General features: G+C 35.7%; 3 protein-coding genes and 1 long non-coding RNA gene across 17 annotated transcripts; 2 read left to right on the top strand and 2 right to left on the bottom strand.

The window, feature by feature from the left end:
• Positions 1-29,644: 29,644 nt before the first annotated feature.
• CEP19 (centrosomal protein 19) lies at positions 29,645-34,269 on the bottom strand. 7 transcript variants are annotated; one of them, XM_015236510.3, is made up of 4 exons: positions 33,913-34,269; positions 33,711-33,832; positions 31,717-31,857; positions 29,645-31,104 (listed from the first exon to the last, which is right to left on the bottom strand). In XM_015236510.3, the coding sequence occupies exons 1-4, from the start codon at positions 34,266-34,268 to the stop codon at positions 30,743-30,745; spliced, it is 981 nt and encodes a 326-aa protein (XP_015091996.3). In that variant the 5' UTR covers position 34,269; the 3' UTR covers positions 29,645-30,742. The 7 variants fall into 7 exon arrangements, with proteins under 7 accessions (XP_015091996.3, XP_072819370.1, XP_006200988.1 ...); XM_072963269.1 differs by adding an exon at positions 33,538-33,619 and having other exon boundaries at positions 31,717-31,916; positions 33,711-34,053; XM_006200926.4 differs by having other exon boundaries at positions 31,717-31,916; positions 33,711-34,053.
• Positions 34,270-43,592: 9,323 nt separating this feature from the next.
• On the top strand, positions 43,593-58,306 carry PIGX (phosphatidylinositol glycan anchor biosynthesis class X). Its single transcript, XM_072963291.1, has 5 exons — positions 43,593-43,660; positions 44,039-44,180; positions 52,122-52,335; positions 53,937-54,037; positions 56,704-58,306. The coding sequence occupies exons 1-5, from the start codon at positions 43,620-43,622 to the stop codon at positions 56,845-56,847; spliced, it is 642 nt and encodes a 213-aa protein (XP_072819392.1). The 5' UTR covers positions 43,593-43,619; the 3' UTR covers positions 56,848-58,306.
• Positions 58,307-59,824: 1,518 nt separating this feature from the next.
• Positions 59,825-126,741, top strand: PAK2 (p21 (RAC1) activated kinase 2). Of its 8 annotated transcripts, none has more exons than XM_072963224.1 (17): positions 59,825-60,127; positions 60,655-60,746; positions 93,887-93,961; positions 94,826-95,033; positions 107,788-107,888; positions 108,218-108,365; positions 110,017-110,048; positions 111,180-111,287; positions 112,355-112,487; positions 113,877-113,940; positions 115,192-115,240; positions 115,762-115,874; positions 117,022-117,139; positions 119,108-119,207; positions 121,298-121,494; positions 125,716-125,853; positions 126,320-126,741. In XM_072963224.1, exons 4-17 carry the CDS (start codon positions 94,847-94,849, stop codon positions 126,404-126,406), a joined length of 1,575 nt encoding a protein of 524 aa, XP_072819325.1. In that variant the 5' UTR covers positions 59,825-60,127; positions 60,655-60,746; positions 93,887-93,961; positions 94,826-94,846; the 3' UTR covers positions 126,407-126,741. The 8 variants fall into 8 exon arrangements, with proteins under 8 accessions (XP_072819325.1, XP_072819305.1, XP_072819318.1 ...); XM_072963204.1 differs by having other exon boundaries at positions 60,652-60,746; XM_072963217.1 differs by lacking the exon at positions 93,887-93,961 and adding an exon at positions 84,003-84,066 and having other exon boundaries at positions 60,652-60,746.
• Positions 75,554-101,608, bottom strand: LOC140696953 (uncharacterized). The gene is made up of 3 exons (XR_012073689.1): positions 101,505-101,608; positions 93,861-93,959; positions 75,554-75,703 (listed from the first exon to the last, which is right to left on the bottom strand). It is a non-coding gene; the product is annotated as an uncharacterized lncRNA (long non-coding RNA).
• Positions 126,742-136,421: the final 9,680 nt, after the last annotated feature.

Genomic DNA, 136,421 nt, shown 5'->3' with positions numbered 1-136,421 from the left:
TCCTTGTTCTGAGGGAAACTGAAGAGGAATGCGGAAAGGAGTGAATCCTGCTAACTCATGAGTTACCCCTACTCTCCACAAAACCCAAACAACTTCTTAGCAGATGATCAGTATCTCTACTCACTACTCCCTCCCTCTCCCTCCCCTACCTCCCCTCACTGAACAATTTCTGGGCTCTTCTCTGGGGGAAAGATCATAAAGTCACAGACCTTGCCCTGTCATAGTTGAGAATTTACACTGTCCTTGCACTCTTTATCCCTGCTTTTTAAATCATAAAGGGACTAAATGCAGTGGTGATGGTGGTGGTGGTGGTGTGGGGAGTGGGGAGAGGGTAGAAATCCCACAAACTGATTACTATTACCATCAAAACGAAATGTCAGCAGAAATGCTCAGGCAAATCAAAGAGATAAAATCAGTGGTCTTACTTTGACAAAGCAGAAACTTCCCTTGGATGCTCTACAAGTGTATAAACAAGGCCGTTTCAGCAAGCTTCCACACTCAGTAGCATCAGCCTCAGCCCGTGTTAGCTACTACCCTTATTGCACCTTCATCTTTCCTGTCCACGTATCTTTCTCCATCCTGCACTGCCCCAGCCTAGTGCCTTGACTGTGTGTCCCTCAGACTGCCTTGAAGCCTCTGTCCAGTGTCATTTTGGGGAAGCCCCATCGGCTAATGTCCGTAAGGCCAGACTCTCCAGATTTCCTCCCCCTCAACAAAACTCTTTCCTGGGGTCCTACTGTTTCCCAGGGTGACAACTAACTAATTAGACAAATGCATCTCTCTGTGGCTGGTACATTTAAGGCTTCTCTTGAGTGAACGTATCACCCCTGGAGTCACCCCTTGGGTGTTCTTAGTTTCCTGCAACTAAGGATGTCTGGTTTAAGCAGTGTGGGGATTTAGTAGAAGGATACTGGGAAGTTCTAGACTCTCTGGGCTGAGGAACAGACTTTAATAATGAGCAGGATCAGGAGATGCTACACAGCAGTGGAAGCCACAGCCCAAATCATGCCATAGACAATAATTCTGAGAACATAATGGCAGCCACCCCCTACTGCTGGATACCGCAGTTTGCATGGCTGCCATGACAGCTTGGAACAGGGCCACTGCCACAGGGATCACCGCCACTGCTGCCACCCACTACCAAAATAAACGCTGTCCCAAATTCTGCCATTTTGTGTCACTAGCGCTCAGTGTCCGGTCTGGAGCAAGTGGACCTGGTTGGTTGGTCTTAGGACCCTGCCCTGGCAACAGAAAATGGGCTCTACTTCCTATAAATACTCATAAGGTGTGAAATTCTCAAAACAGGAAGGGAAGTTCGATGTTGAGAAGACAAAAAGAAACACAAATGTGCACCACACCCTTTTAAGCAGCAGGTACATTTTAGCAGAGGACTTCTTGAAATAAACTCTTTGCATAAAGAAATGACTCAAATGATGGAAACTTCAGAAAGACCCTCAGGCCCGCAAAGGAGATAGTCTGGGGTCAGGCAAGCCTTTTGAAGCCCCTCCGGTCACACCTTGTAGCTCACCACCCACTCTGCCTGTTCTGAGGGCCCAGCCTTGCAGAATGGCAAATTGAGAAGCCCTTAGGACAAAGCCCCACCCCTGCCTGGGGCAGGGATTTCAGAAGGCTGAGCTTTTCTTAGTCTGTTAGTCCATCACTAGGGTCCAATGGACTATTTCCCAGCTTTCTTATTGTGTGGTAGGAAGAATGGTAACAGCAGGTGGATTTTTGCCTCCAGTCCTGAGCTGGAGTTTCTCCAACAAACTCCATACCATTGCCCTGCTTGTCCCCCCACCCCTTGCCACCTCCACATGCAGGAGAAGAGTGCACTCTGATGTCCACTCTGTGGGTGCTAAAGGGGGGTCCACAGAGCCTGTTCCCAGAGCTCCCTGGGGGTACCAGCGTGCTGTCTGCCTAAGGCCTCCCATATACCCAGACTGAGCACCAACTGGTTTTTCCTCAGTGGGTGGGAAGTGGGGGCCACCCCCAGGTGCCACAAGCCAGTATATTCAGACAGGAAAATAATTCGGAATCAAAGATAAATAATGTCAGAGATTGGACTGTTACCATGAGTAACAATTGTTCAGATTTTGAAAATCCAGTCACAAAACAAAAGCTGAAGGTTTCTCTAGAAGCACAAAATAAGTTATTAGGGGTCAACTGATTTTTTAGGACCCCAGCTGCAAGAATTGGATAAACTATAATCCTTGGTTCATATCACTGGTCATCTTTGGTCACCCTTGACCCGTGCATGGCCCACTTTAATTTACTTAAGGTACCAGATACCTTCCTCTGGCCCCTCCAGATCTGTTCTCTGCCCTTCTCTGTCCTGCCCCAGGAGGCTGACTGCAATGGGCTCCCTTGCCCTCTTGCTTCCAATTGCATTTGGCTGAGAAGGAGCCTTTGTAGATCAGAGAGGAGGAGGAAAGGAGCCAGGATGCTCATTCTCCTGACTCCTCCCTCTGGATTTGTCTCCAGTTGGCTGCACTCATAACCAAAGGTCACATTCCTCTCAAGGTGGCCCTTTCTACACAAACCTCTGCCTTGGGGTTCTAGGAAACACCCCAGAGGTCCCTCCTTTCTGGGCCTAGGGACAGGGAACAGTTCTGTCATTACCAGCCCCATGTAACTGCATTATCCCTTGCTGTTTGCTTTTCCCTACCTGCCCCCTCGTAAACAGTCCATTTATAAATCTTCGTAGAGTGTATCCTTGTTTGAATGTAATTCCTATCGGTTCCTGCTGGGACCATAAGTGAGCTGGTTGTTTACTCAGTAATACTGAGCCAGAGAAATCCTGGTATTTGTATCAGGGCACCACAGATGGCTAAGAATGCAGCCAGAGGTATACAGGCAAATCCCCCAGAGATGGTTGTCCCTCTGATTCATTGTGGGCGGACATGAGGAAGAGGCTGGACGTGAATAAGATGGCACACCTCATCTCACTAGCAATGGTATATTTAAGTGTAACCCAAGTTGGAGAGGGAGAAGAGTCCTGCCTTGGAGACTTTCTTTAAGAGTGTGGGTATTGTGATGGCATGGGGCCAAAGGAAACAGACAAGGGGTTGGGAAAAAGTGTTACAAAGAAAAGAAAAAGAAAAATACTCCTCACTAACCAGTCTTGTCTTCTGTTCCATCCTCATCAACAATCACCAAGCACTTATTTTGTGCTAAGTGCTTTATATGGAATATTTCACTTAATTTGGGAAAACCCTAGGCTGAGAGCAGTTCAGATTCGCCCAAGGTCACAGAGAACTGTGGTAAAGACGTGACCATTAGGCTAAAGAAGAGAAAGCAGCTTCAGCAACTTGATTATCTTTATCAAGTCTACCCAACTGTCAACCTGTTGCAATCTATAGTGGTTACTGAACAGCACACGTTTGCTGATTAAATGGCAAATATGGAAAGGTTCATATGGGGCATAGGTGAGCAAGTCCAGAGTAGCTGAATGTCACCCAGGCTGTTCTGAAAGCAGTGGCACAGTTTGGTGATAGCTTGGAGGTAATCTACAACAGAGGACTCACACTCAATTCCTTCTTCCTTCAGCCATGCAGCAGCTTCCTGCTCAACAGTCAAGACAAAAGGCTGTGCAAAAGGATTCTGATTTTCATCATGATTTGAAAGGCTTATTGTGGGTGAAGAAACTGATCAGGGAAACTGATCAGGGGAGACACTGTTTCTGTGATAACTAAGTTTTTCAGATGGAGAGCCCAACTTTCATAGATGTATTTTCTCTGGGAAGAAAAATTAGGATAAACCTAATAGACCAGTAGACCTAGTACTCACTCAGAGACTTATGAGTTGTTAACATACTGACCCATTCACTCCAGGATGTCTGAGAGCTCAAGCAGTTCTTGGTTTCAGCGTTAGCTACCAGAAATGGTGGACGAGGGCCAGCTGAGCCCGGGGAGAGTCGCAACGTGCAGACCTCCACACTCCAGATGGAGTCTCCTTCAAATTACACTTCCCAGTGCTCCTTAAAAACTGTCTTTAGTGACGACTCTCAAGAGCTGCTTGTGTCTTTCACTCACATCCTAGACACGGCTCTTGTTTTCACTGTCCCATCTTCTAGGGAGAGCAATGACTGTGCTCAGCTGCTTTGTGGCTGTTCTTGGTCCTATGGTACTCAGTCCTCAGGCACTTAGTCTTGCACTCCCACCACCTCCAGAACCATCCATATGGAAAATACGCAAAACTAGATCCCAAACTTCAGTTATATTTAACTCTCACCATTGGCTACACTAAGTTGGTTAAAAAAAACATTCCCCCTCTCTCTTGCTTATTTCAAGGGTGTTTGGCTTATAAATGACAACATAACAAACCATTTTCCATGTAAGAACATGCATAGCAACACAGATATGTACTGAGTCCGAGTCACAATGATTCATGCCTAGTTAACTTTAGACAACAGTATCTCACATGTTTCTGAAACTGAGAGAAGTTTCTGAAACTGAGAGAAGTTTCTTGCAGAGTCCCAAAATCGACAAGTGGTATTAGCAGAGAACAGTTTGAAGATGGTCTTTCCTGCGGAGCTCAAAAAATCATGATCAGAGTGGTGGGCATGGGGAAGGTACATGGCCCAACCAAATTTTAATGGGGATAAAATCGGCTTGAACACAGGAGTGGTCTCAATAGCACAACCCCGAAGGAGACTTTGAGGCTCCTAGGGGGAAGTAAGCCATGATGGGAGGCACGGGGAGTGGGGAGGAGGGTCATGCTTTCTGGAGGGTGGGTGTGTTTCTTTCTTTTCCGGCTACTGTTATCAATGTGGTGAGCACATCCCTTCAGCTGAATGCCCTGGAGAGGAAGCCCAGGGCTTCCTGTTGTCTCACCAGTGCTGCAAAATGCAAGTTAGAAATAAAGAAGAGGGGGAAAAGAGGGGGAAAGTGGGAAGCTCCTCCAGGTAGGTCAGGGATGCCAGCCTCCAGGAGAAAACCCAGCTCACCTTTTCCTGGAAATGTCATGGTGAAGGTGCATCCCAGATGTCTGCTGCTTCTCAAATCACTGAGGAGCCAGAAAATAATCTCTCTCTAGAAAAAGGACATTTTTGAGAAACAGCAGAATAGACAACAGAGTTGATCTTGAAAGGAAGAATAAGGAAATACATATAGATACTGCCAAAGAAATCTACTTTTCCCCTGCTTAATGCCCTTAAAATTCTTCTGTTTGTGAGGCTCTACCCCGAAGTTTTGCAGTATTGGAAAGAATCATTTAAATATCAGGGTCTGTTTTTATTTTGCAGCTATGAGCTCTAGCTATCTGTGAGATACTTCACGAGATTTAGCTGAAATAACATCCTGGCCCTCGGCGGAGGGCACACAGGTGGTGCCAAAAGATTGCCATATATTTACATATTTGTGGCACCATAATCAGTATAAATACTTACATGAATTTATTTATATCACCACATAAGTTACCACAATAAAATAACCTACCCTTCCCTCGCCTTTCAGGAGCCAACTTTTTTCTTCTATTCTTCAAAAGGCCAATTTTATTCCCTTTGAAATTTGATTTGGCCATGAACCTTCCCCACATCCTCCTCTTAGAAAACATTTTTTGGAGATCTGTGGGCAAGGCTGTTTTCAAACTGCAATCTGCTAATGCCACCTTGCCTAAGATTTTGAGAATCTGCAAGATTTTCAACCTTGACTTTCTTGAACTAGATTTCTTTAACAATATTATCTTCCTCTGTTGCCTGGGTTTCACATCATAGTACATCCTTCCTTCGAAAGAGAGATAACAACAACAAAAATTCCACTTTGATCGTAACAGTGGATTAAAAAGGGAAACTCCCTCCAGTTTTCTAACTTTTCAAAAATGCTATGCTTTCCCCTTGAAATAAAAGTAAGTTTTGCATCCCCCAACTTCATTCCCTACGGTTTTCCTAATGGGCAAATGTTGACTGCATGGTAAGTGGAGACTAAGGCAAAGAGGTAGACATGTTTGCTGCTAGCATCACCCTAGGGGATGCTACATCCAGCTGTGTTTCTAAAGATAATGTTTTTCTACTCCACTCTTCTTTACCAGAAGTTCCAACAGTATTTAAATTATCTTCTGAACTGATTTTCATGGAAGACTGTTATTCTGCAATATATGTTATTCTGCAATATATGTCATAGTCTAGAGAAAAGACCTTGCCAATGTGTCAAGTAACCACTAAAAGTGCAGCAGGTCTGCAGAAGGAGGGGCTCAGCTCTGACAGCTGGCTCTGCCAGGGAGTGGGGAGCATTGTGACACAGACAGAATTAAGTTTTCGTTTCCCTTTTGGTTTTGAAATAAAAACTGTCATTAACTGCAAAATGGCTACAAATTCTACTAACGCATTCATCAGAACAAATGCAATGCAAGTGTTCATGATGCCTGGGAAGACTGTACAAATGTAACCTGGGAATTGGTAGTTTAAATGATCATGATATAAGAGAGATTTAATATTATGCGGATTGGGTAAATATGAAAATGTGATGCAGCATATGAGGCATGACAAATTGTTGAGCAAAATCAATCAATTTAATAGATCCAGAGAATGGATCTGTTTAATGGATCTAGAGAAAGTAATTGCCCAAGATAAGGCAAAGAGATCTAGGTCTTTACCTAAGAGCCAATTTCACATGAACTTCAATGCCATTTGGATATGTGTATGAGGTTAGATAAAGAAATTACACATTTTAAAAAGGGGGTCCAAAAATGGGAAAAAATGAGGTCTCATCTTTCCGCAAATATCAAAGGAATAAAAAAAGGCTTAGTAGAAGAGTAAAAATGCAAAATGTACCAAAGTATGAAATAGTTCAGTGGAAATATTGTCAATAGGGCAAATTAATTTTAGAAAAAAGGATTAAAAAGGGGAAGAAAGTGAAATATTTGAGCTTGAAAGACAATTGAATTTTGAGATGAAAGAATTGTTTGTGTAAAGAATGCGTTCACAAACAAGAAATTGGTATTTATGAAGTCAGTCCCTGGAATATAATCCTGTGTTGTGAAGGGAATCAAATTACAAAGTCTTTTTTAAATGTGCTTTATTTACTTCAGCTGCTGATAATTTTACTGAGGTTTTCAAGGTGGGGAGATGTTCCTACAACTACTGAGCTTTCTCTGGGTTGTTTGGGTCTCTCACTTCCCATCCCATTTCCCTCAGAAGGCAGAACATCTTTGTTGGTACTTTTTGAGTTTATTCAGACCAAGGGTGAAATCTTTTAACCATTGGATTTTTTTTTCTTTTTGGTAGATGTTAACTTGAGTACTCTCCCCTTTTTGGTGTTTAAAATCTTGCAAACAGGTACAATTTGTTTCTCAGGTTTCAGAGGAAGATATTGCTGGTACTTCTTTAATTACATGAGAAGTTGAGCCTCTGGTGGCAGGCATGATTTCCGGTCAGGTCATCACTAAATTTATCATCTTTTTCCTTTCTGATTTATTTAACCTTTTTTCTCCCCAGTTTGCACCCACTCATCCCCCTTTGCCTTTTCTTTCATCTTTAGGTGCTTTTCTTGGATGTATTTTTGAGAGTTCATGACCAAATTTGATTTCTTTGGGGGGGCTTAATTTTCCATTGTTGATTTCTTTGCCCCATAAATATAAGCCTCTGAATCTTTGGAAAATGTTGAACTTGCTGTTTATTTTTATATTTTGTTCATAGTTCTAATCACTGAATCATTTAGGGGACTGTGATCCTGTTGCATGGTAACCAAGATGGTGACTGCCATGGCTTGTTTGTTAAGACTTAACTATTGCCTGAACTTTCATGTCTGTGAGGTTTGTTCATTTTTAGAGGACAACTGAAGTTTGAGTTGCTAGCCCAAACTACGAGGTTCTCATATTACTAGGTTTTAATATTAAATTCTAGATTTTGCTTAATTTCTGGTGGTGGATGACAGTATTCAGCACCTCCTTTGAAATAACTGAGTCGAGCCTCTTTTGGAAGCTTGTATCAAATGAGAGGGTTGCTGGTTGAATGGTCCTGCTCCTTTGAGTCCTCAATGGCTAACAATTTATATCTTTCATGGGACCTCTTCTTTTTCCCTGTCCCAAGCTGCTGTTTTGCACATAATTTTTTGTTTTATTTTGTCTTGTTTTACCAACCATTTGATGGTAAGTCTTTCCACTGTCAGTTCCTGAGGTCTGATAGGTAGGAAGGTAGGTCTGGGTGTAGAATCTACTCTGAGGTTACCCAAGGTAGAAGAGCAGCACTGGAGTAGCAGAAAGAGCCTTAAGCTGGGAGGTTATACTTGACTCCTAACTCAATGTGCACACTTAAGGCACACATTTCCCTCCTAGACTTCACCTTCCCCACCTAGGAAATAGGGAGGTTGAGCTAGATAATCTCTTCTTCGGCAAGTCCAACATTCCATCATTCTCAAGTGCTTTCTGTTCAGCTTTCTGGGTGCAGTAGGCAAGCATTATAAAGATTTATAAATAAAATGTTAATTAAAGATAATATTATAATGAATGGGGGTCAGCCTAGTTAAGAAATGAAACAATACAGAGGTGCCTGGTTTGCTGAAGGCCCAAAGGTGATGATGAAGCAGCCTTACCTTCTGTTACCCACTTTTATCTTACTGTGTGTAACTGTGAGCTTCCAGATTTGTGAGAACACTTACATGGATTTTGTTTGTTTGTTTGTTTGTTGTCTGCAAAGGTTTTAGCCAACTCATATCCATTCCTGGTCCAGGAACCCTCTGAGACTCGTATGTCTCAGATCTACCCTTCTCACCAGGGTCCCAGGATGCACCTAAGGGATACTGGTCAGGAATCTTCCTCTTCATGCCCCTAAAATGGCCTGGAATTCCCCTCTGCCACAAACCAACTGACAGTAACTGAGGAGGAGAGTGCAATAGGAAGGTTAGAAGTTACTGAGCATGACTAGGGCTGCTCTGCAGGAGAACTGCCCACGGGTTTCTTGGTATCAGTCAACAGGAGCTTAAAAAAACAAAGCAGCTTCATCACCCCACCATACATCCTCAAATCTGATGTCCTAATCAGGGAATTACAGCTCAGTGTCTTCCCTATGATTTCAACATCATAGATCTTTCAGGTTTGTTAATGTTCAGAATATTCAGTCATTTGCTTGGGGCTTATTTCAAGCCCAGATGCACAGAAATACCTTACTTTTTGTTCCATGCCCTTCAGTGTTCTATAATGAGGGAACGGGCACAGAGCCCTAGCCCTAAGCCAGTCATTCATTCTGCAAATATTTTTTGAGCCCCTGCCACGTGCCAGGCACTTCTTAGCCCTGGGAATACAGATAAAGCTATTTTCCTTCTCACTGGTAGCACTTATCATTACTTTTCTTCACTTCCATTTTTCAGAGCCTCTACTGTTCTTCACTCTCCTCAGTATCCTTGAGAGTTGGTACTGAACCACTTTGGTTAAAATATGCCTGAGGTACTCCTTGCTGTATCTGGGCACTTACCACAGCGGTGTAGCCCATGTGCTATATAAGCTCTTTTCTGTGTCTTCAGTTTTCTGTTTAATGTGCTCCTGAGAGAGCAGTTTCGGTTCCTGGGTCAACCATGCATTTGCCACATAATACAAATCTACACACTGCCTCTTTCTATTCCTGATCCCAAAGCTGGGTGACACAGAACATCAAGGGTCCCAGGATGCACCTAAGGGATCCAGTCATCCAAAAGACACTTTAGTCCAGGCTCTGAGCCTCAGAATCTCAAAGAAACTAGAAATCAAGTAAAGTAATACTAGCTTGAGCCCTAGTGCCAGTCAACTGCTTGTTTACATTCAAATCCATTCTTTAACCTTACCTGCTTTGCTCTGTATCCATCCCTACTAATACAAAGAAATGATTAGATAAGTAAATAAGTGGAGAAGAGACAAGTACAGAAGAATTTCAAATAATGCATGTAGACACTTCCCACTCTAGGAGGTGAACTTAGTCTTCTCCCATCACCCTTGTTTTTGAGTGTGAGCTTGTACTTAGTGACTGGCTCCCAAAGAATAGCGTACAGAGGGTGGAAAATGGCAGCTTTACTGTGGCGAGACGTAGCAGATATTATTCTAACCAAGTGATCAAAGTCAACATCACCAGGGGTGTCATGTGATATTATGCACGCCTGATACGATGTGATGAGATGGACACATTGCCTTGCGGTATTCTTTCCAAAAATTCATCATCTCAATCTAATCATAAGAAAAACAGAAGACAAAACCAATTTGAGGGACTTTCTATAACATACTTGAGTAGTACTCCTCAAAACTGTCAAGGTCATATAAAGCTACAAGGATGTATTGTACAACATGGGGTATATAGCAAACATTGTACAATAACTATAAGTGGAGTATAACCTTTAAAAGTTGTGAATCACTAGGTGGTATACCTGTAAGTTATATAATATTGTACATCAACTAAATTTCATTTTAAAAAGACTATCAGGGTCATGAAAAACAAGGAAAGACTAAGAAACTAAACACAATGCAGTATCCTAGATTACTGGAACAAAAGTCATTAATTAATTTAAAAATCTAATAAAATATGAGTCTGGAGTTTAGCTAATAGCTAATAGTAATGTGCCAATATTGGTTTCTTAGTTTTGACCAGAGGGAACAAACTGGGTGAGAGGGGTAAGGGAACTTGATGTATTAGCTTTGTAAATCTTCTGTAAATCTAACAGTATTCCAAATAAAAGTTTATTTTATAAAATTTCTAGCAAGACTGATCAAGAGGAAAAAATACAAATTATCAATATCAGGAATGAAAATAAGAATATTGCTGCAGATCTTATAACATTAAAAAGATAATAAAATGGTATAACTATCTTTGTGCAACAAATTTAACAATTTAGATGAGGGGGAAGATATAGCTCAATGGTAGAACATATGCTTAGCATGCATGAGGTCCTGGGTTTGATCCCCAGTACCTCCATTAAATAAATAAAAATGAACCTAATTGCTCCCCCTAAAAAAACCACACAAACAAAAAATATTTTAGATGAAATTAGCAAATTTCTTGAAATACACAAGTAAGTAAAACTGATAGAAGAAAAAAAATCTGAATAGTTCTACAAATTGAATATGTAATTTAAATCTTCCCACAAAGAAGAGTGAAAATCAAGCCTTGTATTGGAGATTTTCACAATATGTATAGCCAACAAAGGACTTATTATCAGACTACATAAAGAATTCCTTAAAAAAAAAAAGAATTTCTACAAATCAATAAGGAAAAGACAAAGACAAGCCTAATTTTTTTAAAAAAATGGACAAAAGATACAAATAAGATTTCACAAAAGAGGCTATCAAATGGGCAAATAAACAATGAAAAGATGATCAAATACAGAAAATTCAATTAAATTCACAAACATTTACTAATACCTATTCACTGCAATGGCTCAAATTTAAAACACAGACAATACCAATTATGGATGAATATATGGACCAACTGAACTCTATCCATTGATGGTGAGAATGTACATTTATGCAACTTTGGGACATTGCAGGATAGTATGTGCTAAAGCTAACTGTATGCCTATCCTACAACCCAACAATCCCATTCCTAGTATATATCCAAGAAAAGTGAGTCCACCAAAAGACACGTGCAAGAACATTTCTAGCAGTTTTATTCATATAACCAAGCTCTGGCAACAGCCTCAGAAGGCTGGATAACCAAATTGTGATACATTCATATAATGGAGTACTGCACAGCAGTATGAAACAGTGAATTACTACAACATGCCCCAGTGGATTAGTCTCACTGCCCTTTGTCAAGCAAAGAAACAGGGTGCCAAAGAGTACATGCCGTTTAATATTCAAGACAAAATGGAAACAATCTATGGTAGTAGAAGTAGTTGTAAGCATTAGGGTGTTGGGTATTGACAAGGAAGGGGCATAAGGAAGACTTCTGGGGTGCTGGAGAAGTACTATACCTCCATCCTGGTATTACATGGATGTATATATATGTAAATAGTCATTGGATTGAATATTTTATTTTTATTTTATTTTAAAAGAAATTTTTATCTGGGGGATTAGGTTTATTTATTTATTTTTAGAGGAGGCACTAGGATTGAACCCAGGACCTTGTATATGCTGAACATGACCTTTACCACTTGAGCTATGCCTTCCCCTCCAAACTGCACATTTTAAATTAATGCACTTTGCTACCCTTCTATAAAAGAACTATGGAACAACAGTAGTAACCAATCTAGACAATAATAACAATGTAGACAACAGATAATGAAAGTCTGGATCAAAGCAGTGAATGTGGAGATGGATGCCAAGGCGGGGGTGTTGTAATTTCTGAGTTGACTCTTCAGGACTTCCTGAGACTCAACAGACAGCTCCCTACAAAGACAGAAAAGTGTAAAAATAGCCACCCCATAACGACTAAATATATTTCTCTTTTCAGTTTTATCTTGTGCTTTAGTGGAGACTGTTGCTTTAAAAATTTGATTTAAACGTTTTCTCAAAAAGTGAATTTCCAAAGTGTTACAACCTGGCTTAGAAAATTTGCCAAGGGGCTTGTTAATTAGCACACTGTGCTACTGCCTGTGAGAGAGAAAAATAAAGAAAGAAATAAAAAAGAGCTGTGAGAAACAGGCCCTGAATAACAGAAAGAAGGAAAGATATTTCCTCCAACAAGCAGGGAAAAAGGGACGTAGGTGACAACCCTTCCTCCCTGTGCTTTTCCTTCATGCAAGGAGAGGCCGGTATGTTTGCTGAGGGGATTTTTCTCTAAAACAGTGTGTAAACAAAATACTGTGAACCAACCTAAGGCAACTGGGCCATTGATAATTATTAGGGTCTATCTGGTAGTTAACAGATGATGACAGTAGGTCTCCTGACCCACAACCTTGCCGCTACAATGAAAGCAAGTCTCGGCCCAAGTCTGGCCACCCACATAATGTTTATTACCAGGCAGGACTAGAAACCAGTCTTCAAACTTGTTCTGTGGACTTGATGAAGCCCCAGTTCTCCGTCCTTTTAAGTGCTCCATTTAACTTGAAATGAATAAGACCTGAGTCTCCTGTGAGGATTCAGCTACCATCTTGTCAAACTCAAAGGGCCAAGACTCATCTGAATAAGTGACTGGATTACAGGACCATTTAGGAGACAAGCCCAGATGCCATTCTACAGGGCTTGGGCCACCAACCTGTGGCCTTGACCGTGCAATGGCAGGGATGCTCTTCAATATTTCCAGAGAATCTATACCTCTTGGGACGCTACTAATGTCACCAGGGAAACATCTCTAATATCCATTATGCTAGTTAACCCAGCCTCTGGTGTGAACTGGACCAGGAATATGGGAGGTGTCTGATGTCTGCTTAGGACATCTGGCCGCCATCCCAAGTGTGTAGGTCCATCCAGTCCACCTCACGTGCATTTATAGCACTGTGATTCTGCTGAAGCCGGTAAAGTAAATTATAGACAACAGAACAGAAGCTGTCACAGAAGTGATTTCTTAACGGAGGGACATAAAAGTCAGGGTGGTGGAAAGGAACAAGGCTCTCTCTTTGACGTTAGGACCAGGGATGAAAGAAGGATATGAATCACAAAAATTATGAATAAGTGAGAGAAAATAGGAAAAAAGAAGCAGTTACAGTAACATTGTTTAAAGTTTTCTTAATTTATTGCCCTTCATTTAAAAACCAAAGAGGGGGGTGGTGTAAACATTGGAAAAAAAAACTGGAAATCATAGCCACAAACTCAGGAGAGCTCTCTCTAAAAGAGCCTACAAGATGGATTACCAAAACCAGTATTCAAATCTACCTCTGCCGCTCACATGATGCTATGTTGCCTACTTTTTACTTCTCTCTGCTTAGTTTCTCAATTTCTGTAATAGGAACAGTAATTCCTCTACGAGGAAATCCTCTGCAAGAAAACCCAAACTAAGCCGATTCAAAGATCTGACATTGGCACACTCCTGCCCCCTAGTGGCGATTTTAAGAACTCTGTGGGCTGCAGTAAGGGCAAAAATGTGGAAACTGTTAAACAAAAATCATGAGATGTCTTCCTTGTAATGCACACTAGCTTTTTAATCGCTAATTTCCTCCTCAATGCTTTTCCCTCCTCCTACTATCAGCAGTGCAAACATACAGTGCAGGAAAATTTCAGGAGTCATCCAAAGGAATTATAGTATATTTATTTTCATTTGTATTTTTCCTTCTCCTCCAGATAACATGGATCTGTGGAGCATACTGTGTCTTTTATGTCATTAGAATTGCTTTTTTTAGGAGATGTAACCACAGAGTGAAAGCTGTGGGAGCTATACAAAATCTAGCTGGAGGTTATTTAAATATTGAAACTTATAGCACTAGCAGGTAGAGAGAATATGAAAAGAATTCAAGATTGAATGAACCAGTAAATAGATTAACTGGATGTGATTAAGAAGTGAAGTAATTGATTTATGGAGCTTGACCCATCCTAATTAGGTGATAAAATGGAAAGAAGCTCAAATAATTAGTAGGACTTGTAATTGGACTCAAGGGAATAGGATTATTAATCCAACCCCATTGGTAGAACAAATTCTTTTTTTAAAAGTAGGTATTTTCCTGTCTATGGAATGTGTATCTACTTTTACTTTTTTTATAAGCAACTTTACTGTGGTGTAATTCTTGAACAGTAAACTACACAAATTTCAGATGTACAGTTTGATGAATTTTGATGGATGTATGCACCTGTGAAACCACCACCACAATCAAGATGCCTAACATTTCCATCAGTCTCCAGGAGGCGCAGATTTCGAGCTCCCAGTTTGTCCCTTCCCACCCGCTTTACCCCTGCTGACCATAAATTTGTCCTCTATGTCTACCCTTACTTCAACCCCACCGACTCCCCTGTGTACATCTCTCTAAATAAATATACTTTTACTCAAAAAAAATATATATATATATCAGGTGTTTTCCCACTTTTCTTGACTGTTGGATGTGAGTTGGAGAGAGAAGCAAAGGAAGAAGTGAGAGAAATAGGAGGAAGATCGTAGAAGTGGGGGTGAGTGGGAGCCAAGTCCTGGCAGATCGAGTCTTGCCCTGCTCCTCAGCTGGCTTGGTGCCAGCCCCCAGGCCCTTTCCCCAGCTTGTGACCTTGGTTCCCTCACATTGCCCCTTGGTTGACCAGGGCTTCTGCTCTGTCATCTCACCTGGACGTCCCTCAGTGGGTCCTGGCCAGGGCCCTATTGCTACCCTTAACATCTGGATCTTTCATCTGCTACACTCTCTTCTACTGATGCTGACTCGAGCCTAGTCTGAGTAAGGTTATGATGTGGCTGAGGCATTTGGCTGTGATTCAAGAGTCCTGGAAGGAGTCTTGGTTTCCAGCTCCAACCTGGAAATTAACCAAGCCACAATCTCCTGGAGCCTTGGTTTCCTTATCTGTAAAACAGGTATATCTATCTTCCCTAGCTCTGTGAAGGATCGAATGTAAGTGCTTATAGAAGGTAAGGCTTTTATACCATGGTAAAGCAGTGTCGTTAATAGCTAGTTTATGATAACCGGCCACCTCCAGCCTTCCCCATGAGAACCTCAGGCTGCTCTCAGGCTGTCTGCCTCCTGCTACTCTTTTCCCTTTCCCTATCAACATCTGCTCTTTGTGTACGATTGCTGTTTACTTTTACAGCTTAATAGCATTAAATCAGAGATTTAGACAGTTAGAGCCAAGATAGTTACACCTTGTCCAGAGGTATTTGCATATTAAACCTTATCTCTGAGTGGTAAAAATGTCTAGCTCTTGTTTAAGAAATGTTAACCAACAGTTTGGGGTAGGAGAGAAAAGCAGACTTTCCTTGTGCTTGGAAATCACTTAATTCATACCCGAATTATCCCATCTGAGCTGGAATTTGAAGAGAATCATAGGATCAGTGTTTTTATTTTATTTTATTTTTTTGCTCCAAAATATTTTATTAAAAGTTTTATATAAAAAAGATAGATATGTGTCACACTGAATAATGTGCATTGAAAGCATGTGTATGGGTGTATTCCCTAATTTCTCTATAAAATTAACCAACCATAATGGAGTTAGAGTACATATATTCATTTTTGGGAGGGAATCCTTCAGAGTACAAAATGCAGTGGTTTTTCAAGTGCAAAGAAAGCTTATAATAAAATAGACTTTTAAAATTACAAATAAAAATCTGTACATCAAGGATATTTTTCAGGCCTTTCTGTGTGCATAGCACTGTGTAGAAAGAGAAGAGGACCTGCCCAGAGAGGACCCATCCCATCAGGTGTTACAGGTCTTGCAGGACCATCTTCTCTTTCTTCACGGGAAATGTGTCGATCAGGTTGAAAAGGGCCACAGGCGTCACCAGGGAGACATAGCGCTCCTTGTTTTAGACACTTGAATTCCATTTTTTTCTATGCATGTGGTTTGTTTTTTAATTGGGGTCATATTACATTTATGATTAACATTTGATGGACCAACATGGTCCACTGAAAGACATAATAGTTAGGTGGTTTTATGTATCAATTCCAGAGCCAGGTGACTTCAGTTCAAACCCTAGCTCTCATATGCGTTATCTGTGTATCCTTGGGAAGGTTATTAAACTGCTCTGTGCCTCAGTTTCCTTATCTACAGAATAGGCTTATTGGGAGGGTTAAATAAGTGAATAGATCGAAAACACTTAGAGCAGTGTTCAACACTTAGTAAGGATTAGCTAGTATTTATTATAATTACATGTTAAAAGTTCGAGCCATCCAGAAATTTATTTTTAAAAATTTAAGAAAATCTCACTTAAACTCCTCCCACTTTAACTTCACTCCCCTCTCCACAGGCAATGATTGACAGTTAACTTGTGACAATCCTTCAAGAGTTTTTATTGATTTCTTTTAATGATGGGAATATAAAATGCTCACTATCTGGCAACTTGTTTTTCTCACTTAACTATGCAGCTAAGAGGTATTTCCAGGTCACTAGTCTACCTCCTTGTTTTGATGGGCTTTACAACATGCCACAACATGAACACTCCACAATTTACTTATTGATGGATATTTGGGTTGTTTCCAATTCTCCACTGTTATGTTCACTTTTTCCTCGCTCTTTTCTTTTTGTAATTCAAAATCATCACACTGAAAATTTAGCAGAGCTTCCTCATTGCACCACCATAGCTCATTTCCTATTGAGCAAACTTCTTCCTCAGGTCAGCTCTTGCCACACGCTGCAGGGGTGGGGGCTTTTTCCACAGAAAGAAGAAGTGGAATTATCTATCCTAGGCCTTAGGAGCAAACATGCTCAGTCCCTTGACAGTGATGCCCACGCTGCCTGGCCCACATAGCACTGCTGCCCCTGGGGCTCCCGAACAGCCCAATAACCTGAAACAACAAAATCAGCATCACTTTCCCTCCAGTGTGGTTGATGGCACTTGGTAAGTTTTAATAGATCTGGCAACAGACAGGATGCCTTCCCACAACACAGAAGAGATGCGAACCCTTTTTTGAAGCTTTCCCAATTGGCTTGGCCTATACTAATACTTCCCTTTTCCAAATTTCTTCAGCAAGAATGCCTTCTAAGTGCACAACACCTTGTGAGGGTGAACCCCTGGGCCACAGAACCATGAGTTGTGGGAAGGTGTGAAATAGAAGATCATCACATACCCGAATCTCATACAAATCATGCTATTGTAAGAGGAGAGGCCCAGACGCAGAGAGACACTATGGAATATATTGGAGTTAATATGAACAAAAGGAAAGGGTAGATTTGATGCAGGAATACCCACAACAAAAAAAGAAGGAAAGCAAAAGTGTAGCACAGTGTTTCTCAAAAAGTCTGGGGAATTTGCTAGAAATGCAAATTCTTAGACCCCACTCCAAACCTACTGAATTAGAAACCCTAAGGGTGGGGCCCATCAGTCTGTGGTTTAACAAGCCCTCCAGGTGAGCCTGTACTTGGAAGTTTAAGAACCAGTGGTAGCAAAGAAGAGACTTTGGCAAAAAAGTCTCGGGAGAAGTAAAGCAAGCAGAGAGGACTCCGGGTGCTACTGATGCTTCCCCCATCATCAGCTGCTACAGTCTGGACCTGGTGGTAGGAAGTGGAGGAACAAATCCAAGTGACATGTGGTCCTTCACTTTAAGACATGATGTGTGAGTAAGACAGTTATCATACATGGTATGATGGGCTCAGTGCCAAAGTGATGGGAGAGACCAGTCGTTCCTAGCCAAGGTGCCTTGGGGAAACCTGTTACAAATACAGATTCATAGATCCGATCCCATCCTGAGAGATTCTGATTCAGATCTGAGGAGTGACTGAGACTACACTTTTAAAAGCTGCTCAACTTTGTATGACAATTGTAAAGAGAAGCCTAGTTTGGGAAGCCTTGGTATAAACAGTGGTAATGAGGCGGTTCTGAGTAGGGAGGAGAGAACTCAAGCCTGGGATGGCTGCGAGACGCCAGCTAGCAGGAAGGGCCGAGCTCCCCTCCAGGGCCTGTGCTGAACACTGTCTCCTGGAGGGCCTGCTGGGGCAGAAGTACTGACACCCAGGGCTAGAGTTCTGGCTGAAGCATGGCCTCAGGATTTCTCTCCTTCTTGGACAGAGGGGCACGCCTTGTCTGCCAAAGGTGGAGACTGATGGAGGAGGCAGGACAGGAGGAAGGTCTTCTGGAGGAAACAAACCAAAGGGGGAAGGGGTTCCCTCCAGATATATGCCCAGGATGGGGATTATGCTGTACACCAGAAATTCACACATTGTAACTGACTATACTTCAATAAGGTAAAAAGGTGGTGGGGCATGTGATGAAGTCTTAAAGGTTAATGCTAAGTATCCAGCAAATTGTCAGCCTTCTAAAGGGCTACTAACCAAAAGACTGAGACTGGTTTTTTTGTTGTTGTTTTTTTTTTTTAAGAGAAGTGGGGATGAGAGGGACCATTGAGAAAGCTCGAGAAGTGACTGAGCTCAGACAAAGTTAAGGTTTATCTAGTCTCTGCTCTACAGTGCTGACAGTCATGGTCTTAAGAGAGGGGTTGCTGGGTCACCATCTGAGTTGGAGAGAAAGCCATCGTCTCCAGTGGTTTTCAAATTTTGATTTTAGTAGCAGAGTTTTTAAGAAATACCTCAAGTGGAACTGGAAATGGATTAAACTTAAGGATATAAGAGCTGAGCTGCTGTGGTTAAATTGGGGATCCAGTTCCCACATCCTTGGTCTCCTTCCTATCTCTGAACAATTATCATTCCCCACCCCCTACCCCCACACTGGCTCCCTGGGATGCCACTCCATTGAGAGCAGTTTGAAAAACACTGACCTGGTTAACCTTCCATCCAGCGCCTTGCTAGACTGCTTTCAGGGACAGCCAGATCACGACCTCACAAAGTCATCCTTCCTATTGCTAGAAGCTTTGAACCTCAGAAAGTTCTTTCTTGTATTGAGGTGGGAACTGCTCCCTAAACGTTCACCGCGCCTAGTTTTCCCCTCTGGAAGTACTGCTTTCACATGAAAAGTCTTTGAATAAATATTTGTTAAGAGCAATCTTCTCTTTTTCAGGTAAAGTCTTCATCACATCTTCCAATAGATTCTTGTGTGACATGGTCACTCTCTGTGGGACATACTCCAGTTTGTCGATGTCCCCTTTAAAATGAGGCTTCTGAAAGAGAACATGGCTCTAGACAGGATCTGGCCAGGACAGTGTGCAACGGGGCCATTCCTCCCCTTGACCTGGACATTAAGCTTCAATTAGTGCAGTGTGGGATTACATTAGCTTCCTTGGCAGACACTCTCCAGTCTGTTAAGATGGAATCTGCTGTCTATGAAACCCTCTCTGTTTCCCAGTAATTGCTGTTAAGTGAATTCTTTCCCATCCTGTGCTCCTGCAGTGGATATTTCTTAATGTAAGTGCTGGACTTTATTTTTAGCCCCATAATATTTCATCCTGTTGGTTTTAGTCCAGTCATTTAAAATACTATAAAATCTTGATTCTGTTCATCAGTGGCTTTATCTCCCAACCTTAGTTGCCTTGAATTTTAGTGAGGGTTATTTTTGTACATTGGGAAGACTGCTAACACATATCTGAACTTAGGTGAGAGGTAGAAACGAGAGACATTATTTTAAACTTCCACTTATTAAATACATATTCCTTGTCAGATACTGTACTATGCATACACTATCTTATTTAATCTTTAATTTTTACACTGGCCCAGTGAAGACAGGTATTAATACTGCATTTTACAAATGAGGAAGTTTAGGGGAAGGGAGAAAAATGACAATCTTCCCCTCAGTCATCAAACTCAGTGACTAGTGGGCATGCTGGTGCTTCTGCTCACACAGGTCATGTAAGCCCCACCCGGCGGTCTTAAAGGAAGATTTGGGCTCAGCTGTAGCTGAGAGCCTTGGACCAATGGGAGGAAGAGGAGAAAAATTTATTCTTGGGTCCTTCATCTTACAGTGACATCTCATCAGCCTTTTGAAGAAAAAGAAATCAGGCACAGGTATGGACAAAAATTGAAAACAGCTAGAAAAAAGATGGAGTTGGATTTAAAAAAATAAAGTTTATTGAGTATATAATGCTATAAAATGTGACTTGGTCATACAGGTGTTTTTAGTTACATAATCTTGAAATTTGCACTTGTGGCTTTATCAGGCTGACAGAAGTTTTTTCCTTGACCTTCCTTTTTAGATTCTGCAGAAAGAAGTGATGATTAAGTGAAGGATTATCCCCATATCACCCTACTTTATTTACCTGCATAGTATTTACGAATACATGATATTTTTCTTATTTACTTATTTCTCCCCACCGAAATGTGAGCTCCAGGAAAGCAGGTCCTGCCTACCTTATTCTCTTCTATATCCTTGTTACCTAGAATAGTACTTGGCTTAAAATGAATGAATTTAAGTAAGACCCAGAAAACCCAGCATTTTTAAAAGATTGTTTTTAAATAACATAAAGGCTGAGCACAAGGCTCCCCTCAGACTCATCCTGGATGTGGATGTAGGCACATTGTTTAAATTTTAAGAAAATATTAAACATCCTTTCAGGGCCAATCCAAAGCTAGTTTTTGATAAATTAAAAAAAAAAAAAATATATATATATATATACTGCCCTCTGATGGTAGTGGGGGTTTTTAGTTTTCATTTTTGCAGCAGTAGTTGGATATCCTAATTTCCTTAAGATCAAACTATAGCTTTGGGTAATGGCAGCACCAAGGTGTGGCCTGGGAGGGACTAAAAAGTGCACAATGTGTTTGCTATTCATATCCAAGGCAATTCTCCTAGCTACTCCCACCTATCCCCAACCTTTCCAGCCAGGTTGCTGTCCCTGGCCCTCTTATTTGGGAGTCCCACTGGTCAAATTAGCAGTGCTAGGTGGGCCTGCCCAGAGGTAGTGTCAGGAAGATGGTGACGCTGCTTGCTTGCTTGGGCCTGCTGGGACCCAAAGAAGGGTGACCCCCTTATACGGCAATTGTCCTTTATTTGTGTAACTTCTCAGTTTGGCCTTTTTCTCTTTTGCCTCAAGCTTTCTGCTCTTTCCTGCCTTCTGTTCTGAGCTCCTCTCATAGATGGAAATGTCAAAAGTTGGAAGTTTAAAATATGTCAGCCCATTATGTCAAAAGTATACCTCAAAAGACAAAAAAGATGTTAATCCTTTTATTATATGGGTTATCAGGTGTCAAAGTATAATTTTCAAAATTTTAAAAACAATTCTCATAACCAATTTAATTTCATTTATAGCCAATATAAAATGAACACATGCTAAAGACCTATTAACTCATTGATGAAGGGGACCAATGAGATGGTATAGCTGGTTCCAAAAGTATTTTGAAGAACTAAGTATTTATATGTTTTCACAAAGGAATGTTAGAATAAAATTGCTAGATTAGAGACAAAAGTGGTTAATATCTTATTAGACAAATAAACCTATAAGTTATCTTCTCTACGGGACAGAAATTTTCAGGTTAACAGTGTCTGGGTTCTAATCAAATAGTAAAGCTCAAAGTCAAACACAGATACATTGTCCTAGAAAATTAAGCAGTCTTTGGGAAAGCTTTTAAACAATGCTGTAGTATAATATTGAAAAGATATGCGGCCTTTATGTTTTGTCTTATTTGTAAGTTTTGGATAATTTTTCATTACATTAGTTTTTTAATACACATTTTTTATATAAATTTTATATTTTTAATATAAACCTTATGTGTATTTCTCCTGTTAGTCTTCTCCCTGTTTTGGAGTGTGTTAGTATTTTTCAAATAAGAGAGAAAACATAAATCTCTCAAAACTTCTTTTGTTACTGGTTGATAACTCTAATTTCAGGGTGAAAGTGGTTAGAGTGGAGGAAAAAGAGGTAAAGTGAGAGAAGACTTTAAACGTTTTGGATAAAATGAACTTTGAGGATTACATTAGGGTTTTAATTTATCCATTTTATTATGGTTCATTATCAGAAATAATGGATACTTCTAAGTTTCTTGTCAGTGGAGAATCCATTGGACCCAAAATGTGGAAATTATATAGTACTCATATCTAATAATAAGGAAAAGGGACAGTGGAATCAATAAATATTTAATAACAGTGATGACAGATGCCTGGCTCTGGTTAAGATCTCCTTTTAAGTGTTGAGGCATATGGTAATTTTGCTGTCCCAACTACGTCATGCTACTACTAACAAGGTCAAGAAGGAAGCCCCTATGGAGTTTGCTAACCGAAGAGTTCTTACCAGAAACTGAAAGTTTCCTGGATCCATAGTCATATATCAGGGTGTCCATATTTAGGTTAGGAACAAGGAGTATTCATTCAATATAAAGAAAATCCTGTCTTAAACATGTATTGCCAATTTTTTGTTTGTTTTTTTGCTTCTGGTGGGACACATATAGAAAGTTTTTTCTGGCTTAAAAAAAAATCAGACCCTCTAATCTTTTATCACTTTTCTCCTCTGTACCTTTTCTCTCCCTCTTCCTAAGCATCTAATATTTAATCTCATCCTTTTACAATTTCTTCTTTGAATTATTAATGCAGTTGCTCAAAGCTGTAGTAAGCATTTCATACCTACCCAAATGACTTTGGGATCTGGCTGACTTTCTTCTCTCCTTTGCCCATCATCAGTCAGTGGTCCCAGGGTCTTTCAATATCTGAGCTATTGCTCCTTCAGACTCCTTAATTTCACATGGCTCCACAACTTTTTTGATTTTATGGACTTCCCTCTTTATCAGTCTTGGTCTGTAAAGTTCAGATGTTGAATCTCATCACTGCCAGGACTTACTAAACTTCTGATACCTATCAACTCAGCACTTCCCTTCTCTGACTCAATTGCTTTATTGTTTTCTCCCAAGTTCACCTGTCACAACTTGCCAGACCTGCCCTCTTCTGCCATCCTTTCTAGTACTTTTCATTGTTCGGCCCCTTCCATTTGACTAAGCTTCCTTCTGGCTCAAAAGGACTCCATCTAGCCTTAGATTCCAAGGTCCACCATATCAGTCTCTTCCCAGAGGTGTCTGGGCCTATGCTTAAAACACAAATGGACCCTACTGGGTCCAGAAATGAAAAAGGCCAATGGAAGAGATTTGTTCCTTTGTTAACAGGAATTTTTGGCTGCAAAAACAGAAAAATAGCCATTTGAATTGGTTTTAAAATGGGGACATTTGTTATTTCATGTAACAAAATGTCCAAAGGTAGGGCAGGCTCCAGGCGCAGTCTGCCGGGGCTCTGGCTCCGTCTTTCTGTGATTCTCTTTGTTCTGCCCTCATTAATGATTCATCCTCAGACTGGCCACAACATGCCTGCAACATTTCCAGGTGTCAAACTCAGATACAGCCATGTCCAGAGAAACAGAGGAGACATTTCTGTTCTTCAACAAATAGAGAACACCTTTTTCACAAGTTCCTGCAGAGCCTCCTTCACTCTCGTTGGCTAGAACTGGGTAACATGCCCATTTCTAAACCAATCATAGACAATGAAATAGAACCACTGGGATTTACTGAGACCAAATAGGATTTGCCTCAGATCAGAGACATGTGCAGGAGGGGTTAAACCTGAACAAACAGTATTAGACCTCAGCAGGCAATGAAGAAAGTGAAAGGACAGGGTAATCTGCTATACAACAGAATCTGCCATAGTGTGAAATGGTGAACCACCGAGAAGACAAAATAGCCATGAAAGCTAAAACTTGAGCTTGAAGGCTGATTGTTCATTTAGCCATTAACACTCTTGTAAACTTGTCCATGGGAAGTTCTTTTGTTAGTTTGTTTTTAGGAGAGAGGAGTTGAGGATAGGGGAGATCCTTTACAGTTTGTGACTTCTAGAGTGTAGATTTTCATTTCATTCAGCCTACTTTCTCCGTCTACATGGAACACATCTAATCTCACCCTTCCATCTGAATAAAGCTCCTGCTTGATGAAATGAAAGTTCACATTTTAAAGCAAGTCAAGAAAAATTTAAACATAAACATTTCATGTGCCCATTGCACTTCCTCTCTCCCTTCTTGTGTGTACTGTGCATCTGCATCTCTCTCCAGTGGTAGGATGCCTGTTTTTCTTCCTCTGGCACCAGCCATGTAACTCCTTAGAAGATAACATTTCTTTCCCAATCCTGTAAGGGGTCACTATGACCCCCTACTCACCGTGTATGTGCAGTCGTCTTTGGCGAACTTTATGTACAAGGCTAATGTATCATTTCCCTTAAAGATAGTGATTGGTGCAGAACAGACTGGTCAGACAACCTGGGGGAATACTGGGTCACACTCAACAGAACTTCTTAGCTTAAATACTTCCTTGTGATCTTATTAGTGTTACTAGATATATTACTTACATTCTGCCTATTTTACAAGATTACTGTTTCTTGCATTACCAAATGTGTGACTGAGTCTCAGATAAAATTAATGATGATGAGGTGACCTGAAATGATTGACCAAATACATAGTCCTATAAAATCAATGACTGTAGTAGTGTAATCTTTGGTATGGGGAGAAACAAGAGGAGGGAACCATTTCCTGGACCATAACAGACTAGTAAGACAGGTGGTCCAGAGGCTTTTGGCTACTATTAACAGCGCCCAGTCCAGGAACAACACATTGAATGGCCTATCAACAAAAGCCTCACCTGACTTGGAAATAGGCATTTTTCACACCATGGGACAAATTGGTCACAAAATGCCTCCCTAACCCTTGGTTAAAATTAAGACCGAAAGAGAAGGGATTGTAAAATAAAGAATGTTGCTCACCATCCAGTTCAAGAATTGAGTCATTAACCACTGCAGTCTCTGACCTACACTACACCTCGAATGGAATTCAGGGCAAATATCAGGATGAGGTCCTCTGTGCTCTGGGAAAACTGACAGAACTGGCCCTCATATAGAGATTTTCATGAACTTGGATTCTTCCCATACTTAGAAAAGCACTAAAACCATTAATTAAGATGTCTGTTCCTTGTGACCAGCTGCAACCTTCTACCGAAATGTATGCTGGATGGCATGTACCCCCTTCGCCAAAATCACATATGTACTGACCCCCCCACCTACGTCTTCCCCACAGTTCTCAGAGCTCTCTGGGAGACTGTCTCCCAGGTTATAATCCTCAGTTTGGCGTGAATAAAAATTTCCACTTCTTTCTTAGTTTGACCGTTTTTTGTTAACATGCTCATCTCTCATTTTCACCCTAACTCCTCACTCTTACCCCCAGCTCTTCCTCAGTCTCACTATAATCAGCTGGCTCTGCCTGGTTCATTGAGGAGAAGACTGAAATCATGCACTTCTACCTGTCCCTGGCATCGTAACTGGCCCAGAAACAGTCTTCTCTCCTACTCTTCCCTTTCTTTGAAGCCATCCCTTTTTGGACATCTTGGGGAACTTCCACAGAGTAAATACTCAAAAAGTGTTCATTGAATGAATACATTTATTCCATCTCTTCTCCAGTCTTTTTCAATCTCCACCTCTATTTGGGTTCAAAGAGGTTTTGCACATATCTTTGATCACCCTTGTTCATTAGAATAAAAGATTGATAGATGTTGATTCTATTCCATTTCCTATTTTTTGAACAGCTTTATTGAGGTATAACTTATATACCACAAAATTCACCTGTTTTTAAGTGCACAAATCAATGAATTATAGTGAAGTCACAGAATTGTGCAAACTTTACACAGTCAAGTTTCAGTGTTTCCATCACTCCCTGAGTATCTTTCATGCCCATTTATAGTCAGTTACCATTGCTTAGTCCCAGCCCCAGGAAACCACTAATCTGCTTTCTGTCTCTATAAAGTTTCCTTTTTCGGGCTATTTCATATGAATAGTTATGATATGTAGTCTGACTCCTTTATGTGTTTTGTTGGTGAGTGGTATTCTCTTGTATGGATATTACACATTACATTTTGTTCCTCCACTCACCAATTGATTGGTGTTGGGAGTTTTTTCACTTTTAGGCTATTATTAATAACACAGTTATGAACATTTGAGTACAGGTCTTTGGGTGGACATTTGTTTTCATTTCTCTTGCATAGATTCCTAGGGGTAGAATTACTGGGTAGTACAGTAAGTTTATGTGTAACTTTTTAACAAACTGCCAAAAACATTTTCCAAAGTAGCTGTACCATTTTATATTCCCATCAGCAAAGTATGAGGGTTACAGTTTCTCTACATCCTCACTAACACTTGTTATTACCTGTCTTTCTTTTACTGTAGACATTCTAGTGTGTGTGAAGTACTAGCTCATTGTAGTTTTAATTTACATTTCCCTAATGGCTGAGATGTTGAGCATCTTTTCATTGCTTATTAACATTTGCAAGGAGGAGGGTATATAGCTCAGTGGTAAGAGTGTGTACTTAGTATGCACAAGGTCCTGAGTTCAATCCCCAGTACCTCCATTTACAAAAAAAATACGTAAATAAAACCTAACACCCCCCCAACTAAAATTTGCATATCTTCTTTAGTGAAATGTCTGTGCAAATGTTTTGCTCATTTAAAAATGGGTTGCTTCTCTTGTTATTGAGTTGTAAGGGTTCTTTATATATACTGGAAACAAGTCCTTTATCAGATATATGATTTGATGTTTTTTTCTCAGTCTGTGGATTGTCCTTTTATGTTCTCAATGTTGTCTTTGAAGTACAAAATTTTAAAATTTTTATGAAGTCCAATATATATCAATTTTTTTTCTTTTATACATCATGATTTTGGTGTCAATTCGAAGAACTCTTTGCCTAACCCAACTGTTATGGACTGAATATTTTTGTACTTCCAAAATTAATTTGTTGAAACCCTACTCCCCAATGCGGTATTAGGAGGTGGGGCTTTTGGGACGTGATTAGGATGAAATCATAGGGGTAGGGCTCTCATGAATGGGATTAGTGCCCTTAAAAGAGTCAGGAGAGAGTTTGCTTGCTCTGCTCTGCTCTCTACCATGTGAAGATACAACTAGAAGTCCATAGTCTGCACCTTTGAAGAAGGTTCTCACCAGAAATTGACCATGCTGTCACTCCGATCTCAGACTTCCAGTCCCCAGAACTGTGAGAAATAAAATTCTGGTTTTTATAGGCCATCCAGTTTATAGCATTTTGTTATAGCAGCCTGAGCTGGCTGTCTTAACCAAGGTCATGAAGATTTTCTCTTTTATTTTCTTCTAAAAGTTGTATAGTTTTAGCTTCTTCATTTAAACAAAGGAGATAGATCTGATGAACCTCTCAGGACATAATGTTTAACATGACTGACTACCCATAGTCTTTCAACCTAGAGGGTGCTTGATACATACTTGCTTAATGGGTAAATAGGAAGAAACCCTTTAGCTCAATTCTTGGGCTGATCCAGAGTTTCATATACAATCTTTAGTTAAGAATACAGTACACTAAGAGGTCCAAAATGAATTGCATTTCTACGCTCATGTGTGAACAAACCTTCACCTTCAATGAGCCAGAGATTCTTAGGGATTCAGCAGAAAACAGAGGACAACCTAGAGCCAAATGAACTTTCAGGGCAGCTCTTGAAGTATTTAGCTTCATAGTCTGAACATACATCTCTACAATTGGACTAGAGCTAGATCAGTTCTAAAGGGGACTGGAGGGCTAGATTTATCTAACAAACTAAACGAGCTAAAATTTAGTTAGATACAGTATTAGGTAAAGAAAGACAAAGCAATGTATTTTCTTGTTTTAATGCGGAAGTCTTACTAAGTTTACAGACTTCAGAGAAAGCCAGCAGAGAATGTAGCTGAAAATGAGAAAGACAGAGGCAGAGAGAGAGCAAGAGTAATTGATGAAGTCGAGTCACAAGAGAATCCAGAACCCTCTAGGGAATCCAATTACTCTGCAGAGAGGGAATCGAGAGAAGGGGAGGGAAGAATATTGCCATTTCACTTTTATAACCTGGTATTTATCTAAAATTTTAAGGTAACAAATAGGTATTAATTTTATAATGGAAAAACTTTTTAAAAAGCCCAGCAGAATTAGCTTTGACATGATACATGGAAGGAAAAACTCCATTAACTGTTCAGCTCACATGATCTCCCCCTTCTGCTCTAGACTGTGAAACTTGAAAGGGAAGGACTGGTGCATACTGCCGTATCCCAGACTCTATAGCAGTACAGGCTCAGCATGCAGTAGGTGCTTAATATATTACTGAAGAAATGAATGAATAAATGAAACTCTTTGGAGGCCAATCCCGCAGTATCTATTAAAATTCACAATGCACATACCTCGCAGTTTCCCTCCAGGCTTCGTTTATAGTCCTGCACACGTGCAAAATAGGGAATGTAGAAGGTTTACTGCGGCCCTGTTTGTAATAGTGAAAGGGGAAAACCACCTAAGGTCAACTTTTAAAATATATCATCTATATTTATACAATGAAATACTATGTAGTTATGGAAGGATCTTTCATTCTGAAAATTCTTTTGCTACCTTTGGCAAATACACATATGAGACATGACTATCTTAATTCCTTTGGTAATATCACTAGAAGAATGATCTCTTTAATGAGGCTTTTTTCCCCCAGCTCTGGATCTTCTGCTTTTTCTTTCTTTAAGAAAATTACTTTATTGCGTGTGTTAAAATATTACTGAATTCTTATAGGCAGCTTTCTAAGGGGTTTTGAAATGTTTTACCCCTATTTCTCTTTCTGTGCTTCACCTCACTTTCCATGTTTGCACCTGTGTATTTATTTGTGTTGATCTGCTCAGCAGCTGTCTGTCCCTTCTGACTGTCCAGGTGACATTTTGAAAGTTCACTACTTTGCACCTAGTCTCAAAATAGTGTGTCTTGGCAAAGATGTGAAACAATGAAGATGCTCATACACGATTGGTGAGAGTGTCAGTGGACAGCATCTCTCCTTTTTATCCAATAAAGTTAAAATGTGCATCATGGGCAGTGACTCCACCTCAGATTATCAGCCCCAGAGGAATCTTAAAAGATATATTTAGCCACTGCATACATCTTAGCAGAGTCATGGCAGAGCGATACTTTCTTAGCCCTGGGGAGCTGTGAACCTTCTGCTTTAATTTTTTTTTTATTGAAGTATTGTTAATTTACAATGTGTTAGTTTCTGGTGTACAGCAAAGTGATTCAGTTATATATATACACATATTTTCCTTTTCATATTTTTTCATTTTAGGTTATTACAAGATATTGAATATAATTTCCTGTGCTGTACTATAGGACCTTCTTGTTTATCTATTTTATTTATAGTAGTTAGTACCTACAAATCCCTAACTCCCAGTTTATCCCTTGCTACCCTCTTCCCCACAGATTCACAGACACAGAAAACAAACTATAATGAGGCTTCTAATGGTAAAGAGAGTATGGATTGACAGGTAGAAAGAATGAATAGCTTTTACAGTTTTATTTAATGAGTATTAATTTCCTTGCAGGAAAAGAGGATTTCTAGCAATTAAATAATACTCTAATATGAAGAAAGATGTATCTGTACACACATAACCTTGTTTAATATAGATCTTCTCTTTGTAGACACCAATTCATGAATAGGCCTAAATTGATAGTACCTATTTCATTTATTACGGGTAGAGATTTCCCATTTTACAAACAAACCTTAGTTAAAGGAATAGGTTCAGGGTTTCAGAATGTCTTTAGTATACGTTTGCTGCTACTGGAGGGGCAGAATTCCCTTGCCATCCGTCAGGCGACACCCACTTGCAGCTGCAGGGCACTCTGCAGGAGTACTCTTCTACTCCAGATTTAAGTACAAACAGCGGGGAGGGAAATAGCTCAGTGGTAGAGCACGAGGTCCTAGGTTCAATCCCCAGTACCTCCATTAAAAAAAAAAGCATATAAAGATGATGTATACGGGATAATCCCCTGGTAACTATATATGCCCTCTGTTCTTATCAAACTATAATTTGCTTACTTTTCCTCAAATAAAATTTTCTCATTCCTATCTCTTTACCAGTCTCCCCCACCATCACCACCACCACCCTTTTTTCTCCCAGTTTCTCTAATCTGGAATCCTATATAAGCTTCTATGCAAATATAACGTTTTCAAGGGTCAAAGTACTATCTTGCCCTTAAAGGATTTAGGTTAAAGACATAGGAAGATTAAAGTCTTCCCTGCCTATTCTACCCTACGGTAATCTAGGTAGATTCTGACCCTTTTTAGTCTTTATCAAACATTTGGATCTAATATTTTTGCTACCTAATACCACTAATTAGCTCTTCACAAACTTTTTTACCTTCCAATTAGATTGTAAGCTCCTTCAAGGCAGATTCCTATCTTCTGTTTTTCCTGTATTCCGCACGCACCTACACAGTAGATGCTCTACATATCCTGGTTTTGAAAAGTAACATGGTCAACCCAAACATGACTCAACATAGTGTTCTTTACAGATTTTTCTAGAGCCAAAATCTGTTCTTTATATAAACATGGATTTTCTGCTACCCAATCTTTTTCTCTTTTTTTTAGTTTTTGGTATCAGAATTCATCAGCTGACTCTGTGTCCCAGCCACAGGACTGCAGTTGTTCATCCTGTGGGAAATCAACTTCAATGTCATAAACAAAATTTGGATCATCCTTCTTCTTCTGATTTTTCTCAAAAAGTTCATCCATGATGCTCTTTCTTTTGGCAAGTTCCTTGTCATCTAGTTTGTTCAGGTCTTCCTCAGGATCAATGGTTGTTTCCCGCTGAATTTGTTCCATTGTTTCTGCCAAACTCTGCCCCAACAAGTAACCTCGTAAAAAACTGAATAACTTCTCTAGCTGCCTCAGGGATACTTGTTCCAGGTAGCCCTTGTGTCGCGGATTATTCTTTAGTTGTTCAGCAGCTCTGCTGCAATCTAGGAGGGAGGAACAAAACTATCATACCACACACACCACCACAAACTACTGAGGCACCACAATTACTGAAAGCATTGCCAGCCATTAAAGTCAAGTAGCTATGTGGCTTTTGGGGAATGAATTATTTTGCAGAACTATTTCTTTATCTCAAGCTTTGAGTGTGGTGGGGGAAGGAGGGATATATTTTTTATTTCCTTAACTTAAAATTACTTTGAGGAGATGTTAAATGCTTTTAACTGGAGAAAAGGTATGAGAAGAAATAGTATTACAGCTTTAGATATTAGTATTGGTACTAAGAAAATATCAGGACTATAAATAAAAAACACATTTGGAGGGAGAGAAGAGAGTTAATATTATTTGAAAAATGTTATCTCATTTAATTCACACTGCAGTTCTGAAAGGTTGGGTTTATCAATTTACTTTTACAGATTAGGAAACTCATGCTCACTGAGTAATTTAGCCAAGATCATACACCTACCCTGACTGTCATGACTTGAACCTAGGCCTATCTAACTATGAAGGCCACGTCACTCCATTACCTGAGACTCTAATCGTTCTTATTAAGTGGTTCAGAGAATATTTAAGATAGGAGGCAAGATAAAACAAGGTACCTGAAAACTTTGAAAAGTTTCGGACTGGCATGATGCGCTGGCGATTTTTCCCCTTCATTTCATTCTCATAGATTAAGATAATAGCCGGAGGCTGGAACCTAACTCCACATTTCTTGGCAGTGCACTTCATTCTCACATACACTTCAGGGTAAATCAGAGGAAGTCTGATGAAAATGTGTTAGTCACACAATGACTTCCTGCTAAAGGGGAAAAAAAATTAAGTGTTGGATAAACCACATTCCCTCCTACTCTTCCTCCCCAGCAGATCTGGCTCTAGTCCAGTCTAGAGATGCATGTGCAGTCTGTCAAGCTCTGTATTTCAAGGGCTACCTTGAAAGTTCAATTTGGCCCTGGGTTATCCTTAGTCTGTAGAATCTCTGGTTCACTGAGGAGTGTAGGTTTGTTCACAAGTGAGCCTAGAAATGCAGTTCAGTTTGGATCTCTTAGTGTATTGTACTCTTAACCAAAGATTGTATATGAACCCCTGCGTCAGCCTAAGAATCAACTTACAGGATCTTTTTTATTCACCAATTAAATAAGTATGTATAAGCTCCCTCTATGTCAAAGTATTAAGAGTTTTTTAACCTTATACATTATGTCCTGAGAGGTTCACCAGACATCTCCTTTGTACTTTCCCAATCATTTTACTCATTGAAATTTTTTGTAATTACTTATTTAATTAAAAAACTTACCTTCCCTTCTATTCTTTATGCTCCACAAGGTCAGGGAATATATTCATTGTTCACCACAATATGCCCAGCACAGTAACTGCACTGTAGCAGGCATTCCATTGTTTAAGTCAATGTATTAATATAAGACACAGCCCCTGTACATCCTCTAAGTATTGACAATCTAGAATTCTGATCAAAAAGACAGACTCAACACAGAATCAGCCACTATATATACAAGACAATAAAGCTTACATGGCTTTTATTCCAATTTATGTCTCATTACATGATGTTTTTTCAGTTACAAGAAACAGCCATTTTGCAGGTTAATACTTTTTTACTCCCTCTTCGTTTCCCTGCTCTCAGTGCCAAAATACATTTAATTATAGGAACTGCTTTAGATGTGACTTATATTCCCGGGGAGATTTGCAAATGTCAAAGCACCTAGAGGTAAAGCAGCATAGGGATGATATTTTCATAAACACAGCTCTGTTACAGAATCACTTTAAGAACATAGTTATTTAACACATGTTCATTGTAGGAAACTGGAGTAGGGGTGGGGGAGGGGGAGAAGAAACATAAAATTATCACCCTTGATTCCTTCCAGTCTTTTCTCTAGTATGTTTCATCTTTTTAAACTATAGTATGTTTCTTGTATTATACATACTATTTCCTGCCTTTTAAATTTAACAACCTATGTAATTTTGTCATTAAATGTCTTTCTAAAAATGCAAATTTTTATGACTGCAAATGTTTGTCCTGTGGATATACCACAATCTGTATTATCTACCCCTTACTGTTGAATGTGAGAAGTTTTACTCTTAGGAAATGAATCATTTATTAAAAAATGCTTTTTCAAATTATTGTGCTCTGCTTCTGATCTGATGCAATGACCTCACCCCAGCCCTTCTTTGTTCTTTTCCCTCTTTTTTTTTTTTTAAACAAATATCCTTGCAGTTCACCTCATTAAAATTTGTTAACACAGTTCTTAACTGCATGCTTATACTGCTATTTTCAGTTTCAGGTAGTAACTTCTGACATTTTTCCTCTTTAGGACATCCGTCCTAGAGCCCTCTGTTCTGCTCTAATTTGCATTTAATATTCTCTAAGTTTGCTTACAGATTCAATTCATAAAGACTGAGGACACATTTACCTAGCTCTTCTTCCTACACATTTAAATTTTCCTCCGCAGGAATCAGTGACCAGCGAAATCTTGCCAAGCATCCCCACAGCACCTAAAAGTGTACGGATTTGGTCATCAGGTAGACGATCCTTTCCCTACTTAAGTCAGGACACGGCTGACTAGATGGGGCTGTGGTTTCTTACCCATAGAGAAGTACAGAAAGAGCATCTTCTGCAGGCCAATGTCTAAAGCTTCCGTGAGGAGGCTGTTTCCAGCAGTGCACAGAGGAACACAACTTGACTTTGAGGCCGGGCAGAGCCTGGCGCTGCAGAAAGAGGCTACAGCTACAGGCCCGCAGACGTGACTGAATGAATTCCCCGGTAGGAGGCCCGCATTGGCAAATACCTGGAAGTGGAGGTGGACACTGGGAGCTCAGCCAGCCGTATCCCAGGACAGCTTACGGAGTTCAGGGTCAGGCTGGGGGCCCACGGACCCGTCCCCAGAGTAACAGCCCCTGCGTACGCCACGCGCTTGCGCACTCCTCGCCCCGCCCCCGACCGGGCCGGTGAGGGGCTCGGCGCTGCGGCGAAGGGGTGGGACTGTTTCCCGCGACGCCGGAACCTTCGGGGGCCGGGACTGTGGGGAGCCGGGAACGGCGGGACCGCAGGCATGCGCACAGCCATTCTTCCGTCCCTGTCGCTAACTCCGTGACAGTGCTCTTTAAGAGCATGTGAGGCGTGTTCAGGTTCCTCCGACCGCATTTTGTCCCCGCGCGCTCTTCTCGGGCGCGCGTTCTCTGGAGTCCTGGCTGCCCGGGCCGTGGGTTGGCTGCTCCTCTTGGGGGCAGCTGGGCTCGCCTGCTTACCAGTTACAGCCTTTGACACCTCCCGGACCCATGCCGGTAAATGGAGGGGCGGGGCTTCGGCGGTGGGGGCGGGGTTTAGAGTCGAGGGGCTGGGGAGCAGGTCCCGGGTCCTCCCCGTCCCGCGTTTTGCGAAGGTACTTCACAGTACCTTGGCGCGCGACTCTAAACCTGTAAGGTGAGCTAGAGGAGGTTAAACACAAAAGCCACAAGCCTCCGGCCCCCATTACCCCAGCCTTCGCAGCTTTGTGGCCGCTCCTGGTTATCTGGGGAGTCGGGCTTTGTCGTTCTGAGGCGGGACTGGCCGCACTATTACTAAAATATTGTAAAGGAAATACAGCAGTGAAGCGTTTTGGGATGCTCTTAAGATGCATGAAACTTCTGACCACCAAGGAGCCAACAAAGCCTAAGCACCCTGTGAGAACCCTAATCTAGAATACAGAGACTTTGTGGGCGTGGGAAGAGGAAGACGACTGGTTTTATTTACAAACATTTTTGATGATAGACTAGATTCGGCTGTGGTTTCTTTATGACTGTGGGCTGGGCAAGTGAGTTGATTCATTTCTTTGGGCCAGAGTCCGTGGGCTGGATTTCTGTGCTAGGTGCTGTGGATCCAACCCTCGTTGAGCTTGCACTGTAGTAGGACAGAAGGATACGTCAGTAGTAATTAGAACAAAGTGATAATGTTTGAGAGGAAAGGAAGGCCAGTACAAACCAGGTGAGTTTCTCCATCTGTAAAACGAGGATATTAGATTACTATCATTGCAGTTCTGCTTTTGTGTGTTTACATATTAGCTTCTCAAATTTATTTGAGGAAAGTATTATTAGGCCAAGAAGAATTTTAAAATAGACTAATTGTTATCTGAAGAGTTCTCCAGCCCTGGCATTTTACGATTAAAAAGGGGCCATTTTTCCAGAGCCATTTCAGGCCACAGTAACCAAGTAAAGTAATATTTAAGACGAAAAATCTTCTCGGTGAATTCAGATACAACAAATTCGTTTTGAAAATGGTACTTTTGCTTTAAAAACCATAATAATCTAGTATTTGCTATACTGTTTGTAAATTAGCCTTTCTACCATCTCAAGATGAATGGGATTTACTGTTCTCTGGTGTATATCTCAATAGAATTTAAGCCTATTAATCTGGCCTTTTTTCTAATTTAATTTATTGGTAGACATAAACCCTTACTCCCTACCTCCATTAGAATTAAACATTGAAGAAACATCTGGATTTATACAAGACATATTCTGTAAGTTATTTGTTTGGGAAAAAATGACATATGCTTTTCCCAAAGCAATTAAGGATTTCTTTAAATAGCTGGGAGAGTGGAAATACCTTAGGCTTTAAAAGTTAGGCAAATCTTGCTTCTAATAACTTACTTAGTTGTATGACCTAGACAGTAACTGTTTATAAGTCAGAGTTTCCTTCTGTGTACAAATGGCATTAATTGTGTTTGTCTATTTTGATGGTTGTGAAAGTTAAAATATATGTGAAAGCCCCAAGTAGAGGATCTGTCATATAGATATTATTAACAAATGTTATTTTTTCCATACTTTTTTCCTTCCTTCTCTTGTATTTTTCAGATGTTTCCATCAACACTCATTTTTTTTTTAATCTTCTCAGGAATACGTCTAATGGACTTAACAACATAAGGCAGTATATGGTTTTCTGTGTGTTTGTTTTAATGTTCTTCCCACACATTTCCAGCCTTTGAAATGAAGTAAAATTCCATTGCAAGGTGCCTGGACGGAGTTGGTGATCATTAGGAGCTGAATTTTTAACTTTACAAGGCAAACATCAAGTAATAGTTTTAATGTCTGAATTCTGCATGGAGTCAGTATAGTCAGATTTCTGGTTATTGTAAGTTTATAAACGAACCCTTTGAACGTTTGAAAAGCCTCCAGTTCTTGTTTTTTCTTTAAACTCTTCCAGCGTCTCCACAAGGTATAAATGTACCATCTTTTCAGTTTTCTATGTGTGGATGGTAGAATATAGAAGTTGCCAGTTTGTATCTGATACTCAGTTTCAGTGAGCTAGGATTAAAACAGATTTCCTGGCTCTTTGGCCATTCTGGTTTTCTTTGTGTCCTGGGATCACCTGAATAAAGTAATATAAATAACCATTTATATAGAGTGCTTGCTCTGTTGTATGCCCTCTTCTAAGTGCTTCTACATATATTAAATTCTCATGACAACTAGCAGAGAGATAAACTATCTTGCCCAAAGTCACACAGCTGTTAAGTGACAGACTGGGATTTGAAACTAGCGGATCTAACTCCAAAGTCAGTGTTTTTAACCCTAATGCTATTCTAGGAGTAGATTTATGTGTAGCTCAAATTGCTTAACTTTTAAAAGTTTTTGTTTTGTTTTTGGGTTGGTTAGATTTTCCAGGTAAATAAAGCCTTTTCAAACAATTACTTTATAATTATTTAAATATTCTTTAATTGAATACTTATTTTATTTAAAAAGATCTTTTGCTTGTTATAGGCATAAGGGCCATTTGTTCTGAAATTATTTTGAGGCAAGAAGTTTTGAAAGATGGTTTCCACAGGTAAGTTGCCCATTGACTTATGCTTAAATCAGACTACTGTTTAATATAATTTAGAGCAAAAAAATAGAGCAACTCTTGAGTTGAAAAATGGATAAACTGAAAAAGTCACTTGTTTTCTTAAAGTTATAAGTGACAGATGTGTGGTTCATAGTTTGAAATACTGATTAAAATAACAGTGGAGAAAAGAAGGAGAAAACCAACATTTATTATTTACTATGCATATTATTTACTATACATATTTATTATGCATATATTTATATAGCTAGGGGCTATATATACAGCATTCCATTTAATCTTCACAATGGTTGTGAGATAGATGATACTTTTCTTGTATTTCAGACGAAGGAACTAGTGTTCAGAGAATTTAAATAATTTGGTATAGGGTAGGGTGGTAGAGCTCTGAATCAAATTTAGGACTATCATATCCCAAAGCCACACTCTCAAGTACTGAGATATTATACCACCCAAACTCACTATTTCTGATTTACAGGACTTGGTTTCAAAGACCAAGCTGTTTCCAAAATAGAAATTATCCTCAGAAATGAATATTTGCCAGTATTGAAGGTATTAAAAAGACTGATAAAAAGTTGTGGGAACTGTTCTATAAGAAGTTCCCAAACTTAAAAGCTTCTCAAGGTGATGACTTTGAAATTATTCTCAGATGTTTGATTTATGAGTTCTAATACATTTATTTTTTAAATCCTTTCATTTTATAAGTCACCTTAAACTAAAATAACTCACTTTCCTTCCTCTTCAAGGTTAGCCTATGTGTGAATGGCTAGGAGGTATTGTAGAAAGAACTTCGGTTTTTTTTGTTTGTGTTTAATTCAGATCAATTTGGGCTCAAAGTGTAGCTCTATTATTTAGTATCTGTGTGGCCTTAGTCAAGTTACTTAAGTCTTTGCTACCCTTACTGGTACAATTAGACCATGATTGTATTTCCTTATTAGGGTTGTGAGGATTAAATTGGAGAATATAAGGAAAGCTCCTTAATGTAGGGCTTGTCACACAGTACATACCCAGGAAATGTTAGCTATTATTATTAATAATGAGATAGGTGATCAATCTGCACAGTGCAGTTTCAAAGAGGAGATGTGACTGTAAAGTAATAAAACTGATTTGGGGAGGGAAGGCACTTCTGAAGGGAGTTTTTGACAGAGTTCCAGACACATTTTAAGCAATATCAGGGTAATTATGCCAGTTATGTAGCTTCTCTCTTTAACGTTAATTGGAATGTATTTTTAAGAGGAATGGGAGATAACTGATTCCAATAAAGAAGAAAGAAGTGCCCGAAGAGGCTTTTGTGACAACAAAAGTGGCTCAAAAGTTGTCCACTTGCAAGTACTGAGGATAAAAAGCAGGACATAAAACCAAGAATGAAGAGTTGCAGAATCCACAAGAATAGCTTCACAAACTAGAAATGTCAGAGTTACTTGAGACCTTCAGAAAATGCCAACAATAATTTTTTTTTCAGGCTTCCTAGTTATATTTGGAGCAGATGTAGTCTTGCTGAGAGGGTGGATGAGAAAATACTAGCATATTATAGAATGTAGAATTTGTTAGCTCCTCTTATTTCTGTCTTCTTAGTCAAGAATTACTTCCACTCTCGAAAGGGCCAAGCAGTTGCGGGTAGTAGGAAACTGAAGTGCAGAAAAGGTAAGGGAATTGTACTAAAGGGCCTTAGTACTGTAAATGAGTTTCGAATCTCCCCTCTCTGATGAACTATGTCTCATTGCAGTAGGAGAACTTGCTTAAACGATTGCTGAACTTTTGTTGGTAATCTTTGGATAATCTGGAAGCTAGTTAGTTGATGTCGATTTTGGGCAAAATTCTGGACCGATTATTAAAAGGGTGCTTGTGAACACAGAAAAGGAATTGTTGGCCTGTAGGAATTAGCATGAATTTATTACAAGCTTATTTCTTTTATAGAGCTACTAGATAAATGAAGCAGAGAAATGCTATAGCTTTAGTATATCGGATTTTCGGCGAGACTTTTGATAAAATTTTATATGTCATGTTTGTGAACAAGATGAATAATGTGAACTGGAGGGTAATACAGGTGAATAACTTCAGAAAGATTAACAAATACATCCAACATGTTCTGATTAATTGATTGTCATCTCCAAGAGATGTCCTGTCTTTTTACAAGGGTCTCTGTCTCTGTCTGTGTTTTTTCTGATGATAAAATATTGCATGTTCATAAATACTTAGATAGTACCCAGAAGAAAAAAGATGATTGATATATTCCACTTTTGTAGAGGCAGAATGAAATGGTGGCTAAGAATTTGGGTTTTAGAGTAAAACTACAGAGTTTGAATCTTGGCTCTTGGCTGATTTACTTAGTCTCTCTGTGCTTTCCTTTCCTTTCTTTTTTCTTTTTTGAAAAAGGGAAAATATTTTTGTTTACTCATATGTGTATAGAGAACTTTTGGATTTAATTGATTTCCTTATTGTGTGATTAGCTTTTACATTACTAGAAATGATATTTGGGGGCAAAAATAGACTAGAACAATGCTACAGATACATTCAAAATTCTTTCAATGAATGCAAATTATTAGGAAAATGAAATGCTATTCATAAAATTACATCAGACTACTTTAAAGAATAAAAGCAAATATATATAGATAGATAGCTGCTCTTGATATTTAATTCTTGAAATTTCTGCTGTGTTCCTGGAGAAATGAGTTCATATAAATTTATTGATTATCTGAAAACAAAAAACTATCATACATTTATGTAAAGGCTGAAAGCGTTTCCCCATACTTTTTGAGTTGGAGGTGACAATTTTTCTATGAAGAGGGTGACATAGATATATTAAACAAGTGCTTTGTTTTCTTACAGGTAAAAATAGGAATAGTACTTAATAAGTTTTTTTAATCAGCTTCATTGAGTTTGGCAATTATATACACCCATGTAACCACTACCCCAATCAAAATATAGAACATTTCCATCATCTCCAAAAATACTCATACACTAGTTGCAGTTATTCTCCTTATCCATACCCACACTCAGCCAACCAATAATCTACTTTCTATCACTCAATAGATTTTCTAGAATTTTATATAAATGAAATCGTATGGTATGTACTTCTTGATATCTGGCTCCTATCATTCAGCATTATATCAATAAGATTCAACCATGTTTTGTGTGGCGTTAATTTGTTCTTTTTGTTGCGGAGTATTGAAATTTGTTTATTCATTCATGTATCTAAGGCATTGGAGTCATTTCTAGTTTGGGGTTGTGATAAGTAAAACTGTAATGAACATTTGTGTACAAGTCTTTGTGTGGACATATTTTCATTAATTTTGGGTAAATATCGATAGACAGAATTTCTGGATATATGGTAGATAAATGCTGAATTTTTTAAGAAACTGCCAGACTCTTTTCCAAAGCATTCATACTGTTTCACATTCAGCATCAACATCTCATACACCAAAAATGTATGAGAGTTCTATTTCTGTCACATCCTTACCAACACATGGTATGGTTAGTCTTCTTAATTTTAGACATTCTGGTGGAGATGTAGTGGTATCTCATTGTAGTTTTAATTTGTATTTCCCTGATGACCGATGGTATCGAGCATCTTTTCATGTGCTTATGGGCTGCTGGTGTATCTTCCTTTGTGAAGTGTCTTAGTGTTTTGTCCATTTTTAAACTGGGTTGTTTGTCATTTTATTATTGCGTTTTAAGAATTCTAATTTTGATGGAGTATAGTTTATCAATTTTTTTTTGTTTGTAGTTCATGGGTTTTGTGTCCTGTGAAAGAAATCCTTGCCTATTCCAGGATCGTGGAAATTTTCTTTTAGAAGTGTTATATGGGATATGATCCTTTTTTTTTTTTTCGTATGGAGGTACTGGGGATTGAACTCAGGGGCTCGTGCATGCAAAGCACATGCTCTGCCACTGAGCTATACCCACCCCCTACCCTGTGTATGATCCATTTTGAATTAATTTTTGTGTATACTGTTAGGTAAGGGTTAAGGTTAATTTTCCATAAGGATACCAGTTGATCCAGCATCATTTGGTGAAAAGTCTGTTCTTTCCTCATCAAATTACTTCTACACCTTTGTTAGAAATTTGATTACCTTATATATGAACATCTGTTTGTATATTGTATTCAGACTGTGGCCCATGGGCCAAATCCTGTTCATTTTGTATTGCCCTTGAGCTAAAGATGAATTTTACAATTTTAAAGGTTGTTTTAAAAAAAAAAAGCAAAGAAAAATATTCAACAGAAACTTTATGTGGCTCACAAAGCCTCAATTATTTTACTATTAGGGCCTTCACAGAAAAAGTTTGCCAACCCCTGATCTGTATGTCCATCCATATGTCAGTAATGTACTCTTTTGATAACCGTAACTTAATATTACATCTTCAAATCAGAAAGTCTGAGTCCTTCACCTTTTTTTTTTCAAAGTTGTTTTGGTTATTCTAGATGTTTTGCATTTTCATATAACTTTTAGAATCAGCTTGTAGATTTTTTTCAAAAAAGCTTCAGGAAATTTTGATTGGGATTCTATTAAAGAACTTCAGAGGCAAGTTCTTTGACTCAGATTTTCGTTCTTGCAAAGGACTCCTCATTTGTGATATCATATGCAACTAATGGCTGCCTGTACTCCTCTGTAGTACATTGCTGCTGGGATACCGTTCTTGACCAGCTGTATCACATATCCCTAATTTCACATGGCTTTAAAAAACAGCCCCAGTGGTACTCTCATGAAATTGGCTCCTCACAAAGCGAAACACTAGGCTTCATTTGCTAATAGCAGGCTCTCCCAGAAGTACTAGTTTGAACTGGCATATTTTATTTCCAGTGTTTGGCCGTTTGGATCTTGTTACTCGTTGATTAGCCATGTTCAAATTTGAAAGAAGTCCTTAATTTTAGTCTCTTAGATGAATTTCAAGGATGCAAAGGGTCAATTTTTCTCTTTCTGGAGGTGAAGAAACCGGAGACCACGCATGGAAGGCTGTGAGGCTGAATCTTTCTGGCAGCAGATCCCAGGCATAGTCTGAAGAACAAGGCAGTCTGAGGCTGTGGCTTTGATGGAGGCAGTCTCCTCCTCCAATTTAATTTCATGTGGTTGGAGACCATATTCTGCATGATTTCAGTTCTTTTAAACTTCTAGAGACTTCTTTTATTGCCCACCATATAGTTTTTCTTACGTACTTAAAAATGTGCTTTTGTTTGGTAGAACGTTCTATAATTGTCAGATCAAGTAAATCGAAGGTTGTTCATGCCTTCTATATCCTCCCTGATTTTCTATTTGTTCTATCCATTACTGAGAAAAGGGGATCAAAATCTTTTGTTGTAATTGTGGATTTGTCTGTTTATCCTTGTAGTTCTACCAGTTTTTGCTATTAAGTAAACTAAATGAAGACTTTGAAGCTGCTTTTCAGGGCATATAGTACATTTAGAATTGCTAAATTTTCCTGATGAATTGATCCATTTATTTTTGTGTAACGTCCTTCTTTATCCCTGACAATGCTCCTTGTCCTGAAGTCTACTTTTTAAATAGTAATATAGCCACTCCATATTTATTGTTATTAATATTTGCATATATTTTCTATCCTTTTACTTTTAACTTATCTGTGTGTTTATATTTAATGTGTTTCTTGTAGACAGCATGTAGTTAAGTGTTGCTATTTTATCCATTTTGTCAGTCCCTATATTCTAATTGGAGTCATTAGACCATTTACTTTTAATGTAAATATTGACTTGATTGGTTTGTTTTAAGTCTATCCATCTTGCTACTTTTTTTCTGTATTTTTTTCTATTTGTTCCATGGAATCTTTTCTCTCTTTTCTTGCCTTGCTTTGGATAAATGGAGTATTTTTTATGCACTTCCATTTTATCTCTATTTTTGGCTTATTAACTATACTTCTCTCTCTCTTTTTAATTGGTTACTTTAGAGTTTGCAATTTTAACTTATCACAGTCTACCTTCATATAATATTATTCCAACCATGAATAATGTATGACTCTTATATCAGAATAGTTCATTTACTTCTCCTCCTTTTTATGCTATTCTTACCATACATTTATTAACTTTATATTTTTTACTTATGTTTAAAACCTCACCATGTATTTTTTATTTTTGCTTTGAACAGTCATTTTTTTGCATTGTTTATTTTAATTATGGTAAAATATCCATAACGTAAAATTTGCCATTTTAACCATTTTTAACTGTATACTTCAGTGGCATTAAGGACATTCACATTGTTGTGTTACCATGACCACCATCCACCCACAGAACTCTCTTCATCTTGCAAAACTGAAACACTGTACCTTTTAAACAATAACTCCTCACTCATCCCTTCCCTCAGCGCCTGGCAACCACCATTCTACTTTCTATCTCTATGGGAATCTCCGCTGAACACTGGTCTGTAGGCTTTGGTTCTTTGGAATGCAGATGTCTCCCAATCCTATGTAAAATTTCAGAATTTCTCATCTTTCAGTTCCCAGGTCATTCTTTGTCCAGTATTGTGGAGTTACACCTTACTCATACTTATCTTAGTATTCAACAAAAACTTAAGGGGACTCTAATTCAGACCTCTAGAACTCTTTCTACAAAGTTCTCTCCTCTCTGGAACTTAGTGCTGTGATTTCTAGCTGCTTAAGCCTCCCTTATCTTCTGTCTCTATTTTCTCACTTAAGCAAAACCACTGTGCTTTGGACCGCCTTCCCTGCGCTTGGTCCAAAATGGGCCTTCAGATAGAAAGCTGGGACAATTACACATTTAGGTTTAGAATCTACTTCAGATTAATATTTGCATATAGTGTGATGTAGAGGTCAAAGTTTAATTTTTTCTATATAGATATACAGTTGTTTGAGTACTATTTGCTGAAAAGATGACCCTTTCCCCCATCAAATTATATTGGCACCTTTCTTTTAAAAAAGTGTGTGCCCATTTCTGGACTCTATTCCTTTCCACTGAGCTTTGTTTTCACACTAATACTATTATGAAAGAGCTAATGAGTGATGCGATACAAATATTTTTATAATCTAATTTTGAAAAGCTAATTTGAAATATAGTATTTCTACTAATTTGAATGTAATGTTATACTATCTCATTTAACAATTGAATGAAGAGATTTACTTTAAGCATACTTGTTTTGCAGAGACCTGTTAATAAAAGTGAAATTTGGAGAGAGCATTGAGGACTTACAGACTTGCCGACTCTTACTTAGACAGTACATCCCAACAGGACTTTCTGTGGATCCGTATGAGTTGGCTTCATTACAAGAGAGAAACATAACAGAGGTACAACTGTTAGAGGATGTTTTTGAGAGAGAAGTTATCTTAGGAATGCTATAATTTCGATTAAGACAAAATAGTAGATAAGATAACATTGTAGTATTTTTTATTCATTTTTGTTTAAGTGTGTAAAAGTAACTATTCTTAGATAGGATGGGACCATTCTTTAAAACGTAAGTGACACTTGTCATACTTGTCAGTAATAAGCCAACTAAACTGAATTAGTTAAAGCTTGTCTTTGAGAAGATTAATGATTAATACTGCTTCAACAGAAACTGTTAAATTGATGTATAACCCAACATGTGTATTGCTTGGGTATGGGAGGAAATGAAATGAATATTGGATATCTATATACCAGATATCTTCATATTTTTTAAAGGAAACTAGGTGAAATTAAGCATTCTAAGAAAGATTATGTCCCACACCCTTTACATAAATTAATCTTTATAACAACCTTGGAAGTATTCCATTTTGTAGATAAAGATACAGGCACAAAGAATCTAAATAGTTTATCTAAGAACTTACAGGTAAATAGAAGAGCCAAGAAATGAATGAAGGATTGTCTAATTGCAAAGTTGTTGTTCTTTCTGGAAATGAATCATGCTTCTTAGTTAGTTTCTCTAACTTTGATAAGAATCATCTGGGAACACGTTTTGTACAGATCATTGTCTTCTTTAGAGAGCTTAACTCAGCAGGTCATATTGGACCCAAAAATCTGTTAATGACTCAGTGATTCCTATAAAGAAATTTTGGGAAACATGGTCTTAGTTCATAATTCTATATATGAATTTTAAAAAGGCAAAATGCATACACTTGGAGTCCATGATGGCAGTTTATTTCTAATTGTGGTTTAGGCCAGTTTTTTCACCTGTTTTATTTGTTCACATTTCGTTTTGACTAGGTAATTACATACTCATGGTTGAAAATTCAAGAGGTATAAAAAGGTATACAATGATAAGCTTTCACCTATTTTAACTCCCAGTCACCAAGTTTCTTTTTGTGTTTTGTTTTTTTGTGTGTACATATGACAGTTTAGATACATATGTTCACATACATAGAGTTTAGATACATTTACACATGTAGGAAGATGCCATTGCTTTTTTTTTTCATTTGTTTCTTTTTTTCACTGAGCCATGAATTCAGAATGAGGGTTTTTAATTTTTAAATAGTATGTTTCAAATTTGGCTTGTAGTGACATGGATTAGAAACATACTTAAACCTACTTAATAAAATTGCTTACCATGTTTTAATAAAATTGAATTTTTTTGCATTATGAGTACCCAAAAAGAGGTCATATACTCACACCTTTGACTGGGATGAGGTAAGGATATATGCAGGTAGATTGTAACAAAAAAATAGAGTGGGTAAAGGGTATGACTATAGATTGATTGACAAGTTTATCTTGATTTTCTGCTTCCTAATTGTCTAATCCCTAATTATAATCTCTGAAGTACATTTATTCTTTCATTTTGGAAATTTCTAGAAAAGTAGGTGTCTCATTTGTATAATTAGAAGTTGATTGCTTAATGTACTAGATGTTATTTCCTTCTGCCTACCTGAATTGACATTGTGGCCCAGTTCTTTCTGAGGAGAAGTGGTATTCTATGGTGAGTTTTACTAGATAGAAGGGAATTTATACATAGGGAATGATTGGTGGTTATGTATTTAGATTGATATCTTGGCTATGTTAGATGAGATAAAGTTTTTGACTGTAGTACATATGGGTCCAAATCAAGTGGGGAGTAAGGCAGCAAAATATTTTGTAGGGAATTCGTGTTGGCTTGTGAGCAATTTGAAAATAAAAACAAGTCTTAAATAGGTTCAACATGGCACCTCAAATGAACTTCATTTCATTTTTAGGTAGGACGGATAAATTTAATCAAAATCTCTCACATTCTTTGGAAACAGCATAATGTTAGGTTGAAACATATGAAATTGCTGTTTTGTAGGTCAGAATGGAAATGTGTTTGAAATCATAAGTTTCACTCAATTAAAATGTGTAGTTAAGGATTTCTACTTTGGTCAAGTTGGAGAACAGGGACCAGATTTACTTTCCCACTTAAAACAACCAAGAAATAGACAAAATATATTGATAATGGAAAAAATAAGTGAATATCAGGCAGCGAAGGCAGTGATATCTGAGACATGGGAAATAGATAAGGTGAACCTTTTGATTGCCCCAGCTTACTGCATGAGAGAGTTTTCAGGCTGTAATGCAGGGAGAGGGAACCTAAGCAGAGCCAGGTGGATTTCATGAGTTGAGGAGATGAAAGTGAGATTTTGGGAGGACCATGGTCTCTAGAATTCATGAGACAGTGTACCAGAGCGGGGAGAACTGCACAGAGAGAAACTTCAGAGATCCATGCAAGATTCTTCTTAAGCATGTAGTTGAGTATTGATTAATGCATGCATGTGAGCAAAGTGCTTGATGCTAGGAAAAGAACCATATGAAAAAATTAGAGGTGACAGTATCTCACACAGGCCCAGTAGTAGTGCCTGTTCCCACCAGCCAGACTAGGAAATCTGTGTAATTCACTGGGAATTGGATAGAGTCAACAGAAGAACTTTTACTCAGTAGTGGGGAATACTCAGTCCTAGACTGAACATTGCTTCAGTCCTACTTAACACATTTTAAAACCAAGAACTTCCAAAAATCAGACTGTTTGCAAGTACCTTTACTGCATTCCAAACAAAGCTCAAGAATATTTATAGGAATACAGAAATATCTAGCACCCAACAAGATGAAAATCACAATGTCTTGACTGTAATAAAAAATTAACAGGTATGCAAGGGTGTGGGAAAATATAACCTGTAATGAGGAGATAAATGGACCAATCAAAACTAATCCAGACTGACCCAGATACCAAAGTAAACAGGCTAAGAAAACAGTATTACTGTATTCCATATGTTCAAAAAGTTAAGTACAGAAATAGAAGATATATAAAAGAACAATTGAACTTTTAAAGTTTAAGATACAAAGTGTGAGGTAGAAAATATTCTGGATGAAACTCGTGGCAGATAAACACAGAAGAAAAGATCAATGAACTTGAAATCATAGCAACAGAAACTACCAAAAATGTAAAATAGATAAGATAAAAAAAGAAATGTAAGAAGTGAGTGGAGCATTAATGAGTTGTGGGACAACTTTAAGTGGCCTACCTTATGTATAACTGTGCTATTTCTAAGAGATAGGTGCACCCCCTTGTTCATCACAGCATTATTAACAATAGCCAGGGTATGGAAACAACCTAAGTGTCCATTAATGGATGAGTAGACAAGAAAACAGAGCAGCACCATCTTTAAAGTATTGAAAAAAAAAACACCCCGAATTTAGAATTCCGTATCCAGTGAAAATACCTTTCAAATTGAAGGTGAAATAAAAGACTTTTTCAGACATACAGGCTGAAAGAATTCATCACCATCAGGCCTTCAATATAAGAAATGTGAAAAGAGGCCCTTCAGGCAGAAAGAAAATGATAATATCTCTCAATATTTGATATAAAAAGTAGACAAAATTGGTATGGATATGGAAGATTTGAACAAAATTATCATCCAACTTGACCTAATTGGCATTTATAGAACACTCCATCCAACAATAGCAGAATACACATTCTTTTACGGTGTAAATGGAACATTTACAAAAGTAGATCATTCTAGGCCATAAAACAAGCCTCAATAAATTTAGAAGAATTCATGTCTTACAAATAATGTTCTCACACTACAAAGGAATTGTATTAGAAATCAAAAACAAAAAGATCTCTAGAAAAGCAATTGAATTAGAATTTAAATTAAAAATCAAGGACAGAAAGATCTCCAGAAAAGCTTCAAACATTTGGGAACTAATTTACATACTTCTAAGTAATCCATGGATCAAAAAAGAAATAAAAAAGAAAATAAAGTATTTCAAACTGACTAAAAATGAAAACACAATGTATCAAAATCAGGTACTGCTAAGGCTGTGTTTAGCGGGAAATTTGTAGTTCTAAAATGCATATTTTAGAAACAAGAAAAGTCTCAATCGGTATTCTCAGCTAAGCCTCCAGAACCTATGAAAAAAAGAGCACATGAAACCAAAGTAGAAGAATGGAAAAACATGAAGATTATAGCAGAAACCAATTAACTAGAAAACAGAAACACAGTAGGGAAAATCAGTGAAACCAAAAGCTGGCTTTTTAGATGAATAAAAATGATAAACCCTTAGCCAGACTGATTATAAATAAAAAAAAATGTACTATTAGAATCAATACCCCAATGCTAGAAAAGTATTATATATTTCATTTTTATAAAGATTTATATTTTTAGATTGTACAAGCTATTCAAAGACACCAATTACTATGTCTTAATTAGGGAGTGTTTTGGTTTTTTTTTTTTTAAGAGCTCTAGTCTATATGAGAAAGACCTGTCGAATGTTACAGATATGGTACAAAAATTTCATAGTTTAATTCATTTAACTTTGCTGTGGTAGTTTATGACATGTGTAGTTGAATGTTGTCAAGAAACAGTATAGATCCTTGTCTGTTTACCAGTGCATGTTGCTTTAGGAATAATTTTTGATGCATAATTTCAATTTCTTGGTAACATTCATTGCTGTTGTTTTATCATAGTGAAAATGGAATAATGAAATAATGAATTATGATTTTTGCAAATCAGCATACAATCACTGGACTTTTAGGAGTCCAGTGACAGTTTGGCACATGTTTGGAAGATTTGCCAGCATCCAGCTATTGTCTAGGCCACTTTTGATTGTCAGGTTATGATTTTCAAAACTGTTTTTCTATTGTTTTGAATCAAAGTGATACCCATACCTCCAACTATCTTGAGATTATGATCACTTGTCAATTGGTGTGGCTACTTGTACATTTTTCCCCCTTCCCTATTGTAGCTAGGCTTCAAGAAATTTATAACCAAAACTCCTGAGTCATCTCTAGGATCTCAGACTGTTGTTTATGGACTAGCTTCTGCTAGTTCTTATTTGATCTTGCTTTAAAGTAGATTTGGGTCTCTGTTGAGGTTCATTTTTAAAAATTATCCTCATTTAAAAAATTGAGGTATAATTCATAAGTCACCCTTTTGAAATGTATAATTTAGTAGTTTTTAGCATATTCATAAAGTTATACAACCATCACCACTATCTAATTCCATAATATTCTCATCACCTGCAAAAGAAAACTCCTGTAAGGCTGATTTTTGAGATTCAGATACCCAGAATAAAAATTTTTGAACCATCACCAAATAATCCTTTGACCAACAGAGCCCTTTCTGAAGGCCAAAATTCCATTTACAGCAGTCTGCCTCATTTTCATTATATCCCAATTTAAATTCATATTTTAAATATTCTCAATTTTGGGAAGTTACCATATTTTTATTTCTATAGAAAAAATAAACAAAATAACTCAATAATTAGAGAAGCTGAAGATCATAGTACCATCATAAATTCTAAATAGCAGAATCAGGAATATACTTTATACTTTATTTTCAACTAGATAAATATTGGCTATTTTATATTATTTAACCTAATTGAATAGGGGAGTCAGTTTGATCTGGCTTTGACTCTTGGCTCCTCTACTTACTAGCTGTAGTATATTGTTTATCCACCCTGATACTTTGTTTGCTCATTTATATAATGGAGCTAAGAGTTCCTACTTGATAGTGTTCTTGTGAAAATTAAAGGAAACAATGTATATAAACCACTTAGTGAAATACCTAGCCACATAGTAAGTACTCAAAGAAAGTTATCTTTATTATTATTGGGTCATTATATACGTCCTTGTTGACAAGACAGAAAATTTGGGTTACATGTTATTTTGATTTGTTATCTAGTTATACCCAAAGAGAATTAGCTCATTAATAAATTTCTAGCAGGAGTTCTCTAGTAAAATTCCTTATGGCTTTGCTCTTGTAATCCTTCTGATTAACATTTTTATCCTTAGATAAAAATACAGAAGACATTCATAACATTCATAAATGTTACATATATGTTGATTGACAGATTGGGATTTCAATTAAATCTCAGCAGCCTAGAAAAAAATGGACTATAGCCAGAAAGATAAAATTTAATAGAGATAAATCTAAAGCCCTGCATTTAATTAGTAGAAAGTCAGCTACTTGAAAAAATAGGATAGGGGTTACTTAAAGTTTTCTGCAAAAAGTTCCAATGAAAAATGTAGGGATGAATAGGTGGAGCATAGGGTCAGTGAAACTATTCTATATGATGCTGTAATGGTGGATACATATCATTTTACATTTGTCAAAATCCATAGAATGTACAACATGAAGAGTGAACCTTAACTTAAGCTTGGACTTTAGTTAGTAATGTATCAACATTGGCTTATCAATTGTAACAAATGTAGGACACTGATGTTAATGATAGAGAAAAATATGAGAGGTGTATGGGGGTGTCTGTGGGAATGCTGTGTATTCTGCTCAGTTTTTCTGTAAACCTAAAACTGCTCTAAAACATGAAGTCTATTAATTTTTAAAAATAACATATAGATAGAGAGATAGATAGATATGTATCACACTGAAATGAGGCTGCTAAAAAGCGAATGCAATTTTTGCCAAAGAAGGTAATATTGCTCCTATTTTCTGAGTATTTCAAAAGGCAACTGATATGGTGAATGGTTTGGAAACCATGTCATGAGAAACTGGGAAAACTGTGAATATTTCTTTGAAGAGGAGAAAACTTCGTGGAGGCAGCATGGTGAAATAAAGAACATTATTATCGCAGATATTGTAAGCAAGGACAATTGGTGAATTGTTATGGGTCAGAGCATCAAGTTTCTATTCATAAAAAAGGAATAATTTTAACGGTACATAAAGTGAGATGACTCAAAGTAATGAACTCCTTCCCAGTCACAGAAAGTATTAAAGCAGTGGCTGGATACCTGAAAAATACCCTCAATGGCACAGTGGTTTAATTTGATCGCCTCTGAGGTTCCTTATGACTCATAAGATGATATAATTCCTTGACCTTTGCCAATGAGTTCTGTTACTCTTATAATGAATATGTGAAAATACAGCACTTGGTCACTATCAAATAGGAGAATTAGGATGCTTGCTGTGGTGGGTAGAAGTTAATGCTGGTTTTTTCTCTGAGATACCTTAGGGCTTTGCATAGAGAATCTAGAGAAAACTTGTGTATGTATACTCACCATACACACACGCACATACGCACACACAGATTATGTATATGTCGATATACATGTGTATATGTATGTGTATCCGTGTGTAAATTTGGTTTCATAGATAAGTATGTATGTACATATTTATATAGATATATTATGTATACACATGCACACATTATAATTTAGGACTGATTTCTGCCACATGTGCATTTTTACTTTTGGTGTAGAATTCTTACTTTAAAATGTTTTTTTTACCATATTATTTTTTAAAAGAATCATTTACCATTTTTTCCATTAACTTTTTATACCCAGTATAGAAAGAGAGCTGACCTTTGCTTTGACTTCCTGACCACAATGCTCTGTCTTATTCACTACCGTCTTACTTGCTTCTCTGAAGAACAGGAAATTACCAGAAAGATACCAATCATTTTAACCTAATACTGAGTTAACTGTTTTTGTCATAGTTTTCATACTTATTGAATAATGCTATATTTATTCACAAAATTTCTTTTCTTGGTACCTGTTTTTTTACCTAAACAAAGGTTGAAAAGAAAATTACAGAGAAGTCTTTATTATGGGGAAATTTCATACTCCAGTGTGTAATTTTCTTAGTTTACTTTTGGTAAACTTTTATTAAACACAGATCACATCTTGTGTTTTCTACTTAAAACTGAGGATGGAAGGGCAATAGAAATTGTTTATAAGGGGAGTGTGTTTGACATTTTTGTTCATCTGTATAGCGTTCTTCTGGTTTTATTTTTGTTTTTTAAATGTTCCTTATTCATTTCTTCTTTTGGATTAATGTTTGTTTTCCTTTTGACAGGCAATGATGGTTTCAGAAAATTTTAATATAGAGGCACCCAACTATTTGTCCAAAGAATCTGAAGTTCTCATTTATGCAAGACAAGATTCACAGTGCATTGATTGTTTCCAAGCTTTTTTGCCTGTGCACTATCGCTATCATCGGCCACATAGTAAAGATGGAGAAACCTTTATTGTGGTCAATAACCCTGAGTTATTGATGTATTGTGACCAAGGTAAGGGTTGCAAGTCTTTTTGGAGGGTTGAAAATAAAAATAAAGGTATGGTAGTAAGTCTGAAAGTCAAGGACAGTACTAACAAAATCGTATTTCTTTTTTTTTTTTAACTCTGTAAAATAAAGCACAGATATAGAAAAACTTTACAAATATATAGGCTAGTGAATTATTAGAAGGCAAATACCCTTGTAACTACCACCCAGGTCAAGAAACAGGACTTTGCCAGCCACCCTAGCAGCAGCCCTATGTGTCCTGTCCAAATCATAGCCCCCTCCCTTCCTCTAAGAGTAACCCACTCTGCTGACTTTTAATCACATCCTTATGTTTCTTTATACTTTTGTCACCAAAGTGAGCATTCTTAGACACTATAGCTTAGTCTTGCCCATTAAAAAAATTATTTCCATTAAGTGTCTTAATTTACAGGTTTCCCCTCTATCTCTTTTAAAAAAAATTATCTGTTGAAGAACTTGGGTCATTTGACCTGCAGTTTGCCATTGTTGGGGTTTGGATAATTACACTCATGCAGTTCATCTGAGTTCTTTATTACCTGGAAATTGGTAACTGGTTCCAGAGGTGTGATCAGATTCAGGTTTGATTCTTTTGGCAAGACTATAGGTGGTGCTGTGTTCTTTTATGAGTGGGCGTATAATGTCTGGTGCATTTCTTTTTTTCAGCCATTGATCCTCATTGCCCCTTTGCTGCTTTCTGTTTTTTCATATTGATATTATAGCATTTTAACTATTAGTGTTTTATCTCCACTTGCATGTATTTTGGGGTTTAAGGGGTTACTTTATCACCTAGTTTTGTTGTAAAAGTTGTCTATGAGTTTTTGGTTTTGTGTGTAATTGTTCTTTCTGTTTTATGTGTGGATTTAAGTATATTAAAAAAAACTATGCTTTCACCATTTTCAGTCTTCCTAGAATCAAGACTTTAAGAAGCCCCCTTCAGATTCGGATCTTTTTGTCTCTAAATTTTGGGAAATTAAAATGTTTACAAAAGTCAATAGCACTGTTACTAAAGACTGGCAGATAGGAAGTTTTTAATTATACATTTGCTACTGTCATATATTTTATGATGAGAAAATAAAAAAGTATTCAACCATGTGGGGTTTGTTTATCTAACCTAGTTTTCTGTTTCTTTTAGTGGTAGCTTTTACTTACCCGATATAAAGTTTGGAAAAGTGCCCCATCCTGAGAGAGCAAATGGGGTTCTGGAATTGTTTGGTTTTTTGGTCTGAGAGTTCTTTACTTGGGTGTGTTTTCTCTATAGAAACTTACTGAGTTATAGGGTTAGGATCTGTTCAGTTTTCTGAGTATATGTTATAGTTTAAAAAAGTTTAAATTTAAAAAAAAAGGTCCCTGGAGTCATGGAATTTGTTAAGAAGTCATGCTCAACTTCTGTACGATTTTTATAACTTTATAATTTCTTAAGCATCCACTTGGAACAAGCTGTTAAAATAAAACAGCATGTGATAGATGGGTCCAAATCATGTACATTGTGTATTAAAATGTTTTGAATATTCATATCCCAACATGAGAGATGGCCTAGACTCTAGTCCAGATATAGCTTTTCTGATATGATGTTCTACCACTTTTTCTCAGAGTTTCCAATTTTGAAATGCTGGGCTCAGTCAGAAGTGACAGCTCCTTGTGCTTTGAACAGTAAGGATATCTGCCAGTGGAACAATATGAAATATAAATCAGTAAGTTAACATTTTATGTTGTTTTAGGTCATGCAGCCTCATTTAAAACTCTTTTTAATGATATCACTTATATGTGGAATCTGAAACAAAAGACAAATGAACTTATTTGCAAAACAGAAACAGTCTCTCATAGAGGACAAACTTGTAGTTATAGGTTGGGGGAGCGTGGAGAGGGGATAAATTGGGAGCTAGAGATTTGCAGATACTAACTGATATATATAGAATAGGTAAATAACAAGTTCATGCTGTATAGTGCAGGGAACTATGTTCTATATCTTATAGTAACTTATGGTGAAAAAGAATATGAAAATGAATATATGTATGTCCATGTATGACAGGCATTGTGCTGTACACCAGAAACTGACACATTGTAAACTGACTACTTCAATAAAAAATATATATATACAAAAAAACCTCTTTTTGTAATGTTCCTGCCACATTTAAGGGATTAGAGTTTTATATTCTACCATAGGAAGCTGTCTTTTGTTTGCTTTTAATGTTGTTTCTCTGTCACTAATGGCAATAGTGGTTCCGCATTTATATAGTCATAGAATCATTTAATTTGGGGGGTGAAGATTTAGAGTTAGTCCCATGCTTCATTGATCCAGAGCTTAAGTATAGCTGATACACTTTTTAAAAAAAACTGATTTTACTGAATAAAACTTCACTTTGTTTAGAACTTTTTATTCATTTTCAAACAACAAATTAGTTTTCTTATATTACACAGAGTAAGTGAAAGAAGGGGAATAAAACTCTAAAGTTGTATCATTTCAACTGTGATGAAATTTCTAGACAGTTGTATTCTTATTATAATTCTAAATCTAGGCTATGTCAGGACATGTGTATAGTTTGTACCTCCCAACTTGTTTTCAGTTATTAAATAAATAAGTGTTAGTACTTCATTAACACTGGCTTTGTCTGAGAAGTCTACAGTTTTCTACTTACCTTCTTCAGTTAACATGGTCTACCTTTCTTCTCTTCAGAGTGGTAAGTCTTTGTACAACACATTTCTTTTCTTTCAATCTTTTTTCTGTCCTTTTTTCCTCTTTTAAGAGTTGCCTTTTAAGTGATGCTTGTAGTATCTGAGTTTCTCTTTGTTCCTAATTCTCTTTAAGGCCAGCTTTCTTTGGTTGAATGGCACAATCTGTCATCATTTTTACAATTTATTTTTACAAGGAGTCAAATGAGTTTGCAACAAAAGTAAAATAAATTTAAAAAGTAGCAGACAACATAACTGTTTATCAGATAAACATAAAGCAGATTTATTCATATGTACTAATGTGAATATTTAGATTTGAACTGTTTTCCTTATAGTTGCTTAGAAGTCTGTCTATCAGCTAGCTCAGAAAACTACTACTGATGGTAAAGGCTTACTACAAAGCACTACTATTTTGTAGAGGAGAACCTACTTGGAACTGATAGTTGGAAAAATGTATGATTACTTTATGCAACATAGAATTGCTTTTGAGATTTCCATTGCCATAGGGTACCTGAATTTTTTTCAAACTCTGAAATACATCTGGAGAATTGCATTTGATTTTCTTATGTGAATGAAGAGTGTGATTATTGTTTGTTCATGATTTATTGGTTTAAAAAATTGGTGGTATATGTTGCTACAAAATAAATCACCATATTAAAACATTTTAATTCAGTTCTCTTTAAGACCATATAAATTGAAATAAGAGGTCATAATTAAGTACTTTGATTTTTTCTTTGTTACATTTCTTGTGTGTGTATATGTATATATACATACATACACATACATACATACCAGAAAAATAGGTGACCATTACTAAGATGGTAATCTATATACTAAGGCTCATTTTGTTTGAGATGCCATTATTTGAAAGATAATTTCAGATGGCACTTTGTTACAGATTGTGTTGGTAACATTTTTGTGGGGGGAGGGATGTGAAAGTAGAATCCATGCATTTATAAAAAGAAACCAAAAATAAAAGTATTACCAAGTTACCTAAATTTTAATGTTTTTAAAAATCTATTTTAAACAATAAAATTTCCCAAAGTTTCTAATTTCTCAAAGTTTCTAAATTTCCCAAAGTTTCTGAGTCTAATTGAAACCCTTTATCTTCAAAACCGAATAGAAAATAGGAAGAAAATTGAACATAGGAAAACTTTTGCATTGCTAGTCAGTATCACAACTAATTGATGTTGTAATAACAGTAAAGGACACATTCAGTTGTGTAATTTGTGAATAACAAACTTTTAAAAAGCTGAGGAGAGAAACAGCAGAACAGGAATGAATGGATGCTTTAGTTTTATTGTTGTTTTAGGGCTTCAACTTATAGAGAATTCTGTATTCTAATATGAAACGTAGTAAGAGGAAATAAATGTTTCTATTGATTACAGAAGTGACAGAATATAGTTAGAATTTTTTTTAACAGTATACTCAACTCTATGTAAGAAGCAGAAAATGTCAAAAGTAATGAGAATTTAAGAATTATTGTGGGAATTGAGTCTGATTCTGTTACATTAACTGAAATATTGAATCTAAAAGAATCATTCAAACAGTAATGTTACAGGTAGTGTAGCATTGGCTGAAAGATATTTAGAAGAAAAAGTTAAATTAAAAATCAAAGAAGTAGTGGTCTCACCTTAGAACATTGATCTTAGATGTCTCTAACTTCTCTATCCATTTCTCTCCATAGGTTTATAAGAATGTGACTCTACAGGTTCCAGTGGGACTGACCATACATACCTCTTTAGTATGTTCTGTGACTCTGCTCATTACCATCTTGTGTTCTACTCTGATCCTTGTGGCTGTTTTCAAATATGGCCATTTTTCCCTCTAAGTTTTATGCAGTTAAATGCGTTCCAGAAACCTAAGTAAGACCTATTCATTTGCGACTAGAAGCGTTCTTCTAGAATTACGTCATTACTTTTGTCTTTTGTCTTCATTTATGGCTAATATTATGTTTACTAGAGGAAATTCTGGATCATTCTCAACTAATTTCAAAATTCAGTGCTCTGTTGTATAGACCTTTGATAACCCTCAAGCATCAAGTGCCAATAGAGGAAACTTAATTCTGTTAAATTAATATTTATTTTGTGAGAAGTGACTTTATCTTCATTTAGGTTATAAGTGAATACTTTAGTAGAGATGAATTATTGCTAAAAATTGAGAAAATTGTTTTGAATAAGAATAATTTGGATGAATCAGACTTTATTTAACTGTTTATCTTAACGAGAATATTAGAGTAATTTATCCAGGATTTCAAAGAAAATCATTAAAGTAGGACAGCTAAGAAATTATGAAAATTGATTATTTCTTAAAGCATTTCCATTCTCCTTTTATAGTTTTTAGTACTTCTTTTGAATATATGAATTGGCAAAGGGCTTATGAAATTACGTACTAAGATTTAGTTCTGATTTAATACTGAATTTGTCAGGAACACAATTCAGATTGTCATTTTAAAGAGTATATTTTATTAAGTTGTACAGCTACAAAACTTTTTTTGTATTTTCAGGTGATTTTTTTTAAAAAAAAGGTCTTGATTGACTCTTTTTCTTTGGAAAAAATTAGAAAATAAAGTAAGTGCCATAAGCTAATTAAAAAATAAAAGGATAAGCATGTTTTAAAACAGAAACCAATAAACTGGGGTATGTTTGACGTTGTTTGTTTTGTATGGCATAATGGGATATGATATACTTTATACATACTATCATGCTTAATTTCCTGTAAGTTTCTGGGGTTTTTATGGGAATAAATCTTTTATAATTTGCCATGTACAGCTTGACCTAGTAATAAGAGTTCTTTTTAAGGTGTGTTTGAGAACATTTATATTGGAAAAGGCAACCCAGTGCCATAAAGCATAAATATTAGAGATCTTTAAAATGATGAAAATTTCAGCCTAGTCTTGTTTCATAGCTGTTTATTGTTTTCTTATAAGAAAGAATTCCACGTTTTCCAGGCATTTTTTTTCCACAATAGGATTAATATAGTGGCACTGAAATAGAATTATATGCCAGTAAAATTCAGTAACATCAACAACCTTTTGGAATATGGCTAGACTAGGTGGAGGAATACAGTACTGTTTAACCTCTGAAGAGCTTTGGGATGTGTGTGTGTGTGTGTGTGTGAGAGTGTGAGTGTGATCTTTATTTTCTTTTGTACATCAAAGCCAAGATTCATCAGTATTTAAATGTTTTCAAGTTAATATTTGAGATTGTGGCTTGGAACATGATTCAGCCATTTTCTCATTTATACAGGTGTTCAGAAGTGTAATAAAAATGTGAACATGACTAAAGATACTTTGATATGACTTTTCTTGCCTCATAAATGTTGCAGATGACATTACTAGTGGTATAACAGAACATTTCTGGTTTTTAATCTTTACATTATCTTCTTTGGATACTTGAAAAGTGAATAAGCATTTTATTTTTTAAAAACTTTAAATTTTTTAAAGTTTCATAATTCTGTGTATGGTCTTTTTTGTTTATAGCCAAGAAAATGGGTACTGTTCTCCTGGTCATTGTATTCCAGTATTTGTTCCACTTTTATGGTTTATTTTTCTCAAAGTATTGTGTAACATTTTTTGGAAAATAAAAGAGACACAGGTTACCTCAACTAAGGGTGGAGGTGGGGCAGAGATTGTTGTGTGTGTATCTCAGCCATTCTACCAGGAACTTAGATTATTCAGCCAGAGCTCCTGGAGGGTGGTGCATCCTGGCTTAGGAACTGGGAAGATATATTTCCGCTCTAGTGATTTCAGAATTTAATGAGTATAAGGATTATTCTAGTCAGGTAGTCTACTCATTTTGTGCTACTCATCTATATTTTGATGATTGATGTTAATTGACATGATACGGAGATAAAGAACTTAGGGTGAAGTGACTATCCTTTCAGGCCTGGGCTGAGAGTCAATCTGTTCAATGAGGATTTGTATTTGTTCCTTCTAGGCCCCCCAGCACCACCAGCCTCGGACATTTTCTTGACTTGAGGTTTCCTGGACAGTGTAGGTATTATAATTTGAACTTTCAAACCCACATGAGGGAAAGTGTGTGTTCATGAATTCTAAAGGGAAAGTTTTTTCCCCCTCGATGCCAAGTCCAGGCTAAAACATGCAAATATCTGCATGTCTCCCTGGGCTGGTACAGGTGATTTTTTTTTTTCCCAGGCTGTTCTTGGAGGGTATAGCCTTTTGTTTTCCAGCCTTGTACAGGATTACAGTCCCAACCTCTTTTACAGGCCCAAGGCCTTGTGTTTGGTCTCTTGCCTCCTGTGCAGCCAGTATAACCACAGATTTCTGAAATAAGTAGCTTCTCTCAGTACAAGTATGGCTTCATTGACCTGTTTACCACTCTGGTTTCTTGCTCCCTCTTTGGGTTAGTGTGGAATTTGGAAGACTATCAGAGGTATTCCTCTTTCTTTCTTGAAAGCTTAGTTATGCCTTTGAAAGGATGTTCTTTTTTATCGAGCAGACTGTGTGTTTAAGAGCTGTTTTTCATATTGCTCCTTGAATCCTTTCTCTTGTAATCATACCAATTGAGTTTTTTGCTCTACATATATCAATAAGAACAATCTGGCTACCTAGATCTCCTTCCCCTGCTGCCTCCCTAGCATCAATCATGATTACTGCCTCCCTAGTTCATTCCCTTTAGAGAGAGGGGACAGGAAGGGGGAGAGAGGGAGACGGAGAGGGAGAGGTTGTACACATTTCAAAACTACAGTTCCCAGCAGCCACCGCGTGGGCCCGCCCTCTGGGAGGCGGTGCCCGTCTCCGCCCAGTGGAGCTCCCGGCTTCGGCCCCGCCCCTCCCCGCTCCCAGCCGTCGCCCTCCCCTAGGGTTGTGGCCACGCGCGGCGGCGGCGGTTGTTCCGCTTCCCCTCTGGCCTGGGCCGTCGCCATTGCCGAAGGCTCTCTGCCCTCCCCTCCCGGCGCCCGCGGGGCTCGGCTGCCGCTCGGCCTAGCAGTAGCAGCGGCTGCGCTCCAGCGCGGCTCCTCTTCCCGCCCCGCTTCCCCTTCCCTCCCCTCCCCGCCCCGCGTCGCGCGCTTGCTCGGGGCGGCTCCTGAGCCCGCCGGGAGCTCGGCCGGAGGCTCCTCGCTGGGGCGGGGACCTTTCCTCGCCTGGGGTAAGTGTGCAGACAGGCCGGGACGCGGGCCGTCGCTTTCCTTCCTCCTTCCTTCTCCGCGGCCTGGCCGGCGCGAGCGACCCGGGGCAGCCGACCTGCCCCGCGCAGGGCCGGGAAGCCTCCACCTGCGTGCCTGGAGCCGCAGCTCTTGGGGCGGTGGCTCATTGTCTGCGCCCGCGGGCTGTTTTCTTCTCCGGCTTTAGCCTGAAATGGGAAGCTTGCTGGGCTGGTGAGATCTAACTCTTCCTGAACCCGGCCCTGCCCTGAACCGTGTCGCGCCACAGTCTCTGCCCTCTGTTGGTCTCCCTTCCCTCACGTTTCAAACCTCCTTCTTTTCTCCGTTTACCTCACTGTTCGACAAAACGTTTCGGGTTTTGTTCCTCGATTTTTCGTCTCTTACTGAGTCCCAGCCCCTCCTTGCTACCTCTCTGGTCATCCCAGTTTCATTGCTTAGGCAAGTTGTCTGGAGTCAGTTTACTCTTTTCTAAACTGCAACCTGTGATCTCTTCCATATTCCTCATTAGTAGAAACGTATCGTTTCCCGAGGGTTTGAGGGCCTCCGCTCAAGAACAGAACTTTCGGATCTTCTCGTGATTCTTGTTTGATCTTCAGCCAGAAGGTGAATATTTGCTTCTTTAGGTAATTCGGGTGAAGGTTGGCTTTTCACCATGTTTGGCTTCCTTTAAAATAACAGACACGAAACGTTGCCGAAAATTCCTCAGTGGACTCAAACTTTTGACTAATTCTTTAAAGATAGAGTCATCCAAGAACTGAAGAGTGGGAAGTTCTTGCTATTATCGTCAATTGTGGGGTTGGTATCCGTCCTTGTCTCTTATCTTTAATGGGAATACTCTGAGCAGTGTGAGCGTGATTTCTGCCGTCCTAGGTAAACAACTCCCATTGGTATAATTATCTCAACTCTGTTTCACAAGTGATTTATAGTTTTTTGTCGTCTTTTTTAACCTTTGTAAAAAAGACAATCAAAGTGGTTAGGCCTAAAATTAGACTACGACGAGCAGTGTTTTGGATCAAGGTTGTGCACGTCACGTTTTTTCCCTGCTCTGTTTGACTCTTCCGCTCTTATAAGTAGGCAGGATATTGAAATGTAGAAGAATTTGCTCTGGGGGTTTTGTTTTCGTGGGGTTATTCAAAGAATAACGTTAAATAAAGTTAGATTGGAATGAAGGCAGTGAATGGTAATTTTTAAAAGCAGGTTAGAACTTGTCAACTTTGCAAGAAACTGGCATTTATAGAAAACTCATAATCACTTCTGTATATAATATATGTATGAAAAAATATATGTAAAAGTGAAAAGCTTTGTTCATGTTCTCCTGTTAAAGGTGTTGATTTAAGGCAGTTCTTTCATCCTTGTCTTTTATTTTTATTCATTTATTTATCGAAAGTATAGTCAATTACCATGTGTCAATTTCTGGTATACAACACAATGTCCCAGTCATGCATATACATACATATATTCATTTTCATATTCTTTTTCATTAAAGGTTATTGCAAGATAGTGAATTTAGTTCCCTATGCTATACAGAAGAAATTTGGTTTTTAAAATCTATTTTTACATCCTTGGCTTTTAAATCTGGTTATTAATTAGCCAAGAACACTGACTTACATTGTGAAAAGTGAACCTTAAAATGTTTCTGACCTGTAATATATGTAGGTCTTAAACCCACTTTTTAGGTTTTGGTGAAAGAGTTTGACCTAAATTCAGTGAATTTTATATTTTCACTTAATAGTTTATCGTTACCTAAATGACTTAGTACTGAGCTTCAGTACCGTCATTTTCGTAGTGTGAGTTGTCCTTAATTCAATGAGATGTCTACTTTGCCTAAGGGGTTAAGGTATAGAAATGCTTGAGTGTGAAACTAGGTCTGTTGATGTCAGCTTCTCTGCCAGTTCTTTCTATAAGCAGATACTTTTATTGAGGAAAAGTTCTAGGTGTTCTGCTTCCCTTAGGGCCTTGATTCCTGGTTTACAGTTATTCAAAGAGAGAATTATTCTTCTGGACTTTGTGACATTAAATACTAACCTTGCAAACCCAAATTCATAAAGTAAGTTTGTAGTTGAGTCTATCTACTAAACAAATGAATAGGGGTTCCTATGATTCTCTATCTTTAGATAGGCAGGTTTCCAAGTAGACATGGTTAACAGTGCTGTATATATCTTTTCAGTTGTACTTTTTTAAAGAGAAAACTTAGAACTTGCTCAGGTAGCTAAGGATAAACATAATTATTATTTTTAAAAGAGAGACCTTGTTCAAATAGCTAGGGATGAAATAAGTAGGTATTGTTAAATACTTCCTATGTTTAATCTGTCAATATTGATTATTCTGATATTTGAGTATAACATTTCTCTTGGCTTTTAAGATTTTCCACCTTTGAATAAAATGTGAAACTGCACCTTGTTCAAGTCTTTAAGGCTTTGGCGTTCTGATCAGTTTTCAAAAGCCCTTCCAGTTATTTAGAGGGCTAATTCCAGACTAGTCAGAGGGAGGGTATTAAGTTACTTGCAAATCTGAGTTGTCCTTTATATCCTTCTTGTACCTTGGTAGAAGCAGAAAGAGATGGAACAAAATAGCCCCTGTTGCCTTGAAGAAATACGTATTGTTTTCCTTGGTGATCAGAATTGAGTTTCACTACTTCTTCATTTTAGGATCACTAATCTGAATATGATAGTCAGTCTGGACATTCATGCTGGATTTCAGACGTCTAGCCTATTATCTCTGGGGTACATTAGTACTTATCATTCCATGTATCACAAGTGGTTAGGAGCTGAAGACCTGGGTTTGAATCCTGCCTCTTCTGCTTCACCCTGGGCAAGATACACATTCTTCTCAAGACTTGTTTTTTTCATCTGTAAAATGAGAATTAATAATAATAACAATATAATACAAATTTCATAGGGGTATTTAGAGCAAATGAAATAATGCAGCACAAGTACTTAGCAAATTCAGTGTCCACGTGCTTAATAAGTGTTAGTTAATATTCCATTCTAAAATAGCTTTTATATTTAATTGCTTTTACAGCAGATGTTATACTTCCAAACTTAGACTGCTTTCTGAAAGTGGTTGGAATTTCAGAGCCAATTTTCCGGGACCATAATTGTTAAATTAAAATTTACTTTTCAGGGAAGAAAAAATAGTTTCACCACTGAAAGAAAATACAGGTTTTTTTGAATACACATTTCTCAGATTTTAAAATATGCATACTTCTCATAGAAAATTTAGAAAGTAGTGACAATTATTAAGAAACAGGACAAAAATTACTGTACAAAAATCACTCAGCCCCAAAGATAACCATCATAAGTAGTATAGAATAGTGTGTTTGTCCTTATTTTTAAGTTACATTCCAAAAGCAGTCAGTACATGCTTATTTTAAAAGAGTCTAGCAAGTCAGTTATATAGAGTAAAAAGTGAAAATTACTTTCCTTACCTTCTAGTCGCTTTCCTTACAGATATCCACTGTTAACAATTTTGTTTTCTCTATGCAATTAGAAATGAGCACTGTGTGTGTGTAGTTTTACCTTGATTTTTTTAATGAAAAAAATCTAATTATAAATTTTTTCCCATCTCAGTACGTATAGTTCTGCTTCATCTTTTTCATGGTTATACTTTACTTAATTATTCATGGTTGTTATTTCCACTTTTGAGCAACTAAGACTGGAGCTTTAATGAAGTTTCTTATACCTTTGTGCCCATGCATATGTATACAAGTATTTCCATAAAAAGGATGTTTAAGTGTATATTTTAAGTTTTTTTTTTTAATTGAAATATAGTCAGTTACAGTGTGTCAGTTTCTGGTGTACAGCACAGTGTCTCAGTCGTGCATATACATACATATATTCAGTTTCATATTCTTTTTCACTAAAGGTTATTACAAGATATTGAGTCTGGTTCCCTGTGCTAAACAGAAGAACTTCGGGGTTTTTTTAATTCTATTTTTATATATAGTGGCGAACATTTGCAAATCTCGAACTCCCAGATTTATCCCTTCCCACTCCCTGGTAACCATAAGATTGTTTACTATGTCTGTGAGTCTGTTTCTGTTTTGTAGATGAGTTCATTAGGTTCTCTTATTAAGTTTTGATAGATGCCAAATTGCTTCCTAAAAGGCTATATTAACCTGTATTTCCTTATTGAATTGTAGAAGCTCTTTACATATAGTAGATATTAATCCTTTGCTTTCTGTTTAAGAAGATCGTTCCCATTTTACCTTTATCAAAAAACAATCTTCTATATTTTCTTCTGGTACTTTAATTCTTGTTCTAGTTGAATCTTAAACTTCTGTTTTGTGTGTGTGTGTGTATGTGTGGTGGAGTAAGAGTTTTTAAAATATCAAGTAGTTTGGCTACTGAAATAAAATATAGGTATAAAAATATTGCAGGAGTTTGAGGTTTGTTTGAAAATCAGTCACATTATAGAGATTCAGAGAGGAATATTTTCATGGTTTTATTGTAAGCATCACACCTGTAAATGGGGGAGAAATACCCCTTGTTGGCCCCTATTTCTTGTCATCTACCTAATTCATCCTCATCCTTCAAATTTCAGCTTTTGAGTATAGTTTTGGGAGTCTTCTGATCTCCACTATGACTCAGGTATTCTTACTGCTCTTATATATTTTCTTAACATGTTGATCCATAATCTATTTGCAGTGTGCTGAAAGAATGAGTTATTCATCTGGAAATGAGAGTTATTTCTCAATTTTTGTCAGTTGAAACTAATCAAAAGGGAGATGAAAGGAAGAACTTAGTGATGTTGGTTAAAAGAGATACACATATATACGTTTGCATACAGGGCCCTTTTAACCTGCATTACTGAGTTCTTCCTTACATCTTTCTGATCCAGCTATTCTGTTACCTTGCAGGTGATATTTTTTCATGGGAATATTTAATAGGTTCTGGAAAATAAGAAGGTTTTATTTTGATCTTGCATTTATTTTGTAAGAATAAGGTGTATTTTAAGGTATAATCTCAGGTTTAAAAAATTAATTCCTGCATTAGTTTTGAGATTATTTAGTAATTTATAGGCTTATGAAGCAAAATTTTTATATAATAAACACATGAATTTCAAGAATTAAGGTAAAGCTTTTAGACACAATTTCAGGTACTATAAAGAGCAAATTACTAAAGGATAAAAAGTCACAGTGGCAGATGTAATAGTAGAAATACAGCCAGATGTTTGATTAAGTATTTCTGTTGTAAATTCTTTCTGAACTTTTTTCACTTTCCTGATTAAATATTTGAAAAGAATGAAGTTTAAAAAAAAAAACCTTATTTCAGTACCTATGAGTAACTACTGTTAATATTTCGATATGTTTCTTTGTGTATATACATACTTTAGTCTTCTAAAATTGGAATCATGTTCTATATAGTTTGCTATCTTGCTTTTTTTTTTTACTTAGCATTAAGTCTTGAAAGTTTCCCTGTGTTCTCCTTAAAAATTCTTTTAAAAAGTGATTTTTTAATGTTTGCCTAACATTTCATTGTACAGTTATGCCTTAGTTTCACTATTTTCCTATTGGTGAATATGTAACTTATTTTCAGTGTTTTATATAAATCATACTATAGCAAATATCTTTTTACTCATTCCTGATTATTACTTTAGAATATTTTCCCAGAAGTGGAATTAATGAAAGGGTATAAGCATTTAAAAGTGTTAAATTACCCTTCAGGAAGTTTTGATGTGTACCATCACTAGCATTGTGAATCTCACTTTGTTGCTATTCTCATTGAAATAACCATCATTCTTAATGAAATTATTAATTTTGTATATTGCTAGGCAAATATGCATTTCTTGTTTAAATTATAACAAATTTTGTTTTTGTGAACTTGATTTAGTTCCATTGTTTCTGATAAATATACAGAAGTAACTAGAATTTTTTTTAGTAAGTTTACTTTTCTCCCTTTCTAAACTTTTTATACAATTTTAAAAGTTACTTTCCATTTACAGTTATTACAAAATATTGGCTATATTCCTTATGTTGTACAGTATGTCCTTGGGCTTATTTTACACCCAATAGTTTCTGTCTCTAGAAGTAACCAGATTTTTGTGTTCACTATTATTTTTATTGTCTTACTGCACTTCAGTGAAATTTTATTTACTTTTGTTGTCCAGGTTCATCATCTTATCTGAAAATAATAGTAACTTTTACTTCCTTACCAATAGTTATAATATTTGTTTTCTATTTTAGCTCTTTATCACATTGGTAAGAATCTCAGAGACAGTTAAATAAAAGAAGTGATAATTGTCTTGGAATGTCTCTGGTATTTTTACAATTAAAGATGAATTCAGCTTTTAGTTTAAGAGAGAAATTCTTTATTATTTTATTCTGTTTTTTTAATTAAAAAAAGGAATGACTTCTGAATTTTATCAAATGTTTTTGTAACACTTATTTAAGTGGTGATAGGGTTTTTCTTCTTTTAACTACTGATAAGAGTACATAAATAAATTATTGCTGATGACCCAAAGGTACCCTAAGGTATATATTACAAGGAACCAAAACCTCACTTGTGTTAAGTGTACAGGATTTATTGAAAGGATAAAAGAGAATCTCATAGAAATTTAATCAGAGTATGTACTCTGTATAGTAACTTCTCTAGTTCCTTCTGTAGTCTGTTGAGAAGTCCTTACTCATTCATGAGTCAATTTTGATAAATTTATACTTCCCAGATTCTATTTTTTAAAATTTTCAAATTTATTATTATACTGGTGTATATGATTTTTTTTAAAGCAAATCACTTTATAATCACTTTATTCATATACAGCTTATGGTTTTCCTCCATTTCTGAGGTCCAAAGGAATTGTCTCTATTAGCAAATATGCCCTGGCTATACCAGCATTTTCCAGTGGCTTTTTTTCTTCTCCATGCCAACTTAGTCCCAAGAAAAGAAAAACCAAAATGAATAGATAGGAAAAGCTGGGATTTCTACTTTCTCTCACATAGTCACAGCTAACATGTGATATTTTTTATAATTAAAACCTGTTGTGTTCATTCCATCTTTTATTAGTGATTTCATTATTTTTCTTGATTTGATTTGCCAACTGTTTATGTTTGTCTACTTAGTGGTTTTCAATAAGCAGCTTTGAGATTTATTTTGTTGGTTTTCTGTTTTCTGATTTCCTAATTTCTACTTTTCTCTTTATTTTTTTCTTCCTTTTCTTCTCGTTCTTTTTTGTTATAGTTTTCTTAACTCAGTAAATTCTTTGTTCCCCACCCTTTTTAAAAAAATGAAAACACTCAGTGGTCTTAATTTGCCTCTGAGTACAGCTTTGGCCGCACTCTAAAATTTATATGAATGATATTCTTATAGTTATTGCTTTCCAAATAGTTGGTACTTCTAGTTTGATTACCTCTTTGACTTACAAGCTTAGTATAGTTCTTTTCACTCAGTTTTCTTTCATTGTTAGTGACTGTGGTCTTTTAAAATATCTTAAATTTATTGAGTTTCTTTGTGACTTAAAGCATAATCCAGTTAGCTAAATGTTCTGTAAAAACTTAAAAAGAACATTGTTTGCATGTACAGTTTTATATACACATGTATGTCTGTTAATTAAACTTTATTTAAATATTTTATTTGATTTATTATTCCTTATGAATAGTTTTTATTAACTATAAGATTTAGTTCCTATTAATTTTTTAATCTTAACCTGTCAAAGACTTGAGAGGTAGCATTGTTACTGAGAAGCTTGTTCTTACACTGGGGACTTTACATTTTTGTTTCTTCTGCCTGAATCCTGTCTTCCTTTCATATTTCACTGTTTTAAAGAGGCCTTTCCTGATCAGTCATCTAAAATAGCCTCCACCTAACCCCACTCACTATCTCACTTCTGTGTTTTTCTTTATAGCACTTCTGTCTGAAATTATTTTTTTATTTACTTGTTACTTTATTTCTTTGCTATTATTCTGTTCAGAACTTAGAACAAGTAGGTATGTAGTAAGTACGTGTTTGCTGAGTAGAGTGTCTTTTTTATTTCTAATGATTTTTATTTTTCTTTAATTAATAGACTTTATTTTGTACAATTTTAGATTCACAGCAAAATTGAGCAAAAAGTACAGAATTCTGATATACCCTGATCTCACTCCTCCCCCACCTTCCCCTATGGTCAACTTTCTGTGATGTGTGGTACATTTGTTGTCATTGATGAACCAACACTGACACATCATTATCAAAGTCCATGGTTTACATTAGGGCTCACTCTTGATATTGTACACCGTATGGGTGTGGACAAATGGTGGATAATGATATGTATCCACCATCACAGTATCGTACACAATAGTTTCTCAGCCCCAAAATTCCCTGTGCTCCACTTATTCATCCCTCCCTTCTCCCTAATGCCTGGCAACCAACCATTGGTGCTTCAACTGTCTCCATAGTCTTGTCTTTTCCAGAATGCCATATAGTTGGGATTATATAGCATGTAATCTTTTAAACTTGACTTCTTTTACTTAGGAATACGTATTTGAGTTTCATTCTTACCTTTTCATGGCTTGATATCTCATTGCTTTTTTGTGCTGAATAATATTCTGTTGTTGGGATACACCATTACCCTCTGCAGGACATCTTGGTTGCTTCCACATTTGACACTTAAGAATAAAGCTTCTATAAATATCCATGTTTGGGTTTTGTATGGACATAAGTTTTCAGCTGATTTGAGTAAATAGCAAAAAATATGGTTGCTGGGAATTTTGCTAAGAATATATTTAGTTTTGTAAGAATCTGCTAAAACTCTTTCAAAGTGGCTGAACCATTTTGCTTTCCCAACAGCAGTGGATGAGTCACTCAAATCCTCATCAGCATTTTATGTTGTTAGTGTTTTGGATTTTAGCCATTCTGGTAGGTGTGTAGTGGTATCTCATTGTTTTGATTTGCAGTTCCCTAATGAAGTATGATGCTAAGCATCTTTTCTCATTTCTCTTTGCCATCTATATATCATCTTTGGTGAGGTATCTCTTCAAATCTTATGCTCATTATTTTTTTTTAATGGAGGCTAGGTACTGCACCCAGGATCCTCATGCATACTAAGCATGAGCTCTACCATCAAACTATACCCACCTCCCCTCTTATTTTTCAGTTGGGTTCTTTATTTTCCTATTGTTGAGTTTTAAGAGTTCTTTGTATATTTTGTATCTTTATATTAGATACTTCTTTTGCAAATATTTTCTCTCACCCTGTTGCTTGTCTTCTTGTTCTCTCCACTCTAATTATTTTTATCATGTTTTTGCTGCAATATTATGGATGCATGTGTAAATTCTGTACTGCTAAAGATCTACATTATACCTAATCAATAAAAATAATTGTCATATTTAATCTTAATGAGTCTTACATTTTACTTACCTGAAATTCATATCTGTACTATACTTTGTTCAGTAAATTTTATCCAACTTTGTCTTTACATACCATTTTTCGTTGTGTCTCTTAAATTACATATAACTTATTTTTGTTTTAATCCAAAATGAATACTGAAAACATTTATGTGTATTGTCATAATTAATTTTGTTGGGTATGTTTCTGTCATTTTATTTAATGCTTTCTGGTTTTTAATGATTTATTGCTACTACTTTTACATTTTTGTAAGATACACATAATGTAAAGTTACCATCTTAACCATTTTTAAATAGAGTTGACCCTTGAACAACCCAGGTTTGAACTGCACAGGTCTACTTATATGTGGGTTTTTTCAATAGTAAATACTGTAGTACTATACTATTTGAGGTTGATTGAATTCTGGGATGCAGAACCATACATACAGAGGAACTTTGGACTTGGAGGAACCATCTGTATAGAGGGCCAGACTATAAATTATACTCAGATTTTTTACTGTGTGGAGGGTTGCATCCCTAACCCCTAAGCTGTTCAGTGTCAGCTCCATACAGTTCTTTACCATTAGGTACATTTACATTGTTGTACAACCATCATCACCACCCATCTCTAGAATTTTTCATCTTCCTCAGCTGAACCTCTGCACTCATTAAACACTAACTCCCTATTCCTCCCTACTCACAAAGCCTAGTGACTGTCTCTAATCTACTTTTCTCTATTTTGCCTATTCTAGATGATTAATATAAGTGGAATCATGCAGTATCTGTCCTTTTGTGTCTGGCTTATTTCATGTAGCATGTTTTCAAGATTTGTCCATGTTATAGCATGTATTAGTACTTAATTCCTTTTTTAAGGCTGAGTAATATTCCACACTATACACATTTTGTTCATCCTGCTGTTTTCTGTTTTAAAGCCCACTTATCTATAATTTAAATGTATTTAACTGTAAATCTGAAATTAAAAAAAAATTCTGATTTGTCAGTTAAAAAAGAAAATCATACTTTGACTTCCCCTATGTTTAAAGACTGGCTTATTCTCTTAATTCATCCTCACTTTAGTCCTTGTCATTTTCTCAATCTTACATTTAAATTGATTTATCACGTGTGTCAGCTAACATACATTTTCAGCTAATATATTTAGTAGGAGTAACTAGAAGGCGTATTTAATAATTATTAGGTCACTAATAGTCTCAGAAATTCTGTAGATATATTGTGTCATCTTGGAGCAGTCATTTTGTTTCGGAGCATCCTGTGCCTGATGGTGGTAGGAATTTTCCCTTTTCTTGAAGTATTTTGACAGACTGTGTCTTGTCCATGTTAATTAATGTTGCCTGGTACATTAACTCCTTATGATCTTCATACTTGGGGTTTTTTTCATTTCCAAAAATATTTTTGTTTATTTTTAGTTGTTTTCTTCCTACAGAATGATTGTAATAATTCAATTGGCTTATGATTTCTGTCTTTTGTATGAGCTGCTCAAATGTTTGTCCTTATCACTCATTTGATTTTCCTTTATCACCTTCAGTGTAGGCTTTATTTCTGCCATTGAAATTTTAGTGTCTTTGCATCCTTTAAAAATTTACTCCACGCCTAGGAAAGTAGTAAAGAGACCAGAGATAGAAAGAAACCAATTTCCTAGAAATTTGTATGTTTTGCATTCTACTGGCTGTGAACTCCAGAAAAAGTGTCAACCCTGAGGTATAGAGTTTATTATCTTTCTTTCTACCTCATTATTTTTTTCCCAGTATTTTTAATCAGTATATCAAAATAATTTTAAAATGTTAAAAATCATTGACAATATTGTCAAGAAAAGTAAAAGTAGCTACTAGTAGGATATAAATATATGGCAGTTTCCATTTTATGAAAGGAAAAAGAGAAACAAGAAAAATCATCAGTTCACCAAATGTAAAGAAAGGAACCAAGAAAGCATAATAACCATAAAGCATTAAATAACCAGAAGAAAGCTTGATACATGTATCACAACAAATGTAAACGGGTTGACTTTATCTATTAAAAAACAAAAACTGTAAAAAGAAATTTTTTTTTTTACTTCACTCCCTTTTCTTCTTAAATTACTCTCATTTCATCTTGGTCTTTTCTCTCCATGTATGCCTGTTTTATGGAGTTTGCCAAACAGTGTTTGGAAGTTAATTCTGTGTTCTTGAAGTAATTCACCTTTCAGGTTAGACTCTGCTTCTGTGTGAAGGTAATTTTCTCTCTTCCCTGTGCTGCATTATTTTTTTGTTGGGATCTATGTTTGATTTTTTTCTGCTTATTCATCCTTAAATGGTAACTATTACCTGTTATCTAATATGCATTTGTGAGGAACGTTTCTGGGATTGATTGCCTCTACAGTTGATTGGGATTCTGGTTGAAACCTTTTCTTCTAAATACCCAGCTCCTAGCCTGAATTCCAGTGATTAATTGGCATTCATCTAAATGGACAGTTCTAGACTAGAATGATGGGATCTTACCCTACCCTGGTTTCTAGCATGTGCTGCTGTTAGGGCACTTCCTGATTCTAACCTTGTACCCACAACACAACAGTTGGCTTGTATGACTATACCTCCCAGGAAGTCACGTGCCAGTCCAGGTTTTGCTGCCCTTTCACAGCTTCACCTGCATCTTATGTATGCACAGGCATATAGAAAGACACTTGCTTGTTCTCTGGAACTTACATGGTAGTCTCCTATGTACAAAGAGGGTAGTCTGTATGTACAAAGAGCAGAAAAGACGATAAGGAGCTCTAGCTGCCACAGATCTGCCTCTATATAGCAAGAAATCACTTAGTGAGGATAACTGACTAGCTTGTTTCTTTGAGGCAGACTTTGGGTCTCCAAATAAAAGGATGGTTAGCAGAGAGGGACAAGCTATCTTTATATCTTCTTTTAGGTAGATGGTTGAACTTTCTTGTATGAAGCAGATAAGAATGGTGGGAATCTTTTCTCTTGAGTGACCTTGTAGCTAATGGAAAGCCTTCAGAGATTTGATAAAATTGTCTTCATGGAAATTTGGGATAGATTACATGGTGACTTCTGATTTGATACTATTTTTTACTAGAATAAACGGATTCCAGTTTTTGTTTAATCTATGTCACCACCTAAGGAATCAAGTAATCAGTCTGCAGTTGACCTTCATTTTTTCATTGTAAAGCCTTAGGTTGATTTACACTTTGATTGTAGGAAGATGGTGCCCTGTTTCAGTTTGCATCTTTTTGATGTCTAGTTGAACAGTTTTCATATACGTACAGTCCCCCTACTTATGATTTTTTTTTTACTTTACTAGGGTGCAAAAGTAATATGCATTTAGTAGAAACCATACTTTGAATTTTGACCTTTTCCTGGACTAGCTATACAGGGTTCCATAGTCTGGTGGTACTGGACACAGGCAGCAAGCTGCAGCTCCCAGTCAAGCCACACGATCACAAGGGTGTAACCAATACACTTAACAACTATTCTATTTTTCACTTTAAGTACAGTATTCAGTAAATTACATGAGATATTCAGTGCTTTTTTAGAAGATAGGCTTTGTGTTAGATGATTTTGCCCAACTGTCAGCAAATGTGTTTTGAGCATGTTTAAGATATGCCTGGCTAAGCTATGATGTTCTTTGATAGGTTTATGTGTATTAAATGCATTTCAATTCAAGAATATTTTTAACGTACAATGGATTTATGGGTATGTAACCCCATCTTAAGTCAAGAAAGATCTGTGTTTGTTCCTCCTCCCCTCTTTTTCATTTTGAATTGCTGTTTGGGGTTTTTGGCCAAACTTGAGAAAAGCTTGACTTCATACTGTTGAGTAGCCTTCTTCTTACTACTTTTTTATATTTTTAATTTGTTATTGTTACTTCCCCATTCACTATCTTATAGGCAATTTTGAAGCATTTTCTGTCTCACCTCTTTACTTCTTTCATGCTTAGTCATAGTTTCACTTTTTTAGTGTAGTGATTGGGTGAAGGCTAAGGGGAAGTAAAAAAAAAAAAAAGGAATTACAAAGTTTCTTTAACATACTGCTTCCTCTGTTTATGGAGACCTTCTCTTTTTGCTTGGCAGATTCTTGTCCTTCAAAAGCCAGTTCTGATTTCTTTGCCTGATTACTCTCATATAAGTAGGAGCCTCTTTTCTATTGCATTCCACTCATCTCTATCAGCTCTTATCTCATTGCACAGTAGTTATTAGTTACTTTTTTTCCACTGATGGTGAGCTCAAAACTGAGACTAAATCTTAGTTTTTGATCTCTAGCATCTGACATATTGTAGACACAAAATAAATACTTAAATGACTTACTAAGAGTTTTCCTTTTTTTCCCCCCCTTCAGCCATGTCATTTTCCTGCTTCTAGATTAAAATATAAAAAACAGGTCTTTCTGGGAAGTGTGATTGTGAATATTCTGTTTTTCTTAAGCTTTTATCCTGGTTTGGATTTCTTTGTAATGACCTTGTACTACTTTTATTATGAGAATAAAAAAAACATAACCAGACCTCTCAGATTTCCAGGTTCTCCCCATTGCCCAGCCCCTGCCACTTTCTGGCCCACTCAACTCAACAGTCTTATTTCTCACTACTTGCTGCTGTATGTCCTTTTGTCTCCTTCTGTCTTCTGTCTTCTGTCTTCTGAACCATATCATTCTTAAAGTTCCCACTGCCTAGACTCCCATCTTCTGGGTAGGAAATTGTTGTAAATTGAGAAGTGCTTGTGATAGGGATTCAATATTAATGTCTTGCTGACTTTATCCTGAGTATGTGGTGGTTAAAGTGAGGTTCTTGGATAAGTTTTATCAGTTGTAAGGATCAGGATAAATGGAGCATTTAATTGCCTTAGCTTTGTGGAGTGGTGACCTTAAAGAAGTTAGTATGGTGAAAATGTCTTCAAATTTTCCTGGGTCTCCCCTAGCCTAAAAGAGAAAAACAAAACAAAACAAAACAAAACTTTACTTGACTCTGATGCCATCACGGACACACCTTTCTTTGATTGATTTATTCATTCAGCAAGTACTTATCTCCAAGACACATGAACTAGACACAGTGCTCTGCATTAGTGATATAATGGTCAACAGAATACTCACTGGATTCATGCTTCTGGAGTTTATAATGTAGTTAGGGTAGACAGACATTTAAAAAGCAAATCCAGTGTAATAAATGTTAAGACAGAATAAACTAATGTGTATCGGATGGCAGTGAGGAGGCATCAGAGGTTTCCTGAATACTTCTTGAAGTAGGTGTTTGACAGGTGGAGGTGGTGGACAGAAAGTAGGGTGACTGACTCAATCCCAGTTTACCCAGGACTTTCCTGGGCTTAGCACTGAAAGTCTTGTGTCCCAGGATAACTCTCTCAGTTTCAGGAAAACTGAATGATTGGTCACTGAACAGTAAATCTTCCAGAAAGGTCATGTGTGAAGGCCTGAGATGGCTAATTGTGACAAAACTTAAAGCCTGTATAGGGAAAGTCTACAGAGAGATGAGTCTGGTAAAGTAGGAGTCTGATCACGCATGGACTATGGGGCTTCATCGTAAATACTCTACTTAAAGGCTTTAAGTAGGGAACTAAAGTGATAAAGTTTAATATATTTTAAAGTTGCTCTCTGTGGTGTGAAGAATAGACTGGAGGGACTGAGAATGGATTTAGGACAGTAAATAACAATGGTTAAGTTATAAGCTACAGCCACATAGAAATTGAGGAAACTGTTTTGGGAAGCATGGATAGTTTTTAGAATTAGGTTATGATAGAGGTGTGAAAGCTTGAAGCAAATGATTTTCAAAAATCGCTTTCCTCCAAGACGGCTAATTTCTTAAAAATGGAAAACCTAACATTTTTACTTCTTTCTGTCTTGCTGGATAAAAATTTTACTAGCAGAGTAAATTCAGACAGCAGTTTATTTTTTTTTAAACTGTCAGCCTTTTTTTTTCTTCTAAATTTGAAGAACAGCAATGTAGAATGTTGGAGACATGGCTGTGAAGTTTGAAAGTGATTATTTTCCTGAATACGGGAAAAAATGTAACTTTAAATAGTTTTGTCAACTTCAAAGTAGTCCTGTTGAAAGACGGTGTGATTATTCCAGTGATGTGTCTGTTCTTCAGATCATTTTTTAGAGCTGTTCTCTTTGAAATACTCTAGGAGACTGCCACCTAGTCTTTAGAGTATCTTCTTCACTAGAGGCAAACCCTCCATCTTTGCCTGTTCCTATTTCCATCTGTCCCTCTTGCCTTCTCCATCTACATCTGCCCCATCATGGTTTCTTCCTTTTCCCTTAAATAAAAAAAAAAAGACATTATTCGTATATGATAAAACCTACCCTTTAAAAGATCTACAGTTAAGTGGGGTTTTGCCATTGTTTTTTTATTGTATTCACAGGTTGTACAACCATCACCACTGTCTAATTCCAGAATGTTTGCATTACTATATGGAGAAATCTTGCATCCAGTAACAGTCACTCATTTTACCCTAAACTGTACCCTCTTGCCTCAGGCAGCTAATCTACTTTCTGTCTATAAATTAGTCTAATCTGTGCATATAAGCAGATTCATATACATGTAATACACATGGTCTTTTGTGATTAGTTTCTTTCATTTAGCACAAGGTTTTCAAGGTTTATCCATACTGTAGAATGTTTGAGTACTTCATATCTTTTTATGACTGAATAACATTCCATTTTATGGATAAACCACATTTTATTTGTCCATTCATGAGTTAATGGAAATCTGGGTTGCTTTCACTTTTTGACTTTTATGAATAGTGCTTCTGTGAATGTTTGTATATAGGTTTCTGTGGGGACATATTTTCACTTATTTTGAGTTTATACATTGGAGTAGAATTGCTGAGTCATATAGTAACTCCATGTTTGACCTTTTGAGGAGCCACCGGACTGTTCTACAAAGCAGCTGCACCATTTTGCAATCCTGCTAGCAGTGTATGAGGATTCCAGTTTCTCTGCTTCCTCACTAACACTTGCAATTTTCTGTCTTTTGCGTATAGCCACCCTAATGGGTGTGAAATGTTATTTCATGTGGTTTTAATTTGCATTTCTCTCGTCACTAATGATGTTGAGTATCTTTTCATGTGCTTATTGCCCATTTGTGTATTTTCAAATCCTTTGGGAAAACATTTTATGTTCAGAATTGAGTGCCTTAGATCAGTGCTTCTTAGGAACTTTCTGTAATGGACTAATTGTAACATATCATAAAATGGAGATGAAAGGAAAGCCAGACATGTAAAATGTAAATGTAAGTCCCATTTGTTGTTGTTGTTTTTAGAGTCAATAGCAAATTATTCTGTCAGATTGCTCTAAAAGTTTCTAAACACTTATTCTCAATTTTTGTATTTCATTGAGTAACAGTAATAAATAGCCAGCCCACATAACACTCTTCCTGGGGCACAGCTTTAAATGACTAAAAGGCATTTGAAAAGTAGTTCAACTTTTCCCATCTTTAAACTCAAGGCAATTGCTTGATTCTTGTATTTTCTCACTTCTGACTATGGCTACCAGTTCTAATTTGCTGTTGAGAGTTAATCCTACAGACAGCTGGTTTTGAGGCTTGTAAACAAGCACTTCATTACAGATTTTATACAAGCTAGTTACATTTTGTTGGGATAAGCTGGACGGGACAGTTTTAGCAAAAGATAACAAGGCAAGTCGGGTTTGGGGCCAGTGAGTGTAGCTCTCTCCCCCTGTCCTAGTTTTCCTCATGAGAGATGCCCGTGGTGCTGATGATGTTCTTGTTGAAGGGGTTTCTGCTGTAGGCTCAGAAGCGCTGAGGAGAAGCTTACCTTAAAGCCTCTTAGACTTCCAGCCATGACCCCCTAAAATCCCAACATCATTACCTTGTTTGTAAATAATTTGTCACTTGGCTGTAACATCCTCATTCTGAGTAATTTTTTACCTTATTGTTCACATTTATATAAAAATAAGCGTTAGTCATGCTCAGCCCTTTTATTACCCGGTAGCCATGAACAGTCTGTGAGCAAGAGCAATTCATTATCTCATGTCTTACAAGGTCTAAAAATTCTTAAGTCCACAGAACAAAACCTTATAGTCTAGGAACACTGAGGGATGTATTCCTATACTATCTGAATTACTTATGCTTTTGGTGGTGAAAATTCTTGAAAAAAGTGGGTTATTAGAACACGTTTTGTTTATAAAGGCCTTAAACTAATGAAGGGGTATAGAATATTTATGAATCATTTGAAGTGTGTGTGGTTTTTTTCCAATTTTTATTTTATTTATTTTTTGGGAGAAGTAATTAGGTTTGTTTGTTTGTTTGTTTTTAATGGAGGGACTGGGGATTGAACCCAGGACCTCGTGCATGCTAAGCATGCTCTCTACCACTGAACTATAATCTCCCCGCTGAAGTGTGATTTTAAACATTTGTTGGTGACTTTGTATTAAAGAGCATTGTGTTACACAATGTCAGATTGGTACAGAGAAGTATGAAAGGTGTTCCTTGGCAGCCAGGAATTTATAATCATGTAGAAAGAAAAAAAGTTAGAAGTCAGTTGGCTGAAATTCAAGGAAGTGTGTAAGTGTCAAATTAATGAAAGGACTGTATCACTCTGGGTCCAATCAGGAGAGAAGCCACAGTAATTTGAACATGAAAAGAATTAACTAACAGGAGAATGGAGTAATGAGGGATTAGCTAGTAATAAGTAAATAGAATTCTAAAGAACATAAGAATAACAAAAATAAGGAGCAGCTGCTACCCCTAGGATAGCACCTAGGGAAGAGCCCTCCTCCCCCCCAGAAGGAGGAGGTTCAGCCTTGTTGGAGAGAGGATAGTTGTGGATCATCGAATGGCAGAGAAGCTGAAGTGGTGCTGTGTTGGTGGAATGTGCTGGACATCTGCTCTCTAGGGCGCTAGGGAAAGCTGTTCATGGGGAGGTGTTAACTGCACTGCAAAACCTCCTAAGAAGGAAGCGTGAGGAAGCTGCTGGCTGCTGGGTATGCTACTGGCCACCTTGCCATATAGGAGCCTGATAAGCAAGCACACCAGATCCAGGAAGCAAAACTTTTCTCCTGCAGTATCTCTCCTGCGCCCTCTACTGATAAAGCTCAACACCATGCCAGTTGGCCATGGAAAAATACCTAAAGATCCCAGATCATTTTCAGAGTAGACAAAAAGGATGAATTTGGAATTGAGAGACACTGTATCAGTAATCAGCATGGGAGTGGCATTAGTGCTGTTGGAGCTCAGAGGAGTAGAGATCATGTGACAGTTAAGGAAGAAGTACAGTTTGAAAGAGCTCTTGTAGCATGAGTAGAGTTTTTTTTAAGTTGAAAGTGACATTGTTTTTTCCTCATTGCAAGAACAGTACATATTCATTTCTAAAAATCAGAATATAGACAAGTATTTTTTGTCTGTAGTCTATAAAGAAGGGGAAAGCACTCAGCTCTCTTACCCATAAAGAGAACCAGTGTTAAGTGCTTGATGAAGTATGGCTAGGTAGTGGATATAGTAGGGAAGAAAAGCTTTATGATGGTGCTTACTGCTGCTTTTGTATCTTTGTTTACAGGGGATAAAATTGGCTTTGATATATAATAATGCCAAATTATATAAACTAGCATTTTGAGGAACTTTCTATCTTCGGTGTTTATGTGAGATTTATTTATGTAACTTCTTTAAGAAGTTTTCAAATAGATAATCACTAGACATCACTTTCATGCTCTTTAAGTGACAATTAGGAAGAAGGGATTTTTATTATAATCACACTGAATATTGTGTCTTAGAAGTCCATTGTGCTTTTCTCTCCTCTTTGCTCAAAGATTGTCATGTGAATGCTCGTCTTAGGAACAGGGTTCTAGCAGATTTAATCTGAGAAGACAAATTGAAAACTGAATCTTGCCCTTACTGAGATATGGGGATTAATCCTCCCCCAGATAGCAAAGACTGTAGGATTCTCATGAAAGAGAAGGACTTTATATCACTGTTTATTAGCATTTGTACTTTAAAAGTTAGAAAGTAATTTTAGAGAATGAAAACAAAATTCATGTGTATTATTAACAACCAGCTCGTGAGTGATTAGAATATATAATGTTAGGCCTGTTTTCAGAAAAATATGCTACTAAATTCAGACTAGTTTGTATTGACTTAGTCTTTTAACCAAGTTGGTATAAAAGTGAACTGTTTGCTTTCCTATTTTTCATAAAATTAAGAAAATATTAAAACTCTAGTATAAGTTTAGTTTTTAAACCTTTCAGTTACAGTATTTGACTTAGAAATATGTGACTTAAAAATAACCACTTGTCTTCTGTGAGCAGTTGAATAGAAAGATTTAGAACTGTCCAGTTTGAACTTGTTGCAGTGATAGAAATGTTCTGTATCTGTGGTGTCCAGTATGGCTAGTGTGACTAAGAAACAATTTTATTTTTATTTCATTTAAATTTAAATAGCCATATATGGCTCGTATGGCCCTCTCAGATTGGTTAGCATAGATTACAGAATGGTGTGTTCACAGGAGAAAAAATTTTAAAGGCAAATAATTTGAAGATGATTTTAAGAGCAATTTCCCATCGGTGAAAAGCAAGAAGCAGAATTTAGCAGAGCCTAGCCAAAGCATAGTGTTGGGTAGTGCTGACCTCAGTATGAGGATTAGCCTTTAACTTGTATACCAAGATGTGCAAGTTAAAAAATCCCATAGGAGCCTAGAGGGTAAAATAAACTAACTCTTTTCTCTACCTGGCAACCACTTGTTCATCTTTCAAGGGCCTCTCTACAAAAATCTGTGCTTACTTCTGTACCACCCAAGGTACTGCTCCCTGTTTCCTTAGGAAATGGGAACAAAGCTTCCCTGTAATCCCAGCTCTCATTTTGTTTCTCAAAAAAACTTCGCATATAGCTAGATTAATGAACTGGAACAAGGCCAAGTGTATTAAAGAATATTTTGATGCAAAGAACAAACATGGGATCCTAGGTGACCATCTGTAAGAGCCTTACAGTAAGAAAAATGGATCAATAGAGATGATTTATTTTAAAATAAAACATGTAAGTTTCATTGAAAAAAATTCCCTTTCAGGGTTGGCCTGTCTACATAACAGCACGTCATTTTCCTCATTTGGGACTTTAATTAGAATTGCTTTGACTACACACCAGAAATTGACACAACATTATAAACTGACCATACTTCAATAAAATATATATATAATATGTATATGTAGTTAAAAAAAAGAATTGCTTTGAATCTATAGATTAGTTTGAGGAAATTTGGCATTTGTAGATTTTTGAGTCTTCAAATTCATGAACATTAGTATCTCTCCATTTATTTAGGTCTTTTTAATGTCTTTCAGTATATTTTTCCCTGATTTAAAGATTCTAGTCCATAAGTTCTTGAACTGCCAAAGCATCCTGGAGTACCCCATTGAGCTCAAAGGCACCATGGAACATTTTAAATTTTAGAGAGAAACAGTGGCATAGATGGAATTAGTGGACATCTGTTAGACACCATGTGGACTTCTAGCTCTAGGAAGTTCCACAGTTTCAGCATTAAGTTGTGATACATTTGATAAAATCTGTCTTTGTGAAGTAATTGCTGAAATTAGAAGTATGGAAATCAGTGTGGAATAGGAAATGAGGGTGGGTGGGGTCTGAAGTTTCAGAGACTGCAGTACCCATCAGGTACATGTTTCCCTATGTACGTGATTAAGAAAGAAATAAAAAGGTTTGATTTTCTTCCAGTTTATGGGTATTGCTTTTTCAAATAGTTACTGAGTTTTTAGGATATGAATACTAATGAAGTTGTGTGGACCTAAATGCTAAATAAATGAAACTCTTACGAATTTCTTTTGACCTAGAGGCATTGAAATGATTACTGAGGCACTGTGAACTGAGCAGGTTTGGGAACTACTGTCCTAGAAACTTCAGTTTTTATGATACTATTAATGGTATCTTTTCCCCTCCCATTTCATTATCTGTTTAGTATACAAAAATGCAGTTGAATTTTGTATAGTCCTCTTTATCCTGCAAATTTGCTAAAGTTGTGTTTATCCTAATTCATCATAGTTTTGTTTGCATTTTGTAGACAGTCTTATCATTTGCAGTTAATGACACCTGTTTTTTCTAGTATAGGAGAACATTGGGAAAAAAAGAATAAATGATAATAAAAAACTGAGGTAAATTTTTTTTCAAGCACTTTTCACATCCTGCAGTTTCCCATTCCCACTCACTGTGAGAATAGTAATTCAGGTGTGAGTCCATTCTACAGGTGATTGATTTGAGGGACTGAAAATTAAAAGATAAATTATTTGGCTTTCAGTATACAACTTGATTATTGGCAGTACTTTATTTGCCTTAACTGGTTAACATTTTTTATTTGAAAAACACATTTTGAGTTTCTGTGCAATTTGCTAGATGCTATTAGGGAATAAAAGGAGATATAAAATTAGTACCTTCCCACAATGAGTAGAGTTCAGTAGAGGAAATATGATATATTATAATAGGTAATATTAGAGTCAATGTCATAATGTGGTTGAGTATTTGCTAAATATGTAATACATATAATAATGTAGAAAGTTCACATTGTAGATGTCACATTCCCTGAAGATGTCAGAAAGAAGAAAATGTGAATTTTCAATCACTGCCAGTTTATATTTAATTCTGTTCAGTATTTTGGCCTCTGTTTAGTTTAATTGTAAAGCTAAATAAATTTCATGTGTTGTCTGCAAAGTGAAAATCAAGGATATTCTTAGTGTGCAGTGTATTGTTAGATTAGGTCTCTGTGGTGTTTTATTGTATTATTCTACTTCTGCTGGTGATTTTATATAATTAACAAAATTCCCAAATCAAACATAGAAAGCAAGATATATTCAGAGAAGTCTGGCTTTTATTTTGGTCTCTTCCATTTTTTTCTTTCCCTCTCCCAAAAGAAGATTTAAAGAATTAATGGTTTATCCTTCCATTAAAAATAATAATAAGCATGTGTGTGTGTATATGTGTTTTTTTCTCCCCTTAGGTAAATAATAGCATACCATAATTTTTTTTCCTTCATCTTGCATTTTCATCGGTAGTATATCCTGAGATTACTCCAGGGCAGTATAACATTGATTTCCTCCATTTTTACAGCTTCATAATACTTTAGTGTGTGATGTACCATAGTTAGTTCAATCAGTCCCCTTTTTGTGGCCATTTGAGATGCTTCTGGTCTTTTGCTGTTATAGATAATGCTACAGTAACAGCCTAGTGTATATATTTACTTGTATTTTTGCCAGTGTGTCTTTGGGATAGATTCCTAGAAATGGACTATCTGGGTCTATACTTTTTAAACACTGTTTCACTGTTTTCTTACAAAGTAAAAGTTATAGATTATTTAACATATCCTCTTTTCAGGGGAAAAATTAGCATAATGCCCTAACTCAATTCCAAAAATCAATTTTGGGAGGAAAATTAATATATAATGGAAAAAATAAGAACTAAAAGAACTCTAATAAAATATGTACTTCAATTTATAAATACTTAATCACAGCAACTTGAAATGTACAAAATGATTGTAGGCCTGTATCTAATATACATGGGCTCAGCCATAGTGCAGTCTCTTGCAGGAGTGCTGCTCTGGTGATTTAACTAACATGAGTGCATTGCTTTCAGTGACACACAGTGTTCCAAATGATGAGTGGATTTATCAGTAAAACTAAGCAAGGCAAAGATAAGCTCTTGATTTCATAGTGGTTGCATACGTGGAAAATTCAGTGTGTATTAAAACTGTGTAAAAAGTATCTTCTTTATGTAAAATAGAACTATGCTCTAGGTTCACATAATGATATGTATATTTTAAAAAATTATAAGTCAGTAAATAGTAAAACAACTCTTGAACGTTCAAGTAAAAATTCAAAACTGTAAGTGTCCTTAAGTGCTTTAATCATACCCTGCAAGGGTTTTTGTGTGTGTGTTAAAATATACATAATATAAAATTTATCATTTTTTAAGGTGTACAGTTCATTGGCATTAAGTACATTGGCATTAAGTTGAGCAACCATTACCAGCATCAATTTCCAAAATATTTCATCATCCCAAACACAAACCCTGTACCCCTTAAACGATAACTCCCTACTTCACAATCCCCTGCCCCAGGCCCTGGTTACCTCTATTCTATTTTCTGTCTCTATTCAATTTGACCACTCTAAATACCTCATATAAGTGAAATTCCCCTTTTGTCTGTCTTATTTTACTGAATATTTTCATAGTTCATCCTTGTTAGAGCGTGTACCAAATTTAATTTCTTAAAGCTAAATAATACTCTATGGTATATATACACCACATTTTATTTATCATAATTCTGCAAGTTTTGATACATAGTTTTTTCATTCTCACTTAATTCTAAGTATCTTCTAATTTCCATTATGATATCTTTGTTTAACCATAGGTTTTTTAGAGGTGTTTTAAAATTTCCAAACTCATAGAGTTTTTTCCTAGTTACCTTTTTGTTGTTGATTTCCAACTTAATTGATTATGGTTGAGTATATAGTGATTCCAGTCTTTTGGAAATTTTCTTTCTCTCAAAATGTCTTTATTTTGACCTTATTCTTAAAAGATAGTTTTGTTAAATTTGTGATTTATGTTGGCAGCTTTTTCTTCCAATACATTGAGGATATTCCAGTGTCTTCTTGCTTTCATTGATGGTATCAAAAGGTAAGCTCAGAGTCCAACTGGCACTTCTGTGAAGTTTATCCCTTTTTTCTCCTTTGGCTGATATTAAGAACTCTTTGATCTTACTTTCACTATGATGTGTCTTCACTTTGATGTGCATAGATTACATTTTATCCTGCTTTTGATTTCTTTAACTTACAGATTTGTGTCCTTCATTGGTTCTAGAAATTTTCTCAGCCCTTATTTATCTAGTGAATGAGTCCTTCATTCTATCATCATCTTCTGGAACTCCACATAGTTGTATCTTAGATCATCTGGCCTACTCATCTTACTTTCGTTTTATATTTTCTCTTTGTCATTCTGTGCTGCATTCTAGGTACTTCCTTCATATATATCTTCCAGTTCACTAATTCTCTCTTATGCTGAGTCCATGCTGCTCTTTACTTCAAATATTGAGTTTTAATTTTCAGGTATTGTATTTTTTTCTTACTGAAAGTTCTGTATGGCTGTTTTTCATATTTTTTTTCTGCTTTTATATTTGAGATTCTTACACATGTTCTGTATCAGATTATTTCACATCTATTTCACCAGCCTGTTTTGATTAGTTCTCAGTTATGGTGCATTGTTTGTTTTCTTTCTTTTCTTTTCTTTTCTTTTTTTGTAGCATCTTTATTCATAATTGTCAAAACTTAGAAGCAACCAAGATGTCCTTCATTTTTTTTAGCTTTTTTTATTGAGTTATAATCATTTTACAATGTTGTGCATTGTTTGTTTTCTGAACTTTCCCTATGAGCTGTTCTTTTTCCTTAGAATTTGATCTTTGGTTATTTTTTGAGACCTGTGTTGAAGTTGTTTTGTCCCAGGGAGGCTTTGTATTTATATTTGATTCTGTCATTCACTAGGGAATGCTACCAACATGGCTACATTTGATAAACCTGTTTAGGAATTGGGGGGACCTGATAGATGGGATGAATTCAGACCACAAACATGCATTCTGTTGTTAGTATTTCTCAGAGATTCCCTGCTGCCCTGCACCCATTGTTATTAGTGGACTCAAAATACTTAAGGGAAAGGTTTTTTTCCCCCCTTCTGCACAGAGGTATTTATTCCTGATTTACTCTTATACAGATTATAGCTTTTAGATCCTAGCCTTATGTGGGAGGGACTTCAATTTAGGCAGACCCTGGGTTTTATCACCTGTCCCCTGTGACAGCCATCAAAGTACAAGTTTAAGGTCTACAGGGTTTAGTCAAAAATCCCTCGAGAATAACTGGATTACTAAATTGCTTACTCTCTTGTTCCTGGTTTCACTTTGCTTTGCACTTTATGGAAACATCCCTTTTATCTTAACTAGCTTATCCATGCACATTTAAAGATTTGATATGCTTTCCAATCCTTTATTTATTTGTGTTCAAAGCAAAATTTTTTATTTTCCTTTATTCTTTACCAGTACCTCAGTTGTTTTCTACATCTCTTTTCTTCCTCATTTGCCTCTTTTCCTTTCTGGCTTTGCTACAGTAGGCCTGATATTATAGCCATTGCTTCCAAATGAACACACTCCTTTCTTTCTGATTTGTGAACTTTCCTTTCATAGTGTGTGTTTTCCACCTAAGGTGATTTGGGATATTTTCATTGATGCTTTTGCTCTCAGGGGCATTTGAAGCTTTTTTAGAGGAGGATGGGATAAAAAGCCAGTGATGTTGGGGCTCTTAGACCTTATTGAGAGATTGTTAGATGTATTATCAAATAGTGATGTATTATTATATTCATTATAATATATTATATTATTATATTCATAAGGTACTAAAAAATTAAGGTATGTTATGTATAAAACGTAAGTAAAAATACAAAGCAAAATTGTGCTTTTAAAATCATGTTTTTCAGTAGTATATGGTTTTTACTTGCAGTAACTTAAATGATCTGAGTAAATTATAATAAATTTAGTAATTTCTCCTAGTTGGACTGACTGGTTCCAGACACCACTTCTTTTTTTATTTCTGTTGTGTATTTAGCTTCCCCTCATCTCCTTCAGTGGACAATTGATGAATTGTTTGTCTTTGAGTTGTGTCACAATTAAACAATGGTCCTGTTTGAAAAGTACAGTGTGTTTTGGGCATGCTTTTTATTTAGCCTACTTGTTTTTCACTGAAAAGTAGCAAAAAGTGTTTAAACAGATTTCGAGAGAGGCATTACTTACCATTTTGCCCTTTCTTATAAAACATTTTTGAGTAATGGTGGAGCAAAATATTGGTAAATCAGTATTTTATAATGAATTGTTCTCATATTCTTTGTTTCTCCTAAAATATAAGATGTAAAGAACCTTATCACATATTCATTTGGCATGTTTTAGGCATTGACACCATCAGTAGAAGCAGTAAACAAAAAAATACACTGCTTCATGGAAAAGGACTAAAGACTAAGGCCATGAATCAGCTGTTGGGGGGAAAGTATAAAACTTTCCAAAGATATTTTTCATATAGGGTAGTTTATATATTGTCTTGTGAAATCCTGTTTGATTCAGGAAGAACAATATTTCATCCAGGGACAGAGTGTAGTGCCATAAATCAGTGAACTTTATTGTTAGATAAACACAATGATCTGTGTTAAAGGAGGTAGTAAAATAATATAGTAGCAGTAGTAGTAGTATAATTCCTGCTTTTGAATTGTTTGAAGTCTTGGGCAGGAGAAACACCTAAAATAATAATTACTCATCCACAGTTATAATTCATTGCCAAAGAATGGTCTGATATATTAGTATAATTAAGAAAAAAACATGAGATGAAGAGTTGTTAGTAAACTTGAATTCTGGTCCTAGTTCTGTTAGTAATTAGATTTGTGTGACTTTAGGCAAAACTGCTTACTCTTTGGTGAGTCAGATTCTTCACAAATCAAGTAAGGAAGGTGGACCAGATGAATTCTAGTCCAATTTTAATACTCTCTGGATTTATTTTCCTATATAACTCACGTTCAGAGGGTATGAAGGATCATTTTGTACAGGGACAGACAGGCATGACCTTACATAAGAAATAATTTTTACTGAGCATTGAAAGATTTGGTTGGGCAGAGAAAAGGATAAAGAAAATTTAAGAATGGAGACATGTATACCCAAAGATGGTTTAGGCCAGGAAAGTCTGGTATATTTGTGGAACATGAAGCACAGGATTTATGTGGTGTGTTCATGTGAGATCAGATTGATTTAGTAGTAAATGGCCCTAAATGGCAGAGTTTAGTAGCTGCTGAGGAAGGTATAGCCAGGGAGATTGTTATCATGTATTATTTTTAGTCAATCAATTCTAATTTCTTTCTCTAAACAAAAATTGAATGTATAGAAACTCTTTGGGAAGCTAGTGGGCTTCTTCTAACCTCTTTTTCTGAACAGCAGCTGAAAACATTTCATTAGAGAAATCCTGAAAGGAAGTGAGCAAGTCCTCAGCTAAGCTGGTGGCAGAGTCATCAATGTTGTATCAAGGGTCATGCTTATATTCACTGCGAGCAATTGCTTATGAGTCATATTACTTAGAATTATTGCCATCATATTTGTCATCTTGAGTAATTTCATTAGGGACATCTGTGACTCATAAAATTTGGGTTTTGTTTAGACATGTGTTGCCTAACAGTACTTCATGTTAACTGGGATTTCCTTGAGACAAAGCTAATTTAACTTTATAATGTAGAAAAAGAAGAAAGTTCTGAAACAATGTATTAGCTCCTCTTTAGTTTTATTGGACTGAATTTGTGCAGAAAATTTAAAAAGTTGCTGCATGGTATATTAAAATAGAGCTGAAAAGAAATTTTTTTTGAATAACCTAAATATAAGGAAAGGCTATGTTCTGAAGGTTGCCTTGTTAATGTCGTTTGCTTTAGAATTTGGTGGTGGTGTTTTTCATATAAATAACAGTTAGTCTCTCTGGCAAACCCATTAAAGTTACTGATCTTTCTGGGCTTTGTTACAAAAAACAGTATAGTAAATCTCATTGCATATGTATAGATTTTGAACTATATTCAAGATTTGATTAGGTTTCTGTGCCCTAGCTTAGAAATCTAGCCAATGATTACCTTTTCCTATGTTATAGTGTGTTCTGTAGAGTATAGGAGGAAATACAGGTCTTCTGCCTCCTCAGTAACACATCAGAAAGAATTGGGGATATGAGAGTGAAGTATAGAGCTGGGGTACACACTAAAGCAGCAGTTCTCAAAGAGTGTTCGGTGGTACCCTTAGAGTCCATGAGTCAAAACCTATTTTCATAATAATGATAAGACATTCTTTGCCTTTTACACTGTGTTGACATTTGCATTGAAGATGCAAAAGCAATGGTGAATAATACTAACTACTATATATAAAATAGATAAACAAGTTCATACTATGTAGCACAGGTAACTATATTCAGTATCTTATAGTAACCTATGGTGAAAAAGAATATGAAAACGAATATATGTATGTTCATGGGTGACTGAAGCATTATGCTGTGCACTAGAAATTGACACAACATTGTAAACTGACTATACTTGAATAAAAATAATATATATACAAAAACAAAAAAAGCAATGGTGGGTAAAACTCCCTGTACTTTAACACAATTCAAGGCAGTAGCTATGCTTTTTTTAAAAGCCAGTTTTTTTAAAAGCCAGTTTCACTTAAGAATGTACTTGATGAAAAAATAAAATTATTAGTCTTATTATATCTCTCCTTTTGAGTTTACTTTTAAAGTATTTTATATAGAAAAATGAGAAGTACTCATAAGGTACCGAGGAAGTGTGAAATGGTTGTCTTACAAAAACCATTTATGTGACTGAACTTGAAAAGGCCTTTTTTCCTGGATCCCCATTTATTTGAAACGACGACAGGCTCACTGAAAAACTCTGGTTGTTGAGACTTAGGTATTTGGCAGATGTTTTCTGGAAAATGAATGAATGAAAGAATTGGTTGTTAATTGATTAAATTTTCAAATGAAAATTAGAATTTTAGAAAACTTATATCCACTTTCTTGAGTTTGATGATTTCCTAATACTTTTTCTGATGAGATCAGTGGTGATATTGAATGTGATTTTATTTTTATTGTATAATAAAATATGTCAATGTTGGAATATCTTAATAATTGAACAAGGCAGTAATTTCCAAGTAATCAATTCATGACATTATAAAATTCATGCATAGGTAAAAGATCGATTCAAAGTATAAGAGAAATCAATGGGTTTAATGTAACAGAGTACAAAAGATGTATTGCTCTGGTTTCAGATTCCATAGCTAACCTTATGAAGGTTGAGTTTGCTGTAGTATCAAAGAACAATATCCACAATTATCCGAAAGCTGTTAAAATACTCCTTCTTTCAGCTACATATGTGTATAAGACCAGATTTTCTTCATACACTTTAACCAAAACAGAGCACAATAAATTGAATGCAGAAGCAGATATGAGAATCCAACTGTCTTCTACTAAGCCAGACATTTAAAAGATCTGCAGAAATGTAAAATAATGCCACTCTTCTCATTATACTCTGTTTTGAAAAATATTATTTTTCATGAAAATGTAATTTATACTAATGTGTAATGGGTTTATTATTTTTTAAAGAAATAAGTATTTAAATAACTTATTTAAATTTCTTATAGTGAATATAGATATAACTCACATAAACAAAAATTGAGATCCTTGGTAATTTTTAAGCATGTAAAGGAATCTTGAGGCCAAAATGTTTTGCATGTGTTGAGAACAGTTGTTGATAAAGGGCATAACCTAACTTAAACACATATGTGTTGGTCTCTCCCAGCAGATTATGAACTCTTGGAGAAGAATTAAGTCCTCTTGTATTCTCCAACTTCTAGCATAGAATCTTATAAATAATAATACTATGATAGTAATAGCAGCATTCAATTACTAGCTCATTTAATCTTTATCCTATGAGGTAAATGTTCTTAATTCCTTTTTAAACTGAGATATAATTCACATAGCTGAAATTTACCATTTTAAAGCATGCAACTCAGTGGTTTTAATATATTCACAAGATTGTACAACCATTACTGATGTCTAATACCAGAACATTTTTATTCCCCACAAAGCATTAGCAGTCACATGTCATTCATCTCACCCACTAGCAACCTCTAATCTACTCTACTCTCAGTCTCTGTGGATTTGCCTGTTCTGGACATTTCATATAAATGGAGTCATATAATTTGTTGTCTTTTAGTGTCTTGACTATTATCACTTATGTTTTTAAGGTTTATTTCATGTTGTAGCATGTGTCAGTACTTCACTCCTTTTTGTGGTCAAACAATATTCCATTGTATAGATATGACATAATTTGTCTATCTGTTCATCCATTGATATTTTGGTTTTCATTTTTTGACTGCGAATAATGATGCTGTGAACATTCATATGCAAGTTTTGGTGCAAACATTTTCAATTCTTTTTGGCATATACTGGAAGTGGAATTGCTAGGTCATATGGTAGGTTACTCTGTACTTAACTTTTTGAGGAACTTATTTATTCCTTTTTTTTTAATAGACTTTTATTTTGGAATAGTTTTAGATTAATAGAGAAGTTTCAGATACAGTAGATTTCCTGTATAACTGTCACCCCCTTCAAAATGGAAGAGAATAGAGAGCCCAGAAATAAATCCACAAACTTTTGGTCAATTAATCTTTGACAAAGGAGACAAGAACATACAATGGAGTAAAGACAGTCTCTTCAGCAAATGGTGTTGGGAAAACTGGACAGCTGCATATAAATCAATGAAGTTAGAAAACTCCTTCACACTATACACAAAAATAAACTCAAAATGGCTTAAAGACTTAAATATAAGATAAGACACAATAAACCTCCTAGAAGAAAACATAGGCAAAACATAAGACAAGACATTATAAACCTCTTAGAAGAAAATGTAGACAAAACATTCTCTGACAGAAATCTCAGCAATGTTCTCCTAGGGCAGTCTACCCAGGCAATAGAAATAAAAGCAAAAATAAGAAAATGGGACCTAAGAAGCTTTTGCACAGCGAAGGAAACCATAAGCAAAACAAAAACATAACCTATGGAATGGGAGAAAATATTTGCAAAAAGATGAGAACAAGAAGGGGTGAATCTCCAGAATATATAAACAACTCATACAGCTTAATAAGAAAAAAAAAACCCATTCCAAAAATGGGCAGAAGACCTGAACAAGTAATTCTCCAATGAAGACATGCAAATGGCTAACAGGCACATGAAGAAATGCTCAATATCGCTAATTATCAGAGAAATGCAAATCGAAACTACAATAAGGTATCATCTCACACCAGTCAGAATGGCCATCATTGAAAAGTTCACAAATGATAAATGCTGGAGAGGGTGTGGAGAAAAGGAAAACCTTCTTACATTGCTGGTGGGAATGCAGTTTGGTGCAGCCTAGTATGGAGATTCCCCAGAAGAGTAAAAATAGACTTACCATATGATCCAGCAATCACACTCCTGGGCATATATCCAGAGGGAACCTTAATTCAAAAAGATACATGCACCCCAATGTTCATAGCAGCACTGTACACAATAGCCAAGACATGGAAACAATGTAACTGTCCACTGACAGATGAATGGGTAAAGAAGCTGTGGTATATTTATACAATGGAATACTACTCAGTCATAAAAAATAATTCATTTGCAGCAACATGGATGGACCTGGAGACTGTCATTCTAAGTGAAATAAGCCATAAAGAGAAAGAAAAATACCATATAATATCACTTATATGTGGAATCTAAAAAAAGAAAAATATAAACAAGCTTATTTGCAAAACAGAAATCACTTATATGTGGGATCTAAAAAAAAAAAAGACAAACTAATTTATTTGCAAAACAGAAACAGACTCTCAGAAAACAAACTTGTGGTTACCAGAGGGGAAAGGGATGGGAGGGGATAAATTGGGAGTTAAGAGATTTGCAGATACTAACTGATATAAATATAATAGATAAACAAGAAGTTCATGCTGTATAGCGCAGGGAACTGTATATTCAATATCTTGTAGTAACTTACGGTGAAAAAGAATATGAAAAGGAATATATGTATGTTCATATATAACTGAAGCATTGTGGTGTACACCAGAAATTGACACAACATTGTAAACTGACTATACTTCAATAAAAATATGCATATTAAAAAAAAAAACCTGGACGTTCACCAAGGCAGCCCTCAAGTGTTCAGTGGCAGTTGTGCAGCTGGAGCCTGCAGGAAGTGGAAGTGCAGAGGATCTGAGCATCTTACATTAAACTGCATGGCTGCATTCAAGATTGTAACAGGGCTCTGGAACTTCATCTGTTCTCAGTCAAGCCTCTTCTTCAATGAGCAATGGCCTATGAAACTTCAGAGCAGTATGAGAAAGCTTATGTGGATTATAAAACCGTGTTGCACACAGACAGCAGAATCCAGATAGCAAATGACAGTATTAACAGAATAACAAGAATTTTAATGTCTCTGGGTGGACCAAGCTAGCAGGAAAAACTCCTGTGCAGTTGCGAGCCTGGCAGCCTGCAGCAGAGTTGCCCCTAGAACAAGTGGGAGACTGCTGCAGCAATCATCAGCCAGGCATCACAAATGAAAATCATGTTTAAAACCCTTAAAGAAGAAGGAAATCAATGTGTAAAGGACAAAAACTATAAAGATGCCCTTCGTAAATACAGTAAATGCTTAAATATTAACAAGGAATGTGCTATTTATACCAACAGAGCTCTGTGTTACTTGAAGCTGTGTCGATTCGAAGAGGCAAAGCAGGACTGTTAATCAGGCGCTTTGGACAGATAACAAGAATGTGAAAGTGTGCTGTAGATGAGCCTTTGCTTGTAAAGGATTCAAGAATTATCAAAAAAGTTTAAACGATCTCAGTAAAGTTCTCCTGCTAGACCCAAGTTTGTTGAGGCAAAGATGGAACTGGACAAGGTAACTATAATCCTTAATATTCACGATAATGCAGCATCATTCAACAAAGAAAAGAAGGACGATTGAAATTCAAGAGGTGAATGAAGGCCATAAGGAAGAGCCTGAAAGGACCTCGGAGGAGATCTCTACCGACTGCCTTGCTTCTGAGAAGCGGAACACGAGCAGAGGGCCTGAGAATTCCCATGAACAACTGCTGATCATCAAGCCTAACAACACCTACACGCATTTGGTCAGGTTATAAATGCCATCAGTATTCGGAAAGATAAGCCTGTGCACACCTTTTAGCTATCACGGAACCAAAAGATTTGCCAATGTTGTTGAGTAACAAACATGAAGGGGATACCTTTCTACTCCTCATTTAGTCTCTGAAAAATAGTCTTATTGATAAAGATCTCTCTTTGATGTATCAGCATCTTTTGTATCTGAATAAAGTAGAAAGGTTTAAGATGATGTTAACACTGATTAGCATGGGTCAAAAGGAACAAATTAAACAGCTCTTTGATGACCTCTCAGATACACCAAGCAAACATTTTTCTTTAGGAGATGTACAGGCCCTCAAACGGCAGTATGAACTTAAAATTAAGATTATTGTTAGATTTCTTCCATGCATCTATGTGTTCCAGTAATGCTAATGAGACAGTATTATAATAGTGTAATAGTGTTGCACGGATAAAACCTAAGAAAAGAAAGAAAGAAGATAAACATCTGTCTTGATTTATCACTTCATGAAGTAATACACATGATGTGACCAGCTGGTTTGGAAGAATCATCTGACTGTATGTCTTCTGCATCACCTTCTTAGATCCCACCCCCATTCCTTTTTTTGACCACCAATAGTTTTTTCACTTCAGGCAGTCTTTCTCATACACACATAATGAATTTTTTTTACACTCTTCTCCAGCTAGGTGCCTCCCAAAATGTTTATTTTCCCCCTTTACCTTCTCTCATTCTTCCTCTTTTGTAGGTTGAAAAATAAATCGTGGGATATAAAATACACAGTAGTGCTGTGACATACTCCCATCAAGGAAGACAAAAAGCTGTAAGATTTAGAATGGAATTAGATATAATTCTTTACCCCTCAAGTCTTCTCAAATTATACCTACTTTTCTTCAACTACTATCATTCTAAACAAATTTTTTAAGTTATTTTTAATTTTATCTAAAAACAGTTGCCATTCTTTCCATTGTACATATACAAAATTTTATTCACTTACATGTATTAAATAACTTCATAATCAAATCAGGATCTAATTACCAATCAAAAGTTTGTTTAATGAGGTGTTATTTCCTAACATACATACTTTTTTTAATTGAAGTATAGTCAGTTACAATGTGTCAGTTTCCTGTATACAGCGTAATGTTTCAGTCATGCATATACATACATATATTCCTTTTCATATTTTTCTTATAGGTTAGTACAAGATATTAAATATAGTTCCCTGTGCTATATGGTAGAAATTTATTTTTTTATCTGTTTTATATATAGTAGTTCATATTTGCAAATCTCAAACTCCCATAGTCTTCCTCTTGGAATTCTCTTTTTTAAGACTCCATGTTGTCTGTTTACTGGAACATTTACTCCTAGGATCAATTGATTCACTGGATATACTTTGATATGTTAGTGTTCCCATGCTTCCCAAAATGTACCATAGTCCTCTTAATAGGATGTGACTTTTCAAAGATGCCCTCAGCTAGCCATTTACCAACTTTGTTAGGGAAGATTGCCTATATTGGTAACCAATTTCATGTCTTTTAAGTTTTACGAATTTCTCAGATTTAACTTTATCATCTGCAAAATTTGTAACATTTTCTAATTTGAAGTTGGAGAGGGGATTATTACTGTTTTGTACTTGTCCATACTATGTTTTACTTTGTTATTAATGCTATGTTTTTGTCTATTTCAGGCCATATCATAATTCGGAATCATGTCCGATAACGGAGAACTGGAAGACAAGCCTCCAGCGCCCCCTGTGCGAATGAGCAGTACCATTTTTAGCACTGGAGGCAAAGACCCTCTGTCAGCCAATCACAGTTTGAAACCATTGCCCTCTGTTCCAGAGGAAAAAAAGCCCAGGAATAAAATCATCTCTATATTCTCAAGCACAGAGAAAGGTAATTAGCTACTGTGGTTTCAGGGGTCTCAGTTATTATTTTGTATTACAGATTTTGATATCTTTTTAATTAAAGTATAAGAAGTTATCTTTTATGGTGGTAAACATACAATTGGTGATATATAAACACTATTGGAAAGGCTAATTTATTTTAAACTGTGGTAGAAAAGAATAAAGTTGTTGCTCATCCTACTTTTGTTACATCCAGTGAATTTCTGTACTTCTTTCCTTCATTTTCTAAGACTTGGGCCATAATTTATGACTTCCCAACATTAGTGAGATTTGTCATATTTGAGAGAGACTATTAAAGTATGGTAATATAGTCTACAGCATCTTGTCTGAAATCTCTGAAGCCAGCTGTGTTTTGGAATTAAGAGTTTTTCTGACTTTTGAGTAGTAGTAATACTATCTTTTTATCTGTATTCTGTAATCTCCTCAGATTCATCTGAGGCAACACTCAGTAATCAACACATTAATGTATCTTCTAAAAATAAGAGTCTAGTCCAGGGTTTATCAACCTCAGTAAGATTGACATTTGAGGGCCAAATAATGTCTTGTTGCAGGGATCTGTCCCAAGCACTATAGGATGTTAAGCGTCATTCCTAGCTTTTACCTGCTAGATATTAGTGGCACCTCCTACCCAGTTGTGACAACTGAAAATGTCTTCAAACGTTGCTAGATGTTCCCAGAGCAAAATTGCCTCCAGTTAAGAACCACTGGTCTAATTACACAAAGTGGGGTAAAGACTGTAAATAGTCTTAACATTAGTTGAATTCACATTTGTTTTGGTGCCAAACCTAAGGAAAGAACTTTTGTTTTTCAGAGCTTTATAGATTTTAGAATTGGATAAGGGATTATGGACTGTAATGGATTTTAGAATAAAGGCTAGGGGTTGGCTTATTTTATTATGTTAAGCATGGTAGTATGGCTCTGATAGCTAGTGATAGATAAAAGTGGAGATAAAGATGTATTTCCACTTAGATATCTAAGTTTACATGGAGAGGTAAACCCAAGTGGAAGAAAACAGTGCTTTGTGTATAACAATAAATACACATTTAATTTGAGAGTTAAAAATACATAATCAGTAAAAGTTTGAATGAGGTAATAGTATAGTTAATACTAATAGAGAATCTAGATTTGCAGACAGGATATAATTATTGAACAGTTGAAAACCTGGGCATTTTAATCTGTATCTCTTATTTCTAATTTTCCTTTTATTTTTAAAATTTCGTATTAGGTTGTAACTGAAAAGCCCCCTGGAAGTATGTTTTCTAAGTTTGTTAACAGAAGTGGTAGCATGTGTATTTGGCATGTTTGAGAATGAAAAATGTATGTGCTTAGACAGGATTAAGCAAAAGATAAAGGGGGAAATTAGGAAATGAACCAAAAAGTATGTGTGGAAAGAAGGCAAAAAAAGTTTATACGTTGTAGAGCACTAAATCCTCACCTTTCCTCATCATGGTAGTAAGTCAATGTACTATAAACCTAAAAAATGTCAGTGTAAACACGGTATTTGTAATTATGAAAGCCAGAAAAAAAATTTATGGAGGTTAATACCAGAAGAAATTGCTCAAAGGGTGGAAATTACTTGCCTGTGGAGAACAGAATGCAAAATGGGGTAAGGGAATGCCCAAGATAGGATAAAATGTACTTGGGGACAGCCTTCGAAAGAGGGAAAGAAGAGCACAAAAGAGAAAGTATGGACAGTCCAGTACTTTGGGTAAATTGGTGGGGCTTGTGAGCAATTTGAACATGCTTTTCTGTAGATGCAGAAAAGCATGCCTATCTCTCTGATCATAATTGAGAATCTTCCAGTTTTACCCTCCTTCATTAACTTCCTTTTCTTTTCCTTTCTCCCAGAAATACTTACCAGCTATAACTCAGGGTCACCCCCAACAAAGGGAAACTCAAGGTCTTGGGGTCCTAGGGATGGCTTTGATTGCCTTTAGTTTTATCAGCTTTTGAGGACTGTAATTGACATCCATTAAAATTTTTTTTGGAGATTTGTTTTCTTGTGCTTGTTGTATTCAATACATAATAACTTTTTAGTGCTAGTCTTAAAAATTTACAAGCTCTTAAAAAAAAATACTTTGCCTTTCATATCCAATACCTTTTCTTCTTTCTCTTAAAAAATAGAAAATGTCGAACATATACAAAGTATAACAGTCTAACAAACCTTGTAACCCAGATTCAACAATTATTCTTTCTCCACTTACTCTTTAGGTAAAATTTACCTATGTTGAAATACAATTTTGACAAATGGATACACCTGTGTAAGCCATTACCATTCTCCCCATATCACATCATGCACCATATCCATCTCCCCAGAAAGCTCTTTCACATCCTGTCCCAAACAGTCTACTCCTACCCCCTCTTAGGGAACTTCTGTCTGACTTTTTACCTTTAATCAGTTTAGCCTGTTATAGAATTTTGTATAAATAGAATTTTGCCTTAATTTTTTAGTTTTGTAGTAACATCATACACATGGGAGTATAGTGTACATAATTATATATTTTAATAAACACTCTTGTACCGACCACCCAGCCAGAATTTTTATCAGTATGCCCTGAAATCCCCATCTGCCATGTCCCATCTTTTCCTTCCCCTCCTCCTCTTCTGCAATATCCACCACCCTGAATTTTGCATTTTTAATTTCTTGCTTCTTATTATAGTCTTATGACATAATATCCCCAAATAATATATGACTTAAGTTTGCCTATTTGGGAACATTTTATAAATGGAATTATACTACAGCATATGTATATTTTCAGGATGTATGTTTTTCATTGAACTTTATGTTTTTGAGATTTATGTTGATATTTATAACTGTAGTTCATTTTCACTGGTGATGTTGACATATGTAGCTGTAGTTTGTTCATTTTCACTGCATATACTAGTATGCTGTATAAATATATGGCAATTTACTTACCTGGTCTCCTATCAATAGACATTTGAATTGTTTTCATGAACAATGCTGCTATGTGTACTTTTGAACATATCTCTTGGTGGCTTTGTGCAAGTATTCTTCTAGGGCAGTGTTTTTCAAACCTCAGGTTGTTTTGATTCTAATTGCTTATTAGAATCTCTTGGGAAGCTTAATTAAATAAATCTGTGTCCATGCTCATCGCAGACCAACTGAATCAGTCTTCAGAAGCTTACCTGGGCATCAGTTTTGGTTTTACTTTTGATTTTTTTTTAATACCTCAGGTGATTCTAATGTTCGTCTAATGTTAAGAACCACTGTGTTGTGGTTTATGAAATCTATATAGTGGATGACACTAAATGAAATAGAACATAAATAGAGTATATAGAACACAGTGAATCTTGTTTCAGTTGTACATGTGTTGGTTGGGTCAGGATATAAAATTTATTGATGTGGTCCTGGCCAAAGATTTAAAGGTTGCTATGAGGTATATACTTGGTAGTAAAATTGTTGGGTTACAGGGTATTCCCATGTTTGACTTGACAAGGTTTATCAAATTGCTTTCTAAAGCATTTGTTTGTTTGTTTGTTTCAATGTTCATTCTCACCCACAGAACATGTTCCCACTGCTGAACATCCTTGCAAATTCTTGTATTATGGGACTTTAATGTTTGCCAATTTGAGAGTTGTGAAATGATATCTCTTTGCAGTTTTAATTCCAATTTCCCTGATGACTTGGGATTAGATGTCTTTTCAAATGTTAATTTACTATTCATTTGTGTTTTCTGTGACAAATCTGTTTTTTAATCCATTTTTCTATTCGGTTGTTTTTCCTTGTCTATTATTAATAAACATTCCTTATAGTCTAGATACTAATCCTTTGTCAGCTGTATGTATACAGTTTTCCAGGTTGCACTATACCTTTTCACCCTTTTAGTGGTATCTGTTGATGAATAAAAGTTACTAATTTTGGTGTAGTTGAGTTGATCAGTTCCTTCCCTTGTCTAAAGTTTGAGCTTTTTGTAATTTAAGAAATTTTTGCCAAACTAGGGATCAAAGGTATTTTCTTACGTTTTTCTAAAAGTTTTATGGTTTGGGTTTTACAGTTTAAACCTTTAACTATCTGGATTTGGTTTTTGTGTATTTGTTAAGAGAGATTAATTTTCATCTTTTAAAAAAAAAACCTTTATTGTGGTATGTTCCTGTACAGTGAACCACACATGTTTCAAATGTACAGTTTGATCATTTTCACCTTTTTTTTAAACCAATGTTCCAGACCATTTATTGAAACTTTTATCATTTCACCACTGACCTGCAAATACTAGCTATTATCTGTCAGGTTTCTGTGTGCGCCAGGATCCGTTTCTGTGTTTTCTGTTTTATTGTGTTGGCTTACTTGCCTGTACCTGCACTAATACTATACTGCCTTAATTGTTATAGCTTCTAGTTCTTAATAACTAATAGAGCAAATCTGGGGCCCAGTGGTTCTTCAGGATCTTTCAACCTTTGCTCTTCTCTGTAAATTTTAGAATTTGCTTCTCGTGTACTTTTTTTTTTTATTATTGAAGTACACTCAATTACAGTGTGTCAATCTCTAGTACACAGCACAGTGTCCCAGTCATACATATTGTTTCTCATGTACTTAAAAAAGAAACCAACCTATATATGCTTTGATTAGAATTGCATTGAATTTGTAAGTTGGTAAGTTGGGGAGAATTGCATTCAACTTTGTAGTTGAGAGTAGAACGTTGGCAGAGTCTATGTAACCTACTTGGAGGGAGATGTTTAGGAGTGTGCAATTTTCAGTTGGACTGAGAAAAAGATGGAATGTTTGGAGGGTAGGCTGCTGTTTAATTCCCCCTATTCCTGGGGCTCTTCTCTCTCTTTCCAACCCATTCTCCCACTCTTAACAGTTCCTTTCTGAAAGCTAACACCTCTCACAAGACCTGAACCTTAAGGGTTAGGAATGAGGTTTAGGAATGTGGATGTGTGTGCACATTCATGCTTATATGAATATAGAAATATACCTGCAGTTGCATTCTCCTGCCTGCATCCTGAGCTGCTGTTTCTCTCTCTAGTTTTATCCTAATGGCTTTTCATCTTTGGGCATTCCTTATAGATTTATGATGAATAAAGAGGTTTGGTGTAGAAGGGGAGGGCTACATTATATGCTCGCTCTATCATCTTGAAACAGAAGTATAAAAGGGAAAAAAATTCTATTTTTAAGATCTTTGCCATCTCTGATGTAATGATCTAGAGATATTAATTTTATTGTACTCAACCTTATATCCCTTATTGTTGTCCTTACTAATAGACAGCTCATATTTTCATTAAAAAAGAGAAAAACTCTAGAGTATCTTTAGTTACTCATTATTGGTTTTAATCAATGTCATTGGAAAATAAATAAATAAATCTTTTTCACATTTCTGCTAACTATGTATCATGTGCACTCTGTGAGTCATCAGAGATTCCATGACAAGCAAAGCAGATAGTATCCCTACCCTCATGGCACTAATCAAAAACTACAGCATGTAATTACAAACTGTGAAACGTGATATTAGAGAGAGAGTAAGATGTCTGTCGTATCTGGGAAGGCTTCCTAAAAAACTAACATTAGAGCTGAAGACTAAAGAATTAGTAAGTGAAAACAGGATTTCGATAGTTAAAAATTATGTTCCATGCCTGGAAAAGAGTTTCAGTGGCCCTGCTGCAGGAGGGCTCAAAGCACATTCGTGGAGCTGAGTACGGTCCAATGTGATTTGAAAGCGGAGAGGAGAAGAGAATAATAGTATGATGCATGTAGGAAGCTACAGACAGCAGAAGAGGCTGAAGAGGTAGGCAGGGAGCAGGTCACAAAGGGCCTTGTATTCCATGCTACAGAGCTCAGATTTTACCCTGTTTCCTGGGAAACCGTTACAGAATTTTACGCAGGGGAAAGACCTGGTTATGTTTCTGTCTTAAATAGGCAAGACTGGTAGCTGTATAGAAAACAGGTTTTGTTGGAGGTCTAAGACTGAAGTTGGAAACTAGTTAGGAAGATTTTGCAGTAGTCCAGGTGAGAAGTGGGCTTAACAAGTCTAGTAGTGTTGATAATGAAAATGGCAATAAGCCATTGTCTTGGCTTATTTTTAAAAAGCTATTCAGTTAGCTAGTGTTGAGTGGTGTGTGTTTATAAACTAAAGCAATTTTTACATCTAATTATTCAACCTATATGCACCTTCACCTATGAAGACGATAGAATTAGGACTGTAAATATCCCTTCAGGTCTAAAAATCTAATTCTGAAATTAATAATAGTAGCCCAGACTCCTCTGCCTGTTTCCTAGAGAATACTCTTCTGTGTGATGGAACAAATTTAGTTCACCCAATTTGAAGCTGTTTTTGGTAAAAAGAACAAAGGAGTAATCACTGATTCTATTAAACCGAAAGAAAAGTGTTCCTTTTAAAGAAATAGGGGCTTTTTTTAGCCTTAGACTCTAACTCAAATGCAGTCTAAAAGGTGGTGGTCTTAAAGAATGTGGTAGTGGCATACTTAGGATTCTTTTAAGTACCTTTTGTGTAGCACATCACTCAGGGTCCCCACTTCTTAGCTGATGGTTGCTGTCTGCCTGCTTGTTTTGTTGTGTCATGAAGTTGAAAAATAACTAAGAATCTTTTATTCCCCCTGTACATGAACGAAAGTAAACTATTAGTTTTGTGCATTTTTATTAAAAGAAGTTTCTTCCCCTAGTCCATTACTTCCCATCAAGTGATCCAGTTGCTGTGTGGACATCCTGTAGAAAGATGACTGTGGTTTTTTTGTTGTTATTGGTCCTTGTAGTTCTTGGATTCCAGAGTTATAAAGCAATGATTCTGTTTACATAGCAATATCCTTCCACCACATTGTTTGATTTGAGACATGCTTCAGTATCTTTTTGTTTTAGATACCATTTTTAATACTGCTTTCTCCTACTACCAGAACTACTAAAATACAGGGAATATTTGTGTGTGTGTGTGTTATATAAAACAAATGAAATTAAACAGATTTTTAGGGTATTGTGTCTCAAGTTCTGCTTAATCATTTTCACTTCTTTCCTTTAACTTTTTATTCTATACTCCTAAGATATATGAAACTTTCTATTAAATGTCTGTAAATTTTTCAACATTTCCAAGTTCAAAAATATGACAGGGCCTTAGACACAGCAGGGACCAGGAATTCTCTTGCTGTGTGTCTTGTTTTCCCCCTTTCTGTGTATCTCATTATATTTCTTTCTTATATCAGACTGATTTTTTTTTTCTCTATGTGTTAGGAAATATAGCCCTCAACAGTTCCTGGACTTTGTTCCTTATAACTTCATTCACTGGTGAGAGACTGAGTCTCAGGATGCTAAGTCTGGCTTAGTTTAGGTATTCACTCCTGAGCCAGTCTAATTGGTTGGGAGTGTGTGGATAACTATGGTTGACGTGGCTTGAATTAGATGCATACCTAGGACCAGTCCATCTATAATCAGGGTCTTAGAAGAAAATAGCATCTTTTCCAACTAGACACATATCAGAAGTGAATGCTGAGCAGATTTTTAAAAAAGATGAAACAAGTACTTTTATATAGTACATGAAATTGTATGTTTTTCTGTTAGCAGTTCAGAGCATGTAAAAAGTAAGCTATTAGTTTATAGTTGATTAATAAATATTTCCTCCTATATGCAAGATACCAAGCACAAGTACCTGTGTGCATGCACACACACGTATAGCAGTGGGAGTTGTGTGTAGTACACAAGCTGAAAAGAGGGGGAATTAGTTGAAAATCTATATATAGGATGTGTTGAAAGCCCTCAGGGCCCCTCCTTTATCCCATAGCCTTGCAAATATAATTCCCATCCTTTGGGAGAACAAAAGAAAAAAATGTTATTTATGTTTATTTCAGGAGAACTAAATCTGAGAAGCTCCTTATTCTTGTCAGGGGAGTCAGAAAAAGGTGTAGCACCATAATAAAAAAAAAGGCAGATTCAAAAAAGTTAACATACTGAACTCCTTTCTAATGTCCTGCTTTTAGAGCACTTGTACCTTGGGTCAAAGCCCTCAGACAAGTGATTGAAAGGTTTTTCTCTGGATAAACAGAATGTCCTGGGAAAAAATATCTTAGATACCCCACACCCTATCCCCATCTTTAATGACAAGGCTGACTTATCTCCCAGTTAACTTTTTAATACTTTTCTGTATGAGTAGACAGCAAAGGATCACCAGATGTTTGAGAAAAACCTTTAACATTAGAGAGTCCGAAACAACGGAGGATAAAAAAGGAATGAAGAAGAAATAGGGGGAAAAACCCAGCCACTACACACACATAAACTATATAATCTTCAAAGAGAAGAGATAAAGTGCATCCATGAAACAAGAAAAGTATTCTCAGGAAAAAAGATCAGACAACAATGAGAAATAATTATTAGAATATCAGCATTTAAGATTACCAACAAAAACAAAAGATTTCAATAGGCAAAGGATTGGAAGACAGTTAAGAAAATTTCCCTAGACTGTTAAAAATACAAAGATGGAAAATATGAGAGAAAAAGTTAACTGTTACAAGATCAGACCAAAACGAATTGATCTAACTGATAAGAACAAAGAAAAATAATCAAATAATAGGAAAAAAACCTCCCAGATCTGAAGAATATGATTTCCAGGTGGAAGGAGCTCACAGAGCACTCAACACAGTGAATCACATCATCCTGAAATTTCATTATACCAGAGATAAGACAGCAAAATCTATTATACTTCCAATCAGGATGGAGTAACAGAGAACAGATTTACTTCGCCACTTAAGAAAACTAAAGCACTGGGGAAAAAATATGCGAAACAGCAGTTTTGAAGATGTTGGACATCAGACTAAAGGAAAGTGATCCCTAAGAGATGGGGAACAAATGAGATGAGTCCTACAGTTGATCCTACTGTTGCTTGAAGAGTTTCCAGCATAGGGAGGGACAATTGAGTGGTCTCCTAAAGTTGAAAAACAGGGCTGGGAATTGGGGGATGCCAAGGCTGCTAGTTTGTAGTCAGAGTACCAGAGAGTGAAGAGTTGAATGGAAAGAGAGAGAAAGATCTGCAGAGAGTCCCCTTTGAGTCTTCAGTAGCACATCCATGTGAGGAAACTTCCCAAAGCTGGAGGAAAAAAAAAAACAACACTGGAAATTATTAGAGGGAACAGCCCTTAAAGCTTACACAAGGCCCAGAATATTTCCTGTTCCCAGCATTAAGAGAACAAAACATTGGATAGAGGTCTTGCCTCACTAGTGGGACAGAATTAGCCCTAGATTAAATGCTGCTTCAGTCCTGCCTAACAAAAAAAAAAATTTTTTTAGAAAGTTTAAAAAATAATACCTAAAAGGATCAACTGTTTCTAAAATTGTTTCTCTCCTATATGAGTAGACAGCTGAGAATCACCTTTCTATGTCCCAGAAGTTCACAAATATTTTTAGGAATACAAAAATTTCAGTGCCTGGTATCCAGTCAATATTATCCAGGCATTCAAAGACCCATAATGAGTAAAATCCATCAACTGGAATCAACCCGAAAGTGACACAGATGATAGAATTAGTAGGCATGGACATTAAAATAGTTAAATGACTGTATCCTGCATGTTGAAGACCCCAAAGGAAAGATTCAGCACATTAAGAAGAAGGTAAGGAAGATATAAAAAGGAAATAAAATAAAAATTCTGGAGTTGGAAAATACACTGGACAGCACTAACAGTAGATTAGACATTACAAAATAAAAGATCAGTGAATTTGAAGACCATGGCAATAGAAACCATCCAAAATGAATCTTAGAGAAAAAAAGTCTTAAACAAAAGTGAACAGACATATAAAACAAACTTACGGTTACCAGAGGAGGAAGGGGCTGAGAAGGGATAAATTGGGAGTTCGATATTTGCAGATACTAATATATATAAAATAGCTAAACAACAAGTTCATACTGTATAGCACAGGGAACTATATTCAAAATCTTATAGTAACTTATAGTGAAAAAGAATATGAAAACAAATATATGTATGTTCATGTATGACTGAAGCATTATGCTGTACACCAGAAACTGACACAACATTGTAAACTGACTATACTTCAATAAATAAATATATATATATATACACACATACACACACAAAAAAAGTAAACAGCTGTGGGACAACTTCAGGCAGACTAATGTAAGTGTAACTGAAGTCTCCAAAGGAAGGGATGGAAGACACTAAAAAAATACTTTAAAAGAAAAAAACAACCTTTAAAAAAATGGCTGATTTTTTTCCCGAAATTTAATGGAAACTATAAACCCACAGATTGAAGAAATTTAATGGGTTCTGAGCATAGGAAACATGATGAACACTACCCCAAAGCACATAATCAAACCAGTGATAGAGAGAAAATCTTAAAAATGTCCAGATCTTACACTCAGTTTTCTGTGAACCTAAAACTGCTCAAAAAAATAGTCTGTTTTAAAAAAATACTTAGTGTTATAAACCAAAAAATAAAAAAAAGCTGTCAGAAAGAAAAGACACATTACATATAGAGGAAAAAAATGACAAGACTTTATGTAAGTGACAATGCAGCCAGAAAACAAGGATCAACATCTTTAAAGCACTTAAATTTAAAAAAAATTTTTCAAAAAATAAAAACTTTAAATTAAAAAAAATTGTCAGGTTAAAATTCTATATCCTTTGAAAATATGCGTCAAAAATGAAGGAAAAACAGAACTTTTTTTTAACATAAGCTGGAAGAAGTTACACCAGTACAGCTGCATTGTAAGAAATGGTTAAACTAAATCCTTCAGGCTGAAAGGAAATGATGTCAGATGGAGGTGTGGATCTACATAAAGAAATGAAAATCACTGGAAATGGTAAATGTTTTTTCTTATCTAAATCTCTTAAATGATAATTTAGTTTTTAAGAAATGAAGCACTGATACGTGCTGTCACATGGATAAACCTCAAAAACTAAACTAAGTGAAAAGAGCCATTTACAAAAGACCACATGTTATATGATACCATTTATGTGAAATGGCCAGATTAAGCAAATCTGTGGAGACAGAAAGTAGATTAGTAGTTGTTTAGAGCTGAGGGAGGAGCAGAGGGAGCAACTGGAAGTGATTGCTAATGGGTACAAGGAGGTTTCTTTTGGGGATGATGAAAATGTCCCAGAGTTATGTTGTAGTGACTCTGTAAATGTACTAAATGCATAATTCTATAAATGTACTAAAACCCATTGGATTGTCCAATTTAAAACAGGTGAACTTTATGGTATGCAGAGAGGTAGTTAATACGTAGTTAAGAAAAAAAAAGGGAAGCTGAAATGAAGAATAGATGTCATTAGAAAACAAATGTAAATAGGATGATCGGTTTAAACCCAACTGTATCAATCAGATTGCTAAACCAGACCTAAATATATACTTCCTGTAAGAAATCCACTTAACAAATATAAAGCCATAAAATAGGTTAAAATAAAATACTTTTTAGAAGTATGCTAAAAAAGACACCTGGACTGGCTAGGTTATTATCAGAAAAAGTAGATTTTAGAGCAAGAAGTTCTCCTTTAAATAGTTAAGGGATAAGGAATAAGTTATTTCATATACCAGACGGTATAGCAGAACTAAATATTTATGCACTTAATAACAAAGCTTCAAGATACACAAAGCAAAAACAGAATTTCAGGAAGAAATATACAATGATAGTTGCAGATTGCAGTACACTGGTTGCAGTAATTGTTAGAACAAGTAGACAAAAAATTGCTAAAACTAACAACCATCTTGATCAATTGACATTTATAGAAGAATACTCTATTCTTTTTAAGTGAACACGGAATGTTTACTAAGACATCATATTCTGGGACGATTTTTTAAAGTCTCAATGAATTTTAGGAAGATTCAAGTCACAAAGTATATATTCTGTGACAACAATGTAATTAAGTTAGAAATCAGTGGAAAGATCTCTGGAAATATTTGGAAAATAAATAAAAATACTTCCAAATAAATGAAGAAATTAAGAGGATATTTGGGAAATACAGTATGAAATGAATGAAAATGAAAATTCAGGACATCAGTATCTATGATGCTGCTAACACAGTACTTAGAGGAACTTTATAGTTTTAAATGTCCATATTAGAAAAGAAAAGAGAGATCAAATCCATGATTTTAGCTAAGCTATTTTACTACACTAGAAGAGAAGAGCAGGCGAGATCCAACGTAAGCAGATGAAAAGAAAAAAATAATTCAAAGTGAAAAATCAGTGAAATTTTTTAAAAATACAGAAAAATCAATGAAACCAAAAGCTGATTTGTTGCGAATATCAGTAAAATAGACAAACTTTTACCAAGACTGATGGGATGGTAGGGAGGCAGGGAAGACACAAATTGCCAATGTTGAGAATGACAGAGATGGCATCTCTGTAGATTTTACAGATATTAAAAAGATACGGTAATATTATGAACAAATACATACAAATAAGTTCAACAAATTAGATAAACTGGAAAAATTTCTTGAAAGACTCAGGTTTTCAAAGCTCACTCAAAGAAAAATAGGTAACCTGAAAACCCTAAATTAGGAAAGTTTAGTTTATAGTTACTGGCCTTCCCACAAAGAAAGTAGCAGACTCAAATGGCTTCATCAGTGAATTTTACCAAACATTTGAGGAAGAAATATTACCAATTCTATATAAAATTCTAGAAAATTGAATAGGAAGGAATATTTCTCAAGTCACTTTTTTGAGGCCAGCATTACTCATGTACCAAAGACATTACAAGAGAAGAAGGGTATGTTTACTAATCTTTATTTAAATAATCTTGTTTAAATAGGCTCTTTTTTTAATGCCCTCTAGGAAGTAAGAAGAAAGAGAAGGAAAGGCCAGAAATTTCTCCTCCATCTGATTTTGAGCACACCATCCATGTTGGCTTTGATGCTGTTACTGGAGAATTCACTGTAAGTTTAACTATTTGGGACTCATTTATAAAGCAGCATTCAGACTTCCTTTCAGTATTAAGTTTGAAGTTAACTTTTGTATCCACATATTACCTCTGAATTCTTAGTGCTTTTCTCTTCTTATAAAAGTGTTTGTGGTTGGATGTATTCTTTTCCGAGGGAGCTGGGCCTGTTGCTTATAATTATGCAAAATAGATTCAGAAAACTAGACTTTTTAGAATTTACAATTGTGTAGATTGATTTATTTTATATATTTTGTCACTTAGCTCTGGAAATTGATCTTATTGGAGCAATTCAAAACAACTAATTTCTGAATATCTTTTTGTTAGGGCATGCCAGAACAGTGGGCTCGATTATTACAGACCTCCAATATCACCAAACTAGAGCAAAAGAAGAATCCTCAGGCCGTGCTGGATGTCTTAAAGTTCTATGACTCCAACACAGTGAAGCAGAAATATCTGAGCTTTACTCCTCCTGGTAAGATATCAGACCGTGGTAAAAGATTGACTTAAAGAGGACTGCAGAGTTGTGGAGCACTTCTAGATAAAAAGATTGCTTAAATAAAAAGCTGAGCTATGGTAGTTGTCTCTGCTTTTCCCCCTGCATAGATTTACCTTTTGTAAACTGATTGGAGCAGCTCTTATGCATAATTTGGAGTTTGGGGATTATATTAATCTCTTTGTTTTGCCAAAATGGATTTTTTTTGCCTTTTATTTGTTTTCCCTCTTCACAGTTTTTGGATGAGTTCCAGCAATAGAAGGGAAAGAGCCTAATTTATAGGCATGCTCATACTAGAAACGTTATTGTTAGTGGGACAGGAGGAGGGATGTTTTGGATGTTTTACTGTATATAAACACAGACTTTGAAGTAAAAAAAAATTTTTGTCTCCTCAAAAATTGAAACTCATCTAATATAAAAACATAAAATAAGCATTAGAACTAAAAGAATTGGAATATCATTAGGTAAGAATTGGAGAATAGTGGGTTTTTTAAGCTTACTCGTTCAAGTAAGGATCAGAATAAAGTCCACACATTACAGTGGAGTACTGTATGTCTTGAACCTCTTTGGATATTTAGGCTTCCCCTCCCTCACACTGGTTCTCAGGCCTCTTTTTCTTGCAACTTATTTGTTAAGGAAACAGGATCATTTGTCCTGTCTCCCTCAGGGTGGATTTTGCTAATTACATCCCAGATTGTCATTTTATGTTTCTCTGTCCCCTCAAGTCATACATGTAGTTCTTAAAAAACAGTATGATTGAGCTAAAATTATACATGTAGTTTTAATTAGTTGTACTTACCTGATTGCATCCTTGCAGAAATAAAGGGTGTGTCAAAGGAAGAAATAGAGACCACTTGGCAAATGATCTTGACCTTTTTTATGTAATCTGGTACATCTTTAGCAAAAGGTCAGATTTGTCCCTAGAAATTTTGTCAACTAGTCAAGTGTGTAAATTGATAATCTTTTTTAAAACCAAATGTTTAAACAGAAAATGGTATATTTATATTCATATATATATATATATATATATATATATATATATATATATATATTCATATATGTGTTGAGATGGGGGCATTTTAAAAAGTAAAACAACAAAACTTGCTCTTCTAAACTCCAGAATGAATATTTTCATATTTAGTCTTCATGAACTGTGTTTTGCCTTCAGGGGTTTGCTTTCATATTGATCAAAATTTTTGTCAATAATTTTCCTTTTACATAGTTACTTGGTCCAAATGATCAGTTGCTTTAAGTTCTTCGATAAGCAGTTTGGTGGAAAAAATATCATTGTGAAGAAACTTCTGATTTATTTTAATAAATGCAGATTGACAGGTACATTTTCAAGTAAACTTTTAACAGCTATAAAATTCACCCACTTGAAGTGTACAATTCAATGATTTTTAGCAAATTTATAGAGTTCCATTAAGATTTGAGGCTTGTTAGCACAATCTTACATAAATTTTTATTTGAATACTGATACTATTTTTCTCAAGACGTAATTCAACTTAAAACGAAATCAGCCTAAGAACATTTTACTTGTTCTGCTTTATCTTTTCTTTCTTTCGTTGTATAGAAATTGTTTTATTTTTTTGAATTGTTAACTTAGCATTATTTTCTGTTTTGTATTCAGAGAAAGATGGCTTCACTTCTGGAACACCAGCAGTAAGTTAATATGTTATATCTTATAGCTCTTGTCCTAATTTAAGTTACCCAAACAAATCTAGTTTTTATTTTACTTTCTAAAATAAATTACAGCCATCAGAAATAACCACTTAATGTTTGTTTTTAGCTAGCCACTTGATTAGTTGAGGAAGCTATATTAAACAAATAGAATTTCCTCAGATGATGCTTAAAGTAACTAAAGCTTATGATCTTTAGAGCAGTTTAGCTACTTTTAATAATATTTCCATATATAAACATGAATGCAAAGAACTTGCCAGCATTATCCTCTGGCCCCATTCTACTGAATATAGACTGTGGAAATATACTGAACAGTAGTAGAAGTCTGTCAAAATCTTCAGAGTTGTTTGAAACTCTTATGTTTTCATGTAAGCACAAATACCTCCTGCAGTCACTGTTTTATTTTCAATTCCTCAATTAGGAGGACATGGTCTCCTGAAGTTATTTGAAGACTAAATGTAATAACATATAAAGTACACAGCTAGCACACACCTGGCATATAATAAGCTTGGTATAAAGGATAATGCCTTCCTCTTTTCCTTCACTAGCCGCCACTTTTTTTGGTGAATCTGAGTGTTTTAAATAACTGAAAATGGGGAGGGAGGTTATAGCTCAGTGGTAGAGTGCGTGCTTAGCATGCACAAGGTCCTGGGTTCAATCCCCTGTACCTCCATCAAAATAAATAATAAAGTAAATAAAAACCTAATTACCTACCCACACCCCACTCCCCCCAACAAAATAATAACTGAAAATGACTCTGACTTACACAAAGCCCAGAGGATTTTTGGTTTTGGTCTTAACAAATGAAGGGATTGTTTACTTTTGGGGCTTGTTTAAAGGGTATACAATTCTCTATAAAGCGTATAAATTCCCTCTTAAAGAATACTTGGTATTTACTGTATACATTTATTTTATGAATTTACTTTTCTATAGTGTATAGAGTCACCTTTACTTTTTCAAGTGATTAGATTAGAACCTGTGAGGTTTTACCATTTTAAAATGAGCTATTAAAGAAATACTTTTTCAAGTATGTTTTAAAAAAAAGAAAGTGATATTTTAACGTATTGTTATATTTGACTTGTCTTCCTTACTTCACTCATGTGATAAATGCAGCTGAACACCAAGGGATCGGAGACGTCAGCAGTAGTAGCAGAGGAAGATGACGATGATGAAGAGACCGCTCCTCCTGTTATTGCCCCACGACCAGATCATACAAAATCAGTGAGTTTCTGATTAGTGAATTGGGTTGTATGTGTATGCATATATGTTTTTAAAAACAGAGGTCTTTATTTTACTTCCAGTGATTAATTTTAAAAACCTTCAGGCTTAAAATATTTTAGAATGGGAAGTTTGATCTTTACCTAAACACCACTCATCAAAAATCTAGTGTTTTGAAAATTAAAATCGAATGGCTTCTTTAAAAGTTAAAATACCTATCTCATTGTTTTCTCTTTCTCTATTATACCATCTCTTCCAGAGAACTCATCTGTTTATCTGCCTTTTCTCTGCTTGTCTCAGTCCAGATAACTACTATATCTAAAACTATATCTTACCTCTTTCCCAAAGTATGTATTTTATCTTCGATTGTACATTTCTCTCAAAGCCTTGGTGTCATTCAGGAGGCTGCTAAGAGTGAAGTTTCTAACAAATATGGGAAATTTTAATAATAACTTCAGACAGGGACAGAAAGAGTCCTGTCCCTCTCCCTGTACTAATACAAATAAAGTCAATGGAGTATGACGAAGTGTTGGCACAGTAGGCAGGGAAGGCTCTAGGGACTGCCATTGGCTCCTCACCTAATGATAGAGAGCTCTGTCTTCTTTACCACCTAGAACTGGCTGTTTGCAATGAAATGGTGGAAATTATATTTGTGTGAGTATTTTGTGGGAATTAATAATAGTTATTTCAACATCAAGGTTTCCACTATTTTTGCTCTTTATTTCTCTCTTGTAGGGAAAACGTGATTTTTAAACTTGAATTTCTTTTTGCTTCATTGTTATCATATAATTTTAGATCTGGTTAACACTATCATTTCGTTCAAGAATCTGCTGTTTTGTTAGACAGACTTTTAAAATATATACATGATGTGCCAAAGAAAAATGTCTCACATTTATTCCTCTTAGTTACCAGTCTTTTATAAGACAAGTCTGAAAATATTAATTCTCATTCTTTATAATACCAGAGACAACTTAGTTTTTGTCAAAAATGAGAGAACTTAATGGTGTGCAAGTAAGAATACCTAAAAATATTTTTTCCTCAAGCCTCAGTAATTAACTGTTTCTCTGCAGATTTATACACGGTCTGTTATTGATCCTATTCCTGCACCAGTTGGCGATTCTAATGTTGATAGTGGTGCCAAGTCTTCAGACAAACAGAAAAAGAAGGCCAAAATGACAGACGAAGAGATTATGGAGAAATTAAGTATGTTACCTACATTTCACATTATTCTTAAATTGCTAACATCTCTTGAGACATTGGGCCCAGATGGATTTTAATTTATATCTTAGATTTTGGCTTATAAATTATAAATTATTTTCTTCTAGGAACAACAGCTTTAATTAAAATGTAGTAAAGCTAAAATAATACTCTTCTTTGCTTGTTTATTATTATATGCTGACTGGTAAGCAGCATCTTTGCAAATCATTACTTTGGGGAGTAATACTTTTTCCCAAAGGGCCAAATTTAAAGGTCATAGTTGGAAACTTTATCAAAGGAAGTTTGTGTATATTTATGCACACCCATAGTTCTCAATATGAGAATACAAAATGGCCTATATAGATATATGCGTGAGCATAAAATGTTTTTTTTCCCTCTTCTCCCTTTTCATCTGTCAGCTATTATTGCCTGGATCAAGCACTGGAAACAATACACACAGTGCAAAGAAAAGGAGCAATAATGTCTCTTTACAACTATACAGCAACTATAGTCACAAAGGACACTGACGTAGAGGGATCAAGGAAAAATACTATGTATTGGTTGTAGGCTTGAGGTTGGGTACTTACGTAAAACTGGATTATTTCTGTGAATTTCTGAAATATGCTCCTCTCTCCTTTCACCTTGTAAAAGTTTAAGTGAAAATTTAGTGTGGGTTTCTCATGTTTTGACCTACTAGTAATAAGAATATAAGCTATGCTTTTATGTACAACAACATAATTTTAAAACCTTTCTTAGTTGTGACTTTGTGAACTTTCCTAAAATAGATAAATGATTGGTTTGTGTGTGTTTCACATCAGAGTAACCATTATAGTAATAAGTCGTTTCCTAAATATGTTGGACAATAGAAGGTATATAAGAAGAGTTAGAAAAGCCATTTAGGGTTTTTCATTTGGATATTGTATACATTTATTTTTTCATAGTAAGTAGTTTCATAACTTATCATTAGTTTAATACATTTCAGTGGAGTCTAAAAAGTAAGATGCCAAACTTGTCATTTCCCCAGGAATTTCCCAATTTTAAGACTGAACATTCCACATCCTGAAAACCCCCTTAGTCTCTGGAAAACTAGTACAATTAGTCATTCTAAAAAGGAGTCATTTTTAAGAAAATGATAATCAAGACATTAATTAGGAGGTCTAGCCTTATGGAAATAATTTATCCTCTTGTTTCTGATACTTTTTTTTACTTATATTACTTGTTTCTTTAGTGTTTGTGTTTGAAACATATATTACTTTTGAAACTTAGTGTTGTGTTTGAAAACTACTGTTCTAAAATCAGTGGAGTTTATTAAAAGAAATAGTAACCAGAATTTGTTTACAATTTTAAAATTCTTGACTTAGATTCTAACTTTCTGTTGTTTTCTGTTTGAAATAGGAACTATTGTAAGCATAGGTGACCCTAAGAAAAAATATACAAGATATGAAAAAATTGGGCAAGGGTAAGTATTTGTGATTATATTCCCAGAATATTCATTATTTCCTAGGTGTCCAGCATGACATCTCGTTTGCCTGACATTGAGCACTTATGATATTCAAGAGTGGTTTCCCTGGATTTGTGTAAATAAGCAATGCATTTATTTCTAGATGCTATTAAAATGCTGTACTGCTTTGCAATGATTATACAACATTTCTTCTTAAGTGTTATTTTCCACTGGTGGTAAGAGATTAGATGGGTGGGGAAATTGTCCAGCAAATACTTAAAAAACAGAAAGAAAATTTACAACAAGATTACACTTAAAAAAAAATACAACCCTGCATTTTAATCACATCACTGAGTATGGATCTTTAGTTCTACTGATCTGATTTTTTTCAGAAATTTGTATTTTTAAACTATACTAACTGAACTCTTTTTTCCTGGTACTTGGGGGCAAATGAACATCTTGAGTTTTTAATGTTATTAACCTCTGGAAAGTGTTCTGTGAGTTTAAAAAGTGAGCTTAAGTCTTTTTTTAAAAACTTACTTACGAATTTTTTTTTAAAAAAACCAAATTCAATTACAATGCTAGTTTTAATAATAAAAAATTGAAAATCATGTTAATAATCTTGAACATGATAATAGATAAACTACAGTATACTGAGTAATGTATACAATAATTATGAATGAACAAGAATAACACCTGTTCACATGGATGACCATCTGAAATCAGTGTTGAGTTAAAAAACAAATAACAGGAAAATATATAAAATGAAACCATTTCTATGAAATTGTAAATTATGTTAAATATTTTCTATAGTAGTACATACCTATGTCCTTGATAGTTAAAATATAGAGAAATACATGGAAATGATGCACATCAAATACAGAATTAATACCCAATACCGATTACTTTTGGGATGAGGGAGGATGCTTTTGGAAAGGGTAGACAAGAACCTTCAAATTTATTTGTAGTTTTTTGTTTCTTAAGTAGGGAAGTGGATCCATGAGTATATGTTACTTTTTTTTTTCTTTTCTTTATCTTTTTATTGTATTTTTTAGAGGTCTGAAATTTATGACAAATTTTTAACATAAGTTTTGGCCACAGAGATTGCTTCTTTTTCTCATTTTTCCCCCCTTTACTTTTACTTCTTTTAAAGATGTTCAGTTTTAAATGTTCTTTAATCCCTTTTCAGTTGTTCTAAGCATAAAGTCTTTGAATGCCATAAATGAGTGATTTAGAAACCCTAAATCTGGTTATGTCTTTTTTCCCTAGGGCTTCCGGCACAGTTTTCACTGCTACTGATGTAGCATTGGGACAAGAGGTAGGTACTTTCTCATTCTTCTCGGTGTTACCATTAGCTTTTTTTTTTTTTTTTTTTTTTACCATTGGCTTTTAATATAGGGAGAAACTAGATATGTCTGTGAATAATCAGTAGGAATCTCTTTTTCAGTTGAATATGTTGAAAGAATTAGCCTACACAATTTTATAGCACTTCCCTTAGTAGAGGGAAAAAAAGAAGTAATTATGTGTTTAGTTTCATATGTTAAAAAATGTTTTAAAAATTATTTTCCTAGATTAGGATGAAAAGATTAATTCCTGGCACTGGGCTGACCTTGGGTTGGTTAATCAGCTTCAAGAGAAATCTAAAAATATTTAGGCTCTTTGTACTACAAAGCATTGTGCATAGGCAGTGTGGAAGTAAAAGTACTGCCTGTGAGTAAATTATCATCTTATTGTATGATATGTATATAATAAATTAAATGATTAACTGATTGGTGTTTGTAAATTTTCTAAGAGAATTGGGAAACTGGTTCTCATTTTTTTTTTCTGTTTCCATCATAGGTTGCTATCAAACAGATTAATTTACAGAAGCAGCCAAAGAAAGAATTGATCATTAATGAGATCCTGGTGATGAAAGAATTAAAGAATCCTAACATAGTTAACTTCCTGGACAGGTAAATATAAATATTTCTTAAACACTGGGAGAAAAAGTAGAAATTTTACATCTCATGGGTTTGGGGACTAGCCACTTTAGTTAGGCTAGAGTCGAATGTCAATACTGAAAAATAAACTTGAAGATGGAGGAGAGGTAAAATAGCATATTACAGTTTGGAAGGTCCGTTTTCTACATAGATATCACTTGGCAAGCAAGAGAAGGCAGTTAAATGAAGGACATTACTGTTGATGGTCATATTAATTACAAATGATCAGAAGCAGAAACATTAAGGAAAGGTTGGCTGTGATTCGTGCCTTGAATGACAAAGGTGACTGGCCACACAGTTTTTAAACTTTCAGGCCAATTTTTATTTCACATTTTGTCTTTCATGGGCAAGTAGTATGTCTATCAAAACCTCATTTAATTTAGGAATTGATGTTAAATAGCAAAACAAAAAACAATAGAAAATTATGTATCTTACAACTTTTTTTAAGCAGTTACATGTATATAAGTGAAAGAAGAATAGTAGAAAAATAAATGAAAATTATGGTAGTGATTGTATTGGAGATAGAGGATTATAGGTGGTTTATTTATTTCCCATATTTAAATTTATTTTGAATGGGTTAAAAGAAAACACAGTTTTAGACTTTAATGCTAACTTTGGGGACCACGTTCATAGAATTAAACTTTCCAGATACATTTCCCCACTTTTTAAAATAGTGTTTCAAGTCAGTAAAACATGGTGGTTAAGATAAGCCATAAGCTTTGGAATCAGCTATACCTGGCTTCAGATTCTAGTTCTGTCACCTAATGGCTACGTGACCTTGAATGAGTTACTTAGCCTTTCCAAGGCTCTATCTCTTCATCTGTAAAAGAGGACTGATAGTTCCTACCTTATAGGATTATTTTAATTGAAATAATCTATATACACACTCAAGTTACAATTATGGGCAAACTTTAAAGTGATTCAGGAAAATCATAATGACTCTCGGTTATTTTTCTGTGCTGTTACATAGAAGCTTTTCAGTTTCTTTCCTAGCTATCAAAGCTACCAGCTTTCTGGTTTTTTAATTAAGGTGCCTAGTATTTAAGTTCTTCAACACAGAGTGACATGTGTTTTAAAAAAAAGTAAAAATGTGGATGTATTTTGTATGTTCTTTTTTTAGTTACCTGGTGGGAGATGAATTGTTTGTGGTAATGGAGTACCTCGCTGGGGGATCACTAACTGATGTTGTAACAGAAACCTGCATGGATGAGGCACAGATTGCTGCTGTATGCAGAGAGGTGAGTGTGCTCACTTTTTGATAAATTATGGTAATATATGGTTAACAGGAGGTGAAGGAAAAAGGGAAAGTTTTTTTGTGCAGGTTACATTCATTGTATGAGATACTTTGTACAAACCTTCTACAAGTTATCTTCATATCAGTTCATGCTACAGGAGAGTTTCAATCCTTTCCTTCATGTATAGGATAATTCTGGAATGAATCATGCACCTTTGAAAAGCCCAGCTCACCAGTAAATTTCAGTGGGATGATCACTATAATTTATTATCTAAGCAGGGTACTTTTCAAGAGTGAGAAGGGGGGTGCCATTAAAAATATACCACTCAACAGTGGACACAAGAACAGGGTGGTACATATCTTTACCTTAAGTATTAATTAGTCTATTTCTGGCTTTATTGAGCTCATTGAAGGTGATCAGTGAGATGATATTCATTAAATGAATTTCTAGACCTACTGTTTGTTTAAACCAGTAGAATTCTGCCAAATTGCCTGTCCTTCTTCCATCTAATCTTTTCCTACAGATTAGACTTAGGTTAATGACTTGCTTATTGTCATTAAAATTGTGACACTACTTTCTTCAAATATCCTAGGAACCATTGTCACAAGGGACAAAATTATAGGTGTTCTTACAATTATTATGTTCCCTATGATCTGTCTGTGAATTTTTACAGTGAATTATAAGTAAATTATGAACTTTGTTTATATAGGAACAGTATATATGATTTTTTCTCTTTTTCAGCTTTTATTAGGTATTTCTTAAAAAAGTTTCTTTGAAAATTTTAACTCTAGGATAATTATGCTCTACCTCCTGGTTGTTTCAGGAGAAAAGGAAATAAGAACTTTTTAATAGTTATGAATATGATAGTTTAATACTATCCCTTAACAAAGAATGTCTGGTCACTTAAAAGCTAATAAAAACTTAGTAAGAATTATCTATTTATACTTAATTTGTTTTTCATTTTTTTTCATAGTTCATGTAAAATTATTTTAGGAGTTCCTCTAATTGTGATAGTTTTTTTTTTAATTCAATTATTCTTCTGGGGTTTCTTCTTTTTGGGAATCTGCTTAAATGCTTGGTAAATGTAGTACAGTAATACACTGTTAATCTGATTTTTTTCTTTGAATATTGGAGTATTTTGAATGAGATTTTTTAGTTGTTATTAATGATGTACAGACTATTTGTTCTACTTTAATGGGGGTAAGAAATAAAAACACAACTTTTTCCAGCTTCCAGTTTATACTCAGGTTACATTAAAAACATAGCAAGCAGATTTTTAAAATTTAATCTCATTCTTGTTTGTAAGGAAGTAAGATAGTTTTGCTGCACTTTTGACTCAGTGCTTTTTAAAATATGGCATAAGAGAAAAGTTATTCTTTCTTCATTGGTGTCTAGGGTGTGGATGTAGCTTTATGTAAAACCTACCATAGGAAAAAAGGAAGAAAACATTGTACGTCACATTCAGTAACTGGGGAGAACCAGACCACCCAATGGCTTGCGTTGATTAGATTTCTGAGTATCTTAAATTCAAATGGGAATGATCAGAAGTTTATCCTTTACTAAATGATTTCTAAAAGGCCTTGTGTATGTTTACCAAGTGCTGCATACCTTTAGGCGTTTAAACCTAATAGGCCTAGAAATCATGTAAACCCACCCATCATTTCATAAATGACACATTGAAGATTGAATGATATTCTTATGGTTTTCAATAATCTGTGTCTGACATAGGACTAGATATGACATTAATAATTATCTCTGGGTAAGATCAGAGGATGGGAAGAGGAGAATCTGATTAAGGAATTTTATTTTGATAACTTTGCACATGAGAGGGTTGTTTTCTTTGTAAATGTATGTATTAGAGTATCTTCTGCTGGATACTAGAGGCAGTGCCCAGGCCATAAGTAGTGTATGTGAACTTCCCTTAGACTTTTCAGGGACTGTTTCATTGATAGGTGTTTTTCTCATGCTCAGTGTTTACAGGCATTGGAGTTTTTACATGCTAATCAAGTGATCCACAGAGACATCAAAAGTGACAATGTGCTTTTGGGCATGGAAGGATCAGTTAAACTCAGTAAGTAACAAATAAACAAATAACATTTATGTGTTACTTACAATTTTCTACCTTTTGTTTAAGTAAAATCCCTCTTCTGCTGTTAATATTTTTATGACAGTAAATGGATGGAGGAGAGAGAATAGCGGTTAAAAAAAAAATGAACTCTCAGCTGGACAGCTTGATTCTAAATATCAGATCCACTACAACTTGCTGAATAATTTTGAATGAGTTCCATAATCATTGTGTTCATTTTCTCATTTGTGTGATAAGGAAAATAATACCACCTATCTCAGAGAATTCTTCTGAGGATTAAAAATGTAAAAAACTGAGGAACAGCCCCGGGACTGCTGTAATGTTGGTGCTGTCTTCTAACATAAACTTGGATTTGTCTCTGCCACTATTGGGGTAGATTTTTCTCATTATGCTGTTCTTCTTTCTTTGCTGGTAGCATGTGGCCTGATTGGGGGAGGCTGTATGACCCTGCATCAGAGATGATACGTTTTAAAAAAATAAATGTGTAAACGTCTTTCCCTAATTATCTTCTGTATCAGATATGGTGGAGTCAGGGGGAAAAAAACCCTTTCTCTCTGCTGGCTCTAATCTCAGTTCCATCCATGCCCTCTAGAGGATTCAAAAAGAGCTACTACTGAGGTTTCTCCAACTGTGCAGAATTCGAGGCATTTCTTTGATCAGGAGACCAAAAACTTTTTCTTGTTTGGCTCCTTTTTCAACTTTTTTTTTTTTTTAAGATAGATCCTCCAAAGGTTATTCAACCACAAAAAAGGAGATTTAAGTTCTATCAGATGGTCAATATATATGATTACTATTTGTAATTTTAGTGAGAAAGCTAGAAATTAACATTCTCAGACATTTTTGGTGATACACAGATAAACTAAATTTGACTTTTTTGAATAATATTTTATCCTGGCCCTGCCACTTACTGGATGAATGATCTTGGGTAAGTTATCTAAAAATATGTATGCCAGTTTCCCCATTTATAAAATGGGAATTATAATAATAATAAACATACCTGTCTCATAAAGTTATCACGAGGTATGTTAATTCTTATGAGGTACTTGAAACAGTTATAAATACTCGTTTTAGCTGTAAATGTTATGATCTGGACTAACAGTTGCCCTTCTAGGACTCTCTCTTGTAGAATTACTGAACATAAATGCACCACAATAAGTACAAAGCTGTTCTCTGCAACAGTGTAAAGAAAACCCAACAATATCTTAAATGTCTAGTAGTACAGAAATGGTTAAATAAATTACGGTGTTTTTATGTTCTGTAAAGTTGTGTAGTTAGAATAATTCTTCTAATTACAGAGATCTCTAAAAATAAATTAGGTTTTAAAAAGCAGCTTACAAAATATCCTAATTAGGTTAAATAAACCAGGCAGTTCATGGATATTATTTGTACATTTGTAAATGCATAACAGAAAGTGTAAACCTTACAAACCTAAATGTTAAGAGTGTTATGTATGGAGTAGAATGGGTTTAACAGTAGAAGGAAGGAAAAAATTCTAGATTCTCAGCTTGACTTTTCCACTAAATTAACACTGAGTACTAAATTAGGCATTCTGTCCCACATTTACAAAATGAGGTGGACGGACTAGAGTAATGCTGGTTGAGACCTTGTAGGTACAGTTGCAGCTAATTGTGTTCTTTTCCTAGGCTGTCTGCTGAGTCAGAGTTATTGATTCTAACTTCTGTTTATTTCCTTCAGAAGTAGTTCCCACTCTCTGACCTTTGCCTGATCCACAGTTGACACAGTTTGCTGTCCACTTTTGGTGACTTTTTCTTTTAGAACTTTTTTAACTTTATTAAAACTTTTAGGGTAGATTTGTCTAGAATAAAAGGCCTCCTGATAATCTCCCCTCTACTTGTGGGAAGTACAAGTTGAAAAGTGAGAATACATAACATCATCAGAATATTCTTAAGCCCATTTTGGTTTACTTTATTAATGCATTCTTTAAAAATAAGAGGCCAAAAAAAAAATAAGAGGCCGAATTTATAAATGTAATTAGTTAAGTCATATGAAGTGAACTCTTAGATAAAACAATCCATGGACACCATTAACTTAAGATGTTTTGTTTTGTTTTATAGCTGACTTTGGTTTCTGTGCTCAAATCACCCCTGAGCAGAGCAAGCGAAGTACTATGGTTGGAACGCCATACTGGATGGCACCAGAGGTGGTTACACGGAAAGCTTATGGCCCTAAAGTGGACATATGGTCTCTGGGTATTATGGCTATTGAGATGGTAGAAGGAGAGCCTCCATACCTCAATGAAAATCCCTTGAGGGTAAGACCAATTAAACAGCAGCCTTATTTTATGAAAAATAATTTTCTTTAAAACATTTATTTATAACCTGCTTGTGCCAGGCACTGGCCAAGTATTTAGGATACAAAGTTGATAAAATCTAGTCTCTGTCCTCACTCTGCATCTAAAAATCATTTGCTTCTGGGTTATGGGTTGAATGTGTTAGGTAAAGAGTTTGTATTGAAAATGGCACTGTAACTCTGATCTTCTTCCCCAAAACCCATAATCTCAGTCTAATCATAGAAAAAAATCATAAAAATTCCAATAGAGAGGCATTGTACAATATAACACCTGACCATTACTCCTCCAAACTATCAATTTCATCAAAAGGAAAGGAAAGTCTGAAAAATTTGTTATAGCCGAGAGGAGCCTTAGAAGACATGACAACTAAATGTCCTGGAACAGAAACAGGAGCCAGTGAAATAGGGAAATCTACTGTGAGTGCTGGAAGCCTGAAGGGCCCCTGTGAGGTTAGTGATGCCAGTCAGCAGGGATGTATCTTCTTCTTCCACCATACTTAGCTGCACAGGTAGAGAGGCAAAGAGTAGACAAATGAGTGCTGTGAAGGGTAAAAGGATCAAAGAAGTGATTATGTGAAAGGAATGCTCGACACTCGAGATCAGTCAGGATTTACTTAAATCCATTGGTGTCAAAGAATTGCTGGCATTGGGGTACTAGGAGTGAAAAGGTAGGAGGTGGAGCACAACTGAGATTTAAGAGTTGCAGTTATTGGTATTGATAAAGGCATAGGGTATGACCTTGGGTGTGTGTGGCTGAGGTAGGCCAAAGGACAAGAAGTGTAACCAAATGTTGAAGGGGAAGGGGGAGTGGTTGTATGAAGAAATTCAGGCCAGAAGGGGGAATGTGCCGAACCACATGGGTGTTCGAATGGAGAAGCTGAGGGAATGACCAGGAGTCCACGGCTCCTTAAATCACTAACATAAATGAGGATAAACAGTATAATAAGATTTATCCCCAAGTAGAGAAAAGGTTATTAAGTGCCTAGAGAGGAGGAGTACTTGGCACAAATGTCTGTCTTTATGGGCTTACCCCCTAATCCCTTTTGATGGAAGTGTGGAAACTCAGAACAATCTTATGATCTTAAATTGATATTAATTGCTATGTCAGAGATAACTTTTTAGAATAGAATTTTTAAATGAAAATTTGGGAGAAAATGTCATGTAAAGAGAAGTGAACTTAGGTGACAAGGAAATGGGCACAATAATATACTGATGATTTGAGTGTCAATTGGTAGCCTTTTTTGATGGCATTATGGTAATGTGGCAGAACCTTTAAATAATTCAGTAAAATATCTAGGTGACCTAGGGGTCAGCAGTGTTTTTAGATACATTATCAAAAGCATTATCCATGAAATAATAAACTGGGCTTCATTAAAATTGGACTCACTTTCTCTAGGAAAACATTATTAAGAGAATGAAATGACAAGTCACATATCAAGAGAAAATATTTCCAAAACACCTATCTGATAAAGAAATGTTATTCAAAATATGCAAAGAACTCTTAAAATTCAACAATAAGAAAGATAACTTAATGTAAAAATGGCAAAAGATTTGAACAGACAGCTCACCAAAGAAGATACACAGATGGCAAATAAGCACATAAAAAGATGTTCAACATCGTGTCATTAGGGAATTGCTAAAGTAAAACAGCAATGAAATGCCACTGCAGGGGGAGGATATAGCTCAATGGTACAGTGCATGCTCAGCATGCATGAAGTCCTGGGTTCCGTCCCCAGTATCTCCATTTAAATAAATAAATAAACAAACAAACTTAATCCCCCTCAAAAAAATTTTTTTAATGAGTTTGGCTTTAAAAAAAAGAAAGAAAGAAAGCCACTACGTATCTATTAGAATGGCCTAAAATCCAGAAAAGCTGAAATACCAAATGCTAGTGAGGATGTGGAGCTCTCATTCATGCTGATGAGAATACAAAATGGTACAGCTGCTTTGGAAGACAATTTGGCACTTTCCTACAAAACTAGACATGTTCTTATCATACAGTCTAGGATTGTGTTCTTGTTAAAGTTGAAAACTTATGTCTGCATAAAAACCTGCACACAATGTTTATAACATCTTTATTCATAATTTCCCAAAATTGGAAGCAGCCAAGATATGAAATATATAAATATATTGTCTTTTTAATTTATTTTTTTAATTAAAAATACTTTTTTAATGGAGGTACTCGGGATTGAACCCAAGACCTCATGCATGTTAAGCATGCACTCTACCACTAAGCTATACTCCTCCCCAATATATTATACTTTTTAAAGTGAATGAAATAGACTGTAGTGCATCCATATGATGGAATATTATTCCATGACATTAAAAAGATAAAAAGGTATGAGCTATCAAACCACAAAAGATGTGGAAGAACCTTAAATGCATACTGCTTAGGAAAGAATCCATCTGAAAAGGGTACATAATGTATAATTCCAACTGTGGAGAGTAAAAAAAGATCATTGGTTGCTAGGGGCTTAGTGGGGTAGCGAGGATGAATAGGTGGAGTGCGGGGAATTTTAGGACAGTGAAATTATTCTGTATAATACTATAATGGAGATAGATACATGACAGTAAACATTTGTCTAAACCCATAGACCTGCACAATATAAAGCGTGAACCCTAATGTAAACTATAGACTTCTAGGTTTGTTTTTGTTTTTTTTTTGTGAGGGTGGAGGAATTAGGTTTATATTTATTTTTAGAGGATGTACTGGGAATTGAATCCAGGACCTTGTGAATGCCAAGCATGCACTCTACTACTTGAGCTATACAGTCCCCCTATAGACTTCTGTTTAATGAAAGTGTACCAGTATTGGCTGATCACTTATAACAAGTGTACCATAGTAATATAAGGTTTTAATAATAGGGGAAACTGTGTGTGTTGGAGAGGGTTGGTATATGGGAGCTCTGTACTATTTGCTCAATTTTCTGTATGTCTAAAACTTCCAGAAAAGTCTGCTGAGTGCTTTTTTAAAAATTATTATTTAATTTCTAGGAATTTAAAATCAGAGAAGTACATGAAGAATACTAAAGAATGCAAGGATTTTCCAAAAGGGATTAACTAAATTATGGCACATCCATATAAGGCACTATTCAATTCAGCCATTAAAATAATTTAATTGATCTAATCTGTTATTAGTAATGTATGAGGCTAGCTTTGTTTGGAGTTTTTAAGACTTTGGTTTTTTTAAAAAGCAGTTGTACATTCACAGCAAAATTGAGAGGAAGGTACAGAGATTTCCCATATGCCCTCTTCCCCCACATGTGCATAACCTCCCCAATTACCAACATTCCTAACCAGAGGGTACATTTCTTGGAATCAGTGAGCCTACATTGACACATCAGTATCATCCAGAGTCCATAGTTAACATTAGAGTTCACTTTTTTTTCTCCTACCCCTTTATTACCCTTCTCCACTTTACTCTCCCCACTGGTAACCTCTAGTTTGTTCTTTATATCTGAGTCTGCTTCTTTTTTGTTTTATTCACTAGTTTGTTGTATTATTTAGATTCCACATAGAAGTGACATCATACAGTATTTGTCTTTCTCTGTCTGATTTACTTCACTTAGCATAATGCCCTCCAAGTCAATCCATGTTGCTGCAACATTTTATTCCTTTTTATGGCTGAGTAGTATTGATGTCATATAGTCTATGGGTTTGGACAAATGTATAATGAATAACATGTGTCCCATTATTAAAGTATATTAAAAAGTACTTGCACTGCCTTAAAGATCCTATATGCTCATCTTTTTCATCTGTAGCTGTATAGATATAGCTAATTTAATTTTTTTAAAAAAGGTTTCAACAAATCCTATTGTTCTGAAATGTGGTATGACTTGAAAGAAATCTAAGAAAGATAAATGGGATACTGTATGTTGATGGTGGGGTTGTGGTCATTTTTCTTTATACTCTTATGTATTATAGTAGTTTTTGTATCAGTATGTATTGCATTTATAATCCAAAAAAACAAGTAAAGTTAATTTTGAAAAAGAAGTCAGGGAAATGTAACATCTAAAAATAAAGGGAAAAATATTTAATCAAAATGGGTAGAAATAATAACCTCTCTTAAGTATGTATGGCAATTACCTTTAAAGAAGTGGGAAAAAAAATCCATAAACTTTAAAGTGCTCTCTCACTTTGTTGAGCTACCTTAAGTATGTGAAAGTTGTTCTTCTATTTTTAGGCCTTATACCTGATAGCAACTAATGGAACCCCAGAACTTCAGAATCCAGAAAAACTTTCCCCAATATTTCGGGATTTCTTAAATCGATGTTTGGAGATGGATGTGGAGAAAAGAGGTTCAGCCAAAGAATTGTTACAGGTGAATCTGGAAATGATACTATTTCTGGAAAAAGTTGACTTTGTTGAGTAACCAACAAAAAATTTATGTGGTGTTAATAATTACATTTCACTGTTCATTCATTACCAGCAGCATGGCAGCTGCTGCAGTTCAGGATTTTCTCTACTGGGAATAAAATACCCACAATGCTGTAATACATAAGTAGATGAATTTTTGCTTATGATCAGTTCTCACACCAGTTCATTGCTGGCATAGTTATCTGGGTCATTTAACTGAGATTTTACAGTATTAAAAAAACTAAAAAAGACTATGCTTTCAACCATGAAAGTTATATATCAATTATGTTGATTTTACATAGGTATTGAAATATGTGTTTATTAAATAAATTGTGATCCGTAAAGTAGTCTTTAGGGCTTAATTGAAAGGAAATATTTAGCTTCTAAATTGGTGACATTTACACATTTTATTTTTCACCTCTTTCTGGCAGCATCCCTTCCTGAAACTGGCCAAACCATTATCCAGCTTGACACCACTGATCATGGCAGCTAAAGAAGCAATGAAGAGTAACCGTTAACATCATTGCCGTGGCCTCAATTCTTTTTTCCATTTTCTAAAAGAAGTCTTTTAATATATGAAAATTATTACTCTTTGGGGGTTTAAAGAAATGGTCTGCATAACATGGAGGAATAAAAGCAAACTACTACTTTCTGAAGACAACCAAGAGAAAAATGGCAAAACCGAATGACAACTTTCTATTGAATCCCTTCTTTAGGGTCCAAAAGGACTTGTGGACTGAATCACTAGCCTTACGTCTTTCAGCAGAAAGCCCATCAGGGCCATGTATCATGCTTGAGATTTGCATTTTAATTTGCTGACTTCATTAAAATAGAGCCCATTCATTGTCCCTTTGAGGGTATTTTCAATACTTGAATGGCAGATTTGAGTTTTTCAGAGTATTTGTTTCATCTGCTAGTCTTCTTTCCTCTCTCATAGCTTCCTTTTTCCTTGACTTGCTCCTTTTGAGTTGTTTTGAGAAATCTTTCTTATGCCTAAACTAGAGGCAAGTGTGATAGAAATTATGTAGCTCCTTATATTGGCAAAGGAGCCCTATAATAGGTTTAACTTTGTATAGAAGTTAGGACCAGCTATTGTTACACGTACTATTTCAGTTCAGAATTTGAACTGAAGGAAGGGAAGAAAAGTATGTGATTTTTACCTTTTTTAACAAATGTGAAAGGGTCAATTTTAGAAATTTCATGGTAGTGAGCTGTTTGGCATTTGTTACATGTATAGAGAGAAGATTAATAATCTATATTTATAACTAAATCATTGAGGCAGAAAAAGAATCCCATTGATTATACCTTCTTACAGTTTTGTTTTCCCTTCTGACTATGTCCTCTTCAGATTTGGCTTCAGGACTTTGTGCCGCTACTTTCCCCTTCCCTCTTTTTTCCCTTCATTTTGGAAATAAGTTTCTGTATATGTTGTAATTTTAGCTAGTTTGTTTTTTAATTAACCCTCTCTCACTCTACTCCTCCCCCCTTCCCATGGTAAATAATATAATAACCATTGAATTTTCAGAATAAAGTTAACTTTTTTTTTCCATTTAAAGGAGAAAAATATTTGGAGCTAGCAGAGACAAAGAGGGAGACTTAAATCTTGGTGAGCTCTAAAATAATTAGATAAGATTATATTCATGAAAGAGAAATGTCAGTTATATAGATATGCAGCTTCTGACCAGTAACTGTAGAGATTTGTTATAAACGTTGTTTCCCACCCATTACCAAAAAATTACTGTCTATGAGAACTTAAGTGACAAAATACATTTTGATAAATTCATGGGTCATTTGAAATGTTGAGTTACTTTAGATTTTTTCAAATAAGTAAATAATATTCATGTAAAAAACTGGGGAAAGGAAGGAAAATGAAATGTACTTGTTGATGGCAATACTTTTTATTTTAAAGATTTTAAAAAGGTCTGTGACCTATAGCATTATTAGAGTGCCCTCTCTTCTCCCCTTTCCTCCTCTCCTCTTCAAGACTTTCTCTCTTTTTCTCTCATTTTTTTAAATTGTTTTGACTGATGGAGGCAGCATTGTCTGTTCTGACATGCCAGGAGCCATGTAAAAGAGTCTGTGGTTTGGTTCTGGCAGTTGTTCCCACCGTTCACTTCTAGTTGATTTCACACCTACCTGCCATCCTGCAATAGTACAAATCATGAATAGAAATAGTTTTGATGTTTTGGAGTACATTAGGAGAACTAATAGAGTTTTATTTCCTGTCATTCCCATCATATCTGTGTTAGGATATAGGTAAAAGGATAGAAGTGGCTGGTTTTTTATTGATAATGCAGGAAGGTTTTCACAAAAATGAGTAAAATAATTAATGAAACTTAAATCTAGAGCACTTAATGGTCTCTTTTCAGTTTGATTATTGACTTCATTTTTCTCTGGATTATATTGGCCTTCTACAGCTGTTACTAAATTACAGAAACAAGCTGGTTTATTTCTGGTGGAAAGCTACAGTGTCTCTTGAGTTCCAGATTTGAACATTCTTTGTAAATAGTTGTCTGGATGGATTATGATGAAGAAGATGCAACCAATGAAATAGAAAATCAACTAGATGATGTAAGACTGATCATTATGACCACTCTAGAAGGCACTTCCATACATAAGTCATAAAGACTGTATTCATTAAATGCAGTGCCAATGCTCCATTTTTATGCCTGTGACTCATCAAAGGTCTTTTCAGTTTATAGAAGCAGTTTGGAATTTGTATTTACAGCTTCTTTGATGGTTACTGTATGTCCATTGCTGGCAACGGACTTTTGTCATTAAAACCTGACTCCTAGGTTAAGGGAGCTACACTGTGGTTTATTTACTTACTTGGATAAACTAACTTGTAATAGAAATATGCTTTGGTTAATACCGAAATGTGTCAGTTTTTAATAATCTTAATCTTAAAAGCAATACAGAATTGTGATTTATTAATTTTAAATTAAAATGGTCAGATCTTGTTGCAAGAAAAATTATATTTGAATCAAAATTCATGTTTTTTTAAATAACTGCCTTTTCTATTCACCCTTTTTGTCATTACTTGAGAAAGAAAATTCCTTTTGAAATCTAAGTTACCTTAGTAGTCCTCTTGTATTATTAGGACAGTATTACTTATAGTATTTATTGTATTTCAGACTCTCTGGCAGTCTAAAAGTTTCCTTCGCCTCTTGTTCCTTTTGCTGCTTTTAGGGACAGTTAAAACTGGGAAACCATGAAACTATCGAACATTTTATCCCACCTAGAATAGTGAACAAGTAGAGGGATTGTACTAGCATAAGAAACCAAGGCTAAAACAACTCTGTCTTCATGTGTTGAGTGCATGGCATGTAGTATCAATTCTCTTTCCCTCAACATATAAATATTAAGCTGCTTAAAATGTGTCTAGTTACCACCAGTCCTGAATGAACCGGTGCCTTTAATAAGCAATTTAAAACTACCTATGAGTATTTCTTTGTAGGGCTCACATAAATACATGTTTGTTTATATATTACTGTATTCTAGTCAGAATAATTTTAGATCTGATCAGGCAGTAGCTATAATTAGAAAAAAAATGGGTGCTTTAAAAATGTGTATGTTTTTTAATCTGAAAGTAAAAGTTTAAAAATATACTGAGATCCATATCCAGTGAACTGTCAAAATCATTTATAGAATATAGTAAAATACAGATTAATACTCGGGGTTTTTTAATAGTGAAATTTCATAGTAATATAAAAAGCAGATTGTCTTCCTTATCTCAACTGCTCCCACAATAGATAATTAAAGTCAGTTTTTCCACAGTGCATGTATATGAGTATGTGTAAGAAAGGAAAAAATACACACACACAGATTTTATTCTTCACTAACACGTTTGTTGACCACTTGGGCAGAGACCCTGTGGTGGTAGATACTGTGGGAATTACAGAGGAGAACCAAGCACTGGCCTGGCTTTGAGTGAACTGAAGTCTTTCTCATTCACCATTCTAGAATGTTGCCAAATGAGAGAAAAAGAAATTATGATAATTCTGTCAAACACATTTCCATTCTATATTAAACAGAGAACTATATTTGGAATTGAACATCTTTGGTAGGACTATCTTGCTTTTTTTTTTTTTTTGGTAAATGGAATTAAGTGAAAGTAACTTGTCTTTTCTGTTTTGTCTTCAAATTTTATATTGACTTTTATTTTTAATTTAATCCCATTCAATTATTTAATTGTTACATTGACATTAACTGCTGTATTTGATGACCTTGTTCAATAATTTTGTTCTTTCAGGGCTAGAAATAAACTTTTTTTTAATGTTCATTTTTTTCTTTTCCTAAACTTTAATTCTTCCTTTAGATCAGAATAGCTTAAAAAGTAAATGCAATAGGTTTTCAGAGAACATTCTAGTATTTTTAAAAATAAATGTTTTTTAAACATGTCATGGCACCATTTTGAATGTATTACAAAGCTCCAAATTGGAAAGATTTTCAGAAATTTAAGAGTAATAAGCATGAGCCTTCCCTCTTTTAATCAGGTTCAGAAAGTTTATTCAAAATGTTCTGGCTTTCAGACCCAGGACAATACTTCTGATCTGTTGGAATACCTTCAGTAACCTGAAACTGTTAATGCTTACTTAACTGAAGTAGTAAGAATCTTACTAGAATTTCTGTGTTAAATGCACTAAATATCTTTGAAAGTGCAATACTTTAAGGCATTACTTTATTATGTGCATTTAATTTGAATACTGGATATCCTGACATGAAGAACATATAGAATTATATAGAGTTCACCATGAAATTATATAGAGTTCACCTTGAAAAAACAAAATTAGACATTTTATAACCTGAATTATATAGAGTTCACCATGAAAAAACAAAATTAGACATTTTATAACCTGGGGTGCAGTCTGTAGGCAATGACTGCTTAAAGTATATTTGTTACACTATAAAACTGTTCAGTGCTATTCTAACATTTATATTTCTTTGAACTAAAGCAAATGCTCAAAACATTTGCCTAAGAAAAGTTCAGAAACTCCTGGACAATTGATTTGAAAAGCACCATTTGTAGGAGATTAATACATGCTTTACTACTACTTTGATATTTGTGGCTTTTTTTAGACTGGGGAATTATTTTTTATGCAAATTATTTAACAGATTTTATCTTTCAAAAGAGGAGGAGGAGTAGAACAATGAAGGGAAAGGCCTTTTTTAAGCCTAGTTGTTTAAGGTTTTTAACAATGTAATGTACATAGATTAAAAATTCAAATAATCTTAAAGGAGTCATAATAAAGGGTGCCAGTCCCCAGCTGTAAACTTCCTCACCACAGAGGTCTGCTCCACAGAGGCATCTGCTTCTAACTTGGAGCTGTTTTTAGCATGCATTAATCTTCACATTTCTAAATTATGTATGTACACAGGTATTTCTTAACAGTTCAATATTTTACTTTATCTAGAAACTTCGTATTATAACAGTTGAGAATTTGGTTACTGTTAAACCATCCCGTTCTCCCATTTCTACTTCCTCTAGTCTCCCAATTAAGAAAAGTGGCAATGTTTTATTCCATTAGTGGTCAGTTTTTACCTTACGACTTTTGGGGAGTGTTGTTCGCTTGAGTCAAGTAATTTATTATCATTACATGTCATGTCTTGTACAACTCTTTGCTTTTCCTGTTGTTAACTTTTGTCTTTTTGTTTCGTTTGAAACTTTCTATGTTCCTATCACTGAGTTATTCCAAACTCACCACAAAGGCCCTCTGAAGACTATTTTCTATAGAATTATTGTCTTAGATTATGACAGTTCCTTCTTCTTTCCTGGAACTTGATTGGGCTACAGTTTGGATTCTTGCTCTCGAGGCCTTCTGCCACTCTGACATCTGAAACTCAATTTCACTTTCCTTGTGAGTTAGATCCTTTGTTTGTTCCTCATTTTGGAGAAGAACATCTTTCATGAGTGTCCTGAGAGGGGTGCATTATAGGTAAGATTTTTAAGAACTTACATCTGAAAATGTCTCATTTAATTGATAATGAAGGATTTTAGATTGGAAATCATTTTCCTTGAGAATTCTGAAGTCCCTGCTTCGCTGTCTTAAAACTTGCCATTTCTGATAACACCTTTATATGTAACCCATTTTTCTGCCTCTCTAGAGCTTTTGTGCTGAAAGTTTACCATGAAATGCCTTGGTGAGGATCTCTGTTTAGCTTTTGACAGGCCTTCATGGTAACAGACTAATTTTCTTCAGTTCTGGTAAATTCTTATATTATTTCTGTTAATAATTGCCACTTTTCCCCCCTGTTATTTATTTCTGGAATTTTAACATTGGTCTTCTGTTTTTCTTATCTTTCTCTCCTGTTTTCTATCTCTTTGCCTTTTAACTTTCTAGGAGAATTTCCTCAATTTTATCTCTGGCACTTTTCTGAACATGTATCAACAATCACATTTTTAATTTCCAAAAGGTCATTCTTGTTTTCCGATCTCCCTTTTTATAGCCTTCCATTCTTGTTTCGTAAATTCATTCTCTTTCCTAGTGTATTAATTGTGAGAGTTTTTTTCTTAGCCCAAGATGCCATAACAAAATACCATAGACTGAGTGGTTTAAACAACAGAAGTTTATTTCTCACAGTTACGGAAGGCTTGAAAGTCCAAGATCAAGATGCTGGCAAAGTAGTTTTCATTCTGAGGCCTTTTGGCTTGTAGGGGGCGGCCACCATCTTGGCTTTCACATAAAGACTTTTTTACAGATGTCTGGTGAATACCTGCAGATGAGTGCTGTTTCTGTAACACTAGTCTGGCACTGTCTGGCAGTGCACTGAACAAATACTCACGTACACGCTGGTTTTTCTCAGTTCTCAGCAGAGCTTAGTGCTCTCCACCACTCATTCATTTCACTCCTAGATCTCTTTCCTCTCTCTTTTTCTCCAGACTTTCTCATGACTCCCAAGCCCTTTATTCCACCATCTCAACACTCTCTTGAACCTTAGTGCCAGAATTTTCTGGCTTTTAGTCTTTGTCGCCTTTTGGTCCAAGTGAAAGATATTCTTCCCATCAATGGCTAACTTCACCAAGGACCCGTTCTCTGTATTTTACCACCTCCTAGGTCTTCTGGCCGCTCTGACATATCCTGACTCTCCTAGACCTTTTGGCTGTCCCTCCACTCTTTCTAACCCTCAGCAAAACAAGCATACTCACTTTTTTTTTTTTAACTATTTCCTTTGACTTTTCTCAGGTAAACTTGTGGAAAGAGGAGACCAAACTTCCTGTTTTTCTCTTCATTATCATATTGCGTCTACCCTCAGCATGTCATCGAAACTACCCCTATCAACATCTCCCAATCACTGAGTTTCCAGGAGAGCCTCAAAACATCAAAAAGATGACTTCCCTCGACTGTTTACTAGTGTGTTCACTAGTTTGTTTGAGAATTCCTAAGATTCTACTTGTTATCAGACTTCCTTGGTGTGAAATAGAGGACTTTTATTCCTAACTTTTTTAAAATGCTATGGCCAGACATATATTTTGGGCAAAGGTCCAGAATGTGACATAGGTGTGGATTTGGTCAGACTTTAGTCGGTAGGATTCTGTTTTCACCATTGCAAATAAAATATACAAGCAGCTCTTGGCAATTGAGAGGGAAGAGTGGTGAGGATTAATAAAGCAAATTCTTGAAAATTTCTTAAGAACTTAATTTGTAATGTACGTTACTTGAATAACAGATTTGCCTTCCTGATAATTTTGTTTAGTCTTACAATGTGTTTTCGTTCGTTGAGTATATTAATGTGGGCACCCAGAGGAGAAAGTCTTGTCTAAGTATGTGCAGAGTGGCGGAGGAAGGCCACCCCAGCCTTAATTGTAGATTATTGGTCAGAAATTAAGAGTTGATGAGTACCTATGTCTTTATAATGAGATTTTTATGGCCTCTATATTTCTGATTAAAACTTATTATCCATGCATCTTAGTTTTTATTTAGGGAAAAAGGTAAAAATACTGATTTTCCAGAAGACAAAATATGTTCAGTATTTGGTGGCAGGATTTCTATAAATTTGTAACTCAAGAAGTTGATTATTTTGAAAGCAACAGTACTCATGTGGATGTCTAATTTCTTGTGTACTTGTTAAAAGGTATCTGTCACATTAACTTTTATCCACAGATCCCAGTTTGTGTTCTGTAACAGGTGAAAATATCTCACACTGTGCCACCTTTTTTTTTTAAGCAAACAAAATGGAGTAACAGTGCCACATACATTCCTGTCTTTCATTCTTAGATCTGTAGGTATATACAGAGTTGCCATGGATACATTGCCAAAAAATGTTTTTCTCTATTTCTTAATGAATTACTTTGCTTTGACTTCTCCTATATTTAAAAACAGAAATGCACCATTTTCAAAAACTATTTGATCTGGGCCATAAGATTCAGGAATGTCTAACAGTACAATCTGATTCTGATTGCTTTAATATATTGTCATTAAAAATCTTTAAGGAGTTTTGTGGCTGAAGCTAGAAGACATCTAAATCACATTCAGTATTCTTTACACTTTAGAATACTTTAAGTTTTGCTGCTAGTAACTTTGTTGAAGAGCTTTGTTTTTCAATAAACTCTAAAAAAAAAAAACTTAACCATGTGAGTTTTTACTATAGACATTGCTACTATTTTGATCACACTCTTCTTGGTGATATGAGAAGTGTTTAAATGTTTTACCTTTTTTGTTGTTGTTGTTCATCTATAGATCTTTTGGAGTATGTTCCTAAGACCAGGGCGTCATTGAAAAAATAAGTGTAAGCCATGGGCTGTGACTATATGGACAACTGCTTTCATATGACTTGCACTGTCAGCCTAGCAAATACTTTTCTACTTCCTTTCATCTATTCATATTTTACTACTAATAGTCTCCACTGTGTGCCCACTGTGTCCTGTTTGAGTTTTGTTTTAATGACAAAGCACAGTTGACCATGGTATTGACACAAGAAGTCTAAGTACTTGAGTAGTTATTGCTGCACATGTTTTCATCACTAAGCACTGTAAAAACAGCTTTATTAAACCTTTTTTTTTTTTGGCTTGGTTTCATCATATAGTCATGTTTGAACTTGTAAGTTTCTTCTGAATAAAAAATAGTGTCTAAATTTTGCTGGCAGTGAGAGAACCAGTTATGCTTTTAGTTAGCAACAATATTATTCTAGTAGACTGTGCACTAAAAGTTGTTACTGTGAATTGGTTTTTGTTTATTTGTTCTGTTTTGGGTGATAATAAAAATGCCTACATTGTAGGGGTTTTTTTTAGGGTCAGAGGAGTTAATTTCACATAAAATGCTTAGAATGGTGCCTAGCACATAGTAAGCATTTGATAAATATGATCTTCTATCGTTGCTTTTTTTTAAAACTATATTCATTGGGCAGTCCTTTATGATAATGCAGTAGCAGATGGGGGCCTAATTCACTGAGAATGCTGCACAGAGCTATTTGCCCTTTTCCCCTACCTCATCTTTTGAAAAATATACGCATGGGGGGCAGGGTATAGCTCAAGTGGTAGAGCATATGCTTAGCATGCATGAGGTCCTGGGTTCAAACCCCCGTACCTCCTCTAAAAATATAAATCTAAATACCTCCTCCCCCTTCCAAAAAAAGTATGCATAATATAGCTTAAGGAATTATATTGCAAATATACAAAGTCAGCCCCAAACATTCTTGTTTGGTAACATACTATGAAGTTACATATTTTGTTTTATAGTATTGCAATATGAGACACTGTATTATAGTTTAGAAAGCCATTTTCTTGAAGGGGATTAAATAGGAAAAATATAAACCAATTTCCAAAGTACATTTTTCTATCTATTTTTAATAAGTTTGACTTTTAAGTCACAGGTATCCAAGAATGACTGTAAACAAGCAAGACTTATTTAAGTTGCACAAAAGAAGTCCCCTGGTAGTTTGGGGTTGTCATGGAGTCCAGCGATGCCACCAGGAAGCTTTGTCCATATTTTCACTACACCATTCTTAACATGGGGGCCTATATCCTTATGCTTGTTGCCACATGGATACGAAGTGGCTGCTCCACCTCCAGCTTCATGTCGGGCAGGAGGGAGAGAGGATGGGCAAAAGGCAACGAGAAGAAAGATGGAAGGAATAGTCCCTTTATCAATAAAGTATAAATTTTCCCAGAAACCCTCAGCTTCTGTCCCGTTGGCCATGACTGTCATTTGATACTTCATAGCTGCAAGAGATTCTGGGGAAGAATGTTTTTAAAAACCACACATTGCTTCCCCAGACGAATAGTTAGTAGTTGTTAGTAGAGAAGGGAGGATGGATGTGGGATACAGCAGTGGCCACCATAGCTTGCAGGTGAAAACTGCACAATTTCAACTTTTCATAGTTCCTCCCCTGTCTTAGTATGTTCAGGCTGCTGTAATGGAATATCATACACCATGTGGCTTATAAACAAAGGGAACATTTTTCACAGTGTGGAGGCTAGGAAGTCCAAGATCAAGGCACCAGCAGATTTGATATCTGGTGAGGGCCCATTTCCTGGCTCCACAGGTATCACGTAACTGATTAATTGATACACTCATTTTCAGACAGGAGGAAAAG

This window comes from Vicugna pacos, chromosome 1 (assembly GCF_048564905.1).
Source record: "Vicugna pacos chromosome 1, VicPac4, whole genome shotgun sequence".
NCBI lineage: Eukaryota > Metazoa > Chordata > Mammalia > Artiodactyla > Camelidae > Vicugna > Vicugna pacos.
The sequence above is the reverse complement of the archived record's forward strand: the minus strand, read 5'-3'. Positions and strand labels throughout refer to the sequence as shown.

Excerpts from the sequence above, each read along its gene's own strand:
- CEP19 (XM_015236510.3), bottom strand. The coding sequence starts at position 34,268 with ATGCGGTCGGAGGAACCTGAACACGCCTCACATGCTCTTAAAGAGCAC. Across the intron at positions 33,833-33,912 it reads GTGTCCACCTCCACTTCCAG|CGCCAGGCTCTGCCCGGCCT; the intron begins GTATTTGCCAAT and ends CTCTTTCTGCAG. Across the intron at positions 31,858-33,710 it reads CTTTCTGTACTTCTCTATGG|TGTATGTGAGAATGAAGTGC; the intron begins GTAAGAAACCAC and ends TTTACCCTGAAG.
- PIGX (XM_072963291.1), top strand. The coding sequence starts at position 43,620 with ATGGGCCTTCAGATAGAAAGCTGGGACAATTACACATTTAG. Across the intron at positions 43,661-44,038 it reads TGGGACAATTACACATTTAG|AGACCTGTTAATAAAAGTGA; the intron begins GTTTAGAATCTA and ends CTTGTTTTGCAG. Across the intron at positions 54,038-56,703 it reads ACAATATGAAATATAAATCA|GTTTATAAGAATGTGACTCT; the intron begins GTAAGTTAACAT and ends TTCTCTCCATAG.
- PAK2 (XM_006200927.4), top strand. The coding sequence starts at position 94,847 with ATGTCCGATAACGGAGAACTGGAAGACAAGCCTCCAGCGCCCCCTGTG. Across the intron at positions 115,241-115,761 it reads ATGTAGCATTGGGACAAGAG|GTTGCTATCAAACAGATTAA; the intron begins GTAGGTACTTTC and ends TTTCCATCATAG. Across the intron at positions 115,875-117,021 it reads ATAGTTAACTTCCTGGACAG|TTACCTGGTGGGAGATGAAT; the intron begins GTAAATATAAAT and ends TTCTTTTTTTAG.